The following is a 108,257-nucleotide window of genomic DNA, read 5'->3' on the forward strand; positions in this document are numbered from 1 at the left end:
GTCGGACGTGGCAGAGCGACATAAATACTGTGTAGGTGGGCGTGGTCAAGTTTACTCGTGATCAGCAGAGATGTTTTGGTTATGAGACAGGATGATGGAAGATTGGAACATAAGGTTTATCGGAAAGTCACACATACATATTTGCATAAGAACTCTATCATCCGCAACAACACACAGGTCTTGTTGAAAGAGCCAAATCGAATATACATGCTGGAACACATGGACGCTACTCTCTATGCGCCATAGGGTGATTGAGTTTCTTGTTCCGCTGAATAGGTTAGGAGTCTACTATACGCAGGAGGCGGCTCCACGGGTAGCAGGGTCTGTGTGGCGTGGACTGGGCGTTTTTTTTTTTTTTTTTTTTTTTGGTGTAGAGGGTCTCAGGAAAACGCAAGAAGGGCTTCAGTGTAAAATGGTGCAGGCTGAACGCAGGAAGATCGTAGATCCAGGAACCATCGGTATAACAGTTGTAAACTGTAGCCACTCTGTTGGAACAGTACCAGAGCTCCAAGCGCGAAAGCACTCATCCTCAAATCATTATAGGCACTGAAAGCTGGCTAAAGCCGGAGATAAATTCAGCCGAGATTTTTTGCGAAGAACCTAACGGTGTTCAAAAAGGACAGGCTAAACACAGTTGGCGGTAGCGTGCTTGTTGCTGTTAGAAGTAGCTTATTTTGTAGCAGATATGAAGTCGATAGTTCCTTTGAGCCAGTATAGGCATAGGTCACTCGTGGCAACCAAATAAAATAATAATTGCATCCTTGAACCGATCTCCCAACTCAGATGATACAATTTCTGAAAGAATCACAGAAAATTTGAGTTTAATTTCAAACACCGGACTCACACAATTATAGTTAGTTGCTGGTGACTATAATTTACCCTCAATTTGTTGGGGGAAATACATGATTAAATCCGGAGGTACGCATAAAACATCATCCGAAATAGCGCTAAACGCATTCTCTGAAAATTATTTAGAGTTGTTAGTTCATGAGCGTAAGCGAATAGTAAACGATTGTGAAAACACGCTTGACCTCTTAGCAACAAATAATACTGAGCTAATAACGAACATCAAAACGTGTACAGGGATTAGTGAACGCAGGGTTGTGGTAGCGAGACTGAATATTGTAATCCCAAAATCCTCCAAAAATAAACAAAAAATATATCTGTTCAGAAAAGCAGACAAAAATTCACTTGACGCCTTCCTGAGAGACAATCTCCATTCCTTGCAAATTAACAATGTACACGTAGACCAGACGTGGCTTGAACTCAAAGAAATAATATCGGCAGCAATTGAGAGAATTATAGCAAATAATTTAACGAACGACGGAGCTGATTCCTCTTGGTACACCCAACGGGTCAGAACACTGTTGCAGATACAACGAAAAACCATTGCAAATATAAACGAACGCAAGATTTTCTAGAATGGCGATCTATTACAGAAGCTCGAAATTTAGCGCAGACTTCAATGCGAGATACTTATAATAGATACTTACAATAGTTTCCACAACGAAACTTTGTTTCGAAACCTGACAGAAAACCCAAAGAGATTGTGGCCGTATGAAAAGTATGCCAGCGACAAGAGTCTTGCCACAAGACACAACCAGTGCCTTCTCTGTGCAATAGCAGCGTAAATACTGTCGACGACAGTGCTGCCAAAGCAGAGTTACTAAACACAGCCTTTTGAAATTTCTTTACGAAAGAAGACGAAGTAAATTTTCCAGAATTCGAATCAAGAACAGTTGCCAACATGAGTAATTTAGAAGTAGATATCCTCGGAGTAGTGAACTTAAATTACTTAATAATTCAAGTCTTCCGGTCCAGATTGTTACCAATTAAGTTCCTTTCAGAGCATGCTGATGCAATAGCTCTGTACTTAACAATCATACACAATTGCTCGCTCGATGAAAGATCCTTGCCCAAAGAGTGGAAAGTTGCACAGGCCACACCAATATCCACGAAAGGTAGTATGAGTAATCCACGAAATTACACGCCCATATCATTAACGTCGATATGCAGCAGGATTTTGGCACCTGTATCGTGTTCGAACATTATGAATTACCTCGAAGAGAGCGGTCTATTGACACACACTCGACACAGATTTAGAAAACGTCGTTCTTGTGAAACACAACTGGTTCTTTACTCAAACGAAGTGTTGAGTGTTGTTCATAAGGGATTTCAAATTGATTTAGTATTCCTGGATTACCGGATGGCTTTTGGCACTGTACCACACAAGCGGATTGTAGTGAAATTATGTGTTTATGGAATGTCGTCTCACTTATGTACTGGATTCTTGATTTTCTGTCAGAGAGATCACTGTTCGTAGTCACTGACGGAAAGTCATCGAGTAAAACAGAAGTGATTTCTGGCGCTCCCCAATGTCGTGTTATAGACCCTTTGATGTCCCTTAAGCATATAAACGACTTACGGCACAATCTGAGCAGCCGTCTTAAGTTGTTTGCAGACGATGCTGTCGTTTATCGCCTAGCAAAATCATCAGAAGATAAAGACCAATTGCAAAACGTTTTAGAAAAGATATCTGTATGGTGCGAAAACTGGCAATTGACACTAAATAATGAAAAGTGTGAAGTCATCCACATGAGTGCTAAAAGGAATCCGTTACTTAGGTTACACAATAAATCAGTCAAATCTAGTTCAACTAAATTCCTAAGAATCACAATTACGAACAACTTAAAATGGAGTGAAAACATAGAAAACGTTGTGGGGAATGCAAACCAAAGACTGCGTTTTATTGGCAGAACACTCAGAAAATGTACTAAAGAGATGAACTAAGGACACTAGGTACGAGGCGAGTGTTACTATGTTTCTCATGATCTTCCTATCCAAAATGTATGCGTGTAGATCATCAGGAAGAGGGATAATCTTAGGGTTTTTTTAGTAGACTGGTGTATAGGACACGCAAATATCCTCGTATAAAATCAAACTACGCATGGGTATGCCAGCAGTATGACTATACACATACGGAAAACTATCGAAGAAATATGAAAAATACATAAAATCGGTAGAAATTGAGAATAACTGGTTTAATTACACAAATTGATGGGAAATTCGTAAAACTGAGGCAAATACGACGAAATATGTAAAATCACGTAAAAAAACTTGCAAAATTACGTAAACTGACTGAGAATACATAAAATTAGGGAAAAATAACCATGAAATGTGGGTAAATGAGGTGAGTTCGGGGTACCCAGACACTCAAGACCGAGAAAAGCTTAAAAGTTATGCTCTGTCTGCAGTCAGTTTTAACCCTCCCCCTCCATCTGTAAACTACGTGCGTTTTCGTAATACGTACTTCAACAGAGGCGATATAAGTATTACACAGATGCACTATATTAAAGCAAGCAAAACATATGTATCCCAATCCAAAATTGTGTTCTCACACACGCAATCGGATACAGCTATTACCGAATTATAATTGGTTCTCACAAGCAGTGTTATTCCTTACGTATTAAGGAGAAGAATCAATGTCTTTCCAGAATGAGATTTTCACTCTGCAGCGGAGTGTGCGCTGATATGAAACTTCCTGGTAGATTAAAACTGTGTGCCCGACCGAGACTCGAACTCGGGACCTTTGCCTTTCGCGGGCAAGTGCTCTATCATCTGAGCTACCGAAGCACGACTCACGCCCGGTCCTCACAGCTTTACTTCTGCCAGTATCCCGTCTCCTACCTTCCAAACTTTACAGAAGCTCTCCTGCGAACCTTGCAGAACTAGCACTCCTGAAAGAAAGGATACTGCGGAGACATGGCTTAGCCACAGCCTGGGGGATGTTTCCAGAATGAGATTTTCACTCTGCAGCGGAGTGTGCGCTGATATGAAACTTCCTGGCAGATCAAAACTGTGTGCCCGACCGAGACTCGAACTCGGGACCTTTGCTTCAGTAGCTCAGATGGTAGAGCACTTGCCCGCGAAAGGCAAAGGTCCCGAGTTCGAGTCTCGGTCGGACACACAGTTTTAATCTGCCAGGAAGTTTCAATCAATGTCTTTATCAAGCCATTCTGTAGGAGAGTGAACTGATTCCACATATATACTTCAGAGATGTGGTGTTGGGATGAAATTGTTTATTACCCTGCTCATGAGCAGAACTACCTAACATCAGACCAGGACTTCTGTTTGCTAGAGGAATGTTACCAGAGCTGTGGTTATGCTACTGTAAACAGCAATAAGACTGGTAAATCTCCTTTGGCTACTAATTGTGTTGCTTACTCCCTCGTAAGAAGTTGCTGCTTTTCGTGTGCGTTTTCGAGTAGCACGGCGTGGGTGGTACCTCAATGTATCAGCTATCGAAAATATTCACGTCGTGTTTTCCTCGCCCTGTTTCCTAGTGAGACATAGCCGCATCTGTCAAAACCGTTACTACTGCTAATAATAAACACGACTGACGCGTGAAGTATGATGAGCGTACGTACTTCCCAACTCAAAAAGACCCATAAAATCCATTAATTTTCTAAGAGACAGAACATCAGTCTCCTGACTTCATTCTAATTGATTTATAAGCAGCTCTAGTGGTGGATATAAACTGAAGATGCCTTAGTAGGACACCAGAATAGTGTATCACTGTAATGATTGGGATAGGAAACTTGCAGAGTGGTTGTATGTCTGGTGTTGTATAAATATATCCTGTATTAGCGTATTAAGAGCGTCGCATTCCACATGACTAATGCTGAAGAAACCATGTAACTTTAATGATACAACATTTTTAAGTGCAGAACCATGTAGCAATAGGAATGTGTGTTTATTGTCTACAATCATTTCTCTCGTGCTGGTGCCTTCTTGGTACTGACTCCAGACACTTGAATAATAATTCAGAAATGATAGCACAGACGACTTACGTGAAATGTTCAGACTACATCTACATCTACATCTACATCCATACTCCGCAAGCCACCTGACGGTGTGTGGCGGAGGGTACCCTGAGTACCTCTATCGGTTCTCCCTTCTATTCCAGTCTCGTATTGTTCGTGGAAAGAAGGATTGTCTGTATGCTTCTGTGCGGGCTCTAATCTCTCTGATAGCAATATACTGCTTGACTCTTCGGTGAAGGTATGTTCTCGAAACTTCAACAAAAGCCAGTACCGAGCTACTGACCGTCTCTCCTGAAGAGTCTTCCACTGGAGTTTATCTATCATCTTCGTAACGCTTTCGCGATTACTAAATGATCCTGTAACGAAGCGCGCTGCTCTCCGTTGCATCTTCTCTATCTCTTCTATCAACCCTATCTGGTACGGATTCCACACCGCTGAGCAGTATTCAAGCAGTGGGCGAACAAGCGTACTGTAACCTACTTCCTTTGTTTTCGGATTGCATTTCCTTAGGATTCTTCCAATGAATCTCAGTCTGGCATCTGCTTTACCGACGATCAACTTTATATGATCATTTCACTCCTAATGCGTATTCCCAGATAATTTATGGAATTAACTGCTTCCAGTTGCTGACCTGCTATTTTGTAGCTAAATGATAAAGGATCTATCTTTCTATGTATTCGCAGCACATTACACTTGTCTACATTGAGATTCAATTGACATTCCCTGCACCATACGTCAATTCGCTGCAGATCCTCCTGCATTTCAGTACAATTTTCCACTGTTACAACCTCTCGATACACCACAGCATCATCTGCAAAAAGCCTCAGTGAACTTCCGACGTCATCCACGAGGTCATTTATGTATATTGTGAACAGCAACGGTCCCATGACACTCCCCTGTGGCACACCTGAAATCACTCTTACTTCGGAAGACTTCTCTCCATTGAGAATGACATGCTGCGTTCTGGAACTCCTCAATCCAATCACACAATTGGTCTGATAGTCCATATGCTCTTACTTTGTTCATTAAACGACTGTGGGGAACTGTATCGACCGTCTTGCGGAAGTCAAGAAACACGGCATCTACCTGTGAACCCGTGTCTATGGCCCTCTGAGTCTCGTTGACGAATAGCGCGAGCTGGGTTTCACATGACCGTCTTTTTCGAAACCCATGCTGATTCCCACAGAGTAGATTTCTAGTCTCCGGGAAAGTCATTATACTCGAACATAATACGTGTTCCAAATTTCGACAACCGATAGACGTTAGAGATATAGGTCTATAGTTCTGCACATCTGTTCGACGTCCCTTCTTGAAAACGGGGATGACCTGTGCCCTTTTCCAGTCCTTTGGAACGCTACGCTCTTCTAGAGACCTACGGTACACCGCTGCAAGAAGGGGGGCAAGTTCCTTCGCGTACTCTGTGTAAAATAGAACTGGTATCCCATCAGGTCCAGCGGCCTTTCCTCTTTTGAGAGATTTTAATTGTTTCTCTATCCCTCTGTCGTCTATTTCAATATCTACCATTTTGTCATCTGTGCGACAATCTAGAGAAGGAACTACAGTGCAGTCTTCCTCTGTGAAACAGCTTTGGAAAAAGACATTTAGTATTTTGGTCTTTAGTCTGTCATCCTCTGTTTCAGTACCATTTTGGTCCACATCCATGTGGAGCTCCATCATGTATAAATCACACATTTCCTGTTAACTATCTGTTATATCATCGCAACACTCTATGTCTACTGTACACTGATAAGGGGTCCTACCCTCATAGACATGCACGCATCGGGAGAGGTCTTGTGCACTTGGATGGTTGTCGTGGGTAAGACTGGTGCAGAACAGTCTTCGCGGAACACTAGATACAGACACAGATCGCCCTGTTCCTTCACAAGACACGGAATGTAGTGGGTGTAGGACCATCATACTCGGTATAGGACGGTGTCTGGTATACTTTGGTGTATATGACTAAATGGACGTACTGCACGGTCATCTCTCTGCATTCGCAGCCTAGTATATGGTACTTGCAAAGTAGTGGAGGGGTGATTCAGCGGTGATACAGAAACTGCAACGCATTCTGCTGTGTCATTGGCTGGTGTTGATACTACAGAACAACTGGTAAAATTGCTAAAAATTAATTGCACTGTCTTCTGCAGTGGGTATTACAGTGCATTATCCCATATTGACGCTTTCCCATCCCATCCATCCACAGGTACGCTCTTGATTACAACACAATGATTTACTTCAACACTTGCTGATGGAAAGAGCCTTGGTGGGATGCTGAATATATGCCGCTTGTCACTGTGGAGCACAGGTGTAAATGTAGAGATCATCAGCTTCAGACAGTTCTTTGGAAGTGTTCCTCATTGTTGCAAACTCGTCCTATTTCCGTATGCTGCGATGCCGTCCACATTCACTTTTTTCGCCAATAAGATAACCTCTACCACCTTATGAACAGCACCTTCCAGTTATGGTCAACACCGGGGCATAACTGTAAAATGAGGAAACAATGCTCTTTGAAACGGAACACTGATACATCTGCTACCCCGTCACTGTGGAAGATGAGATTAACTGTAGAGATCATCACTTTGGATAGCTGTTTGGGAATGCTCTACAATGCCGCAAACTCTTCCAGTTCCTGCATGTTGCGATGCTATCGACATTTTTATCATTGAGAATCATCACCTCTATGTTTTATTTCAACCGTCCTATGTGTTGTGGGAGCTGCATAGTTTACATCATGCGATGTTCAGCTTTCTGTAAGAGCCAGTGCATCGAAATGTGTGTGACACAGACCTCTAAGTCATGTTAGAAAAAGAAATTGTATGGCGTTGTATAAAGCTGTAGTCATGTACTGCTTGCATGTGTTACAGCTGAAAAACGTTGTATTAAATTCCAGAATGAGATTTTCACTCTGCAGCGGAGTCTGCACTGACATGAAACTTCCTAGCAGATTAAATTTGTGTGGCGCACCGAGGCTGGAACTCTGGACCTTTGCCTTTCACGGCAAGTGCTCTACCAATTGAGCTACCGAAGCACGACTCACGACCCGTCCTCACAGTTTCAGTTCTGCCAGTACCTATTCTCCTACATTCCAAACTTCACAGAAGCTCTTCTGCGAACCTTGCAGAACTAGCACTCCTGGAAGAAAGGATATTGCGGAGACATGGCTTAGCCACAGCCTGGAGGATGTTCCCAGAATGAGATTTTCACTCTGCAGTGGAGTGTGCGCTGATGCGAAACTTCCTGGCAGATTAAAACTGTGTGCCTCGGGAGCTTTGCCTTTCGCGGGCAAGTGCTCTACCGTCTGAGCTACCCAAGCACGACTCACGACTCGTCCTCAAAGCTTCAGTTCTGCCAGTGCCTCGTCTCCTACCTACCGGTAGAGCACTTGCCCGCGAAAGGCAAAGGTCCCGAGTTCGAGTCTTGGTCTAGCACACAGTTTTCATCTGCCAGGAAGTTGTATTAAATTGCTAATGAAAGAACAACGCAGGAACCCTCTCATGTGGTTGATAGTCTGTTGGATATGGTCTTCCACCAGTACAGGCGACAAACCTTTACACAGACCTGTGAAAGTGACTGACCACTGGCCACATGCTCCAATGAGGCGACACGTGTCTATGTAATGTACTCAATGTTAACACACAGATGGTGTTTATTTTTCATGTGTATATAGGAGGTTCATGAGCCGCGGCTTCCTGCAATGCTCTAAGCAGGATAGTTTCTCTGTCGAAGATACGCACTTTGCGGCATTCTGGTTGGCTAGCACCCTCTATTTCGGATGGCCACAGTTTGCGAGGATAGACTCGGTCAGGGCAGTGACAGAGACTCGGTTGGGGCAGTGACGGTGACTAGGTCGGGGCAGTGACGGGGACTCGGTCAGGGCAGTGACGGGGACTCGGTCAGGGCAGTGATGGAGATTCGGTTCCGGCAGTGTCAGAGACTTGGTTGGGGCAGTGACAGACTCGGTGGGGTCAGTGACGGAGACTCGGGTGGGTCAGTGACAGAGACTTGGTCAGGGCAGTGATTGATATTCGGTCATGGCAGTGACGGAGACTCGGTTGGGTCAGTGATGGAAACTCAGTTGGGTCAGTGACGGAGACTCGGTTGGGTCAGTGACGGAGACTCGGTTGGGTCAGTGACAGAGACTCGGTTGGGTCAGTGACAGAGACTCGGTTGGGTCAGTGACAGAGACTCGGTTGGGTCAGTGATGGAAACTCGGTTGGGTCAGTGATGGAGGCTCGGTTGGGTCAGTGATGGAGACTCGGTCGGGTCAGTGATGGAGACTCGGTCAGGGCAGTGACGAAGATTTGGTCGGGGCAGTGATAGAGACTTGGTTGGGGCAGTGACAGAGACTTGGTCGGGGCAGTGACAGAGACTCAGTCAGGGCAGTGACGGAGATTCGGTTGGGTCAGTGATGGAGACTCGGTTGGGTCAGTGATGGAGACTCGGTCGGGTCAGTGATGGAGACTCAGTTGGGTCAGTGACGGAGACCCGGTTGGGTCAGTGATGGAGACTCAGTTGGGTCAGTGACGGAGACTTGGTTGGGTCAGTGATGGAGACTCGGTTGGGTCAGTGACGGAGACTCGGTTGGGTCAGTGACGGATACTTGGTCAGGTCAGTGATTGAGATTCGGTCATGGCAGTGACAGAGACTCGGTTTGGTCAGTGATGGAGACTCGGTCGGGTCAGTGATGGAGACTCGGTTGGGGCAGTGACAGAGACTTGGTCGGGGCAGTGACAGAGACTCAGTCAGGGCAGTGACGGAGATTCGGTTGGGTCAGTGATGGAGACTCGGTCAGGTCAGTGATGGAGACTCGGTTGGGTCAGTGACGGAGACTCGGTTGGGTCAGTGATGGAGACTCAGTTGGGTCAGTGACAGAGACTCGGTTGGGTCAGTGACGGAGACTCGGTTGGGTCAGTGACGGAGACTCGGTCGGGTCAGTGATGGAGACTCGGTCAGGGCAGTGACGAAGATTTGGTCGGGGCAGTGATAGAGACTTGGTTGGGGCAGTGACAGAGACTTGGTCGGGGCAGTAACGGAGACTCATTTGGGGCAGTGATGAAGACTCGGTGGGGTCAGTGATGGAGACTCGGTTGGGGCAGTGATGGAGACCTAGTTGGGGCAGTGACAGAGACTCGATTGGGTCAGTGATGGAGACTTGGTTGGGTCAGTGACGGAGACTCGGTTGGGTCATGATGGAGACTCGGTTGGGTCAGTGATGGAGACTCGGTTGGGTCAGTGACGGAGACTCGGTTGGGTCAGTGATGGAGACTCGGTCGGGTCGGTGATGGAGACTCGGTCAGGGCAGTGACGAAGATTTGGTCGGGGCAGTGATAGAGACTTGGTTGGGGCAGTGACAGAGACTTGGTCGGGGCAGTAACGGAGACTCATTTGGGGCAGTGATGAAGACTCGGTGAGGTCAGTGATGGAGACTCGGTTGGGGCAGTGATGGAGACCTAGTTGGGGCAGTGACAGAGACTCGATTGGGTCAGTGATGGAGACTTGGTTGGGTCAGTGACGGGGACTCAGTTGGGTCAGTGACGGAGACTCGGTCAGGGCAGTGATGGAGACTCAGTCAGGGCAGTGACAGAGACTAGGTCGGCGGCAGTAACGGAGACTCAGTCGGAGACAGTGACGGAGAGTCAGTCGGCGGCAGTGACAGAGGGAAGACAGCGCACAGAGCATCGCGAGTTATCAGTCAGCGCTTGCTGTACTGCGAGGATGCACAGTGCTGACATTCCGGCGCCTGGATCTGACAGTGAGCGGAACTGTTAATATGTTAAGTGGTCAGTTTTATTAATCAAAGTTTATTCTCTTTATAAAACTTCAGCCGCCAATTTAAATTGGAATTGCCAACTTCCTTTTTGTTGGCAACTACAATAGCAACAATTCTGCGCCATCAAACTGTGCTTTGCTATTTAAGGTTGTGTGCGGATTGTCTGATCATTATCACCTTAAACTAGTTGTGGTCTATAAATTTATCAAGTGAAATTTCACATCATTGGAGATTGTGCAATGACCTATTGTTTTAATAGTAACTCGGTTGTCGCACTATGATGTTTAACATCTCTTCCTGCAATTGGTGCTACCCAGTGTTTGGCTGTTGGTTTTAGTGTTTTAGTGAACTGTGTATTAAACTGGGTGTGTGTGTTCTAGAAGCCGTTACTGATGTGCACAGGCCCTCCTGCCTATTGTTGTCACGTGAGCTCTAGAGCACGGAATTTCTGAAGCGTGATTGATGTGAACTCCAAACGTCGAGAATGTGTTGACTGCTGTGTAGATCCTTCAGGCTATCATAACATCATATTGCCGAATGTTTTCCATAATAGTAATTCAAGTATGTATGAGATCTTGCTATCTGTTTTTTTTTCAATCTAATAAGTTTCACAATTTGTTATTTTTCATATTCACAAGGTCTGATAATTGACTAGTGAGCTCAGAGCTGTAGTCATGTTAAGATTATATTTGTGTAAAATAATTTTTTTATTAACTTGAAGTTGGGGACATAAGGCAGTTTTCTTTAAAAAAATTTTAAATTATTATCGTTGCTTTTATACAATCGAATAATCGGCGTAGATCACCTCAATTTGCGATTACTAATTAATCAATGTGTTTTTACCAGTGCTTTGTTTTAATTAACATGTTGAAAATAAATTATTTGGGATCAGCATTCCACTCCAACAGCCCATGTGGCTTGCCTACCAATCCTGTACGTTACCAGTTTTGTTACAAGGAGTGGTATGACTGGTTAAAGTTTGGATGCAGATACTTTCTACCTACACTGGATGTTACAAAATAACGATGAACAGAGCTCTCGAACATGGCTGTATAGATGCTGATCTGTATCTGTATTCCATACATCTGAAATGAATGTAAACTTAGTGCATGACAATTTATAATTTGAACATGCGTAATGCTCTCAGACTACACCGATTTTGCTTATAAAATTATTAGAAGTCGACTGTATCTGTTCTCCTGGACTCATGGCGGTTTTTATTATTATCACTATTGCATGTGTTATTTCATAACCTACCACTTGAATTACAGCTCGTTGTGGGACCTAGAAATGATAGTGCTGTTCCCGACATGTGAGGATGTTGCATGAAACATGCTGTCCTGTTATGATCAAATTGCTTATGAAAGTAGAACACAAGATCTGCTGTTAATGCAAATGATTGTCTGCTGGATGGTAGGAACTTTTCACGTATGTCGGTAGAGGGGAGTTACAGAGCAAAAATGTCAAATGTAAACATGGATACGGTACTTGTTTTCGATTACTGGAGGGATCTTACAGGGCTCTCTACTAGGTGACATTAGGAGGTTCTGTTACAAGAGATGCTATCACGTTTTGTTTCATAAACGCCAGTGCAATGTAGGACCACACTGGCAAAACAGGACCTACCATAGTGTACAAAACAACGTCTTCTTGAATTATGGCTTGATGTTGACGAATGTAAAATGATTGTGTTTTATCCGACATGAAGGGTTATATTCTGTTTGTAATACAAACGTGCGTGTCAATTTATTTACAGACACTGATTTGAATATCAGAGAGCTCCCACGAACTGTGTCGTTTTACCATCAAACTGAAAGAAGTCACTCTGATCTCTGCAGTTTGGCCATCTGTAATTGGAAGCAGTGCTCTAGTTTTTTTCACTTCGTTTATCGTCACAAAATGACGGCGGGGGGGGGGGGGGGGGGGGTAGACATACGATATGTATAAAAACTATCGAATTTGTTCATGAAACTAAAAGAAAATGGACTGCGCCCAGATGGCATTTGTTATCGTCGTGATTGTGTGTACCTTTTTTTATGACGTGCTACAGACGCGAAATTTAACCGACAGGAAGAAGATGCTGTGATATGCAAATGATTAGCTTTTCAGAGCATTCACACAAGGTTGACGCCGGTGGCGACACCTACAACGTGCTGACATGAGGAATGTTTCTACTGTGTACAGACTAAGCGCCTGCAACTCTCGCTTCCCGCGAAGCAGACCGGTACAGCGGGCCCCGGACCGAGTAGGGGTCAGCCTGGCGGGCCGTCCCGGAAACACAGACGCTTCCCAGAGACCACCAGGAGGCGTCCACGGCGCCGCAAGAGGTCGCTACAGCCGCAGACCTCTTTCCTTCCGCTCGACACGTGACTGCAAATAGAGCCAGCCATATCCATGTGCCAAGCAGTATTTAGGCTCAGCAGATGCATCAGCTAATTGTGTCAGGGTGTGTCTCATTCAGGTGTGTCCAGTGAATGACAAACGAACAGTTTGCATGATCGTGTTCTCAAGAAGGATTCTCACACTACCTCACTTCTGAATTTGAAGCTTTAGCTGTGATATGGGCCTTAAAATGTTCCCGCTATTCCTATATGGCCACCATACAATGTGAGCACCAGGTTCTTAATTTTCCTTTAAATTGCAAATTATTGTATGCAAGACTAACAAGGTGGTTGCTAGTCTCGTGCGAATATGTCAGCATCACAGATGCCAATGGGTGAGATAACATAGCGGCAGATGCCTTGTTGAGGCTGCGTGAAGGATTAGAGAACATACCATTTCGAACGATCAGAAATGTGACATTAAAGGGTATCTAATAAAAGACGAGGCTAACCGGAAGTACTTGTCGAATCTACGCAGAAATACGGCAAGGATGCAAGATATTTATCTAACTAGCCAAAAGTCAAACATCAGTTGCAAAATAATCCACCTGACAAACTGTTGATGTTCATGTACAGATGCTTCTCTTTTGTCCAAAGACATCTTAAATTGTCACATAGGCAGTTATAGCATTGCCTCCGATAAAAAATAGGAGAAATACATTGCAAAGACTTAACTATCGAGAAGCGTTATCTGCGCTATCAAAATTACAAACGTTATTATCTGTGTTCTTTTGTAGAGGAATAATGAGTGTTTTTTGTTTCATTGTCTTATCGATTCTGCTGTTCTCGCTGACGAACGTTATTTGTTCACGGTCCTAACTGATACAATTATTTGTAGTATAAATATAATTGTGCTGAATTTATATATGAGATTAATAATTGTAATGCGTGTTTTTGTCAGTAGCGAGTACCTATCCTGTATATAATTCAGTCCGTAATAATTAAATGTTGCCGTGGCCATTTTTGTGTAGGCTCATTATTGTAGCAGCGCCAATAATGACAAAAATTATACAAGGTTCTTCTAGCAGTCATATAATACTAAAGGTATAAAAAGAATAATCTTAAAAATCTGAGAACGGCATCTTGTAATATTTTTAAATTCAGATTAGGCCAGAGGTACAGTATTTTTATTAATAACGATATCAATGAATGCTTACGCTGCCAATGCGCATAGGCAGCTATCTTGGAGCATCCAGCACCACAGAAAAAATAACTAAGCATTGTTTAAATGTACTATTGCGTAATATTAAAAAAGGATCTTTAATCATCGTGGGTAGGACGGATGTCTTCACGTTGGTGATAGCGCCCTGGGAAAAATTAGCTGTGACTTTCAACAAACATAAAAGAGAAAAGATTCATTAATTATGTTTTTCGAAACCATTTCATAGAACAAGAATAACGGCACAGTTATCGTTGAATGAAGTATTCAAGTAACAATTTAATTATTCATTACGCCATACAGTTAATCTTAGTTTCTAGACGCCCGTCTTCCCTTTCTCCTGCTTCATTCGCAGAATTTTTATACAGGGTGAAAATTAATAAAACTGACACTGCAGGCTCGGATTCCTGGCTGTAAATGAATGAAAAAAGTAAAATGAACATGTGTCTCGAAATGCATCGTTGCCACGGCAGAAGACGCTGACAAATGAAAGTTCCACTGACCACTCGCCGAGTGTTCCTTGTGTGTTGCAGGCTGTGTGATTGACACACAGCACTATAAGCAGCAGAATGGTCCTGTGTTCACGTCGGGAACAAGCCGAGATGGTTTACTGCCAAGGAGATGGGAACGGTCGAGAGGTTGTGAGGTAGTTAGTGTCTGTGAGCGTAGCTACTTGTTTTGGTATAGCCGGTAGAGAGACGGAAGCCGGTCCTCCTGATCCGGTGTACTTACAGTCCTCCGTTTCCCTGGACGTTCGTCTGTCTGAAAGGACCATTGTCACGAAAATGCAAAAAAGGGCTTGAAACGTTGTGTGATGTGGTTGGTCTCTGTGAGGGTCCTTGTTTTGCTATAACCGTGCTGCCTCTCGACCGTTTCCAACCGTCTGGCTGTACAGGTGGATACCTGACCATTCTACTGCTTACAGTACACTGTGTCAATCACACATTCTGCAACACACAAGGAACATATGGCACGTGGTCAGAGGAACTTTCATTTGTTAGCACCATCTACTGTGAGAACAAAGCACTTCTGGACACATGTTCATAGGACCTTCTTTCCTCCATTTCCAGTCAGGAATTCGTCCCTGCAGTTTGTTGGTTTAATTAATTATGTTCTCCTTTCATTAATTAAATTCAACGTCTCCTGTGACATCCAGAGATTTCTACTGGGTCTACGTGTTGCGTATGTCATGTAAATATAGAGAAAAATCTTATATAAGTACCATAAACCCCACTCCTGTTCTACTTCTAAGAAGTGGTCCACAGATTTCAGTATCCACTGTCTGTAACACTTTTGTAGCTAGAACAGAATGCAAGTCACCTATACATGGTGGTCCATTGGTCGTGACCGGGCCAAATATCGCACGAAATAAGCGTCAAACAGAAAAACTACAAAGAACGAAACTTGTCTAGCTTGAAGGGGGAAACCAGATGAAGCTATGGTTGGCCCGCTAGATGGCGCTGACATAGGTCAAACGGATATCAACAGCGTTTTTTTTTAAATAGGAACCATATTTTTTATTACATATTCGTGTAGTACGTAAAGAAATATGAATGTTTTACTTGGACCACTTTTTTCGCTTTGTGATAGATGGCACTGTAATAGTCACAAACATATGGCACACAATTTTAGACGAACAGTTGGTAACAGGTAGGTTTTTTTAAAATTAAAATACAGAACGAAGGTACGTTTGAACATTTTATTTCGGTTGTTCCTATGTGATACATGTACCTTTGTGAACTTATCATTTCAGAGAACGCATGCTGTTACAGCGTGATTACCTGTAAATACCACATTAATGCAATAAATGCTCAAAATGATGTCCGTCAACCTCAATGCATTTGGAAATACGTGTAACGACATTCCTCTCAACATCGAGTAGTTCGCCTCCGTGATGTTCGCAACTGCATTGACAATGCGCTGACGCATGTTGTCAGGCATTGTCGGTGGACCACGATAGCAAATATCCTTCAACTTTCCCCACAGAGAAAAACTGGGGGACGTCAGATCCGGTGAACGTGCGGGCCACGGTACGGTGCTTCGACGACCAATCCACCTGTCATGAAATATGCTATTCAGTACCGCTTCAACCGCACGCGAGCTATGTGCCGGACAACCACCATGTTGGAAGTACATCGTCATTCAGTCATGCAGTGAAACATCTCGTAGTAACATCGGTAGAACATTACGTTGGAAATCAGAATAGATTGCACCATTTAGATTGCCATCGATAAAATGGGGGCCAGTTATCCTTCCTCCCATAATGCCGCACCATACATTAACCCGCCAAGGTCTCTGATGTTCCACCTGTCGCAGCCATCGTGGATTTTCCGTTGCCCAACAGTGCATATTATGCCAGTTTACGTTACCGCTGTTGGTGAATCACGCTTCGTCGCTAAATAGAACGCGTACAAGAAATCTGTCATCGTCCCGTAATTTCTCTTGTGCCCATTGGCAGAACTGTACACGGCGTTCAAAGTCGTCGCCATGCAATTCCTGGTGCATAGAAATATGGTACGGGTGGGATCGATGTTGATGTAGCATTCTCAACACCGACGTTTTTGAGATTTCCGACTCTTGCGCAATTTGCCTGCTACTGATGTGCGGATTAGCCACGACAGCAGCTAAAACACCTACTTGGGCATCATCATCTGTTGCAGGTCGTGGTTGACGTTCCACATGTGGCTGAACACTTCCTGTTTCCTTAAATAACGTAACTTCCGGCGAACGGTCTGGACACTTGGATGATGTCGTCCGGGATACCGAGCAGCCCGTTGGGCATTTTGATCACAATAGCCATACATCAACACGATATCGACCTTTTCCGCAATTGGTAAACAGTCCATTTTAACACGAGTAATGTATCACGAAGCAAATACCACTTATACGTTTGTGACTATTACAGCGCCATATATCACAAAGCGAAAAAGTAGTCCAACTAAAAGATTCACATTTCTTTACGTTCTACACGAATATGTAATAAAAAATGGGGGTTCCTATTTAAAAGAACGACGTTGATATCCGTTGACCTATGGCATCGCCATAGCGGGCTAACCAAAGCGCCATCTGGTTTCCCCCTTCAAGCTAGACGAGTTTCGTTCTTTGCAGTTTTTTCGTTTGATGCTTATTTCGTGAGATATTTGGCCCGGACCCATCAATGGGCCACCCTGTATATACTTGAAAGTTTTGTCTCTTGTCAAAATAGATTTTAATAACTGCTTTATATTTTTCCTCAATTTATTGAAATAACAGTATTCACCAATCTTCCTGGCACACTTTGCTGCTCCAGGGCCATTCCTACTTCATTCCATATCAAACGAGCTCATTTCTTGGCTCAGCAGGTATACAAAACCAACAACCACCAAACTCAGATTGTGTTCTATAGAATAACTCTCGAATGTCGATTTTATAGTGAGAGAGTGAATTTTCAGGTGGATTATTTTGCAATAGCTGATTACTATTTTGATTCTGAGCTTTGTCTTTCATTAGATACTCTTCAGTGTCACATATCTGATCATTCGAAAAAGGTATGTTTTCTAACCGTTCAGGCAGCCTCAATAGTGCATCTGCCATAACATTATTTTGAACCCTGCCATCTGTGATTCTGAAACTGTGTTCTTGCAAGGCTAGCGATCATCTTGCTAATCTTGCTAGTTAGTAGAAAACTGAGGACCCGGTGCTCATAACACAGTTTTTAGTGGCGACAATATTGGTAATAGTGGACTCTTTTGAATTCCCACACTACAGCTAACGCTTCAAATCCACTGGTGGAGTAGGACCTATCGCAACTGGTGAGAATATACACTCCTGGAAATGGAAAAAAGAACACATTGACACCGGTGTGTCAGACCCACCATACTTGCTCCGGACACTGCGAGAGGGCTGTACAAGCAATGATCACACGCACGACACAGCGGGCACACCAGGAACCGCGGTGTTGGCCGTCGAATGGCGCTAGCTGCGCAGCATTTGTGCACCGCCGCCGTCAGTGTCAGCCAGTTTGCCGTGGCATACGGAGCTCCATCGCAGTCTTTAACACTGGTAGCATGTCGCGACAGCGTGGACGTGAACCGTATGTTCAGTTGACGGACTTCGAGCGAGGGCGTATAGTGGGCATGCGGGAGGCCGGGTGGACGTACCGCCGAATTGCTCAACACGTGGCGCGTGAGGTCTCCACAGTACATCGATGTTGTCGCCAGTGGTCGGCGGAAGGTGCACGTGCCCGTCGACCTGGGACCGGACCGCAGCGACGCACGGATGCACGCCAAGACCGTACGATCCTACGCAGTGCCCTAGGGGACCGCACCGCCACTTCCCAGCAAATTAGGGACACTGTTGCTCCTGGGGTATCGGCGAGGACCATTCGCAACCGTCTCCATGAAGCTGGGCTACGGTCCCGCACACCGTTAGGCCGTCTTCCGCTCACGCCCCAACATCGTGCAGCCCGCCTCCAGTGGTGTCGCGACAGGCGTGAATGGAGGGACGAATGGAGACGCATCGTCTTCAGCGATGAGAGTCGCTTCTGCCTTGGTGCCAATGATGGTCGTATGCGTGTTTGGCGCCGTGCAGGTGAGCGCCACAATCAGGACTGCATACGACCGAGGCACACAGGGCCAACACCCGGCATCATGGTGTGGGGAGCGATCTCCTACACTGGCCGTACACCACTGGTGATCGTCGAGGGGACACTGAATAGTGCACGGTACATCCAAACCGTCATCGAACCCATCGTTCTACCATTCCTAGACCGGCAAGGGAACTTGCTGTTCCAACAGGACAATGCACGTCCGCATGTATCCCGTGCCACCCAACGTGCTCTAGAAGGTGTAAGTCAACTACCCTGGCCAGCAAGATCTCCGGATCTGTCCCCCATTGAGCATGTTTGGGACTGGATGAAGTGTCGTCTCACGCGGTCTGCACGTCCAGCACGAACGCTGGTCCAACTGAGGCGCCAGGTGGAAATGGCATGGCAAGCCGTTCCACAGGACTACATCCAGCATCTCTACGATCGTCTCCATGGGAGAATAGCAGCCTGCATTGCCGCGAAAGGTGGATATACACTGTACTAGTGCCGACATTGTGCATGCTCTGTTGCCTGTGTCTATGTGCCTGTGGTTCTGTCAGTGTGATCATGTGATGTGTCTGACCCCAGGAATGTGTCAATAAAGTTTCCCCTTCCTGGGACAATGAATTCACGGTGTTCTTATTTCAATTTCCAGGAGTGTAGCTCGTGAACTCAATAACGCACATTGTTAGTTTACCATTGATTGGACACACCTGAAACAGATACACCCCAATGTCAACATCTGATACATCAGTTGAGAGGAAAAACCCTCATTCACGTCTGGATAGTACAGTAATCGCTCACTGCAAAGGGATACCATGATCTTTTCGTAAGCTTGTTGGCATTGCCTGAAACTGTACCAATGTGCATGTTTCTTAGCAGCTGTGTCAAAACTTCACTGACGACAAAATTGTAAACTGGTAGCTTGTAAAATCAAAAACGAAAGCAGTATTTTTGCGTGACTCTTTGGCAAGAGGGATCTTCCACTATATGTTTCTCATTTCAGTACATGACAGATAATTCATCACATAAGAAATTTTAAAGTTCGATGTCGTGCAGTTTGCATTTGTTCTACGTCTACATCTACGTGATTCCTCTGCTATTCACAATTAAGTACCTGGCAGAGGATTCAATGAACCACCTCAGTGAAATCAGCCTACTTTAGATGTCGCAAGTTTAATTATTTTGGTCATCAAGGTAATGTGCACACAGAGTTATTTATTCAGGAATTTATGTGTTTTTATCACAATAGGAAGAAATTTCTTTTGCAGTGGGAAATGTCGCACTACATGAGGGGCTGCAGCTCGCTAGATGAATGAAATTTCAAATGGTTATGAAAATTTGAAAGAGGTTCATCATAAAACCCTGTAGGAGTATTAGTTTAGAAATTCAGAGGGGTTGTTGATTAATTTCTGGAGTGGAAATAGATGCCCGCCAGACCACGGAGTAATGAAAGACTTTTGCGGGTGCTGGTGGCAGCGCTTTAAGTACGAGGTGTATTTTTTAAGTAAGTACCGTTTTGACATTAAAAAGAGACGTGCTAAGATATCTCAATAATTTTATTTTTATATGAAAGCCTGTACGTTAATCTACTTTTCTACATAATTTCCGTCAATATTGAGACACTTGTCATAACGTTGTACCAGTTTTTGAATACCCTCCTCATAGAAGTCTGTCGCCTGACTTGTTAACCATTGCATCACCACTGTTTTGAATTCGTCATCGTCTTGAAGACACTTACCACCAAGGCGTTTCTTCAAGTGCAGGAATAGATTATACTCACTGGTCGCAAGATCGGGGCTGTACGGAGGATGATCTAGAGTTTCCCAACGACAAGATGTGATGAGATCTTTGGTCTGATTCGCCACATGTGGACGGGCATTGTCTTGCAGCAAAACGATTCCCTTGCTCAACTTCCATGGACTGTTGCTTTGATTCTGGTGTGACGTAGGCAACCAATGTTTCATCGCCCGTAACAATTTGGCTTAAGAAATCATCACCGTAGTTGTCGTACCGCTCAAGGAAAGTCAATGCACTGTCTAAACGTTTGGTTTTGTACACATCCGTCAACATTTTCGGTACCCAACTAGCGCACAATTTTCGGTAACGCAAGTGCTCGGTCACAATGCCATACAAAACACTACGAGAAACAATTAGGAAAGTCATCCCGCAAGGAGGAAATCGTAAAGCGTCTGTTTTCTCTCACTTTATTGTCCACTTCCTGCACCAAACTTTCATAAACGACCGAAGGACGTTCACCCCGCTGTTCATCATGGACGTTTGTGAGGCCATCTGTAAATGCTTTCTTACCATTACATCACTCATAATGTTTTCTCCGTAAACTGCACAGATCTCACGATGAATATCGATCGCTTTTAGGCCTTCAGCACTAGGAAATCTTATAACAGCCCGTACTTCACAGTCGGCGGGACTCACAACTATCGGAGGCATCTGAAACACTCGATACACAACGTAAACAACGAAGAATCAGACTGTAATGGCGTCAGTGCGTAGATTAAGGTACAAGCTTTCATGAAAAAAAATATTAAGATATCTTAGCACGTCTTTATTAAATTTCAAAACGGTACTTAACTTAAAACACACGCCTCGTATACTGACGCGTGCGTGGCTATACAATTGTTTGCCACAGGTACTGAGTGCATGTGGCTGTTCTACCTTCGTAGGTAATTGATTGCCACGCTGAGAGACAAGCACGCAATTTACATCATATTCCTGGAAAGTCTGGTATGGTTACAAGACCGACATGGCGCAAACAAGAGCTCACAACCTTGGCAAGACGATGTGTTATGCTGTGTCACGGTTGCAGGCAAAATTCACTGAGCAACACAATGGAAACAACTGTTAAAAGATAGGATACAGCAAACAAGAGTATTCCACATGACCCATTAAACTAGAGCGTCTCGTTGTAGGATCGAGCATAGACAAGAAGGATACCGACTTGGAAACTACCGGTCTGTGAAGAAACAAAGTGCAGAATAGCGTCGCCATCGATTGATTGTCTCCCATCTGTCTCGTTTTCACTTGATTGCCGCCTGTGAAATAGATGAACAGAGCTTATGCCGCGTCGTTTCGTAAAGTCTCGCCTTGCTGATGCTCGCCGAATGGTACTTACTATATGGTTGAACAGTTGCTCATAGCTCTTAAGGTAGGCATTCTAGAGTACGTGTTTACTGGAAATTTTTTTCTTGTGTTAGTGCATACCACCTCTTTCCAAAATACGGAAAGCAAAGAGCTTGTAGTAGAGGAGATGTGTTTCATACTATCGAACATGAACAATTCCTCATAGCTCTTAAGATATGTATGTTAGAGCCTACATTTACTACGCATTTTTTCTTGTGCCATTGTAAGGAACCAGCCCCAAAGTTTGTAAAAATGTTTTTGAAACACCCTGTTCAGAGAGGAGCTTTAAGCTCTTTTTATTCTGTCGCAGGGTTCCACTGCTATTTGTCTCCTGCTTGTATTTATCGTATATTATCTGGTTTTCCTCTTTTGCTACAAGGGATATGTATAACAGTTACTCATGCAGGAACGCATTTCTCGGGACGACATTATGGCATGAAACTTCCTCCAGTTTCTTCCGCCACTAGATGTTAGTACAGACTCAAACTTTAGGCTACTTTCTCCTTTGGCAAGCATACAAAAGACCATCACAGTGCCAGTTCTGACTGTCACCTCTTGACGATCAAGAAGGTGGAACTCATCGAAATCTCCAATTCTCAGTCATATCTGAAACATGTGGCAATGTATGTGCATGATTAATATTGGTAAACATGTTATTCAGATAGTTAAAGGAGACGAAAACTTCATTATGACTTGGGACTGTAACTCGATAGTAAGAAAATGAAGAGAAGGAAAATGATTAGGAGAACATGGACTAGGGCAAAGGAATGGATGGGAAATCTACCTCAAAGAATTTTGCACAGACTGTACTTTAATTATTACTAACATTTGCTTGAAGAATCATAAAAGAACGGTGTATACATGGAGGAGAAATGGAGGCACCATGATGAGTATAGCATGGAGAGAGAGATTTCGAAACCAGATTTTAAAGTGCAAAACTTTTCCACGTGTAGGTGTGCACTTGGTCATAATTTATTGATAAGAATGACAGACTAAAACTCAAAAAAATTCAGAAACTTGCCAAAGCGAGTATCAGGCAATGACTGACTGTAATGTAACAGAGAATGGTAATACAATAGAACTTGAATGGCTAATTTTTTAACGCTAAATAGTGAAAGCAGCAGAGAACCAAAGAGCCAAAACGATAAGAGGCAGTAGATATGGTGGGATAAAACACGAGATACTGGGTTTAATTGACGAATGGATAAAGTACAGTACAAAACTGCATAAAATGAAGCCGACCAAACGAAATACAGGCGTCTGAAAAATGAACTTAACAGAAAGTGCAGAATGTCTAATGGGTAGAGGAAAAATGCAAGGCTGTACAAGCATGCATGAAGAGGGGACCGATAGATGTCGCCGATAGGATAATTAATGACACTTTCAGATAAAAGAGATGGAGCTCTATGAATATCAAGAGCGCAGATTGCAAGCCAACACTGAGCGAAGAACGGATGTATAGTAGGTGCAAGGAATATATTGAACTGCTGTACAAGGAAAAGCAACTAAAAGGGAATATTACAGAAAAATACGGGAAGAGTTGAAGATGGGAGATATGACATTGTGAGAAGAGTTTGACAGAGCACTGGAAGGCTCTGGGATAGAGGACATTCCCTCAGGATTATTCAGTTGCCTATGAAAGCCAGCCTCAATTGAAGTGTTCCACCTGGCATGCAAAATATATGAGCCAAGCGAAATACGCTCAAACTTCAGGAAGAATGTAATAATTCCTATTCCAAAGACGTCAGGTGCTGACAGGTGTGGATGCTACCGACTTCTCAGTTTAACAACACATCGTTGCAAAATACTGGCTCGAATTGTCTATAGGAGTAGGGAAAAACAGTAAAAGTGGGCGTCATCGTAGATCAGTTTGGGTTCCGGAGAAATGTAGGAACAGGGGAGGTAGTACTGGCCTTACGACATATCTTTGGAGATAGGTTAGTTTATTTAACGGTTTCGAGGAAGCTTTCGATAATGTTGAGTGAAAAATACCTTTTGAATTTTTTAGTGTAGCAAGGATACAATACAGGGAGGGATAGGCTATCTACAAGTTGTACAGAAATCAGAGCCCAGTTGTAAGTGTCGAAATACGTGAAAGAGAGATAGTAGCTGAGGAACGGGTGAAACAGCGATGTAGACCATCCGTTGTTCAGTATGTGTATTGAACAAGCAGTCAGGGAAACCAAGAAGCAATTTCGAAAGAGCATAAATATTCAGAGACAATAAATGAGCACCTTGAGATGAACTGACAACCTAAATCTGCTACTGAGCTGAACGCCACATCACTTACGAGAAATTGAAAACAATACTATGTGTGTGAAAACCGATCTTATTCATAAGCAAGTAAATAAGCAAGACAATAATTTCACGTTCGGTATGCTTGGCCAGTGCGAACTGCTTGAGAAAAACGTAACTGCATAAAAAAAACTGTAATGTCGACCTGTATTAACCTTAAACACACGAAAATTTCTGCAGTGATATATGACCTTGCTAAAATTAAGCAACTGACAGAACCTACATTGCGCAAAGAAAACGAAACAATCACGTATTACAAATCTCACCAGTAAAATGAAGTAGTGGTAGAAACTGCAACACTGCAAGACTCCGCAACAGCTAAAAAAATACTCCTAGAGACTAACTACAGTTGGTCCAGGCAACAGCTAAAAAAATACTGCTAGAAACTAACTACAGTTGGTCCAGGCAACAGCTAAAAAAATACTCCTAGAAACTAACTACAGTTGGTCCAGGCAACAGCTAAAAAAATACTGCTAGAAACTAACTACAGTTGGTCCAGGCAACAGCTAAAAAAATACTGCTAGAAACTAACTACAGTTTGTCCAGGGAACAGCTAAAAATATACTGCTAAAAACTAACTACAGTTGGTCCAGGGAACAGCTAAAAAAATACTGCTAAAAACTAACTACAGTTGGTCCAGGGAACAGCTAAAAATATACTGCTAAAAACTAACTACAGTTGGTCCAGGGAACAGCTAAAAAAATACTGCTGAAAACTAACTACAGTTGGTCCAAGGAACAGCTAAAAAAATACTGCTAAAAACTAACTACAGTTGGTCCAGGGAACAGCTAAAAAAATACTCCTAGAAACTAACTACAGTTGGTCCAGGCAACAGCTAAAAAAATACTCCTAGAAACTAACTACAGTTGGTCCAGGCAACAGCTAAAAAAATACTGCTAGAAACTAACTACAGTTTGTCCAGGGAACAGCTAAAAATATACTGCTAAAAACTAACTACAGTTGGTCCAGGGAACAGCTAAAAAAATACTGCTGAAAACTAACTACAGTTGGTCCAGGGAACAGCTAAGAAAATACTGCTAAAAACTAACTACAGTTGGTCCAGGGAACAGCTAAAAAAATACTGCTAAAAACTAACTACAGTTGGTCCACGGAAATTGGGTTCATAATCTTGACACAGAATGCCAATGAAACGCATGACTCAACCTGAATTTCCGTTAGGAAGGAACATATATATAAAAAAAACGACTTTGATATGAAAATTCGTTATTCTAATAACTTCCATGGTACAGTAAAGTAACTCAGAAGATCAATCATTAGAATAATTATCAGAAACTACTCGACTGTGACGAGGGTGAAGTGGACCAACAATACAAGTCTACAAAAATAAAAATAAAATTTTTACCCCGTCAGATAATACCGTGTTCTTCATTTCAAAACCTTTTTTGTGTCCGTATGCTATCCAGCCATTGTTCTGAGTCATCATGCCTCCTCATAATAAATCTTCAACGCACATTGTTCCAAAAGTGAGTCCATGCATTACACTGTACACCCAACGAATCCCTCCTGTTGCACACCACAGATTTCCACTACTGGCTGTCAAAGATATTACGATTCCAAAGTACTCCAATCGCAGACACAGATACCGTTACCTAACAACTGTCTCTCTGACCACAATTCATCAAATATATCATTTTGCTTTACGAATATTAACACATTCAATAACATAAAAAATAGCCATCTTACAGACATAAGATCAAATAAGCCAGAAGGGATAGATAACATTCCACTAGAATTTTTAAAATCATTGGGGGAGGTGGCAACAAAACGAGTATTCACGTTGGTGTGTAGAATGTATGAGTCTGGCAACATACCACCTAAGTTTCGAAAATATATCATCCATGCAATACTAAAAGCTGCAAGAACTGACAAGTGCGGGAATTATCGCACAATCAGCTTACCAGCTCATGCATCGAAGTTGCTGACAAGAATAACATACAGAGGAATGGAAAAGTAAATTGAGGATGTGTTAGATGGCGATCAGTTTGGCTTTAGGAAAGGTAAAGGCACTAGAGAGAGAATTCTGACGTTGCGGTTGATTTTGGAAGCTAGACTAAGCTCGGATTAAAAAAGGTGTAAGACAAGAATATGGACTTTCGACCCTACTTTTCAATCTGTACACCGAAGAAGCAATGATGGAAATAAAAGAAAGGTTTAGGAGTAGAATTAAAATTCAAGGTGAAAGGTTATCAATGATACTATTCGCTGGAGTATAGAATATGGTTTGAGAGTAACTCGAAGAAAGACCAAAGTAATTAGAAGTAGCAGAAATCAGAACAGTGAGAAACTTAACATCAGAATTGATGGTCACGACGTAGATGAAGTTAATGAATTCTGCTGCCTAGACAGCAAAATAACCAATTACAGAGAAAGCAAGGAGGACATCAAAAGCGGACTAGCAATAGCATAAAGGGCATTCCTGGCCAAGAGTCTACTGGTATCAGACATAGGCTTTAATCTGAGGAAGAAATTTCTGAGAATGTACGTCTGGAGTACAGCATTGTATGGTAGTGAAACATGGGCTGTGGGAAAACCGGAACAGAAGAGAATCGAAGCATTTGAGATGTGGTGCTACAGACGATTGTTGAAAATTATGTGCACTGATAAGTGATAAGGTAAGGAATGAAGACGTTTTGCGCAGAATCGGAGAGGAAAGGAATATGTGGAAAACACTGACCAGGGGAAGGGACAGAATGATATGACGTCTGTTAAGACATCAGGTAAGGACTTCCACAGTACTACAGGGAGGTGTAGAGGGTAAAAATTGTAGAGGAAGACAGAGATTGGAATACATCCAGCAAATAATTGAGGACGTAGGTTCGAAGTGCTACTCTGAGATGAAGAGGTCGGCACAGGAGAGTAACTGACGGCGGGCTGCATCAAACCAGTCAGAAGATTGACGACTCTAAAGAAATTGTACGTTAAGCCGTGGACTCATGGGATTAATTCGTTGAAACTACTCCCACAAAACATGTTGTGTCACTGTGACGAAGAGGTGCTTCTGACTTCCACTAAATGTTAGTAATACTGAGGAAGATTTCTAAACGGGAAACCGTATGTGAAAACTTGAACTGCATGTAGAGAGCTGATTAAGCAAATGCGTATAGAAGGATCTGTACGGAAAGAGATGAATAACTTCACGCAACAACTAGTTGCAAATGTCTGTTACGTCATATCAGAAGTAACTTATTAAGTGCAAGTTTAGATTACGGTGAACAAATAGCGTTCCTTCTAGGGCAATCGGTTAGCTATTGATCGAAATCGATCAGTGATTTGGAATAAGAGCGGAGAATCGGACACACTTATACCACAAGTCTGAGCTGCCGGTCGTCAGCTGATGACGCGACCTTTGCTGTGCCCGTTATAAAATGCAGTTGAGTTAGGTACACGTGTCGTAGTTATCTTATCACCTCATATTACATGCCAGGCAGGTGAAAAGCGACGGCTCACACTGAATGGTGGTCTAGTCATCCAGCTGATCGCTTAACAGGTAAGCAGCGAAGTCACATTACTCATTTTGTCCTAAGCAGCTGTCTGTGTTGTGCACGGGTGCCCTGCAGTAGCCCGTGAAATTGCACGTATCGATCACAAGAAAAAATATAAGAGTAGGGAGGGAGAGGGCTAATGTTATATTTAGGCCGTATAATAATTCAAAAATGTGTACTAATACGTAAGGGGAAAACGAGGGGAAAAGTTGTTTTCAAAAATCTAAAAAAATTCTTGACTGATGTGCTTCAATAGTGTAACAAACATTAGGACGGATAAATATCGCTCACGCAAGGTATAAAAGGACGGTGCACTGGCGCAACTGAATCGTTAGGGAATTCAATATCGTAATATCCATAGTGTCATGAGTGTGCCGAGAATTCCAAATTTCAGGCCTTACCTCTCATCACGGACAACGCAATGGCCCACAGCCTTCACTCAGCTACCGAGAGCAGCGGCGTTTGTGTACAGTTGTCGGTGCTGACAGACAAGCAACACGGAAAATGCTATACATACTTTCACTAAGTAAATATTAAATGCTCTGAGTAACCGGAAGTCACCCGTTGGGATTTTTTGTGAGCTCTCAAAGGCTTTTGATTGTGTAAATCATGGAATATTCTAGATAAGCTAAAGTACTGTGGTATGAATGGGACAGCACTCAAATGGTTTAAATCATACCTGACTGGAAAGTGCAGAAAGTTGAAATAAGCAGTTCACACAATATGCAAATAACTGGTGATTTCTCAAACTGGGGAAAAATCAAGAATGGGGTGCCGCAAGGTTCGGTCTTGGGTCCTCTGCTGTTCTTAATATATATTAATGACTTGCCATTCTATATTCAAGAAGATGCAAAGCTGGTACTTTTTGCCAATGATACAAGTATAGCTATCACACCCAACAGACAAGAAATTGTAAACGATGTTTTTCAGAAAATCATTAAGTGGTTCTCTGCAAATGGGCTCTCATTAAATTTAGCCAAAACACAATACATACAGTTCCACACAGTAACTGGAATGACACCATTAATAAATATAAACATCGATCAGAAATCGGTAGCTAAGGTAGAATATTCAAAATTTCTATGTGTATGCATTGATGGGTGTTTGAACTGTAAAAAACACACTGAAGATATGCTGAAACGTTTGAGTTCAGCTACTTATGCTATTATGGTCATTGCAAATTTTAGCGATATACATCTCAGTAAATTTGCTTACCACGCCTATTTTCATTCTCTGCTTTCGTATGGCATCATATTCTGGGGTATCTCATCATTGAATAAAAGAGTGTTCATTGCCCAAAAGCGTGTAATGAGAATAATTGCTGGAGCTCATCCAAGATGATCCTGCAGACACTTATTTAAAGAGCTAAAGATCTTCACTTATGAAAATTTGTTGTTAATAATCCGAACGAATTCAAAAGTAATAGCAGTGTACATAGCTACAACACTAGGAGAAAGGATGATCTTCACTACTCAAGGTTAAATCTAACTTTGGCTCAGAAGGATGTAAATTATGCTGCCACAAAAGTCTTTGGTCACTTACCTAATAGCATCAAAAGTCTGACAGATATCCATATAGCATTTAAAAGGAAATTAAAAGAATTTCTTAATGGCAACTCGTTCTACTCATTAGATGAATTTTTGGATATAGTAAGTGGGTAATTTCCCCACCCCCTACCCAAAAAATGAAAAATATTAAGTGTCATGTAATGTTTTGTGTAATGTAATATCTTGTATACTTTCTCTTGAGCGGTGAATATTTTTTTGTCTAAATGCTGAGTTACCCCAAAATATTATTCCGTAGGACATCAGAGAGTGAAAATATGCAAAGTATGTTAGCTGATTGCAAAAGTTGCTGAACATAGTCGCTTTAGAAGATCAAAAATATCAGTTTTCCAACTGAGATTCTCACCCATATGTACACCCAAAAACTTAGTATGCTCTACCCTGTCTACTGACTTCTGATGATGTGTTATATTTATTGAAGGATCTGTACATTTTGCAGCAGAAAACTGGATGTACTGTGTTTTTTTCAAAATTTAGAGCAAGCCCAGTTGCAGAAAACCAGTTAATGACATTTCCAAAAACCTTATTTTTATCATTTTCAATTAGTTTCTTTTTCTAGATTAATAATGATGCTCGTATCATCAGCTAACAGTGTCAGTACAGCTTCCTGTTTCAGATAGGAAGGGAGGTTTTTGACATGTATCAAGAACAGAAGGGGACCTATGTTCAACCCTGTGGAACACCTAATGGGCCGGCCAGAGTGGCCGAGCGGTTCTGGGCGCTACAGTCTGGAACCGCGCGACCGCTACGGTCGCAGGTTCGAATCGTACCTCGGGCATGGATGTGTGTGATGTCCTTAGGTTAGTTAGGTTTAAGTAGTTCTAAGTTCTAGGGGACTGATGACCATAGTAGTTAAGTCCCATAGTGCTCAGAGCCAACACCTAATGTAATTGCACCCCAGTTAGATGAAGTGGCCAACTTATTTAAATCACTTGACCCATATAAGGAAACTTTTTTCTTCCTATTCTATAGGTATGACTTACAGCACTCATCTGATATTCCATTTATACCATAGAATTGTAATTTCTGTAACACAATGTCATGGTTCACACAATCAAATGCTTTGGAAAAGTCACAGAAAATTCGTATTGGAGACATTTTACTATTTAAAGACTATTATGTGGACAGTGAAATTGTATATTGCTATCTCAGTGGAACAGCATTTTTGAAATCCGAACTGTGATTTACTAAGTATCCCATTACCGTTGAGATGGCTAACCACTCTTGAGTACATTACTTTCTCGAAGATTTTTGAAAATTCTGTAAGCAAGGATACTGGCCGATAATTATTGACATCTTTGTACAGTGTACTGTGAATGCTGCAGTGGAATTTTCTTCAGAACTTCAGTTTTCAGTTTTCATATGACACCGTCAGAGCGCAGTGTGCGTGATTCAGAGGTTTCATACTCTGCAAAGAGTCATTTTCGTCCGATACTGCTTTCGTCAACACTTGGAGTGCAGCTGTTGCCATCAGATCGCCGCCTTCTTCACTTATTCTTTTATTGTTTTTTAACTTTTCTTCAGAGTTTTCTCTTCAACAACGTCATTGCATGTTGTCACATCCTCAGTAGTCTCTACCGAAGCGTCTGTACTTTCGACTTCCAGTAATATTCCATGTAGTAAACTTGTCTCCGACTGAAATTGATCATCAGTACTATGGATGAACAAGACGCATTAAACAGTGGTCAAAATAAATGTTGCATATTGCTTCATTCTCAATACTGGACACAGCAGAAAACAAAACTGAGATTTCTCAATCAGGAACAGTCATAAGAAAACAAAGATAAGGAAGATAAAGACATTTTTACTTGATAGATACCAAAAAAGCTTACAAAAGATTCCACGCCAAACACTAAAGTTTTTTCTCACTGTCATCTTGCATAACACGTTGTTTATCAACCATTTGGCCCTCTTGATAATTGGAGATACTTTTGAATGCGGCTAGGTATACTGCTTATCACACTGCTTAGACAAGCCTGTAGTATATTGTCCCATTCCTCCACAGCGGCGTCTAAGATGCGCTACAAGGCCTCTTATGAGACAGGACGACTGCAAACCGCTCCTTTTTTGTATGGTCCACTCATTCTCAATACAACTGAGATCTGGAGAATGTAGAGGCATTCCATATGACCGATTCTATCTTCTACTAGGAGGATGTTTACAAGATTGAGGCGATGGAGGCGTGCATTGTCATTTTTGTCATCCACCAGAGTGAATTCCACCCGAATGTGTTCACCAAATGAAGTCACAATGCGGGCAAGAACGCGTCCCGGTATTTCTTGTATTGACACAAGGGATGTACTGCGACGATACATGTTTCTACCCAAAAACATGACTGAACCGCCTTGATAAGGATAGGGGACTACTATACAGTTAGGGTGCAAACATTACTCTCCTTACCTCCACACACGAATATCAGAATTGTCGTTTAGGGGATGAGCCTTGAGAAGTATTCTAGCACGTAATGCCTGCTCACGGAGCCTATTTCTTGTCAGTTGTGTTCACATCTGCACTCCTGTAGCTGTCTGGAACTGCCGCTGTAGACGTGTAGCATTGTGCTGAGGGTTTGTGATTGCTGTTGTACGCATAAATCGGCCCTGCGTACCTGTCCTTTTCGTTCCGCAGCCACTTCTGTGACGATCTTCAGATGATCCTGTCGCCCGGTTCTAGAGACATCACTTTGAGTCACAGCGACATTCGTTGCGGCGTCCTCTGCGCAATACCTATTTATTTTTTCTCTCATTATGAATGTTTTCTTTTCGTCATTAGTAATAAGAAAATGGCACATCACCGCAGAAGACGCCAAATATAGACTTTTAAAATTATCTTTGTAACAAAAGAACAATGTCCGGAGAATATTCAATTTTTTTGACAACTTTTGTTTCAATCTCGCTTGAGAGTACTTATCTTTTGGACCTCACACAAGGACATGTAATTTTACTGGTGCGTCAACAATATGTGTAGTACATGATATATGTAATAACATATGCATATATATATATATATATATATATATATATATATATATATATATATATATATATATGAAGAGTTATCATAGACGCAAGAATATTAGAATATTTTTTATGCAAAAGCATGACTTCCACCTGCAATAATAGGTACAGGCAGTAATTTCTTCCATCCTGCAAGACATCTTAATATATATATATATATGTGCTAATGATCAAGATTTAATGTATGGACTGTATGATCGGCAAACACAGAAAATTTAGAGGTAAAACAATATCAATGTAATTTAATAGTGACTTCTACTAAAAAATATATACAGGGTGATTCACGAAGATATGCAAATATTTTAATATGTTATTCCACAAGTTAAACTAAATAAAAATGTTCACATCAACATAGGTCTGCAAATGTTCAGTTACGGAGTTACGGCTAATAAAAGATATTGCCAGAAATTTAGCAACTTAGCTAATATGAACCCATCGCAAAACTATGCAAAGTAAAGCACGATTTCCATTTATTTTGTTGTTATTGGTCTGGTGAATCTAATAAAACATGTCCCAGACGTGTATCTGTAGTAGTTTACCACAATATCCAGAGAAGCAAAGATTATTACACAAGTAAACTTGTTTACTTTCCGTTCAGAATGTAGAAACGATTATGTCATTGTTGGCAACCGTTAGTGAGTTGTTTCAGGCGATTCCTAACCTTGAAACGAATTAGTTTTCTGTATTGTTCAGTGAAAAAACATAACAACAACACTGTATTTAAGTGAAACCACATAGTAACTGTTCTAGTTTGTAGATTATTTATGAAATAGGGATGCCTTTCAAATTTACGACAGAAGCTATACGCCGATATGGTGTTTATTTATGGCAAATACGATGGTAATGCTACGGCTGCAGTTAACGAATATCATATACGATATCCAACTCGGAGGATTCCGAATGCACGAACCATTAGTGGAGTATTTCGAATGTTACGGGAGACAGATTATCTACGTAGCGTTTATAATCAGTACGAGCGTTCGATATGTGAAGACGATGATGAGGATATTATGGATGCTGTTCAACGTAGCGCGGCTACCAGTACACGACGTATCTCTCAACGATTAGGCATTTCACAACCTAAGGTGTGGCATACGCTGAAGTACAATAACCTGTATCCTTACCATAAACAAAAGTGCATGGAGTTGTGCAACTGGTTAAATACTAATCGTCAGCTACACAAATACATTTTGTTTACTGATGAGGCACAGTTTACTGGAGATGGTATAAACAATTTACATAACGGGCGTGTATGGCCTGAAGTAAACCCACATGCTCACAGTGCGACGCAATTACCAGCAGCAATTTAGCATAAATGTGTGGTATGGTATAATCAACACACACTTTATTGGATCATTCATTTTCCCAGGACGTATAACTGGAGAGACTTACTTACAATTCTTTCAAGAAGATATGCCGCGCTTGCTCGAAGATGTTCCACTTGCTACGCGATTGCAAATGTATTTTCAACATGACGGTACGCCTCCACATTTCACCAACGCCGTTCGTACACATTTAAATTAACATTTTCCCCTGAAATGGATTGCTTGTGGTGCTACAAGTCTGTGGCCACCCAGATCGTCCAATTTCACACCAATGGATTTTTGTGTATGGGGATGAATGAAAGACGAAGTTTATGAGGACAAAGTCATTACACGTGAAGCATTAATTGCTCGCATCATGAATGCAATAGACGAAATTAAGAACAACCTTGTGAAACTGAAACGAGCAACAAAATCTGTTCATACATATGCAGCTAAATGCATTGAACTCGGTGGAGACATTTTTGAACATTTATTGTGAATGTTTTGTGAAACTGTATGTACACTGTACAAATTCCTTAACACTGAGCTTTGTTTTTTTTCGATTTAACATGAATTCACGTCTGCAATGGTATTAATAAAAGCAGATTATCTAACACTTTCATACAGTTTCAGTTCATGTTACTACCATCATTTTTCCAAAGTTAAATTCTCTACAACTTCTGTTGAAAACTTTACGCAGTTGTCTGGAATTAAAAAAAAAAAAAAAAAAAAAAAAAAAAAAAAAAAAAAAAAAAAAAAAAAGAATTGGGCCAAGTAATTCATAAATTAAAAATTTTACGAAATTACGTCTTTGCTTCTGTGGATGTTGTGGAAAACTACTGCAGATACACGTCTGGCATATGTTTTAGTAGATTCACCAGATCAATAACAACAAAATAAATGGAAATGTGCTTTACTTTGCATAGTTTTGCGATGGGTTCATATTAGCTAAGTTGCTATATTTCTGGCAATATCTTTTATTAGCCGTAACTCTATAACTAACACTTGCGGACCTACGTTTATATGGACTTTTTTCTTTAGTTTTACTTGTAGAATAACATATTAGAATATTTGCATATCTTCGTGAATCATTCCGTATATGTGTAATAGTCGGAGAACTGTATAGGTGCCGGCCAATGTGGCCGAGCGGTTCTAGGCGCTTCAGTCTGGAAGCGCGCGACTGCTACAGTCGCAGGTTCGAATCCTGCCTCGGGCATGGATGTGTGTGGTGTCCTTAGGTTAGTTATGTTTAAGTAGTTCTAAGTTCTAGGGGACTGATGACCTCAGATGTTGAGTCCAATAGTGCTCGGAGACATTTGAACCAACTGTATAGGTTGACTCTTCCACAGAAGATTACATCAACCAGCCACTTTTTACAATGCTATTTATTTAAACAGAGCTGCTACCGGCTTCTATGCAACAGGTTCATCTACAGACGGCTAGTTCGCGTTCTACTAATGTAAACTACTGAAGATGAACCTGTCGATTTGAAACCGGTAACGGCGCCGTTTAAATAAGTAAATAGCACTGTAAAAAGGATTTTATTCCATCTCTTGATCTGAACAGTATTAAAATGATGACGAGCGTTACCTTCAGGCAGAATGATAGGCAGATGCCAGATGCTGGTTACTCACCAAAGGCTTGCCAAAATAACAACGTGCGATTCAAATGGCTCAAATGTCTTCAAGCATTATGGGACTTAACATCCGTGGTCATCAGTCCCCTAGAACTTAGAACTACTTAAACCTAACTAACCTAAGAACATCACACACATCCATGCCCGAGGCAGGATCCGAACCTGCGACTGTAGCAGCAGCGCACTTCCAGACTGAATCGCCCAGAACCGCTCTGCCACAGCCGCCGGCTGATGTGTGATTCGCAAATAAAATAGTTTTTATTGGGAAAAATTAACAATAGATCTGTTGCACAACACAACAGGAATGCGGAAGCTAGCCATGAGTGCCTTGTGAATGGGAGTTCACGTCGTTCAGAAAACATTGTCATAAAAGTAGATCGGCCTTTGTCAGTAATACATTTCAACAAATTAAATATATGTAATTATCATACTCTTTCAGAATACTCATACTTTCGTAGTAATACCGACCATTTTTTTTCCATTTATGTAGCCTGTTGTATAATTAGTTTATTGAAGCTGATAATGTGTATGCGACCACTGAAATGCTATTTTTCATCGCGGCGAGCCAATTAAAACATTTTTATTTGTGAGGGCTTTTCGACTGTTTCTAGCTTGCAGTGGAAATTTGATGTCCACATGTACATAGTATGATGTCTCTTATTACATCCATATCCAAGAAACAATAGTGAAACTTGTAATGGTGCTTGAATTACGTAACCATTACGGCACCTCACCTCAACCTCTCGATACCAGCAATATTCTACTGTGTTTCTGTAAAATAGTTAACAAATTTCTGTGACAACATTCGGGCGGATTTGATTTCATTAATGTAGAGGTACTTCGATACATCGATATGTATATACTGCAATGATATTGTTCTTATGTGTATTCTTTCTTTTGTCATTATGATAATTGATGTACTTGTAACTCTGATTTTTGGGCACGTAAGTGGTTATTAGAGAGTCAAGCTTTGGTCGTCATGTTAAAAAGACGCAAATTGTAGTCAGTTTATGAAATGTGAACTTTGACAGTGAGGAAGATATTTTCAAGTATGTTTAATATTGTGAGGTGATGTTTTGGAACGAGTTACGTGATATTGCAACAAAAGTAATGAAAAGGAAGTGTAACTTAAATTCGGAGCCTGATTATTTTTTTACATCTCCATTGTCCTAACTTGTAAAAGTTTAGTCTTCAAATGGTTCAAATGGCTCTGAGCACTATGGGACTTAACTGCTGAGGTCATCAGTCGTTTAATCTTCAAGAATGGTTTATGAAACACATCTATAAAATTTTTGAATATCGCAGAATAACACCTAGGCCTCTTTGCATCCGAGCTTGGAATCATCACTACCTAGATTTTCTACAAATGAGCTATGAGTTCACAAAGAGACCAGCGTGGGAAACACGAAAAGATGAGTGCCTAGTTTATCCATTATTTCAAGAAATGACTTTATTAACTGTGCTCTAATGACACCTGCCACACAATATAACTTTGTTGTTGCCCGAAAATGCAATATTTAGCAGCGTGAGCAACACTACAATCATAATTGATTTTTGACCCTTGTTGTGGTAGGGTTGTTAGAAACTTATGCACTTCATATGTTGGACGCTTTTTATGAGAAGCACAAAGGGATCATATATCATATCTCTGGAAATTACGCCTTTTCGACTTTTTGCAAAAGATCGTAGAGATACGTCAGCATACAAGGCAGCAAGGAGATAACCTTGTTTTACTTTCATGCATTGCTTATAGGTGGCGTGATTTTATAATATTCCTTACTTCCTTATTCACGACCCTCACGAGGAATTGTCTCTCTCTTCTTACGATCTGAAAACATTGTGGAAGCAGAAGATATACAGGGTGTTACAAAAAGGTAGGGCCAAACTTTCAGGAAACATTCCTCACACAAAGAAAGAAACTAGGTTATGTGGACATGTGTCCGAAAACGCTTACTTTCCATGTTAGGGCTCATTTTGTTACTTCTCTTCAAATCACATTAATCATGGAATGGAAAAACAGCAACAGAACGTACCAGCGTGAGTTCAAACACTTTGTTACAGGAAATGTTCAAAATGTCCTCCGTTAGCGTGGATACATGCATCCATCCTCCGTCGCATGGAATCCCTGATGCGCTGATGCAGCCCTGGAGAATGGAGTATTGTATCACAGCCGTCCACAATACGAGCACGAAGAGTCTCTACATTTGGTACCGGGGTTGCGCAGACAAGAGCTTTCAAATGCCCCTATAAATGAAAGTCAAGAGGATTGAGGTCAGGAGAGCGTGGAGGCCATTGAATTGGTCCGCCTCTACCAATCCATCGGTCACCGAATCTGTTGCTGAGAAGCGTACGAACACTTCGACTGAAATGTGCAGGAGCTCAATCGTGCACCAACCACATGTTGTGTCATACTTGTAAAGGCACATGTTCTAGCAGCACAGGTAGAGTGTACCGTATGAAATCATGATAACGTGCTCCATTGAGCGTAGGTGGAAGAATATGGGACCCAATCAAGACATCACCAACAGTGCTTGCCCAAACGTTCACAGAAAATCTGTGTTGATAACGTGATTGCACAATTGCGTGCGGATTCTCGTCAGCCCACACATGTTGATTGTGAAAATTTACAGTTTGATCACGTTGGAACGAAGCCTCATCCGTAAAGAGAACATTTGCACTGAAATGAGGATTGCCACATTGTTGCACGAACCATTCGCAGAAGTGTACCCGTAGAGGCCAATCAGCTGCTGATAGTGCCTGCACACGCTGTACATGGTACGGAAACAACTGGTTCTCCCATAGCACTCTCCATACAGTGACGTGGTCAACGTTACCTCGTACAGCAGCAACTTGTCTGACGCTGACATTAGGGTTATCGTCAACTGCACGAAGAATTGCCTCGTCCATTGCAGGTGTCCTCGTCGTTCTAGGTCTTCCCCAGTCGCGAGTCATAGGCTGGAATGTTGCGTGCTCCCTAAGACACCGATCAATTGCTTCGAACGTCTTCCTGTCGGGACACCTTCCTTCTGGAAATCTGTCTCGATACAAACGTACCGCGCCACAACTATTGCCCCGTGCTAATCCATACATCAAATGGGCATCTGCCAATTCCGCATTTGTAAACATTGCACTGACTGCAAAACCACGTTCGTGATGAACACTAACCTGTTGATGCTACGTACTGATGTGCTTGATGCTAGTACTGTAGAGCAATGAGTCGCATGTCAACACAAGCACCGAAGTCAACATTACCTTCCTTCAATTGGGCCAACTGGCAGTGAATCGAGGGGGTACAGTACATACTGACGAAACTCAAATGAGCTCTAACATGGAAATTAAGCGTTTCCGGACACATGTCCAAATAACATCTTTTCTTTATTTGTGTGTGAGGAATGTTTCCTGAAAGTTTGACCGTACCTTTTTGTAACACCGTTTATAATGGCTCACCAGTTATTGAACTGTACATTGTTCTTGACAAAAGAATAAACAAACAAAAGAACTGTACAGATGTATGTAACTGGAAACTATTATGTACTAACGAAAGAGATGGATCGCTTAAATGGCGAAAATCGAAACACTATTCAGTGATAATAAAATTCAACATAAAGTAAGGCCGTATTTTTCGGATGGGCAATAGTTTCACTGACGACATGCGCCAAGGCGAAGTGGGCATCGGCAGTACTGCCTTCCCGCTCGCCGCCTCACTCTACCAGCAGAACTCGCCCGACGCGAGAAACTGTGCCACAACCACAACGCCGCGCGACCTGGCGTAAGAGCAGGTGTCGTGTCCCCCGAAGCGCCGCGTCCCACTTTGCGAGGTCCCATTTGAACCTGTGAAGCTACAAAACTGCGTCCTGCGCTATGCCCCGCCACACGTGCTGTACACGTCTCAAGTTGCGCTTAGCGTCAGCCCCCTGTCACTTGCGAGTTTTTCCCGAGAAGCCCTCTCGAGAGCAAGTCGCCAAGCTTCACTCTCAACTGAACACGAAATCTACTCCAGTAGTCAACGCACGGTTTGCTGCTCGCCGTTGGGGGATTTGTATTGTATATCTTATTCCATCTGTAGGTGGTGTGCGAGGAACAAAGACTTGAGGTTCGTCGCAATATCAATACGAATTTCCCTATACTTAAAGCCCTAAGCTATTACACGAGAGACATCTATATCTACATCTACATTTATACTCCGCAAGCCACCCAACGGTGTGTGGCGGAGGGCACTTTACGTGCCACTGTCATTACCTCCCTTTCCTGTTCCAGTCGCGTATAGTTCGCGGGAAGAACGACTGTCTGAAAGCCTCTGTGCGCGCTCTAATCTCTCTAATTTTACATTCGTGATCTCCTCGGGAGCTATAAGTAGGGGGAAGCAATATATTCGATACCTCATCCAGAAACGCACCCTCTCGAAACCTGGACAGCAAGCTACACCGCGATGCAGAGCGCCTCTCTTGCAGAGTCTGCCACTTGAGTTTGCTAAACATCTCCGTACCGCTATCACGCTTACCGAATAACCCTGTGACGAAACGAGCCGCTCTTCTTTGGATCTTCTCTATCTCCTCCGTCAACCCGACCTGGTACGGATCCCACACCGATGAGCAATACTCAAGTATAGGTCGAACGAGTGTTTTGTAAGCCACCTCCTTTGTTGATGGACTACATTTTCTAAGGACTCTCTCAATGAATCTCAACCTGACACCTGCCTTATCAACAATACATTTTATATGATCATTCCACTTCAAATCGTTCCGCACGCATTCTCCCTGATATTTTACAGAAGTAACTGCTACCAGTGTTTGTTCCGCTATCATATAATCGTACTATAAAGGATCCTTCTTTGTGTGTATTCGCAATACATTATATTTGTCTATGTTGAGGGTCAGCTGCCACTCCCTGCACCAAGCGCCTATCCACTGCAGATCTTCCTGCATTTCACTGCAGTTTTCTAATGCTGCAGCTTCTCTGTGTAGTACAGCATCATCCGCAAAAGCCGCATGGAACTTCCGACACTATCTACTAGGTAATTTATATATATTGTGAAAAGCAATGGCCCCATAACACTCCCTTATGGCACGCCAGAGGTTACTTTAACGTCTGTAGACGTCTCTCCATTGAGAACAACATGCTGTGTTCTGTTTGCCAAACCTCTTCAATCCAGCCACACAGCTGGTCTGATATTCCGTAGGCTCTTACTTTGTTTATCAGGCGACAGTGCGGAACTGTATCGAACGCCTTCCAGAAGTCAAGGAAAATGGCATCTACCAGGCCGCCTGTATCTAATATTTTCTGGGTGACAGTGATATATTTCTTGATTCGTTTTATAAAGGCAGACATGGGGAATTTTGAAACTTCCTGTTAGATTAAAACTGCGTGCCGGACCGAGACTCGAAATCGGGACCTTTGCCTTTCACGGGCAAGCGCTCTACCAACTGAGCTACCCAAGCATGACTCACGTCCCGTCCTCACAGCTTTAATTCCGCCAGTACCTCGTCTCCTACCTTCCAAACTTCACAGAAGCTCTCCTGCGAACTTTGCAGAACTAGCACTCCTGGAAGAAAGGATGTTGTGGAGTCACGGCTTAGCCACAGCCTGGGGGATGTTTCTAGAATGAATGGGGAATTTTGTGTCGAAGGCTCACGTGAAGCATAACGTCCCTCTGTTGTTGTTCCTGCCTTTGTAGTTTGTTTTACATTTCTAACAAGGTCTCACTCTGACGAAGAGTGTAACAATTTTCTTATCACCTCTATCTGTTATGCAAATAGACTGAGCGAGTTAGCGCAGTGGTTAGACACTGGACTCGCATTCGGGAGGACGACGGTTCAATCCCGCGTCTGGCCATCCTGGTTTAGGTTTTCCGTGATTTCCCTAAATCGCTCCAGGCAAATGCCGGGATGGTTCCTTTGAAAGGGCACGGCCGACTTCCGTCCCCGTCCCTCCCTCATCCGATGAGACCGATGACCTCGCTGTCTGGTCTCCTTCCCCAAACAACCCAATATGTGTCACACACTGTTGAGCAACGGAACTAGTAAAAATGAGGCTTTTTGCGGTGTGTCAGTAGTAGAGGTGGCTAACAAAGACGGCCACACATCTACAAAAAGAAGAAAAATTAGTAACTTTATTTACTGTATGCATACTTCATAACTGAGATATGCATAACTCTTTATAGCTGTAGATTCGTGATGGTCAGTAATACACAATGACAGTAATGTTCTTGATAGGAGCAAATAGTCTTGTATGGTGATACACTTACAAGGAACCCCTTGAGTTCGAGGTCGCAAAAGGTCAATGATGTTTACGGCATTCGATGACCGACATATTGTCTACCATGCAGCCGCAATATTGGCTATTAATGGTAACAGGAGCATAACTGGAGGTATCCAATAGTGAGCACTGCATGAGGCTACGAAGCGTAGTTGAGCTGCTTACTCGACGAGTAACACACAACAGGGCTACAGTACTAGTGGTGTTGATACAAAGCAGAGCAATGGCGATGATAAACAAAGCAAATATTGCATTATATACACAACAAAAGTTGCAGAAGTTGACATTTCGTCCGAAAGCAATCCAAGGAATTTCGCAGCGTCAGAAAGAGGTGGCAGACGAAATACAGGGCTATTACAAATGATTGAAGCGATTTCATAAATTCATTGTAGCTCCATTCATTGACATATGGTCACGACACACTACAGATACGTAGAAAAACTCATAAAGTTTTGTCCGGCTGAAGCCGCACTTCAGGTTTCTGCCGCCAGAGCGCTCGAGAGCGCAGTGAGACAAAATGGCGACAGGAGCCGAGAAAGCGTATGTCGTGCTTGAAATGCACTCACATCAGTCAGTCATAACAGTGCAACGACACTACAGGACGAAGTTCAACGAAGATCCACCAACTGCTAACTCCATTCGACGATGGTATGCGCAGTTTAAAGCTTCTGGATGCCTCTGTAAGGGGAAATCAACGGGTCGGCCTGCAGTGAGCGAAGAAACGGTTGAACGCGTGCGGGCAAGTTTCACGCGTAGCCCGCGGAAGTCGACGAATAAAGCAAGCAGGGAGCTAAACGTACCACAGCCGACGGTTTGGAAAATCTTACGGAAAAGGCTAAAGCAGAAGCCTTACCGTTTACAATTGCTACAAGCCCTGACACCCGATGACAAAGTCAAGCGCTTTGAATTTTCGGCGCGGTTGCAACAGCTCATGGAAGAGGATGCATTCAATGCGAAACTTGTTTTCAGTGATAAAGCAACATTTTTTCTTAATGGTGAAGTGAACAGACACAATGTGCGAATCTGGGCGGTAGAGAATCCTCACGCATTCGTGCAGCAAATTCGCAATTCACCAAAAGTTAATGTGTTTTGTGCAATCTCACGGTTTAAAGTTTACGGCCCCTTTTTCTTCTGCGAAAAAAACGTTACAGGACACGTGTATCTGGACATGCTGGAAAATTGGCTCATGCCACAACTGGAGACCGACAGCGCCGACTTCATCTTTCAACAGGATGGTGCTCCACCGCACTTCCATCATGATGTTCGGCATTTCTTAAACAGGAGATTGGAAAACCGATGGATCGGTCGTGGTGGAGATCATGATTAGCAATTCGTGTCATGGCCTCCACGCTCTCCTGACTTAACCCCATGCGATTTCTTTCTGTGGGGTTATGTGAAAGATTCAGTGTTTAAACCTCCTCTACCAAGAAACGTGCCAGAACTGCGAGCTCGCATCAACGATGCTTTCGAACTCATTGATGGGGACATGCTGCGCAGAGTGTGAGAGGATCTTGATTATCGGCTTGATATCTGCCGAATCACTAAAGGGGCACATATCGAACATTTGTGAATGCCTAAAAAACTTTTTGAGTTTTTGTATGTGTGTGCAAAGCATTGTGAAAATATCTCAAATAATAAAGTTATTGTAGAGCTGTGAAATCGCTTCAATTCTTTGTAATAACCCTGTATTAGCGTTTCTGCAAGATGAGTCAGTGGAATGTGTGGCGACGTATACGCTCGACTGTGTGGACAATGTACATGAAGAGTACAATGATGACGATACGTGCTTAACGAGTGAAAGAGATACTGAAACAGGGGTCGAGCTGTGTAGTTCATCATCCTTGTCGGACAGGGAGCCATAAATCACGTCTCCAGTGAAATGTAGTAAAGGACAACAACTGAACATAATTATGTACATGGAAGAGCAACCGTAACATAGTAAAAAAAAGAAAGAATTATGAACAGATTTCGAATAAGTCCGCAGCAATACGATCGTGTACTGCATCAGAAAAACTGTAGTTTTTAAGGGAGAAGCAGGCACACTTATTACATAAAGTAGTTTTGCGCGTTTCAAGAAGGTTCGGTACAACTTACAGGATGTGCATGATAGTGGATGGATGGATGGATGGATATGGTGTTATGGGCGCTCAACAGTGTAGTCTTTAGCCCCCGTGCATGATAGTGACCTACTATGTGACGCTCTTGAAATTGCGCGCTACATAGATTACAGTGATTTCAAGGGATGCAGTGGATAGTTACGCAGCTTCAAACAGTGATACATAAAGACGTAAGATAACGAAATTGCAAACAAAGCGTCAACTTGACGATGCATAGCAAACTGCGAAAATCAGCCCTTAAATTTGTAAATGGTATAAACAACTCCAAGCATTCGGAGTTTGAAGAGGAAACGCATATGAAAGATACCATGGAAATTAAAAGTGCCAAGAGAGTTGTAGTGAAATCAGCTAACATCAATACCTTAACGCATTCGTATGCAATTACGCGGACTGTTAATCTGTTGCCGGCCGAAGTGGCCGTGCGGTTAAAGGCACTGCAGTCTGGAACCGCAAGACCGCTACGGTCGCAGGTTCGAATCCTGCCTCGGGCATGGATGTTTGTGATGTCCTTAGGTTAGTTTGGTTTAACTAGTTCTAAGTTCTAGGGGACTAATGACCTCAGCAGTTGAGTCCCATAGTGCTCAGAGCCATTTTTTTTTTTTTTTTTTTTTTTTTGTTAATCTGGATCGTAGATTGGCTGGAAAGTTATTTATTGTGCTGCGAGAAGTTGGAGTTGTTGTATCCCCTACGATTCTTTCTCGTGTGCGTGATATTTAAAGGGCAGTAGGGAATAATTACGTGACAGAAACCAAGAGCGGGAAAATGGGCGTAAGGGACAGCAACATGATTCTATATGCCTTCTGTAAGAGTGGATGCCTAGCTGAACATCCTGTCTGAAACGCCTGGCTTAGCAGGCCAGAGCGGATTAGGTTGTGGAAAGGGGCCAAAAAATGGTTACTGTCAGTTGCACTCAACATAAAAACTTTATTCACCAACACACAGTATTACAACAAGGATGCAAAACGCTCAAAACGTTAATCCACCTTCTTTGGTTAGCTTTAGATCGGCTGAAGGCCACACTCAAAATCCAAGACGCAAGGCCTAAGTAAGAATGACATTCTTCTGGAGGTGTCACCCAAAATATTTTCTAAATCTTCAATCTAAACAGGCTGAAGGCCTTAGCACTTTAATTTTAGTGGGACTCGGCTGGAGGTCGCATATTAAGCAATAAGAAGTGTTTCAATCCGACGGTAGAAGGCGTAGTCTTAAAACAATTGGAACAAATTCGGCTGAAGGCCTGATACCAAAACATCACAACCGTATGCCTTAAGGGCAAGACAAGAACATCAATTTAAGAGATATTATAACTCGGCTGAAGGCCACACATCAACACAATAATTTAACGGCTTAAGGCCTTAAAAGATTTGATGTAAAACGACCACAAGGTTTCAATACAACGACACACAGAAGCAAACGAAGACATGTAAACAGTTGAGGCTCGATAGTAGGTTAAGCTAAGACTCAACTTTCATGTCCAAGATCGGTGGGCAACGAACTTCGATGCACTCACAAGCGGCACCTCACATTCCAACCGCGCGTGCACGCCGCCAGCTGCTCCAACCCAACTCCACGCCAACCGACCCACTCAACTGCTGGTCCGTCCACGACTGGTTCTCCATCGCGACTGCATTGCTGGTGCGTGTCCTACTCACTGACTTCCTTCGAACCGACGGCGTCCGAGAGACACTGGCTCGGACCCAACCATGCAGAGGGAACACAACCGACATATCTGCACAGGAAGAAACAGACCCTAATACACGTCGTCGATGAGTCGACCAACCGAACGACCAACCAACGGTCGTTCCCGCTGGTACTGGCTGTGTGGACCTCGCTGGGGCTCCATCCCCGACTGCATTGCTGGTGCGTCCCAACTACACTGCTGGCACCACTCAAACTGAACTGCCAAACACACAACGACCCAGAAATACTATTGTTCGCTCCAGAGATGGTACGACAGTGCACTTATCGATACGCGCTGCTGCTGCCACTCACAGGCAAGTAAGGCAGGAAGTTAGTGACGTCAGTAAATGGAATAAGAAGACGAGGCGACAGTACAGTAACAGAAGATGACAAACAATAAATGACATGAACACGAGCCGTGCACGGCTCACTGTGCTTTTTGTAAATCCCAATTCTGTAACGCACCATTTTTCATTCGATGTTCACTTTGCAAGTTAATGGTTCGTTCTGGGCACTTCTTGAATGTCGACGATGCCCATTTTGTGGAGTGTAATACTGTAAGTAGGCTGTTTAGGTTTTTATGTTGGTAACGCCACGTAGCGCTCTATATGAAAATCACTGACTGTGCTGTGTGCAGTCTGTGGCTGGTTTGCATTGTTGGAATTTGCTATTGTAGTGTTTGGCAGCTGGCTGTTAACAGTGCGTAGCGTTGCGCAGTTGGAGGTGAGGCGCCAGCAGTGGTGGATGTGGGGAGAGAAATGGCGGAGTTTTGAGAGGGGGTGATCTGGACGTGTGTCCATCAGAGACAGTAAATTTGTAAGACTGGATGGCCATGAACTGCTATATATATTGCGACTTTTGAACACTATTAAGGTAAATACATTGTTTTTTCTCTATCAAACTCTTTCATTTGCTAACTATGCCTATCAGTAGTTAGTGCCTTCAGTAGTTTGAATCTTTTATTTAGCTGGCAGTTGTGGCGCTCGCTGTATTGCAGCAGTTCGAGTAACGAAGATTTTTGTGAGATAAGTGATTTGTGAAAGGTATAGGTTAATATTAGTCAGGGCCATTCTTTTGTAGGGATTGTTGCAAGTCAGACTGCGTTGCGCTAAAGATATTGTGTGCCAGTTTAGTGTTGATCAGAATAAGTAAAGAGAGAAATGTCTGAGTACGTTCAGTTCTGCTCAGTTGTTTGAAAATCAAATAATGTAAGAAGTTTATCAGCACAGTAATTCATTAATTTTTCTAAGGGGACGTTTCAATACATACATTTGACAGAAAATTGATCTCTGGATTTCCCAAACACTCGTTTCCTGACGCCCTCCTGATGCAGATGGTGAGTCATTAACAGCTAATATTTTTCCGTCATAAGTTGATGGTGTCCCACTGTTTCAGGATGTGGAAGACCACAGTCTGGGCATCAGCCATACTGGCGCTGTGGCTGGTGGGCCTCTGTGAGTCGGCCAAGATCCTCTGTCTGATGACCAGCGTCACTCGCAGCCACCACATCTTCAACCGTCGCTTCACCCTCGAGCTCGCCAAACGCGGTCACCAGGTGACTGTGTTCGCTCCAGACCAGGAGAAGAAACCGTCTCCTAACCATCGGGAAATCCTGATAGAAGGAGCCTACGAGGCCATACAAGAAGCGTTCGACTACGAGAGCTTCGCAGAAATGGATAAGATGACCATGGTTGCGGAAGTTTTCAACTGGGGACTAGTCACATGCCGTCACACGTTGAACTCGGAAGGTGCTCGACAGCTGCTAGAATTGGCGAAAAACGAGACGTTCGATCTGATCATCACGGAATTCGTCGTGCAGGAATGCGTGCTGGGTTTCGTCAGCAAATTCGGCAACCCTCCAGTAATCGGTATCACAGGCTACCCAGGTCCTCCGTGGGCATACGACCTGATGGGAAACTTCCAGAACCCGTCCTATGTGAACACTTACATTCTACCTCTGACCGATCACATGACATTCACGCAGAGGATGCAAAACTTTCTGCTCGACACGTACGTGTGGCTCTATCGAAGGTTTTTGTACATGCCGCAGCAGGATGAGCTCAGCAGGAAGTTCTTCGGCGACTCTACGCCGCTGCCCAGCGAGGTCGAGAAGAACGTCAGCTTCGTGATGGTCAACACCCACTTCAGCACGGACTACCCCAAGCCGCTGGTGCCGGCCATCATTGAGATCGGGGGGCTGCAAGCGAAACCTCCACAGCCGCTACCCAAGGTGAGTTGAACCTAGTCACATTTTACTCTTCCAAGTTCAGATTTTAAAATTTGTTGTACATCGTGAAAAGAGTGTACTGCAGAGTAACGCAACATGCCATGATGTGTGGACTCTAGACAAATAGAAACGACCCTGAACTCTTATGTGCGTTAACGATTGCTACTTCTTAATTGACCATGTCAGTGTCTCAAACGCTCAGTTTGATGTTTGTTCAAAAATGTTCAAATGTGTGTGAAATGTTATGGGACTTTTCTGCTAAGGTCATCAGTCCCTAAGCTTACATACTATTTAACCTAAATTATCCTATGGACAACACACACACCCATGCCCGAGGGAGGACTCGAACCTCCGGCCGGGATCAGCCGCGCAGTCTATGACTGCAGTGTCTTAGATTGATTTTTGTGCTCAGACAAATTACATGACTAACGTGCGTTGTTATCTACTTCATTGACTCCAAAGTAGACCTGGTACCTCACACATCGCACCAGAAATTAAATACCTGTCATCTCAACATAAACACAACAAACGTTAGGAATAGAAGAATTCCATGGAGCACGGCCATATAACCCGGAAGAATTATCAACAACAGTACCATCCGGTTGTGAAAGCCTTCATTGTATGATTACAAAAATCCTCCTCTTCCTTCTGCAATAAGCTACCCGCACACGATGCAATACCCTGTTGCACATCAGAAGATGCTGAAGCAGTCCACATTGTCAAATACTGTCAACTTCAAAACTTTTCCCTAAAAAATCAACATATATGGCCAGTTCTCTCTGAGACACAGTAAAGCAAATGCTCGCATCTTCTCCCGTTTTCACTTCTTATCGTGTCATATCTCACTCATTTACCATACTTTCTTTCCCCTCTCTCTTCATCATGTTCCTTTCCACACGTCCATTGCTGCCCAATCCCTCCATTGCTGAACTGCCTGCGAGCAATTTGTCTTTCTTATTCTACTTTTCGTAGATTAAAACAATTTGGTGTTTTTGTCCTGTTGTTGCTGCTCTTTGCTCTACTAATGCTACAGTTATTCTTAACCTTTTCCCGCTCACATTTTTCGTTGCATTAGAAAAAAATTAAAACATTATTTGTGACTTGCAAATTCTTATACCAACATATTAACGTGATTTCAGTTTTTTCAATTACATCCAGTTTTTTTTTTCTAATGGCCCTGTATGCCCATAATTCTGTTGGCGTTGCCATCTAGTGATGTAATGTAGTTTACAACAAGAACTCAATGGTGCCATGTGGAACCAGTGTCCTTTCGTGGATATTTTGCTGAACTATCTAAAAAATGTAATGGATCCTAAGGGACGCATTCGGTTCGAAAGAGTTAAGTGTTGTACCCAGCATTAAATTTAAAACTTTTTAAATGTTCGTCACAGGTGACATAATCTAAAATGTTTAAAACGCCTACTTCATTGTAAGAGAAGAAACTGACTCTGACCTTCGTAAGATAAATGAATATATAAAATTATTTGTTGTTCGTTGGTGTTCTCTTCAGCCTAAAGACTGGTTTGATGCAGCTCTCCATGCTACCCCATCCCACGCAAGCCTCTTCATCTTCAAATAACTACTGTATCGTCCATCCCTCTGAATCTACTTAGGTACTGTATTCGCCTCTTGGCCTCCGCCTACATTTTAACACCCCCAAACGTCCGTCCCATACTAAAATTTGGTAATCCCTTGATGTCTCAGAATGTGTCTTATCAACGGATCCCTTATTTTAGTCGTGTCTCAAATTTCTTTTCTCTTCAAAACCATTCACTACCTCCTCATTACTCATCGCGATCTACCCATCTAATCGTTAGCACTCTTCTGTAGCACCACATTTCGACAGCTTCTATTCTCTTCTTGTCTAAACCGTTTATCGTCCATGTTTCACTTCCATACATGGGTCCACTTCACACAAATACTTTCAGAAAAGCCTTCTTGACACTTAAATCTTTATTCGATGTTCACAAACTTCTCTTCTTCAAAAATGCTTTTTCTGCCATTGCCAGTCTACAGTTTGTATCCTCTCTGCTTCGACCGTCATCAGTTATTTTGCTGCCCAAATAACAAACGTTGTCTCGTTTCCTAATCTTATTCCCTCTGCATCACCGGGTTCAAGTCGACTATATTCCATTATCCTTGTTTTGCCACTGTCCATGTTCATGTTTTACCCCCTCCATTCTATTCAGTTGCTCTTCCAAGTCCTTTGCTGTCTCTGCAAGAATTAGAAAGTCATAGGCAGACCTCCAAGTTTTTATATCTTCTCGCTGAAATTATTTGTGACGAGGGAAAGGTAAAATTTAAATAACCGATTTATTTATTATAGAGGCTCGCAAATATGATCCGATAAGCATCGTCAAAACCATACATATTTATTATTACTGAGGTACTGCTGCTTCAGTATTTGTGCAATGCTAATCACGCATCTTGTTGGCCCCTTTGAGACCGACAAACTCAGTAGGCAAACGACCACCTACTCCCACTGCCAGGAAATTTCAGACAGTTCATTGTTGTCTATTGTTTCAGGACGTCGAAGACTGCAATTCGAACCTCGGCCGAGCAAGTTTTATGTTTTACGACAAAATCATATTCACGTTCCGAGAAAGCTACACTTTTTTTTTGGCCATCAGTCTACTGAGTGGTTTGATGCGGCCCGCCACGATTTCCTTTCCTGTGCTAACCTCTTCATCTCAGAGTAGCACTTGCAACCTACGTCCTCAATTATTTGCTTGACGTATTCCAATCTCGGTCTTCCTCTACAGTTTTTGCCTTCTACAGCTCCCTCTAGTACCATGGAAGTCATTCCCCCATGTCTTAGCAGATGTCCTATCATCCTGTCCCTTTTCCTTATCAGTGTTTTCCATATATTCTTTTCCTCTCCGTTTCTGCGTAGAAGCTCCTCATTCCTTACCTTATCAGTCCACCTAATTTTCAACATTCGTCTATAGCACCACGTCTCAAATGCTTCGATTCTCTCCTGTTCCGGTTTTCCCACAGTCCATGTTTCACTACCATACAATGCTGTACTCCAGACGTACATCCTCAAAAATTTCTTCCTCAAATTAAGGCCGGTATTTGATATTAGTAGACTTCTCTTGGCCAGAAATACCTTTTTTGCCATAGCGAGTCTACTTTTGATGTCCTCCTTGCTCCGTCCGTCATTGGTTATTTTACTGCCTAGGTAGCAGAATTCCTTAACTTCATTGACTTCGTGACCATCAATCCTGATGTTAAGTTTCTCGCTGTTCTTATTTCTACAACTTCTCATTACCTTCGTCTTTCTCCGATTTACTCTCAAACCATACTGTGTACTCATTAGACTGTCCATTCCGTTCACCAGATCATTTAATTCTTCTTCACTTTCACTCAGGATAGCAATGTCATCAGCGAATCGTACCATTGCTATCCTTTCACCTTGTATTTTAATTCCACTCCTGAACCTTTCTTTTATTTCCATCATTGCTTCCTCGATGTACAGATTGAAGAGTAGGGGCGAAAGGCTACAACCTTGTCTTACACCCTTCTTAATACGAGCACTTCGTTCTTGATCGTCCGCTCTTATTATTCCCTCTTGGTTGTTGTACATATTGTATATGACCCGTCTCTCCCTATAGCTTACCCAAACTTTTTTAAGAATCTCGAACAGCTTGTACCATTTTATATTGTCGAACGCTATTTCCAGGTCGACAAATCCTATGAAAGTGTCTTGATTTTTCTTTAGTCTTGCTTCCATTATTAGCCGTAACGTCAGCATTGCCTCTCTCGTCCCTTTACTTTTCCTAAAGCCAAACTGATCGTCACCTAGCGCATTCTCAATTTTCTTTTCCATTCTTCTGTATATTATTCTTGTAAGCAGCTTCGATGCATGAGCTGTTAAGCTGATTGTGCGATAATTCTCGCACTTGTCAGCTCTTGCCGTCTTCGGAATTGTGTGGATGATGCTTTTCCGAAAGTCAGATGGTATATCGCCAGACTCATATATTCTACACACCAACGTGAATAGTCGTTTTGTTGCCACTTCCCCCAATGATTTTAGAAATTCTGATGGAATGTTATCTATCCCTTCTGCCTTATTTGACCGTAAGTCAAATCTTCTAGATCGACTCTTGTTTCTTCTTCTATCACATCAGACAAATCTTCACCCTCATAGAGCCTTTCAATGTACTCTTTCCACCTATCTGCTCTGTCCTCTGCATTTAACAGTGGAATTCCCGTTGCACTCTTAATGTTACCACCGTTGCTTTTAATGTCACCAAAGGTTGTGTTGACTTTCCTGTATGCTGAGTCTGTCCGTCCGACAATCATATCTTTTTCGATGTCTTCACATTTTTCCTGCAGCCATTTCGTCTTAGCTTCCCTGCACTTCCTATTTATTTCATTCCTCAGCGACTTGTATTTCTGTATTCCTGATTTTCCCGGAACATGTTTGTACTTCCTCCTTTCATCAATCAATTGAAGTATTTCTTCTGTTACCCATGGTTTCTTCGCAGCTACCTTCTTTGTACCTATGTTTTCCTTCCCAACTTCTGTGATGGCCCTTTTTAGAGATGTCCATTCCTCTTCAATTGTACTGCCTACTGCGCTACTCCTTATTGATGTATCTATAGCGTTAGAGAACTTCAAACGTATCTCGTCATTCCTTAGTACTTCCGTATCCCACTTCTTTGCGTATTGATTCTTCCTGACTAATGTCTTGAACTTCAGCCTACTCTTCATCACTACTATATTGTGATCTGAGTCTATATCTGCTCTTGGGTACGCCTTACAATCCAGTATCTGATTTCGGAATCTCTGTCTGACCATGATGTAATCTAATTGAAATCTTCCCGTATCTCCCGGCCTTTTCCAAGTATACCTCCTCCTATTGTGATTCTTGAACAGGGTATTCGCTATTACTAGCTGAAACTTGTTACAGAACTCAATTAGTCTTTCTCCTCTTTCATTCCTTGTCCCAAGCCCATATTCTCCTGTAACCTTTTCTTCTACTCCTTCCCCTACAACTGCATTCCAGTCGCCCATGACTATTAGATTTTCGTCCCCCTGTACATACTGCATTACCCTTTCAACATCCTCATACAAATGGCTCTGAGCACTGTAGACTTAACATCTGTGGTCATCAGTCCCCTAGAACTTAGAACTACTTAAACCTAACTAACCTAAGGACGTCACACATATCCATGCCCGAGGCAGGATTCGAACCTGCGACCGTAGCAGTCGCGCGGTTCCGGACTGCGCGCCTAGAACCGCTAGACCACCGCGGCCGGCTATCCTCATACACATTCTCTATCTGTTCATCTTCAGATTGCAACGTCGGCATGTATACCTGATCTATCGTTGTCGGCGTTGGTCTGCTGTCGATTCTGATTAGAACAACCAGGTCACTGAACTGTTCACAGTAACACACCATCTGCCCTACCTTCCTATTTATAACGAATCCTACACCTGTTATACCATTTTATGCTGCTGTTGATATTACCCGGTAATCAACTGACCAGAAATCCTTGTCTTCCTTCCACTTCACTTCACTGACCCCTACTGTATCTAGATTGAGCCTTTGCATTTCCCTTTTCAGATTTTCTAGTTTCCCTACCACGTTCAAGCTTCTGACATTCCACGCCCCGACTCGCAGAACGTTATCCTTTCGTTGATTATTCAATCTTTTTCTCATGGTAACCTCCCCCTTGGCAGCCCCCTCCCGGAGATCCGAATGGGGGACCATTCCGGAATCTTTTGCCAATGGAGAGATCATCATGACACTTCTTCAAATACAGGCCACATGTCCTGTGGATACACGTTACGTGTCTTTAATGCAGTGGTTTCCATTGCCTTCTGCATCCTCATGTCGTTGATCATTGCTGATTCTTCCGCCTTTAGGGGCAATTTCCCACCCCTGGGACAAGAGAGTGCCCTGAACCTCTATCCGCTCCTCCGCCCTCTTTGACAAGGCCGTTGGCAGAATGAGGCTGACTTCTTATGCCGGAAGTCTTCGGCCGCCAATGCTGATTATTTATCAAAATTTAGGCAGTGGCGGGAATCGAACCCTGGACCGAAGACGTTTTGATTATGAATGAAAGACGCTACCCCTCGACCACGGGTACTTCACTAAGCTACATTACTGGCCATTAAAATTGCTCTGTTGTACGAAGCTCATGTTTGCCACTTTCAATGCGTATGCCAAACGCCATAAGTTATATACTACAAACAGTCCAGAATTATTATATTGCTCCTTTTTTGCCATGCTGTATGCAATTTCCGCCTCATTTCGATATGCTGTCATTACGTAGTCTGGAAAAAAATTCTCTATTATTGCTGACACTCGCCCTTTGTTTGACCAAGAGCGTATTTCGTGTCAGCTTTCGCTATTTTCTTTCATCCACTATTTGCGTTAGTAATTTTGTTTTATATTTTTTTTAACGTAATAGAATATCCTGCTTGTTGTATCCATTTTCTGCTCCTTCATGCTTAATAACCCCTAGTTTCTTCCAAATTTCCTACTCTGCGTGGATGTCTGAGGAGCTGCGTGGCTGAATCTCTCCTCCAGTATAGTGTGGGAGTGTGTTTATTTCTGAAAACGCCTATGGTGAGCTTTCCTGCCTCCCTTTTGACGGCCAAATCTAAAAAGTTAAAGGCCCCACTCTTTTCCAGCTATAACTTGGATCGCATTTTCAGGTGCTGCTAGGTTAACATTTTTCCTTCCATAAGTACCTCAGATCACTTCCATCTAACAAGAGTGACCAGTTATGATCACATTGTGTACGTTTGTTTCATTGTCCTCGGCGACCGGTGACAGAATTTCAAATAAAAACTGGTTCTAAGTGATACACCCGCTAAACCCGCTGAGCAGAACAGGTAATTAGGATTGTGGAAAGGGCCAAATAGGTTGGGGTCAGTTTCATCTTCTAATTGTAATTTACTGTAATTTAATAACACTTTTACAGCCAAAGCGGCACATAGCCGGACCATTACTGAAGGCAATTCTTTCACGGCTGAAGACCTCCAAACAAGAATCTTAACAAATCAATAAGACAAAAATCCAATTAAGATTAAGATAGCAATAAAACAATTTAAAAAAATCACCGCAAAGTAGATAGAACAAACATATGCAAGGTGCAACACAAATGGATGAGGGCCACAATTAAGTTTCAAAATTTTAAAATATATTACCATAATCTATAAAGGCAGAAGACCCCAATGTTTAAGCTTGAAAGATAAATTTAAGAATTAATTTGCAAAATTTTTAAGAAAAAAAGGAAAAAAACTACAAGCCTTGAATTTTAAGCAGCTGAAAACAGATAATTAAACACCGGTGGCATTCAGAAGCCTCCAGGGAGGTCGGTCTGCCCTCGTTTACTTAGGCGAGACAGGTGGTGAGCCCAGCTACACTTGATCGGTTGGAACCCAACCACGGGACAGTCGAGGACCGACCGGCACAACGACTTGCTTCCCATCAGTCAGTACATGAGAACTCAAACAGTAAGGGTTACAAACGTGGTAATCCACAATGGAGTATGTACTAGCTGTCAAAATAACACACACCATGTTGAACAGCGAAAACAGGTGAGGAAAGGACACTGCCTGAACTTACGTCAGTACCCAGGGCAGGTAACCAGAACACTAACGGTCACAAAGCAGAAAATTCCACTGGTGCACTCGAATAGTAGTCAACCAAAATAGTTAATTGCACCACATGGCGGCTAAATTTCAGCCGTACAAACACTCGGTGTTGCTCACATGAAAACCTCCCAACAGCGAACTACCGAACTGAACCACCACAACATGAATGGACGTGGCCTGGGTAGTTGAAACCACTACTCAACTTTGACGTCCTGGGTCGATGAACCACGAAGCTCGTAGCGATCGGACAGCTCCACACACGCTCCGACATTGTGCAGGGGCTGCCAGCGGACCCAGCCGACTGCACCGCGCAGAGACATCTTCCCTCGTTCGCAAGAACCGACCGACCGACTACCAGTACGCCAACAACATTTAAAACAAGTTGTAAGTGAAAATGACACCAACTACACACACATTTTTACAAACACCTGGACGAAGACTTAAACAACACTCAGCAGTAACTAAACACGCACGAAGACAAATCGGGAGTCGATGCACAGAAACACACTGACTCATGAACGATTGGAGAGCCAAAACGCGTCGTCCGGTAGGACGACCGACCGACGATCCACCAAGGCCGTGGCCCGGCTCAAGTGATGCGTGGCGGCAATGGTCGGGCGAGCCATGTCGACGCAGACCTCACTGCTGCTCCAACCCGACTGCAGCAGTGGCCCACTGCAACTCCCCGACTGGCAGGTCCGGACTGCGCTCCAGACGCGTTCCAACTGACCGGCAGACCCTGACTCGCGGCGGGAACTCCCTATCCGAACTCGCTTACGACAGACAACCACCGGGAAGTAATAGCAGTCAAGCAAAGATACTACGAGAGGGCATATATCGATAAGCGCTGCTAACGCCGTTCACGGCCAGGCAAAGCAGCAACTCAGTGACAGTAGTAACTTAAATCAACGTAGTGAGGTGCAAGTACGTTAAAAACAGGGTGTAAAATACACTCCTGGAAATGGAAAAAAGAACACATTGACACCGGTGCGTCAGACCCACCATACTTGCTCCGGACACTGCGAGAGGGCTGTACAAGCAATGATCACACGCACGGCACAGCGGACACACCAGGAACCGCGGTGTTGGCCGTCGAATGGCGCTAGCTGCGCAGCATTTGTGCACCGCCGCCGTCAGTGTCAGCCAGTTTGCCGTGGCATACGGAGCTCCATCGCAGTCTTTAACACTGGTAGCATGCCGCGACAGCGTGGACGTGAACCGTATGTGCAGTTGATGGACTTTGAGCGAGGGCGTATAATGGGCATGCGGGAGGCCGGGTGGACGTACCGCCGAATTGCTCAACACGCGAGGCGTGAGGTCTCCACAGTACATCGATGTTGTCGCCAGTGGTCGGCGGAAGGTGCACGTGCCCGTCGACCTGGGACCGGACCGCAGCGACGCACGTATGCACGCCAAGACCGTAGGATCCTACGCAGTGCCGTAGGGGACCGCACCGCCACTTCCCAGCAAATTAGGGACATTGTTGCTCCTGGGGTATCGGCGAGGACCATTCGCAACCGTCTCCATGAAGCTGGCCTACGGTCCCGCACACCGTTAGGCCGTCTTCCGCTCACGCCCCAACATCGTGCAGCCCGCCTCCAGTGGTGTCGCGACAGGCGTGAATGGAGGGACGAATGGAGACGTGTCGTCTTCAGCGATGTGAGTCGCTTCTGCCTTGGTGCCAATGATGGTCGTATGCGTGTTTGGCGCCGTCCAGGTGAGCGCCACAATCAGGACTGCATACGACCGAGGCACACAGGGCCAACACCCGGCATCATGGTGTGGGGAGCGATCTCCTACACTGGCCGTACACCACTGGTGATCGTCGAGGGGACACTGAATAGTGCACGGTACATCCAAACCGTCATCGAACCCATCGTTCTACCATTCCTAGACCGGCAAGGGAACTTGCTGTTCCAACAGGACAATGCACGTCCGCATGTATCCGTGCCACCCAACGTGCTCTAGAAGGTGTAAGTCAACTACCCTGGCCAGCAAGATCTCCGGATCTGTCCCCCATTGAGCATGTTTGGGACTGGATGAAGCGTCGTCTCACGCGGTCTGCACGTCCAGCACGAACGCTGGTCCAACTGAGGCGCCAGGTGGAAATGGCATGGCAAGCCGTTCCACAGGACTACATCCAGCATCTCTACGATCGTCTCCATGGGAGAATAGCAGCCTGCATTGCTGCGAAAGGTGGATATACACTGTACTAGTGCCGACATTGTGCATGCTCTGTTGCCTGTGTCTATGTGCCTGTGGTTCTGTCAGTGTGATCATGTGATGTATCTGACCCCAGGAATGTGTCAATAAAGTTTCCCCTTACTGGGACAATGAATTCACGGTGTTCTTATTTCAATTTCCAGGAGTGTACATGATGGCGGGAGCACGAGCCACGCACGGTTCACTAAGGACAATACTGTCTAGCTCCAAACATGTAGAACCATCATCATCGAATGATTGTCTCTTTTTATTGTAGGACCTGAAGGAGTTCCTGGACTCGGCAAAAGACGGGGCCATCTTCATGAGCCTGGGCACCAACATCCGGAGCGACAAGCTGGACGAAACCAGCAGGCGCGCCTTCCTGGAGGCCTTTGCCACGCTGCCCCACAAGGTGCTCTGGAAGTGGGAGTCCGACTCCCTGCCTGGTCAGCCGCCCAACGTCAAGATCATCAAGTGGGCTCCCCAGAACGATATCTTGGGCAAGTGCACTTAACACTCCACTTTCTATAGTTTTGTCATTTTATCAGGGCAAGTCATTTACCTTGGGTGCCCAAAAGTCATAGGACGGCGACTTTCAAAATTGCAGCGCGTCAGCAGTCGTTGGTTAATATATTAAAAAAACTAGAAACCCGCCTCGACTGCGAAAAAAGCACCTAGTGTTTACCTAGGTTTCGGCGTAGATAACTACACCTTCTTCAGAACAATAAAACCCACAAGTGCCTAAGAAGACCTTTGTCAATGATTAAAAGAACACCATGGCATTTATAAACGAAAAAAGGGAAACACAAACAGTACATATGTACAAAGTCTAAACCGTTGCTTAACTTAATGGTGTAACCTCCACCTCACACCGGCTTATGTTCGATGGGCCACGACCCGCCATACACTGCGGCTACAAATGGTCGCTCACTTACACGCTCGACCCGCTACCTGTGCACATGCGCAAGACAGGGGCAGTTACTTGAATGCGCATGCGCATACTAATACGTGAAAGTTTATACATGGGTCGTGGCTAAATAGCCCTTATATTCCCAACTATGGATCAACGTATTTCAAAAATAGAATGGATAGAATGAGTGATGAGCTACATAGGAGATGAAGCTTAAAAATAACCGCACACGGTTGCTTATGTTAGGAAAGAAACATATATGAAGCTATCTATGACAGCAGATAAAGATATAGGCATAAAACGTGACGTGTTCAACGGGCTAAAATCACCTTCATCGTAAAAGAAATGACGAAAAAAGAAAATATGAACAGCTTCACCAACCGCGCTCGCCAATCAGCGCACGCATGTGAAAATCCCCAGATCATCAGATTTCTTCATACTTTTTCGTCATTTCTTTTACGCCGAAACCTAGGTAAACACTAGCTGCTTTTTTCGCAGTCGAGGTGAGTTTCTAGTTTTTTAATATCATAGGACAGCATTTCATGTGGTGTCGGTTGCCGGCCGCTGAAGCATATGAGGTCCACTGTCTCGTACAGTCTTGGAGAAAATGGGTTCCTGAGCCTCCAGGTTCATAACGTTGCCTTGACAAACTGCCTATTGGCTTCTGTCTCGGGTTCTTCGGTCGACGTTCATCTAATGATTTTACTGACGTTTCGCAAGCACGAGTGAGACCGACCAAGTAATAAAATTCGCCGACACGGAAGTTCTGGTTGTAGAGAAGCACTATCACACCCGCTTGTTCAGAGAAGCTGTAGAAATACAAAAACACGGGAACAGCTTCAACAAGAAAGAGGAAATGACCGCACCGGAAATGACCGCGGAGAAGCCCTCGGACGTTGGCGCGCCAGGTACATATAGTCAGCGGCCACGAGTTCGGCTCCAATTCACCACCGGCAGTGGAGGGTGAAGCTTTGACAATGCCAGTCACTCGTGCTGGCGAAACGTCAGTAACATCGTTAGATGAACGTCAGCCTAAGAACCCGAGACAGAAGCCAATAGGCAGTTTGTTACAGGAGACCGTCGATAGCTGCCTACAAATCATCAGCGGTTACGCAATGTCTATTCGTCAAACGCTTGTGATCGTCCTGTATGGTGATTTAGGTATGTATCTCTGCGATGGTGAATATCAGCCCTAGACAATGCTGACTTCATAAATTCGACTACTTGTGTAATCTACAGGAGGTGAGTACATGGGTACGATGTAGGCATTTGGTACCAGCAGTGCCAGAAGATGGTAAGTAAGCTCACGGTGCAGATACCAAGCTAAGTGGCTAATGTCATAGGTGTTGTCCTGTTTGGGTGTTGTGTGATGTCCTTAGGTTAGTTAGGTTTAAGTAGGTCTAAGTTCTAGAGGACTGATGACCATAGATGTTAAGTCCCATAGTGCTCAGAGCCATTTGAACCATTTTGTTGTCCTGTTTCAAAATGTGTCGAGTGTGATGCTCTAATCTAGCTGCTATACGTGGAATACGAAAACTGTTATACGTACAGACCGTGTAGTGGACATGACAGCATACCACGAGTTAACCGACTTCAAACTTTGGGCAATGATCGGTGCAAGACGCTTGGTTCGCAGCATGTTAATTAGACAAGAAGAAGAATTTTAGCACTGTTTCCAGTGCCGGGGTCAGGTCGCAGTCTGGAATTGGAGCCATAACATATTTGTGATCCATAGGGTGTCCAGGAGAAATGATCAATATTCAGAAATACGATCGGAACGATCATTCGAAGCAAAAATCCTAGTGAACATCGGATCGAAAATTCATACCTTAAGAGTTATGAACACTTCTTCATCTTCGATACTGTGAAACAAATTTTTTCCACTGCAAGTTCTTTGAGGAACATTTTGAGAGGCGCTAATAAGGACGAAAACAGAAAGCTGTCCAGTATACATGGGATCTATAGGGCATACCTTAACCCTAGCAATACCAAGACGTTTACCATAATGTGCGCATTACCAAGGATGGGCGAGGGGAGTAAGAAAAAGCAGTACTTTACCCCCACCCCCCAAAAAATTGGAGAACAGAATTAATTGTTGTTGAATTATATTAACAACATGCTTTTTAAAGAGGTACTGATGTGTAAGCAGGATCCACAAACTGAAAATAGCTTTCAACACACTCTTAGCAATATCAGTCCACGTTCAGTAATGCGTGTTACCTACTTTATGACCACCAAAAAGAATTAATAACGCAAATTTCGTTCGTTGTTGGTAACTTTTACTCTCAACACACTTTTTAAAGAAATATTTATGCGTAAGTAAGGCCCTGAACCTCGAAATATTGAATACGGCGTTCACTGGGGAAAGTAATACATGCTGCAGACTTAAATTTTTGGGTTAAGTTTAAAAGAAAAATTTTAAATATTTATAGAATCTACTAAAATAACTATATTAGTTGAAAGTGAATAATGATTTAAAGATATATTAGGTGAAATGGAGAAAGTTGTGAGAAAATATTGTTGTCTTCGGTCCAAAGAGAGGTACGCTACTGCTCCCCACAATAGCTCACCCTGGGCAAACTTCTTCATCTCTGTATGGCTACTGCGACTTACACCCATTTGAAACCGCCTACTCTAGTCAGGCTTGTCAACCCTCTACAGTATCAACACCCACGTTTCCTGATTTCGTAATTCTTTGATGTCTCAGGCATGTTCTACCAATCAGTACCTTCACTTACTCAATTTGTGCGATAGATTTCATTTCTCTCCTATTTGATTCAGTACCTCCATTTAAATTATTCGATCTACCCATCCAATCTTCAGCATTCCTTCGTACCATTACATATAACAAAACTCCCATTTTTTTCTTGTCTGAACTGTTTATTCTCCACGTTGCACTTGAGTACAATGCTATCATGCAAATACGTTCAGAAAACTTCCTAACATTTAAATTTACGTTAAATATTAAGAAATGCTTTTCTTGCTATTGCCAGTCTGCATTTTATATCCTCTACACTTCGGTCACTATCAGTTATTTTGCTGACAAAACAGAATTTCTTTTTTTTAGTTTCTCATTTATTAATCTAAATTCCCTCAACATCGCCTGAGTTAATTCGATTACGTTCTATTGGTCTTGTTTTACTTTTGTTGAAATATATCTTATAACCACTTTTTAAGACTCTAACCATTCCTTTAAACCGCTCTTGCAAGTCCTTCGCTAGTCAGACTTACAATGTCGTCGGCAAACGGTGAAGTTTTTATTTCTTCTCGCTGAACATTAGCGCCCTTCCCAAATTTCTCCATGGTTTCCTTCACAAATTGCTCAATGTACAAATTTGACAATATTGGGGATAGCCTACAACCTTGTCTCATTCACTTCTCAACAAAACAATATGACACGGATGTAAAGGAGTCTAAAACAACGGTGATGGTTTGTGCCAGAGGAGGATAAGCCAAGTCCAGAGTGCATGGCTGGCAACTGCAAGCTGACTCACACACTTTCTTCGGGAGCGACATCGCACAAGATGAAAGAGGTAAACAAGAAGGAAACAGCAGCACTGCGCACACAAAAAGTGCCTTCTATAAACAAAAGGAGATGATAACCTAAAAAAGTAACAGTCTACATCTCGAGAAAGCAGCTGCTGGATTGCGGCATCGTGTATGGTTGTCAGTCTTGGGCTCTGGATCGCAGGCAAGGAAAGCTGGAATTCTTTTGAGATTTGCTTGTACGGGCGCGTACTGAAACTTAAACGGACTGATGTGATCATGAATGTTCAAGTCCTTAAAAGAGTGGAACAGAGAAGGAGTTTATGGAACACTATCGTTCACTTGTTGAGACATAAGGGTCCACTAAAGCCAAGAACTTAATTCTATTTTAATGCAGAAGGAAACGGAATGAGACTGCAATTGAAGTAGTAATTGACGGAAAGTCATCAAGTAAAACATAAGTGATTTCTGGCGTTCCCCAAGGTAGTTTTATAGGCCCTTTGCTGTTCCTTAACTATATAAACGATTTGGGAGACAATCTGAGCAGCCGTCTTCGGTTGTTTGCAAATGACGCTGTCGTCATCAGAAGACCAAAAGAAATTGCAAACCGATTTAGAAAAGATGTCTGTACGGTGCGAAAATTGGCATTGTGAGGTCATCCACATGGGTGCTAAAAGGAATCCGTTGAACTTCGGTTACACGATAAATCAGTCAAACCTAAAGGCCGTAAATTCAACTAAATACCCACGAATTACAATTACCAACAACTTAAACTGGAATTCAAAAAAAATGGTTCAAATGGCTCTGAGCACTATGGGACTTAACATCTATGGTCATCGGTCCCCTAGAACTTAGAACTACTTAAACCTAACTAACCGAAGGACAGCACACAACACCCAGCCATCACGAGGCAGAGAAAATCCCTGACCCCGCCGGGAATCGAACCCGGGAACCCGGGCGTGGGAAGCGAGAACGCTACCGCACGACCACGAGATGCGGGCTTAAACTGGAATTAACACGTAGAAAATGTTGTGGGGAAGGCTAACCGAAGACTGCGTTTTGTTGGCAGGACACTTAGAAAATGCAACAGACCTACTAAGGAGACTGCCTACACTACACTTGTCCGTCCTCTTTTAGAATACTGCTGCACGGTGTGGGATCCTTACCAGGTAGGGTTAACGGAGTACATCGAAGAAGTTCAAAGAAGGGCAGCATGATTTGCAGTATCGCGAAATAGGGGAAAGAGTGTCACTGAAATGATACACGATTTGGGATGGACGTCATTAAAACAAAGGAGTTTTTCGTTGCAGAGGAATCTTCTAACGAAATTTCAATCACGAACTTTCTTTTCCGAATGCGAAAATATTTTGTTGACACCGACCTACATAAGGAGGAACGATCACCAAGATAAAATAAGGGAAATCAGATCTCGTACGGTAAGATGTAGGTGTTAGTTCTTTCTGCGCTGTATACTAGATTCGAATAATAAGAGAATTGTGAAGGTGGTTCGATGAACCCTCTGCCTAGCACTTAAATGTGATTTCAGAGTATCCATGTAGATGTAAATGTAGAAGTACATACAAAAAATCCATGTCAATACTGTATGTGCGAAAGTAGCCCTTTACGTCACGCTTTCACGACTAAACCATTGAACCGATTTTGATGAAATTTGGTATTCAGATAGCTTGAACGGAATGGATGGTGTCTTGAAGGGAGGATATAAGATGAACATCAACAAAAGCAAAACGAGGATAATGGAATGTAGTCGAATTAAGTCGGGTGAAATTGAGGGTATTAGATTAGGAAATGAGATACTTAAAGTAGTAAAGGAGTTTTGCTATTTGGGGAGAAAAATAACTGATGATGGTCGAAGTAGAGAGGATATAAAATGTAGGCTGGCAATGGCAAGGAAATCGTTTCTGAAGAAGAGAAATTTGTTAACATCGAGTATAGATTTAAGTGTCAGGAAGTCATTTCTGAAAGTATTTGTATGGAGTGTAGCCATGTATGGAAGTGAAACATGGACGATAAATAGTTTGGACAAGAAGAGAATAGAAGCTTTCAAAATGTGGCGCTACAGAAGAATGCTGAAGATTAGATGGGTAGATCACATAACTAATGAGGAAGTATTGAATAGGATTGGGGAGAAGAGACGTTTGTGGCACAATTTGACCAGAAGAAGGGATCAGTTGGTAGGACATGTTCTGAGGCATCAAGGGATCACCAATTTAGTATTGGAGGGCAGCATGGAGGGTAAAAATCGCAGGGGGAGACCAAGAGATGAATACACTAAGCAGATTCAGAAGGCTGTAGGTTGCAGTAGGTACTGGGAGATGAAGAAGCTTGCACAGGATAGAGTAGCATGGAGAGCTGCATCAAACCAGTCTCAGGACTGAAGACCACAACAACGACATAGCTTGAACGCTGAGGAAGGACACAGGCTAGTTCAGAAAGTGTGTAGTACAACATACTTATTGATGTGAAGAATATAACCCGAAATATGGAACAATAATTGCTCTTTGGAAAAGCAGTTTACTCTGTGGAGGCTTTCTAGTATGCCCAAACTATAGAATAATACGCAGCTGTTCAGAATAACTTTTATTACTTTCACACTCGAAAACACAACGTTAAACATAAACAACTCTAAGTCAGCAAAGATTATGCTCTAATACGTCAGCGATACGATCGCGCTAACCTCACGTGGCAAAGAATGTCAAAGAGTTGCCACATCAGCCCCTCCATTTTTTTTTTTTTTTTTAAACCGGGTGCTCCCGGTAAGTCAGGGAATTTACACTTCACTTGTCTACCTGCTCTTGTAACCACTGTTGGAAACCGATCCTGTTCTTCCTGTTCCTCTGTATGAGTATCTGGGTTATCGTCCATGTTCTCTGGCACCATCACGATGGGTTACTCGCTGGGTGAACTTGACACCATGGGTTGAGTGCTGGGAGTGACCGCGTCGATGTACACGGGTTTGAGGCGCTCAATGGACACTGTTTCTCGATTGCCGTTCTTCTCGATTTTGAACCAGTGTTCACCTCTCTCTATTATTCGGTAGGGACCACAGTATGGAGAAACGAGTGGTGGGCGCATTGCATCGTCTCTGAGCCACACTTGAGACGCTTGCGTCAAGTCTTTATGCACGAACACCTTTCGTTCCCCACGCCTGATAGGGTTGGTAGGCTCCAGTTTTCGCATTCTGCTGCTAAGTTGTTGTACAAACTGCGTGTAAAGCTCTGAAGTGGCCAATCGAGAGGATTGTGGCGCGAATAATTCCCCTGGAACTCTCAACTCTTCGCCATAAACTGCACTACTGGCCATTAAAATTGCTACACCACGAAGATGACGTGCTACAGACGCGAAATTTAACCGACAGGAAGAAGATGCCATGATATGCAATTGATTACCTTTTCAGAGCATTCACACAAGGTTGGCGCCTGTGGCGACACCTACAACGTACTGACATGACGAAAGTTTCCAACCGATTTCTCATACACAAACAGCAGTTGACCGCCGTTGCCTGTTCTCATACACAAACAGCAGTTGACCGCCGTTGCCTGGTGAAACGTTGTTGTGATGCATCGTGTAAGGAGGAGAAATGCGTACCATCTCGTTTCCGACTTTGATAAAGGTCGGATTGTAGCCTATCGCGATTGCGGTTTATTGTATCGCCACATTTCTGCTGGCGTTGGTCGAGATCCAATGACTGTTAGCAGAATATGGAATCTGCGGTGGGTTCAGGAAGGTAATACAGAACGCCGTGCTGGATCGCAACGGTCTCGTATCACTAGCAGTCGAGATGACAGGCATCTTATCCACATGGCTGTAACGGATCGTGCAGCCACGTCTCTATACCAGAGTCAACAGATGGGGACGTTTGCTGGACAACAACCATCTGCACGAACAGTTCAACGACATTTGCAGCAGTATGCAGCTCGGAGACCATGGCTGCGGTTACCCTTGACGCTGCATCACAGACAGGAGTGCTTGCGATGGTGTACTCAACGACGAACCTCGGTGCAGGAATGGCAAAACGTCATTTTTTCGGATGAATCCAGGTCCTGTTTGCAGCACCATGATGGTCACATCCGTGTTTGGCGACATCGCGGTGAACGCACATTGGAAGCGTGTATTCGTCATCGCCATACTGGCGTACCAACCGGCGTGATGGTATGGGGTTTCCTGTAGTATTTTTTCCTATGAGTAGAGCCATGAGTGGTTCTTGGGCTGTCGTTAGGTGTGAGGTAAATGGCGGCGGTAGCAGTTGAGCATGCCGAGGAATCGGTGAAGTCCTTTGTATGTTATTGGGAGGGGCATCACGTCGGGGTCACCATTGTGGAGACTTTCTAGTATGCCCGATCTATAGAATGATACGCAGTTGTTCAGAATAATTTTTATTACTTTCACACTCGAAAACACAACGTTAAACATAAACAACTGTAATCCACTATGCCAACAGCGGCAAAGATTACGCTCTAATACGTCAGCGATATGATCGCGCTAAACTCAAGTGGCAAAGAATGTTAAAGTGTTGCCACAACTCTTTGACTTTAGAACTTTATCAAAAATGGCTCTGGGCACTATGGGACTTAAAATCTGTGGTCATCAGTCCCCTAGAACTTAGAACTACTTAAACCTAACTAACCTAGGGACAGCACACAACACCCAGTCACCACGAGGCAGAGAAAATCCCTGACCCCGCCGGGAATCGAACCCGGGAACCCGGGCGTGGGAAGCGAGAACGCTACCGCACGACCACGAGCTGCGGACAAAGTGGTCCAGATTGCTGTACACACCGATACCTCTAATACCCAGTAGCACGTCCTGTTACATTGATGCATACCTGTATTCCTTGTGGCATACTAACCACAAGTTCATCAAGGCACTAATCATACAGTGAAGGCTTTCACGACCGGATGGTACTGTTGTTGATAATTCTTCCGGGTTATATGGCCGTGGTCCATGCAATTCTTCTATTCCTAACGTTTCGTCCAATACTACGTTGGACATCTTCAGAGGTATGGCTGGTCCTGCTGAGTCCTGCTGACTGACGAGTTGGGCGTCGGAGAGCGGCCTAAATACTGAGGAAAGTGGGCGTGGTCTAGCTTGCACATAGTATCAGAGAGAAAACTAGTTAAGGATAAAATGTAACTATCGATAATAGTCCGTCATAGATAAAAATCACTTATCGATTCTGTAACGCCGCTGTCCATATCTCGCTTAATTTCAAGGCCTCTTCTTTTTTATTAAAATTATCTTGATGTTTATAAATTTAAATAGCCTCCCTATACAGTCGTGGATAATAGCTCGTGGTAGCACTTAAAACTGTAGTTTCAGAAAACTTAACTACATGGTCACGTGACTGAAGTGCATGTTCCGCAACGGCCGATTTATCTATTTTACCCAGTCGGCAAGGACTTTTCGCTCCTTTACCTTCGTATTCACACTTCTTTTCGTAGTACCAATATAGACCTTGCCAAAACTACACGGAATTTTATACACACCGCTAGATGATAATGGTGGCCTTCTATCTTTAACATAACGAAGTACTTGTCCTATTTTTCTGGTAGGTTTGAATACCGTTTTCACTTAATGTTTCAGCAAAATTTTGCCCTTTCGATCTGTAACCTTACTAATGAAAGGTAAAGACACCGTGTTCTTCCATTGCTGTGTACCATCCTTGTCCTTTGGCCTGCTGTAATTAGGTCTTAAAACTCTATTAATTTACAGTTGGTTCAAATGTCTCCGAGCACTATGGGACTCAACATCTGAGGTCATCAGTCCCCTAGAACTTAGAACTAATTTAACATAACTAACCTAAGGACATCACACACACCCATGCCCGAGGCAGAATTCGAACCTGCGACCGTAGCGGTCACGCTGTTCCAGACTGTAGCGCCTAGAACCGCATGGCCACACCGACCGGCCAGAACTTTATCGTATTTGTCAAAAAGCATTTATTGTTTGATAAGTTCCGCAAAATATGATTCAGCATAGTGAATAAAATGCTTATAGAATACTCTCCGCATTTAATCCATACTTCCATACTCATATCAGTGACGAGTCCGTCGCATTTTAGCCTCTCAGCCTCTCGCTCCTGTTATAGCCTCCCTCCAACCTACACACATAAACAGGCCGTTAATCTTTGGTTTGCAAAGATAATAGCACTGTTTTCCGAGCTCTCTAGAAGATATTGACAAATATAGATTATTTATTAACAGTTCGGCTCTAAATTCTCTTCTCTGACGTGAAACACGTCTCGGCAAGGCAGCTGACGACAGATAAGTTCCGCGTGGTTGCAACAGCCTTGCTGAGCGGCCGTTTGTACAGAGAACGGCGGCTGCCTTTGCTCTCCACCCGAGGCTTCGTGGTGGCACCTTGTACACCTGTCACCGAGCGTTCTTAGTGGCTCTGGTGTAAATCTTCCAAGCTTGATAATATTGAAACTTGCTAACCGAGCTTCCTTTGTGTTCGTCGAAGAAGCGGGTTTTCCGCTTCCCACACGTTCACCATGTCTTCTGAATCTCCCAGGAAAAATAGATGCAGGCGCCCCGGTGGTCCCGGTCGCCTATGGTGGACTGGATGGCCGAGCGGTGACCTCTCCAGTTGTCAGGATGCAAGGAAATGGCTGTAGAAGCGTCAGAAACGCCATGAAACATTATTAATTCATAACAACTTTATTCCTGCCGAGTACAATGTGGCTTGGTGATATCAACGACCTTCCCCGAGTCCTCGCTGACTCGTAGCGATGACACCGGATCCGGGCCGCGCAGTCTTGCTAGCGCAGCGCCGCGTGCTGTGACGTAGCAGAGGAATGCCCTTACTTCAGCCGCGCGTCGCTGGCGGCGCCCGGCTGGGCGGCGGCTCGGCTGCGGACAGCAGGCCGCTGCGCGTAGGAGGCTCCGGGTTGGAGTCCCGGCGCTGTCGGCACGAGAGGCGTTCTCGTAGTGCGGAGCGTACTCTATCCCACCCCGTCTTCTTCCCTGCTCCTCCTGGTGGCTCATCCGTGGTGGACAGGCAGAACGGGCTGCAGTCCCCCAGTGTCGTCGGCTCACCGGGTTGTGATGGTGGGTGCACAGGGCGTAGGCCCCGCACGATCTCGACGACGGCTCACTGATGTGGTCAGCATTGGCGGCGAGAGAGTCTGCCGGGATGTCTGCTAATCCAGGGTTGATGATTGACAGCGGCAGCAGAGAGGACCAGAGCTGGTACTGTTTCCTCACATCTGCTGCTGGATGGGCCGCCCTTACTGCAACATCTCCTTAATAAAGATTAACATGTCGATCACCGATCTGAGCGCTACGCAGCGACCCAGTACACATCTAACTGCAAGTCTAACTGCGAGTACCATGTTGCTATCAAAGCTGGCGTATTTAAAGGAAGCACGAGCGACGTCCTGACGTCATGCTCGTTTGTAATGACCGCATTCGTTCCACTTATACTGCTGATTTATCTGTCGTACTCGCCCCTTAGGTGTTCTTGCAACAGAGTTACGTGTTGTTGCGGCAGACTTGTGAAATGCAGTACAGCTGACGCCATACCTCTGTCTTGCAATCTACGAAAGTCTCCATCTAACACAAACCCCCGTGCTAAGCAATTCTCTCTCGCCTGTTGTGCGTAACCAGGCCATTGCCCCTGCATGACGACACATTCCGATACATGTGCAAACCTCTTACATCTCGGCTAACCTCCTGCCTCTGGCTCTCGGCATAGACAACGAAACTTTGTCAATTTCCACGTTTCCAACTCTTTACTATTCCAGGACACTACATAGATAAAGGTTCTCACTTGCAAGAATGCTATTCATCTTCAGCGTCCTTCCTTGGAATCCATGATCGGTTATGTGATAACTTTGGTATTTCAGGAGATCACGCAGAATTCACGCAGATTGATAGCGAAGGGCAGTGTGTGTTTGTAAAATTGTATAATGCTGTTTTGCTAGAAAAAAGATTTTAATGAAAACTGAGGGACAGTTTTAATTTCGCCATTGTCATCATTCTATTAGCATGGTTGACATATGTAATGCAAACAGTGAACTGAAAACAGTTAGACTTTTAAATCTCCCACCAGAATTGGGAGCCGGCCGCTGTGGCCGAGCGGTTCTAGGCGCTTCAGTCCGGAATCACGCGGCTGCTGCGGTCGCAGGTTCGAATCCTGCCTCGGGCATGGATGTGTGTGATGTCCTTAGGTTAGTTAGGTTTATGTAGCTCCAAGTCTAGGGGACTGATGACCACAGATGTTAAGTCCCATAGTGCTTAGAGCCATTTGAACCATTTTGAACCAGTACTAGGAAACAATGATTTAGTGCAGGTTCTTTCAAAATACGGCCAGATTAAAAAATGAATTAGCAAGATGGTCCAGCAGGCACACGATTCAGTGTTATAATGGCATAAGATAAGTGCAGATGTTTCTAAAACTTAACGTTCCCTCCCGTAGTACTGTATCTGAATCTAACGCCAATCTTGTCTTCTCAGGACAGAACTCTACATCTCACTTGCATAATGAAGCAGGGGACCTTCGCGAATTTGTCCACGGCAGGTATTTTTTTTTTTTTGTGGAATAATCTTCAACAGCGTGCCACACATTAATTACACACATCAAAAAAGTTTTGGATCACCCGCATTCCCAGAACTTCTGAAGATGGACGTTGACTGTGGATGTTATATCACAGACACAGTCCCTTTGACTGTTCAGATATATAAACAACCATGCATGAGCAGCGCCTATTAGACGGAGGGGTTCGACAGTCTATCAGTTCCAATCATTCCACCAGGGAGGAGGTACACGGCTCGTGTTGTCTGTAGTTCAACCACGCCTAGACGGTCAATACCACGGTTCAATTGCGTCTGCATTGTTACTTTGCGCCAGGAAGGGCTCTTAAGAAGGGAAGTGTCATGGTGTCTCGGAGTGAACCAAAGCGATGTTGTTTGGAAATGGTGGAGATACAGAGAGACAGGAACTATCGATGATATGCCTCGCTCAGGCCGCCCAATGGCTACTACAGCAATTGATGACTGCTACCTACGGATTATGGCTTGGAGGAACTGTGATAGCAGCGCCACCATGTTCAATAATGGTTTTCGTGCAGCCACAGGACGTCGTGTTACGGCTCAAACTGTGCATGATGCGCAACTTCACTCCCAACGTCCATGGCGAGGTCCATCTTTGCAACCACGACACCATGCAGTGCGGTACAGAGGGACCCAACAACATGCCAAATTGACCGCTCAGGATTGGCATCATGTTCTCTTCACCGATGACTGTCGCATATGCCTTCAACCAGACAATCGTACGAGACGTGTTTGAAGACAACCCTGTCAGGTTGAACGCCTTAGACACAGTGTCCAGCGAGTGCAGCAAGGTGGAGGTTTCCAGCTGTTTTGGGGTCGCATTATGCGGGGCCGACGTACGCCGCTGGTGGTCTAGGAAGGCGCCAGAATGGCTGTACAATACGTGAATGCCATCCTCCGACCGATAGTTCAACCATATCGGCAGCAAATTGGCGAAGTATTTGTTGACGACAATTCGCGCCCCCATCGTGCACATCTTGTGAATGACTTCCTTCAGGATAACGACATCGCTCGACTAGAGTGGCCAGCATATTCTCCAGACATGAACCTCATCGAACATGCCTGGGACAGATTGTTTCCGGTGACCAGGCAATTTCGTTTCTCGATGTGTTCGTCATGAGACAGACCGATGGCAGTCTAAAACATAAAGTGTTTCGGAAGAGCACACATACTGATAGAAACTTACATAAGAACTCCAATCATCACCCACAACAAAAAAGAGGTGTAATCAAAAGATTAGTGGTCAGGGAAAAACGGATTAGTGGGCCGGAACATCTAGATACGGAACTGAATCATCTGAAACAGGCCTTCGAAAAGAATGGATACTCAAACAAAGAAATTAATAGAGTTTTAAGACCTAATTACAGCAGGCCAAAGGACAAGGATGGTACACAGCAATGGAAGAACACGGTGTCTTTACCTTCCATTGGTAAGGTTACAGATCGAATGGGCAAAATTTTGCTGAAACATAAAGTGAAACCGGTATTCAAACCTACCAGAAAAATAGGACAAGTACTTCGTTCTGTTAAAGATAGAAGGCCACCATTATCATCTAGCGGTGTGTATAAAATTCCGTGTAGTTGTGGCAAGGTCTATATTGATACTACGAAAAGAAGTGTGAATACGAAGGTAAAGGAGCGAAAAGTCTTTGCCGACTGGGTAAAATAGATAAATCGGCCGTTGCGGAACATGCACTTCAGTCCGGTGACCATGTAGTTAAGTTTTGTGAAACTACAGTTTTAAGTGCTACCACGAGCTATTATCCACGACTGTATAGGGAGGCTATTTAAATTTATAAACATCAAGATAATTTTAATAAAAAAGAAGAGGCCTTGAAATTAAGCGAGATATGGACAGTGGCGTTACAGAATTGATAAGTGATTTTTATCTATGACGGACTATTATCGATAGTTACATTTTATCCTTAACTAGTTTTCTCTCTGCTACTATGTGCAAGCTAGACCACGCCCACTTTCCTCAGTATTTAGGCCGCTCTCCGACGCCCGACTGGTCAGTCGGCAGGACTCAGCAGGACCAGCCATACCTCTGAAGATGTCCAACGTAGTATTGGACGAAACGTTAGGAATAGAAGAATTCCATGGACCACGGCCATATAACCCGGAAGAATTATCAACAACAGTACCATCCGGTCGTGAAAGCCTTCATTGTATGATTAGTGCCTTGATGAACTTGTGGTTAGTATGCCACAACGAATACAGGCATGCATCAATGTAAGAGGACGTGCTACTGGGTATTAGAGGTATCGGTGTGTACAGCAATATCGACCTCCACCTCTGAAGGTCTCGCCGTATGGTGGTACAACATGCGATGTGTGTTTTCTATGAGCAATAAAAAGGGTGGAAATGATGTCTATGTTGATCTCTATTCCAATTTTCGGTACAGGTTCCGTTACTCTCGCAAACGAGGTCACGCAAAACATTTTTGGATGTGTGTATAAGATGTGAGACCTGCTGTTAATGTACAGGATAATGGTGAAGCCACCCAAATGGAATGTACAGAACAACAGCTGATCTAATTTGAGGACTACCTTCCTTTAATTAAAGAAACAAGAAAAGCATCATTAGATGAACAGAAAGATAGCGATGTAGGCGGGAGGAGTACTAAATTTAAAGGTGCAACTACTGCGCAAAGGTACAGAACAGAAGTTGTTGACCTGGAGATTTATCGAAAAGGTAGTACGCCCGAAACGATAGTGGAGAATCATTTCATTCCAAACGAACCTCAGAAGAACAAAAAGCGGCCACACGAAAAGGAAAGTTCGAAGTCAGAACAAGACGGTGGGAAACCATTACAAACACCAAGAAAGCAAAATTCCGGCAAAGCAATGAACCTATTGACCGAATTCGATACGGAACAGAAAATAAAGTGGAAGCTGCGGGGCATCAGACACATCACCCATATATAACAGAACGCCTGAGCCTAGCCCCACAAGGAAGTAAACAATATTTGATAGACGAACGAACACAACAGAGTACAGTGCGCCAACGGTTGACTGAGACTTCGACAGTTGTAAATGAAAATGAAAACATCAAGCAAGGAAGCAAAACGAAACACTCTTTGAAATATACTGTCACTGTCACTGACCAACTAGCTGAGCGCACTGCTAACGACAAAGAGAAAATCACGGGGGATCATAAGTCGCTCAAACACAAAAGTGGAGCAAAACAGTCAAAGACTGAGGTCAAACCAAATTTAACAGTGGCACGCCATAAAATGAAGAATGAGGAAGAGGAGCAGGAAGAACAACACAAAAACACAGGAAATATTGATTGCGAACAAACAGAACAAAGTAATAACACATATGAAGAGGTTAGAAAATATTAACTATTAGCTGCGTGGAAAGTGGAAGGGTGTTTACGTTTGTAACGTGAAATATTTGCGGGATTAGAAACGAAAAAATATGACCATTTTGGGGAAATTTCTTTGAACAAATGAACTTGATATTGCCTTCTTGCAAGAAGTCGTCTGCACAGAGGCAGATTTCTTTCAGACATATACAATGATTAGCCAGAACATTATGACCACCGCCAGACCATCGGTACAAATCCGTTCACGCGATAGCAGTGCCCCGTGGCGAGGAATGACTGCTAGTCACACACATGCACGGTGCATGTACACTACTGGCCATTAAAATTGCTACACCACGAAGATGACGTGCTACAGACGCGAAATTTAACCGACAGGTAGAAGATGCTGTGATATGCAAATGATTAGCTTTTCAGAGCATTCACACAAGGTTGGCACCGGTGGTGACACCTACAACGTGCTGACATGAGCAAAGTTTCCAACCGATTTCTCATACACAAACAGCAGTTGACCGGCGTTGCCTGGTGAAACGTTGTTGTGATGCCTCGTATAAGGAGGAGAAATGCGTACCATCACGTTTCCGACTTTGATAAAGGTCGGATTGTAGACTATCACGATTGCGGTTTATCGTATCGCGACATTGCTGCTCGCGTTGGTCGAGATCAAATGATTGTTAGCAGAATATGGAATCGGTGGGTTCAGGAGGGTAATATGGAACGCCATGCTGGATCCCAACGGCCTCGTATCGCTAGCAGTCGAGATGACAGGCATCTTATCCGCACAAGTCTGTAACGGATCGTGCAGCCACGTCTCGATCCCTGAGTCAACAGATGGGGACGTTTGCAAGACAACAACCATCTGCACGAGCAGTTCGAAGACGTTTGCAGCAGTACGTACTATCAGCTCGGAGACCATGGCTGCGGTTACCCTTGACGCTGCGTCAGAGACAGGAGCGCCTGCGATGGTGTACTCAACGACGAACCTGGGTGCACGAATGGCTAAACGTCATTTTTTCGAATGAATCAAGGTTCTGTTTACATCATCATGATGGTCGCATCCGTGTTTGGCGACATCGCGGTGAACGCACATTGCAAGCGTGTATTCGTCATAGCCATACTGGCGTATCACCCGGCGTGATGGTGTGGGGTCACATTGGTTACACGTCTCGGTCACCTCTTGTTCTCATTGACGGCACTTTGAATAGTGGACGTTACATTTCAGATGTGTTACGACCCGTGGCTCTACCCTTCATTCGATCCCTGCGAAACCCTACATTTCAGCAGGATAATGCACGACCGCATGTTGCAGGTCCTGTACGGGCCTTTGTGGATACAGAAAATGTTCGACTGCTGCCCTGGCCACTACATCATCCAGATCTCTCACCAATTGAAAAGGTCTGGTCAATGGTGGCCGAACAACTGGCTCGTTACAATATGCCAGTCACTACTCTTGGTGAACTGTGGGATCATGTTGAAATTGCAAGGGCAGCTGTACCTGTACACGTCATCCAAGCTCTGTTTGACTCAATGCCCAAGCGTATCAAGGCCGTTATTACGGCCAGAGGTGGTTGGTCTGGATACTGATTTCTCAGGATCTATGCACTCAAATTGCGTGAAAATGTAGTCACATGTCAGTTCTAATATAATATATTTGTCCAATCAATACCCGTTTATCATCTGCCTTTCTTCTTGGTGTAGCAATTTTAATGGCCAGTAGTTTATTAGTGACCATAATGTCGTTGTGGCTTCTATGTCAGTGGAAGTTGCAACAGAAAACCATGAAACAGCGTAGGGTTGTCTTGTTGGGAAAGCAAATAAAAGTGTCATTAATGAATATCTTCACAGTCAGCTCCAAGCATTCACCGCGGGACACAAAGTTATTGAGAATCTTTGAAAGCAATATTTTATCTGCAGATTCTAAAAATAACCCCAAAAAATTTCGGTCGTACGTAAAATAATTCAATACCTTCTCTTGCTGACAGTACGGGTAATGAAACTGATGATGATAAACAGAAGGCCGAAATTCTAAACCTAGCTTTCAAAAACTCGTTTACGATAAAGGACTGCAGCACCGTTCCTCCTTTCAATTATGGAACAAACGCAAGGATGGCTGACATAGTGTTTAGTGTATCTGGGATTGTAAAACAGTTAAGATCCATAGACGCAAGGAGGGCATCTGGCCCAGAGGGTATCCCCGTAAGATTTTAAGTTGACTATGCTACAAATATAGCACCATTCCTATCCATCATCTATCGGACATCATTGGAACAGCGGAAAGTTCCACGGGACTGGAAGAAGGCCCAGGTCATAGCAAGGGTAGAAAATCGGATGCACATAATCACCGGCCAATTTCACTGACATCAATTTGTTGCAGAATTATGGAACATATTTTCTGTTCATACATAATGACCTTTCTAGACTCTGAGAAGCTCATCTGTAGAAACCAGCACGGTTTTAAGAAACAGCGGTGATGCGAGACACAGCTGGCCCTCTTTGTGCATGATATACAACATGCTCTAGATACCGGCTCCCAGTTCGATGCCATATTTCTCGACTTTCGAAAGGCGTTCGACTCAGTTCCGCACTTTCGCTTGCTACAAAAAGTGCGCGCTTGCGATCTATCTGATGACATATGCGGTTGGATTAGAAAGTTTTCTAACAGACAGGGATCAGTACGTCGTCATGAACTGAGTAACTTCAACAGAAACAAGCGTAACTTCATGTGTGCCCCAGGGCAGCGTAATAGGTCGGCTGCTTTTTACGATCTACATGACCGATCTGGTTTATGGGATTGGTAGCGGCATTAGACTGTTTGCCGATGATGCTGTAGTCTACAGGAAAGTAGTATCACACGAAAGTTGTGAACAAATCAGTGAGGATTAGCAGAAAATATAATGCGTGGTATAGTGACTGGCAGTTATTTCTCAGTATTAGTGAGTGTAGCCTACTGCGTATAACAAGGAGAAAATCCCATTAATGTACGAGTACAAAATAAATGCCCAGTCTTTGGAAGCGGTAACATCCGTCAAGTATCTGGGTGTGACTGTTCGAAATGATCTCAAATGGAATGATCAGATTACACAAGTAACGGGAAAGGCGAACTCTAGATTGCGGTTTATTGCTAGAATCCTGAAGCGATGCAGTCCTTCAACAAAGGAAACAGCTTACAGTACGTTAGTTCGTCCAGTCTTAGAATATTGTTCGTTTGTATGGGACCCTTACCAGTTGGGTCTGACTCAAGAGATTGAGAAGGTCCTAAGAAGATCGGCAAGATTCGTAACTGGTACATTTAGCCATCGCGAGACCGTTACAAATCTCATGGAAAGTTTGAAGTGGGACACATTTTCAGATAGATGCGCGCTAATTGGAAATGGCTGCTCACTAAATTCCGAAATCCGATCATCGCCGAGGATATAGAGCATGTATTATTACACCAACTTTCAAATCGCGCAATAATCACCATTCAAGGATAAGGGAAATTGGAGCTCGTACTGAGGTGTTCAGACAGCCGTTTTTCGCTCACGCGATCCGCGAGTGGAACAGACAGGGGGAAATATGACTTTAGCGCGAATTATGCCCTCCGCCAGACACCACTTATTGGCTAGCGGAGCATATATGTAGATGTAGGTTCAAAAACAGCGTTTTGTAGCTAAAAGAGTTGGGAATAACATGGTGTATTGTAATCCTAAATGAAACCAACTTGCTTTCAGAAAAAGTCTTGCATTACTAACCATATACAGGGTGGCGCACGAAATGTGTTACCATTTTGTTTTTGAATGTAAACATTATTGTCAATAGAATCTGAAAGGAACGTATACTACAATGAAGAGCCGTCCATGGAGATTTGTTCTAACTCAGCACATGCTCAATATGTCCACCATTTCGTTTCCTAACTTCCTTCGAAGGAACACTGAAGTTAGTGATTAACCTACGGCACATGTATTCCTTAATTTCACTGCAAGCTTGAAGAATAAGTCTTCTGAGCGCCATTAAATTTTTTCCCTTAGGTAACCCCAAAGAAAAAAGTCACATGGATTGACGTCTGGACTATTGGGGGGCCAATTTTGTCCGTCATTGAAGCGACTTGGAAACCTGAGTGAAATGATTCGCATGTCGAAATGCTCGTGTAAAAACTCCAACACAGTGTCTGCAGTATGTGGCCTTGCTCCATCTTGCATGAACCACTGCGTGTTGAAGGGCAATGCAGTAGCAAGAAGCTGTGGAATGAAGCTATTGCGTAGCATACTCAAATAACGCTCGCTGTTCACAGTTCCTTCAAAGAAAAAGGGTCCAATAAGTCCGTGACTGGAAACTGGTGCCCACGCTGTAATCCTCGGAGCATAATGTTGTCGTTCATGAAGCACTTGTGGGTTTTCAGTGGCCCAAAAGTGTACATTTTGTTTGTTAACCACACCGTCTAAATGAAAATGCGCCTTGTCTGAAAACCAAACGTTGTTGAGAGTTTCTTCCCTATCCTCCGCCCACTGAGCAAACGGTAGTCTCTGCTGCTTGTGTTCTTCAGTGAGCTTCTGTGCACAGGTCATCTTGTATGGGTACATATGGAGGTCACTTTTAAGAATGCGTTGAACGGAGCGTCTGGATATTCCTAGTTTCACTGCTGCCTTTCTACACGATTTCCCGGGACAGCAACTCGTACCGCTTCAATAGTCTCCGGCGAACAAACAGGCTTAGGCCGAGGTCGCTTCGCTTCCTATATTGTTGCTTCCTGTACAAATTTATCGTACAATCTGTGGATGGTCTTCTTGCAAGGGACCCATCGTGTGTTAAAATGTTGTCGAAAACGCCTCTGAGTCACAACAAGGCTTTTCGTTTCATGAAAAAGTAACACAACTGCCGATCGTTGCTGTGTCGTCAGTCTTCCATTGTCAGTCATTGGTGCTTACTAGTCTCCTAGCGGCAGTATCGTGAATTACACGTCACTTCGTAACTCATTTGTTTTTCCGAGCTCTGCTGGTACTGCTGTAGAGATCCCAGCGGGAGATCTAATGTGCGTCGTAAGTTGTGAAAGAAACAATTAGTAACACATTTCGTGCTCCACCCTGTAATATTGAGGAACTCAATTCTTTCGCAATCCGGACCATTTCTTAGGTATTTTTTCGTCCTCTAAATCCATATAAGTTACTATTGCGCATTCTCGCTGTGACCGTCACTCAGGCCGCTCGGTATGCTGGTCTGCCCTGCGCTAGCTTCTCCTCGCTGTGTTAACACCGTACCCTGCACTTTGAACCTACTTACAGCACTGAAATCCTTGCGCCCGTCAATAAGTTTAAGCCTCCACGCTTCTGCCTATTCCCAGATTAACCATTCCTAGACGCCTCAGGACGCACATCCTTTCTTTTCTGCAAATTATTTGTGCCTTAAAGCCTTTTCCTCCCGTTTAAATTCAGTATCTCTTCATTCATTGCGTGCTCTGCCTATCTAATTGCCAATACTCTTCTGCTTCACCAGAATTCCATGGCTCCCAGTCTCGTCCTTAACAAAAGATTTCCTAACACTTAAATTTATTTTCGATGTTAAAATACACTCTAAGACAAAAAAGAAAGAAAGAAAGAAAGAAAGACACACCACGAAAGAATTACGCAAACTGGTCACAAACTGATGTTCATAGGGATGTCGAAATCAAATTATAAACGTTGGCTGGCTGTGGATGAATTGTGGCTTTGCAGCGCAGTTTCAGCGCTTACTTACAAGGGAACCTCCCCATCGCACCACCCTCAGATTTAGTTGTAAGATGGCGCAGTGGATAGGCCTTGAAAAACTGAACACAGATCAATAGAGAAAACAAGAAGAAGTTGTGTGGAACTACGAAAAAAATAAGGAAAATATACAAACTGAGTAGTCCATGAGTAAGATAGGCAATATCAAGGACAATGCGAGCTGATGAGCGTCGTGGTCCCATGGTTAGAGTGAGCAGCTGCGGAATGAGAGGTCCTTGGTTCAAGTCTTCCCTCGTGTGAAAAGTTTGATTTTTTTATTTTCGCCAAGTTATGATCTGTCCGTTCGTTCATTGACGTCTCTGTTCACTGTAATAAGTTTAGTGTCTCTGTTTTGCGACCGCACCGCAAAACCGCGCGATTAGTAGACCAAAGGACGTGCCTTTCCAATGGGAACCGAAAACATTTGATCGCAAGGTCATAGGTCAACCGATTCCTTCACAGGAAAACACGTCTGATATATTCTATACGACACTGGTGACGGCATGTGCGTCACATGACAGGAATATGTTGTCGACCCACCTAACTTGTACACTTGGCGAATGGGTAAAAAGATTCTTCTACCTTGCCCGATTTAGGTTTTCTTGTGGATGTGATAATCACTCCCAAAAAAGCGATGAAAACATAAGAGTTTGTCAGATAATAATCGTCTGAAAAAAAAAATTAAAATTTTCACACGAGAGAAGACTTGAACCAAGGACCTCTAGTTTCACAGTTTCTCACGCAAACCACGAGACCACGGCGCTCCTGAACTCACATTATCATTGATGTTGCCTATCTTACGCATGGACTACTCAGTTTGTATATTTTCTTATTTTTTTCATAGTTCCACACAACTTGTTCCAGTTTCCTCGATTGATCTGTGTTCAGCTTTTCAAGGCGTATCCACTGTGCCAACTTATAACTAAATCTGAGGGGGGTGCGATGGGGAGATTCCCTTGTTAGCAAGGATAGAAACGGGATAAGTCGATATCTTGATAAAAGGGCATAAAGTCATTGCGAATTTCATTCCGTCTGAGTCAATAAGACAGTAACTATGTCTCACACACAGGGGGGTGAACACTATATGCAGAAGAAACTTCCTGGCAGATTAAAACTGTATGGCGGACCGAGACTCGAAATCGTGACCTTTGCCTTTCGCGGGCAAGTGCTCTACCAACTGAGCTACCCAAGCACAACTCAAGCTCCGTCCTCGCAGCTTTACTTCTGCCAGTACCTCGTCTCCTACCTTCCAAACTTAACAGAAGCCCTCCTGCGAACCTTGCAGAACTAGCACTCCTGGAAGAAAAGATATTGCGGAGAATTGGCTTAGCCACAGCTTGGGGGATGTTTCCAACTGTGAGGATGGGGCGTGAGTTGTGCTTGGGTAGCTCAGTTGGCCCTCTGTCAAGGTGATTTCATGCGAGCATCAACTCAAAAGAAGTCAGCTGCTGGAAATACATGCATTATTATGTGAAATTAAATCATTAAAGGCATAGGCCTGTAACAAGACAGTAAATCCAAGAAAAGGTACTAAAGTCACACGATAGAATAAAAACATTTCTTATTGGGTCATATTGACCTCAACATTACATTCGTAACAATTACAAAATTATTTAAACAACAGATACTTCATATGGTCATAAGAGGCTGCGGTGATTGTAGACGAACTCAGTGAGTTTCAAAAAAACATATTCCATTTTGTAAACAAATAATAAAAAAACAGTACTGCTTTCGGGCTATAGACTGAAGCGCCAAAGAAACTGGTATGGGCATGCGTATTCAAATGCAGAGACATGTAAACAGGCAGAATACGGCGCTATGGTCGGTAACGCCTGTATAAGACAACAAGTGTCTGGCACACTTGTCATATCGGTTACTGCTGCTACAATGGCAGGTTATCAACATTCAAGTGAGTTTGAACGTGGTGTTATAGTCGGCACACGAGCGATGTGACACGGAATCTTCGAGGTAGTGATGAAATGAGGATTTTCCCCTACGACCATTTCACGAGTGTACCGTGAACGTCAGGAATCTGGTAAAACATCAGATCACCGACATCGATGCGGCCAGAAAAAGATCCTGCAAAACGGGACCAGAGACAATTGAAGAGAATCTTTCAGCATGACAGAAGTGCAACCCTTCTGAATATTGCTGCAGATTTCAATGGTGGGCCATCGACAAGTGCCAGCGTGCCTACCATTCAACGAAACATCATCGATGTGGCCTTTCGGAGCCGAATGTCCACTCGTGTACCCTTGATGACTGTACGAAACAAGCTTTACGCCTCGTCTGGGCATGTTAACATCCACATTGGACTGTTGATGACTGGAAGCATGTTACCTGGTCGGACGAGTCTCGTTTCAAATTGTATCGAGTGTCTGGATGTGTACGGGTATGGAGACAACCTCATGAATCCGTGTACCCTCCATGTCAGCAGGGGACTGTCCAAGCTGGTGGAGACTCCGTAATGGTGTGGAGAGGTGGAGTAACATGGGACCCCTGATATGTCTAGGTACGACTCTGACAGGTGACACGTACATACGCATCCTGCATCCATTCATGTTCATTGTGCATTCCGACGGACTTGGGAATTTCCAGCAGGACAGTGCGACACCGCAGACGTCCAGAATTGCTACAGAGCGGCTCCAGGAACACTCTTCTGAGTTTAAACGCTTCCACTGGCTACCAAACTCCCCAGACATGAACGTTATGGAGCATATCTGGGATGCCTTGCAACGTGCTGTTCCGAAGAGATCTCCACCATCTCGTACTCTTACCGGTTTATGGACAGCCCTGCAGGATTCATGGTCACAATTCCTCCAGCATTACTTCAGATATTAGTCGAGTCCATGCCACGTCGTATTACGGCACTTCTGAGTGCTCGACGGGGCTCTACACGATATTAAGCTGGTGTACCAGTTTCTTTGGCTTTTCAGTGTATAATACAGAACAGAAAAACGGGATGAAACCGACTCTGGTGTTGAGTCGCACTAATAAGTTGAGAAGTCTCTATGGCCTATTATGTGGAAATGAATGAAGAAGCTTTCGTTTTGGAAATGCAGCCTTATCTTCGACGTCAGATAGAGAATTTCGCACGACCAGTCCATGGTATTATGGGAGTAATAGATTGGATATCATTACATTGGCGGTCAGTCTGCGATGGTGCTTCTTTCCAGCTATTCTTTTCATGGGTTATATGACTTCTCTTTAAGAACAGTCGTGTGACAGGATGCCTTGAAATTGGGGATAAGAAAGTGCCGGTTTCGCATTGACTCCATTGAGAGGAGATATACCTAAACGTTTTGTTGAAGATATTAGTGTTATGAAATAGGGAAAACTTGCCTTCTAAACCACTGAAGTTCAACCGCAGTTTGCATTGTGTGAGTAACGAGAAGGTAGTGTTGGGGAGAAGATAGCCTATAGTACACTTCACAATGCAGGGATGATCAAGTCAAAGTGACTTGACAAAATGGCTACTTCCCTTTCGATAAACTTCAACATCTTCTGGAGGAGGGATTAAAATATTTCTGTTTCGAGCTCGGAATAAATTAACGAGGCATTAACACAGGACCTGCCATCTCTCTCATATTTCAATCGTATCTGGAAACTACCGTCCCACTGCTGTTCTAAATGTGTCACTAACGTTTGACTATCACTTGTGGGAGAAGAAGGATATTGTGCAAACCCAAATCTACTGCTGAGTCTCTAGTTCCTATTGGTTATCTAAATAAGCATTACTCCTTGCCGCCGTCTTTACCTGACCAAAGCACAAAGGCACTAACTATCGATTCCCAGACAGATTTAACGATTGGTTCCAAAGGAAACAATTTTTCCTTTAGCCTGTAACCTATAATACTGTCAGAGAATCAGTTGTACGAATTGGTTACGTAGCATCAGTAGAGTGCAGATTATGAAGTTGTTTACCCACCACTGCCCAAAACTTGTACAGAAACCAGACAACAGATATAACAGTCTAAAGTAGAAACCAGACAACAGATATAAGAGTCTAAAGTCATTAAAGGAAATCTGTAGTCGAGAAGGCAGTGATACAGGATTGCAGCATATCCCCCATATTATTCAGTTTCTACATTGAGCAAGCAAAAGAAAATGGAGGAGAAATTGGGAAAGGAAATTAAAGTACAGGGAGAAAAAGTAAAAAACATACAGTATGGTGATGACACTGTAAATCTCTCTGGCGCCGAAGGGTATCGATCAGTTGAACGGAACGGATAGGATCTTGAAAACATGCTATAAGATAAGCTTTGACAAAGTTAAAACAAGAGTAATGGTTTGTAGTGCTACTACATAATTACGTAATGAGTGAACTGGATCATACGTGGTAGATGGGTTTTGCTATTTCACCTGCAATACAATGATGATGGCCAAAGCAGCGAGAATCGTAATGCAGGCTAACAACAGTAAAGAAGAATCTGAAAAATAGAAATTTGTTAAATCAAATATAAATTTAACTTCTAGGAAACGTTTCATGAGGTTATTTGTCTAGAGTGAATCATTGTACAGAACGGAAACATGTATGATAAACAATTCAGACGAAAATAGTACTTAAGGCTGGTGTTACAGAAGATTGCAGAAGATTAGATTGGTAGATCGAATACATGATGAGGGATACTGAGCCGAATTGGGAGAAAAATAAATTGATGGCACAACTTGACTAAGAGTGGAGATCGGTTGATTGAACATACGCTGTGACGTCATGAAATCCGTCACCTCAGAATCAGAGGGAGAGTGGTGGGGCGGGGAGGGGTGGAGAAGGGGAGGCCGAAAGAAATTGTAGAGAAAGGCCTTGGCTTCAATAAGGTGAGCAGGTTGAAGTGGATGTAGATTGCATAAATTAAGCAGTGATGGAGAGGCTTGCATAGGGTAGACAAGCCGCATCAAATCTGTCTTCATACAGAATACAACAGCTACAGTGATTATTATCCTGTAACTAATATCTCAGAAGTATATAACTGAAATGCGAGTCCTCGTAAATGTTGAAAATGTGTTGTACACTACTGACCATTAAAATTGCTACACCAAGCAGAAATGCAGATGATAAACGGGTATTCATTGGACAAATATATTATACTAGAACTGACATGTGATTACATTGACACGCAATTTGGGTGCATAGATCCTGAGAAATCGGTACCCGGAATAACCACCTCTGGCCGTAATAACGGCCATGACACTCCTGGGCATTGAGTCAAACAGAGCTTGGATGGCGTGTACAGGTACAGCTGCCCATGCAGCTTCAACACGATACCACAGTTCATCAAGAGTAATGACTGGTGTATTGTGACGAGCCAGCTGCTCGGCCACCATTGACCAGACGTTTTCAATTGGTGAAACATCTAGAGAATGAGCTGGCCAGGGCCGCAGTCGAACATTTTCTGTATCCAGAAAGGCCCGTACAGGACCTACAACATGCAGTCGTGCATTATACTGCTGAAATGTAGGGTTTCGCAAGGATCAGATGAAGGATAGAGCCACGGGTCGTAACACATCTGAAATGTAACGTCTACTATTCAAAGTGCCGTCAGTGCGAACAAGAGATGACCGAGACGTGTAACCAATGGCACCCCATACCATCACGCCGGGTAATACGCCAGTATGGCGATGACGAATACACGCTTCCAATGCACGTTCACCGCAATGTAGCCAAACACAGATACGACCATCATGATGCTGTAAACAAAACCTGGATTCATCCGAAAAAATGACATTTTGCCATTCGTGCACCCAGGTTCGTCGTTGAGTACACCATCACAGGTGCTCCTGTCTGTGATGCAGCGTCAAGGGTAACCGCAGCCATGCTCTCCGAACTGATAGTCCATGCTGCTGCAAACGTCTTCGAACTCCTCGTGCAGATGGTTGTTGACTTGCAAACGTCCCCGTCTGATGACTCAGGGATCGAGACGTGGCTGCACGATCCATTACAGCCATGCGGATAAGATGCCTGTCATCTCGACTGCTAGTGATACGAGGCCGTTGGGATCCAGCACGGCGTTCCGTATTCCATATTCTGCTAACAGTCATTGGATCTCGACCAACGCGAGCAGCAATGTCGCGATACGATAAACCGCAATCGCGATAGGCTACAATCCGACCTTTATCAAAGTCGGAAACGTGATGGTACGCATTTCTTCTTCTTACACGAGGCATCACAACGTTTCACCAGGCAACGCCGGACAACTGCTGTTTGTGTATGAGAAATCGGACGGAACTTTCTTCATGTGAGCACGTTGTGGGTGTCGCCACCGGCGCCAACCTTGTGTGAACGGTCTGAAAAGCTAATCATTTGCATATCACATCATCTTCTTCCTGTCCGTTAAATTTCGCGTTCTTAGCACGTCATCTTCGTGGTGTAACAATTATAATGGCCAGTAGTGTAATATTTTTCGGTATTTTTTGTTCCTGGTCCAATGTAAAAGAGTGACTGAAGGCCTTAATAGTCAGGGGAGATAAAACTACAAACAAAAACAAATTAATATTTAAATTACTTGTTCATCTTCTGGGAATTTGTCTTGCTCTATGTCGAACGGTTCCTCGTTTCCAGCGCACCCGAACGTGAAGGTGTTCATCAGCCACGGGGGGATGCTTAGCACCACAGAGGCGGTGTACCACGGCGTCCCCGTGGTGGGGGTGCCCTTCCTACTGGACCAGTACGCCAACCTGCGCAAGAACGTGGCGAAGGGCACCGCAGTCGAGCTGGACACGCTCAGACTCACCAAGGAGTCGGTCCTGGAAGCGCTCCACAAGGTACTGGAGGACCCCAGGTAAGGGTTTGAAAATTTACTACAACATGTTCAGAGCCTACGCTTCTGTCATTTTTCCTTGCAATTGCTTTAGACTGTAATGATATTATTGGATCGGAGGAATATGTGCCTGTCCCTGGTACATTCAACAGCCACGGAGGTAATGACCCCGGCACAGTGGGATGGCTTGAGAAACAATCGGAGTTGCTGTGGTCAGGCGCTAGCACTTACAGCAGCGGTAGAACATGTGTTACAGACGGTCACAAACCGTCTGCATCTTTTGCAGTTCCGCTGGAAGCTTACATACAGCACGGAGAGAAGGCCTGAAAAAATGGTTCAAATGGCTCTGAGCACTATGAGACTTAACATCTGAGGCCATCAGTCCCCTAGAACTTAGAACTACTGAAACCTACCTAACCTAAGGACATCCCCACACCCATGCCCGAGGCAGGATTCGAACCTGCGACCGTAGCGGTAGCGCAGTTCCAGACTGAAGCACCCAGAACTGCTCGGCCTCATTGGTCGGCAGAAGCCATGATGTTGACATTTGTAGATTGGATTGCTTGCCAGAAGTTAGCAAATTTACTCAACACCATCTTCTTGTATTCATGGTTTTCTGTTTTTCCCTTAATAGAAAAGCTAACAGACAGCAAGCCCTGCCTCAAGGATTAGTACTTGCTCCTATTCTAATTAATTTGTATGTGACATATCAGATTCAAGTTTAAAAAAACGGGTATGCAGATGATACGACGGCTGTCAGACCTAAAAGATCAAGCTTACGACAGCACACTCTCTACATGTTACGCAATGCTGCAGTTTCTCTTGTGTGCTCAGCTGCTGAGTATTGCATCCCTGTACGAGCAGAGAGTGCACACACAACTAAGACAGACGTACAACTGAGTGAGGTCACGAAGACCATTACTGTCGCTGTCAGAACAGCTCCTATTTCAGTGGTTGACTGTTCTGTCCAATACCGATTCTCCAGAACTCAGAAACGAAGCTCTCAGTAAGAAAGTTGTAAATAACGCTTTCCTCGATCCACCAGCTATACTCTTGTAGATCCGCTGGCCTCCATGGTTCGACCTTTAGGCGTTTCCAATGATACCAAAAATTTCAAAAAACATCGGAAGGAAAATAGACTCCAGACAACCCACATAATTCAAAACTTGATGACGAAGGCCCTATCGCAAATCGTCGTCACTCAATTGCTTCTGCACGAGACAATGACAACATGGCCACATCTTGCAGGAGTGGAGTAACTGCAGCATAATTGCGTGTGATTGTGGTGCGAAGTGGCTGACAATAAAATATACTGTGGGCAGCTGCCCACACTAAGCATTTCAAAAAGATCTGTAAGACTTCCATAAGTGGCAGTGAGTACTGCAATCTGTTCGTCAGATTTGATTACTAACCTAGAAATTTATTGTGTATGTATATGTCCTGCAGTGTCATACGATAGTAATATCTGGTATTATTCTAATCTCTTCTCACATGAACGGTCAGGGTGGTTCAGAAGCCGACTTGTTGATTTATTACCGGTAGGTGCGAACAACACTACTGAGAATATTAAGAGAACCAGCATTTGACGTTGGCTGTAGATAGTATATTTATTGTAAGGACCACGAAGGTAAGATAGGAGAAATTAGGGCTTGTACGGAAACATACACACACAGTCGCTTTTCCCTCGTTCTGTTTTCGAGTGGGACAGAAAAGGAAGCGACTAGCGGTGGCACAGGCTACCCCCCATCATGCGCTGTACGGTGGTTCGCGGAGTATGTTTGCAGAGGTATAGGTAGGTTGTGTGTGTAAATACGTAATCACTGTGTAAAGTAGTTGGACACTAGGAGAGGCATGTTAAGTGATGGAAGGTTATCACCTAACCGTCTAGAAACATATTCCTTGTCTGAAAGTTAACACTAGAATACACTTGGCCGCAACACATATAAAAAAGGAGTGACTAAAACATGCAAGCTTCACATATCGAACATCTGCAGTGGAGTATTAATGAGGCAACGAGAATTTTAATTTAAAAAAATAGATATACGTTGTCTAAACTCAGCAAAACTCTAGAGCAACGTCATGTGTTCCTTGATCCCAAAGAATAAGTGGCAACAAACAACAATATAAAACATGCTGGTGTAGCACCTATATTGCTTTGACATGATCATGCCATTTGAATTAAAGGGGCCTTATACCTAACTTTGGATCATTATGACCCCGGAAAGGAATTTGTTTTTGCATGAATTTTTTATACTTGTATTTAAATGCTAGCGCTCGAAATCTGATGACGTTGCATTTCTATATGTCGTGCATAGCTCATGCCGCAAAAGAAAAAAATAGTTCTCTCTCTCCTGTTATAGTTTAAATTGTTACACTTGTGTCCCTTGGATCTATATGTTTAGAAATTTACAACATGCACAAACATTGGTAGCAAATGACAACTTAGCAACTATAAGAGTTCTATGACAACAGTGGCTGCAAATAATTTCAAAAATGTATAGCTGTGAAACAAATGTAACAAAATATGAGCATCTGGTTGCTTTCCACAGATGTTGTCTATTGAAACAATACATACAGAGAAAACTCTCAAATTACGGGATGAAAATAGGAATATTCTGCGGTAGTGCTACTTCTCATGTTTTGAAAATACGAATGTATGCAGGAAAGTTACCTGCCTAAAACAATCTCGAAAAATCAGGGCATCCAATTTGTCATGGATATGGCACATGAGCCAAAAAGACGAAATTCCACATCCTATGCATAGGATCAAGGACTTCTTAATGAAATGCGAATACCCCTGGTTACTCTTTGTATTGAAGCCAGGGAAATGGTGCCACGAAGTGAATAATCGGCAGCCATTGTTAGAAGAATACAAACTAGAAATTCTTCAACACCAAGCACGTGGTAGAAACTAAAATCTCAAGCAAGCTGTATTCAAATTCTGGTCAACTTGTGACAGCAAACCCCTATGAAAAGCTCAAATTATAATATTCAACTCTGTGAAGCTCACGTTACTTACCACTGTCTATATTGTGGAATGTAATAAGTTGTCTTCACTGGTTTGTAGCTGAAGCCGCTAAGCATATAGAAAGTATAGCAACTGCAATTTTCCCTGTCATCTGCAATTTCAAATAAGTGCACAAAAATTAATTTTTACATCACTGATATGGTTATTAGCTTTCAATACTACGATTTTATTTTATGACACATAATGTCATAAGAACCAGAAGTTGAAAATTTACGATTTAATGTTATTGTAATTTTTAATGCAAATTAGTTGACATTTTCTATCTTATTCATTTTGGACTAACAAGGGAACCTTCACTGGTGTAAATAAACGATCTTAATGAAATTTGGCCGGCCTCTGTGGCCGAGCGGTTCTAGACGCTTCAGTCCGGAATCACGCGGCTGCTACGGTCGCAGGTTCGAATCTTGCCTCGGGCATGGATGTGTGTGATGTCCTTAGGTTAGTTAGGTTTAGGTAGTTCTAAGTCAAAGGCACTGATGACCTCTGATGTTAAGTCCCATAGTGCTTAGAGACATCTGAACCATTTTTGATGAAATTTAGCAGGAATGCAGAGGGGTTAAAATTATGCAATACGTATATTTTCGTATTCAGCCAGTTTTAGGTGGTAAAACAAATTACAAAATGATTTGGCATATTAACTTTAAAGGGAATATCTTCGAAACCATGATATACAAAAAATGTTTTCTGTAAAAGTTTAAATGTAACGAACGGTTTTGAAAACTGTACAATCAACTTTTGTAATACTATGAAATTTTGCGAAATACTCCGTGACCATTAATTAATGTTGAAGAAGGAAAACATTTGTTACAACTTAAATTAAAGAAGCTTTCACGCCACATCCAACCATGTGTAAGAAATCTGGTTTCTAAAGCACGGTTTTTGAAAAGTGCTGTTGGAGTATTACAACGTACCTAATTACAATATCTAAACGTTCATTATTATTCCACTTATTTTTATTTTATGCTTTGAATTTTTATTTTATCTGTTACATCCATGTTTTCTTGTTTTTTTAGCTCACCCTCTCACATATGTTTATTTTGTTAATTTAAAATAATAAGTGACCCCTTATTACGACACAAATTCATTACAACAACGATAATATGTAAAGAAATGATAAAACATAAAATTTTTCATACAATGTGCACAAAACGAACAAATTTTTTTTCATATAAAGCACACGATGACCAAGACAATATCAAAATTTAGCAGGATTTCAATGAGTGGTGGGTGATCCACTACATATTTTGATTTGTACCACGCATATTTCAGTACACTGGAAAAGTTGGCGAAAGGAATTTTTTATTTACTACCTTAGTAACAACAGCTTGATTATACTATTTCTCAAGTGGAGATTGACATCATACTCTTTCAGCAGAACTAGGTCTGAGATATCTTCTCAAAAACGTCTCCCAACATCAATCGCTCTGGGATAGTCGGATCAAAAAATTCCTTGTCCTCAGACACGGCGCTCAAAACGGCTTTTCTACAATGACAATTCCCCTTTCATAGTTTTAAAGAAACTAACAGAGAGATTGGATCAAAAACTCCAGAATCTGTTTTGAAGTCTCAAATGTTCTTGTAGTGGCACCGAAATCTATTAAACTAACGTCGCACCATGTTAAAAGATATTTAACAGAAGCTGACTCTCCCAGTGTGGAACAAAACTCCGTATTTTTGTTAATTCTTGGGGATACTCAATGAGAAAGAACCGTTTTGAGCATCATATCTGACGACAGTGAATTTGTTCTTCTAGTGATCCCAAAGGGATTGATGATGGAAGATATTTGTGAGAAGATTTCTCAGACCTAGTTCTGCTGAAAGATTATGATGTTAGTCTCCGTTTGAGAATGAATATAATCAAGCTGCAGTCACTAGTACATAACCAACTGTCTTTACCAACGTTTAACAATGTACTGAAATATGGCTGGTACAAATCAGTAAATTTAGAGGATCAATTCGAAAACCGCTTATTTTTGTTTTATATTGTGTTGTCCGGCGTGTGTATTAAGTGTAGAAATTTCGATCATTTAATGTGTACGGTGTAAAAATGAGTTTTGTTTTAAGCATTTCTTTACAGGTTATTATTATTTTAATGAGATTGTATGTGATACGATACCATGGATTAGAAACACCAAACAAGACCTCCAGATGCTACATAACAAACCCGAAGATGTTTTGGCAGAGTTCTTTTCCAAAGGAAGATAGTGACAAACGGAATAACCCGAGACGAAAACCGAAAAGAAGACACGGTGTCCTCTGGTCAGAAGAGCGCAAGCAGCACCACTCCCAACGAAAGAGCGAAATTTGGCATCAGAAAAAAGCCAGGCTCAGTCCTACATGGCCCCAAGGAATAAATAAATAAATATTGAGTTATTTATTATTGTCAATTAACAAAGTGCTCATATGTGATATGGTAAATTTAAAAAACCATATGTAAAACATAAAACTACAATTTAAACCATAAAACAGAAATAAGTAATATAAATTAGTTGAACAGTAATGAACGTTTATATATTATAATTCAGTATGTTGAAAATACTCCAACGGCACATTGTACAGTTATTCTCCAAAACTGGTATTTCGGAAAGCAGCTTTATTACACATTTTTGGATATGTCATGAAAGCTTCTTTAATTTACGTTGTAACAAAAAAGTTTTCATTTTTCCAAAACAATTAATGTTGGTGGGACATTTTGCAATATTTCATATTATTACAAAAGCTAATTATCTACATCTACATGATAACTCTGCAATTCACAACTAAGCGCCTGCCACAGGGTTTATCGAAGCGCCTGTAGGCTACTTCCCTACCGTTCCACTCTCGAACAGCGTGCAGGAAAAACGAACAATTAAATCTTTCCGTGCAGGCTCTGATTTCTCGTATCCTTTTACGATGATAATATCTGCCAATGTAGGTGGGATCCCAGAAAATATTTTCATACTCTGAGGACAAAGTTGGTGACTGAAATTTCACGAGAAGGTCCGCCGTCAGAGAAAAACGCCTTTGTTCGTCTTCATTTGATTTGATCTGACCTGCCCAGGGAGACAAAGTGGTGTTAGCCTACTGCCTGCACCAAAACTGGGTTTACTCTGCCGCTTCTGAAATTGTAGTAAATCCAGCCAGTACCTTCAAACAGTAGCAAGAGGCCTTTTACTTGTTCATTATTAGATATCATTTCTTTGGGAATTGAGGAACCTAATACTCTGCGTCTTTTGGCCTATAACGCTTCTCATTGGAAGATTAAATGTGGTGCAGTCTCAACCAGCTCACCATATAGTCTACATTTAAGGGCATCTTTCTCTACACCTATCGTGTATAGGTACTTCATTAAGTTCCCATGGGCAGTCATTAGACCTACCATGAGTTTAATCTGTGTCCTGTTCAAGTCCAGGATTACAGAACTTGTCTGGAAACATGGCTTTGGCATCAATAGCTTGTTGTTTTTGAACCATAGTCCAATATTCTACGTCCTACATATTGATCCCACTGTGCAGTTTTGATTTTATCATCGCCTTGGTGATCGTCAGGACAGGTTCCGCTCCAATAAAGAGTCGTCGCACCTAACCTGGCCAGCTTATCAGCTTGTTCATTGCCATTAATTCCTGGGTGACCAAGGACCCAAGGAGGTTTACCCTGTTGCATTTCCCTAGCCTCACAAGGGCATCATGACATTTTGCTACGATCTTTGATCTCATTGCAGGGGCTAGTTTTGTCTTCCATCAGTCTGTCTTCTATGATAAACTGTAGGGTCAATATTGCTTCGCATATTCCTTCCCAAATGTCGGCTTCTACCACTTTTTGCATTCTCTTGTAAATAATGTAAGGTGGCGTGGTCTCCCAACCTTCATTTCTTACATATTCCGACCTCACCATCGTATTCTGCCTATCAAGACCTTTCATTCGAGCCCATACTCGATAGGGTAGAGTCAATTTTACATATGTCCATTTAATCGATATTCAAATCTAATAAATAAATCTCAAGTGCGCACCGAGATTAAAAAGTTGAGGCTGGCGTACACAAACATTCAAGACACGATGGCCACAGGAGTTTTTGTTTGGCGGAGGCAACCAGCCCACTGGAAAGTCTGTAGGAGGGTGGGTTAGCATGCAGCTGCGCCGGCCAGCTGACTGCCCACGGACCAAAACAATTTTTGCGAGAGAAAACGGATAATGGCCTGCGTGTTCACCTTAAAAGCAAAACCCACTGTATTGCTTGGGAGAGCCCCAGCATACGCAGTTTTTTGACGGACCTAGTGTGCAGTTTCAGAGTTCTCACAAGTGGACAGTAAAAGTCTAACACAGATGCTATATATTTCTGGATTGGTCGGCTTAGCCATTCTCCCATTTGTAAGAGTAACGCTGATTCGTGGACTATTTCTGACGCAATGAGCTGGAGGAGCGAGGGAAAGACAGCAGATGATATACCCTTTCACTTTTTGTGTGGACGGAAGCCGTTACGGAGACGCTCTTGTAGTGGGAACACGTAGCAGGAGCGAGTGTGCTCGTGCGTGTAAGCAGAGAGCGAGGAACAAAGTCCCTACTCAGTACTGCACTGAGAGCATCTCTGTCACTAGTGAATCGGAGTGATACTCTACATTGAGTCGCTCGTGATTTAAGAGTTTGTTCACTGTGTTGGCCACGACATATAATGTGCGGTGTGAACACAGACAGAGTATTAGTTAACGCTTGCGAGCGAACATTGAATGGCATCACGGTTATCTGACCAGTGTACCTCACCAATAGTTAGACAAGGGGCAGATAGGAGTCCTTGACTTCATCAAGGGATAGTGAGAGTTCGATTGGTGAAGGTCAATCCAGTTAGAAAGAGATAGTTTTGTTATTTTTCAGTGGCGAACGGCACAGGCAGCAGTCGTCGCAGCTCACTGTATTGTGCGCTGCAGCATAGGCGAGCCCCATCTTTCCTCCATTAGAAATAAGATACTTCATTCACATCACCCCATTACATTTCTCACGCGTCAGCCTCGACTGTACTTAGAAAAATTCAATCGGATAATTATTCAAGTTGAGTAGGCACGGCTCTCAGCCATTTTGCCGAGTAAATAACATTCTTAAAGAAAAGAGATAAAAGACCTTCCCCACACTTTGTATATAAATGTCATTAACAGGATTCCTATCCATAAGAGGTAATCTCCTATTCCGAAAAGAACCCGGAAATTTGTGTATCAGTTTCATTTGATTATTCTTAAATTTTGCAATAAATAATATTTTCCGTTCGTTTAATGTTTTTCTTACACTAACTAGCAATACTCCAATACCCAAGTATCCCACTAGTTACGTAAGAAAACAGAATATTTTTGTGTCTTTTCCTTACAGCAGATGACTCCAGAAGATATTCATTGCTGAAAGCTTTTCCGGCATTTCTTTTTGGTATGTTAGGAGCGTCTGTCTGTCTTCTGCAGTAGTGAGGGGTGGAAAGTGCTTCTTGCAGGAGCCAAAGGGTACGTGTCAGATTAGTCCGTTGTGCAACTCGTCAACATAACACCCGCACACTGACAATAATCCATGTCGGTATTTTTTAATCATGAATGTCAAACTGACAGTTTGAGTAATATTTAAACCATAAAAGTAGAAGGAATTGCAGAAGGTTTCCAAAACAAAGGCAGAAGGAGCGTACATGGGAAGTAGTCTTAAGTAAGAAAACAGACGAAAATGGATTGGAAGGCAGAACGTAGAATATTAGATTAAGATCCAAAAACAGAGAATGATAAACTAATGTTACCGAAGCCAAGTTTCGAGAGAAGGTCTGTAATCCTGGGCTTGGAAAGGAGACAGATTAAATTAATGATAGGACTGATTACTGGCCACGACAATCTTAAGAACCACCTACACACGCTGGATATAAAGGAAGAAGCCTCTAAATGTAGACTATGTGGCGAGGTGGATGAAACCACACCACATTTCATCTTCCAATGCGAAGCCTTTTGGCCAAAACACACAGAATATTCGAGTCATCAGTTTCTTGAAGAAACTAATGTAATAGTGAACTAGTAAAGGGTCTCCTACTACTCTATAAAGGTACCAGCTGGCTTTACTTGAACTACATGGAGACAAACTGCATAACGAATTCAGTTTCGGTGCAGGTAACAGTAAATTAAGACCACTGTTGTTTTGTCTACCGTTATTTCATCCCCCTCACCTTATACGGGTGGCGGAGTAGGGTGCTGTCAATTGCCGCTCTTCAGCCTCATGAGAGTAAAAATTTTAAAAACATAGTACAAAAACTGAACTGACAAAAATGGCAGATCGTCAGTTGCGTAAGTTGAGATATAAAAGGCCGATTTGTTTATTAATTAAAGCATAGACACAGATGAAGCGAAAATGAATGTTGCATACAAATGTATAAAAATAGGTAGTTCCATAAGGTAAAACGTAAAAGACCGATGTGCTGTTTGATTAAAATAGATAGACGGTTGAAATACATCCATACTCCGCAAGCCACCTGACGGTGTGTGGCGGAGGGTACCTTGAGTACCTCTATCGGTTCTCCCTTCTATTCCAGTCTCGTGTTGTTCGTGGAAAGAAAGATTGTCGGTGTGCCTCTGTGTGGGCTCTAATCTCTCTGATTTTATCCTCATGGTCTCTTCGCGAGAGATACGTAGGGGGGAGCAATATACTGCTGACTCCTCGGTGAAGTTATGTTCTCGAAACTTCAAAAAATGCCCCTACCGAGCTACTCTTGCAGAGTCTTCCACTGGAGTTTATCTATCATCTCCGTAACGCTTTCGCGATTACTAAATGATCCTGTAATGAAGTGCGCTGCTCTCCGTTGGATCTTTTCTATCTCTTCTATCAACCCTATCTGGTACGGATCCCACACTGGTGAGCAGTATTCAAGCAGTGGGCGAACAAGTGTACTGTAACCTACTTCCTTTGTTTTCGGACTGCATTTCCTTAGGATTCTTCCAACGAATCTCAGTCTGGCATCTGCTTTACCCACGATTAATTTTATATGGTCATTCCATTTTAAATCACTCCTAATGCGTACTCCCAGATAATTTATGGAATTAACTGCTTTCAGTTGCTGACCTGCTATATTGTAGCTAAATGATAAAGTATCTTTCTTTCTATGTATTCGCAGCACATTACACTTGTCTACACTGAGATTCAATTGCCATTCCCTGCACCATGCGTCAATACGTTGCAGATCCTCCTGCAGTTCAGTATATGTTTCCATTGTTACAACCTCTCGATATGCTTCAGCATCATCCGCAAAAAGCCTCAGTGAACTTCCGATGCTATCCACAAGGTCATTTATATATATTGTGAATTAGCAACGGTCCTACGACACTCCCCTGCGGCACACCTGAAATCACTCTTACTTCAGAAGACTTCTCTCCATTGAGAATGACATGCTGCGTTATATAGGAAGTCTTGAATCCAATCACACAATTGGTCTGATAGTCCATATGCTCTTACTTTGTTCGTTAAACGACTGTGCGGAACTGTATGAAACGCCTTGCGGAAGTCAAGAAACACGGCATCTACCTGGGAACCCGTGTCTATGGCCCTCTGAGTCTCGTGGACGAATAGCGCGAGCTGGGTTTCACACGATCGTCTTTTTCGAAACCCATACTGATTCCTACAGAGTAGATTTCTAGTCCTGAAAAGTCATTATCCTCCTGAGGCCCACCGTGCAGTATACTTGACTACGCACAAAAGCAATCCTTGAGACCCGAAGTTCAGTATACTGTACAGCCATTCTGAAAAAAGTAAAATAGCAAAAAAAAGTCCTGTTTTAATGTGTATTATTAGGCATACCTGGCCCCAAAAAGAGTATATTCTAAATGAAATTAAAGAAAAACCTTTTTGGGCCTCAGAAGGTTATACTCGAACAAAAATTCTACAACTGATCGACATTAAGATATAGATCTATAGTCCTGCACATCTGTTCGACGTCCCTTCTTGAAAACGTGCCAATCTTTTGGAACGCTACGCTCTTCTAGAGACCTACGGTGCACCGCTGCAAGAAGGGGGGCATGTTCCTTCGCGTACTCTGTGTAAAATCGAACTGGTATCCCATCAGGTCCTGCGGCCTTTCCTTTTTTGAGCGATTTTAACTGTTAAGGTAGTGCGTAGGAGGGTGTTTGTGTGGGCGGATGTTTGGAGGAGGGATTGGAGAAGAATGAAAAAGGATACGGTTCCGAACCACGACTTAGGAAGTGGATGGAGAGGAGTGGAGTGGAGGGAAGCTTTGAGAAGGGGAGGGTGGTAGACATCTTCTTGATCTGATGGGACGTGTATATATCACGGCGGATTTCATTATCGGGTAAGGGAAGGCAATTAGTTTCGTTGTGAGAGGACGTGGAGGTATGGAGCTGAAGCGTTTGGGAAATGTGGTGGTTGAGGCACGGCAGAGTAACAAGATCAGTGAGCAGGAGAAAAATCAGGGGTGTGAAGTGTCGAGTTTACAGGTGCTCAACAGGGAAGAACGGGAGGGGGGAGGGGAGCGAGGGAATTTTATAAGTTAGTAGAGGATACCGGTGGGGAAAGATAAATGGATCCGAAAGGCTGGAGGTGGTGCGTGGCATCCTGGATTTTTAGGGAGTGATGAAACGAGGGAGGAGCGGAAGTCCATCCCATATTTCCATACCAGAGCATGGTGACAGTCGACAAACTGATCAGATAAGATTTGAAAAATATGTAAAAATCTGCCAACCGGTTGGATAGGTTTTCTATATACTTTGACCGGGTTTCGTCACCTCTAAGGGTGACTTCATCAGAAGGTAAGGTAATTACATGAAGAACATATCGTCAAAGATGTACAGTGATTGAGCAACTCTGCTCTTAATTCAATGTACATCTTTGACGATATGTTCTTCATGTAATTACCTTACCTTCTGATGAAGTCACCCTTGTTGTTGTTGTTGTGGTCTTCAGTCCTGAGACTGGTTTGATGCAGCTCTCCATGCTACTCACTCCTTTCCCAACCACTGCTTCCCTTTCATGCCCCTCGACGCTTATAACTGCCATCTGGTTTCTGTACAAATTGTAAATAGCCTTTCGCTCCCTGTATTTTACCCCTGCCACCTTCAGAATTTGAAAGAGAGTATTCCAGTTAACGTTGTCAAAAGCTTTCTCTAAGACTACAAATGCTAGAAACGTAGGTTTGCCTTTTCTTAGTCTTTCTTCTAAGATAATTCGTAAGGTCAGTATTGCCTCACGTGTTCCAACATTTCTACGGAATCCAAACTGATCTTCCCCGAGGTCCGCTTCTACCAGTTTTTCCATTCGTCTGTAAAGAATTCGCGTTAGCACTTTGCAGCTGTGACTTATTAAACTGATAGTTCGGTAATTTTCACATCTGTCAACCCCTGCTTTCTTTGGGATTGGAATTATTATATTCTTCTTGAAGTCTGTGGGTATTTCGCCTGTCTCATACATCTTGCTCACCAGATGGTAGAGTTTTGTCATGACTGGCTCTCCCAAGGCCATCAGTAGTTCTAATGGAATGTTGTCTACTCCCGGGGCCTTGTTTCGACTCAGGTCTTTCAGTGCTCTGTCAAACTCTTCACGCAGTATCTTATCTCCCATTTCATCTTCATCTACATCCTCTTCCATTTCCATAATATTGTCCTTAAGTACATCGCCCTTGTATAAACCCTCTATATACTCCTTCCACCTTTCTGCCTTCCCTTCTTTGCTTAGAACTGGGTTGCCGTCTGAGCTCTTGATATTCTTCTCTCTTCTCTCCAAAGGTCTCTTTAATTTTCCTGTAGGCAGTATCTATCTTACCCCTAGTGAGACAAGCCTCTACATCCTTACATTTGTCCTCTAGCCATCCCTGCTTAGCCATTTTGCACTTCCTGTCGATCTCATTTTTGAGACGTTTGTATTCCTTTTTGCACCCTTAGAGGTGACGAAACCTGGTCAAGTTACATAGAAAACCTATGCAACCGGTTGGCAGATTTTTACATACTTTTTCAAATTTGTGTATACGGTTGCTGCAAACGTCAGCCATGTTCAAAGTTGTACGATCCGATAAGAGTTCAGTTTTCCTCGACTGTGGTACGAACCCTAAAAAGGAAGCAAAATAACATTTCAATACCAGCAAGTGAGCTGTAACGTGACAGCCTGAGTCTGCAGCCTAGTCTCATTCTATGTTTTTTAACCACTACTGCCAAAAATTCGCTTGTTAATCAAAACCTGTTTGTGTTTGCAGCTACGAGCAGCGCATGAAGCGGCTGTCGGCCATCTACCGGGACCGGCCGCAGACAGCCCTGGAGACGGCCGTGTGGTGGACGGAGTACGCCCTGAGGCACCAGGGGGCGCCACACCTGCGCTGCGCCTCGCTGGACCTCCACTGGTTCCAGCGCTGGCTGCTCGACGTCGTCGCACTCGTCCTGCTGGCCGCCGCTGCCGCGTCCTCAGCTGTGTACCTCCTCACCAGGAAGGTCCTCTCGGCGCTGTTCCAGGAGGGCGGCAAGCTCAAGAGGTCGTGACGCAGCAGTCCAGCTCTGGCGGCTGGCGACCCTGACAGTACAAACAAAGCCTCCCAGTGTTCCATAGTCTACACTCTGATTCCACTCTTGTGAAAATCTTCGTTGTTTTCTACGCTGTTATCACCAGTGAGTTGCAAGACCAAATCACTCTTTATTTGTTGCTGTTGTGCAAATAAAAGTCGATACTATTCGTAACACTTCAGTGGAGTTTGTTATTAATTTCTTCGCTTCAAGTTCAAAATGGCTCTAAGCACTACGGGAATTAACATCTAAGGTCATCAGTCCCCTAGAACTTAGAACTACTTAAATCTAAGTAACCTAAGGACACCACACACACCCATGTCCGAGGCGGGATTCGAACCTGCGACCGTCGCAGCAGCGCGGTTTTGGACTGAAGTGCCTAGAACCGCTCGGCTCTAGTGGCCGGCTCACTTCAAGTGATGAGTCTTGGGACATACCACAACCCCCTATGTTTCGCTCTTGTATGTATCTTGAAGATCGGATTAGACTAACTACAGCGTGCGCACAGGCGTTTAAGCAATTAGCCTCCTGCGTTCCATTCGCGAATCGAAGGGGAAGATGTCCTAATAATTCAAGTAATTTACGACTACATAGGTGAAACTGTCTACATGTGTGGTGGTTGTCCATGTGAATAAATTATACACCGTAATTTGCACTCATGGCAACGGTCTTGCCGCAGTTCCCATGAGATCACCGAAGTTAAGCGCTGTAGGGCGTTCTCGGCGCTTGGATGGGTGACCATCTAGGCCGCCATGCGCTGTTGCCATTTTTCGGGGTTCACTCAGCCTCGTGTTGCCAATTGAGGAGCTACTCGACCGAATAGTAGCGGCTTCGGTCAAGAATACCATCATCACGACTGGGAGAGTGGTGTGCGTGACCCCACTCCCCTCCTACCCGCATCCACCTCCGGCGATGACACGGCGGTCGGATGGTCCCGGTAGGCCACTCGTGGTCTGAAGACGGAGTGCTCTTTTTTTAATTTACACTCATACTTATGGCTACTTTGATTTGATGTCCGTATTGCATTTATAGTAGACTACCACTGTCTATTTCATAGTCATTACATGACATACAGCAATTATAAATGTATGAAATGTATTTCGACAAGTATTTGACGCCGGCCGGTTTGGCCGAGCGGTTCTAGGCGCTTCAGTCTGGAACGACGCGACCGCTACGGCCGCAGGTTCGAATCCTGCCTTGGGCATGGATGCGTGTGGTGTCCTTAGGTTAGTTAGGTTTAAGTAGTTCTAAGTTCTAGGGGGCTGATAACCTCAGATGTTAAGTCCCATAGTACTAAGACCCATTTTTTAAGTATTTCACAGTTCATTGACTATAAAGTACGATTTGACATTTATTTGACAGTTCCTTTACTAAGATGCCAACGGCCTTGCCGCAGTGGTAACACCGGTTCCCGTCAGATTACCGAAGTTAAGCGCTGTCGAGCTGGGCTAGCACGTGGATGAGTGACCATCCGGTCTACCGAGCGCTGTCGACAAGCGGGGTGCACTCAGCCCTTGTGAGGTAAACTGGGGAGCTGCTTGATTGTGAAGTAGTGGCTCCGGTCTCGGAAACTGACATACGGCCGGGAGAGCGGTGTGCTGAGCACATGCCCCTCCATATGCGCATCCAGTGACGCCTATGGGCTGAGGATGACACGGCGGCCGGTCGGTACCCTTGGGCCTTCATGGCCTGTTCGGGAGGAGTTTAGTTTAGTTTTACTAAGGTGCTCTAATATCATGAAGTACAACTCGTTAAACAAGAATAAAGTTATATTTAACTAACTGGATTCTGGTATGAATTATATCTTTGGTCTGAGTAAGTGTTGTTTGCAGCGATCTCTATACTATCTGTATATCAAACTGCAGCTGTCTGAGCGTGCCGGCCAAAGATGATGGTATTTCGTTTCTTGCCTAATTAGAACATGGTTACTACGAAATTTCACGACAACTCAAAATGAACATCCTTTTCGATTCTGCTTCACCGTCAGTCGATTACATCACGTATTGGTATAAAATTCAAAACCAGAAACGAGTAACGTATTCTTTACTTCGAACAGACCCGTGGAAATCTTTTTGCCTAAATACGACTTGGCGGCCTATGCAGATGACAAGAACCTGCTGTCACGCCGAAATTCCATTCTGTGGAATCAGAAATCCACAGCGAGGTAGTAGAAAGACGACTGCTTGTTTATAGGTAACACCAACTCAGACCAAAGAAATAATGTTTGCAAACAACACGTAACTCAGATCAGAGATACAATTCACAGTAAAATTCAGTCAATGGACTATAACAATACTCTTGCTTAACCATTTGTCCTTCGTAAACACAGAGCATCTTAGTAAACTAACTGTCAAGTAAATTTCAAACCTTTCTTCATAGTAAACGAACTGTCAAGTCTCGAAACGTATTCCATACGTTTATAATTACTATATGTCACGTAATCACTACGAATTACACAGTGGCAATTTAGTATAGATGCAATATGGGCGTCAAATCAAACTAGAGGCAATTACAATGTATAATTATTCGCATGGACAACCACCACATATGTAGATAGCCTCACCTGTGTTGTAATCGAATGTTACTTGGGAACAGCGACAAAGCCGAAGCAGCTGTAATCAATAATAGTAACTTAATGCAGCTACGAACTTTCAGGCCGGCCGGTGTGGCCGTGCGGTTAAAGGCTCTTCAGTCTGGAACCGCGTGACCGCTGCGGTCGCAGGTTCGAATCCTGCCTTGGGCATGGATGTGTGTGATGTCCTTAGGTTAGTTAGGTTTAATTAGTTCTAAGTTCTAGGCGACTGATGACCTTAGAAGTTAAGTCGCATAGTGCTCAGAGCCATTTGAACGAACTTTCAGCATGCTGGAATAATTACAGATCAGCAACTTCTATTAATCAGTACAACGAAAAACGAGCCAAAGTTGTAAATTTCACTTTCTTTGTTTACTCAATGGCTAGTTTCGGGCGGGGACCCGTTTTCAAATCATCGTTACAGACATTTTGACGATCTGTTACGAGGATTTTAAAATAGGTCTCGGCCCGAAACTAGTCGTCTAGTAAACAAAGAAAGTGAAATTTACAAGTTTGGCTCGTTTTTTGTTGTACTTATTGTAGTTAGTCTGTATCTAGCATATTCAAAATGCCCTAACGACTGTTACACTGGGAAGTACCCTCTTCCACGCTCTTCACAGTGATCTGCAGAGTGTGAAAGTAGATGTAGAAGACGCGGTAATAAGGTTCATGGGAGGTGAAAGCCGAATTTGCGCTGATGTGTGATTCTGTGGCGCGATGGAGAAGAGTTGCCAATGATTTTTCTCTGAAGAGTAAGTTGCTCAAATTTTTTACCACAGAGGTTTACATTAAGTAAATTAGTTTTCGAAGATGAAATTTGTTTGTTTTTCTTTCCACGAAAAACTTTTTTTTCTTACATGAAAAAGTTATTTGTTTTTCATCGAGAAGAACCTCGTCTCATACCATGATGAGATTTTGGTTTTTGGAAGAGTTACGTAAGCACTCAAGCAGTCTGGTAGACGCTGCAGGATAAGTTCCGGCAGTAAAATATCATCACAAGCAAGAAGATTGAGCTTATTGAAGCTTTTTTTTTGTGGGAAGTCTAATGCGGAGCTATAGGGATGGAAGGGAACTCTTCAAAGCCTTTTTTCAAGACTATTATTTCGAAAGTCTTGGGTAAGATACTCTGTCGTCCAGGGATTTTAATACTCGCTTTTCAAGTCTTTCACCTTTCATAAAATTTGTTACTGTGCGAAGTGGTGAACTGCACAGTGGTTTTGCTTCGAAATTAAACCGCTGATGAACATGATAGATACAACACTCTACATAAGCAACACTACAAGCTGACACAGAAATATCGATACAGATACAAAAATAGGCGAAAATAGATTGTTTTATTTAACTACTTTATGTGTATCGTTTATTGATAATAGATACATCAAATATAGCTGATATGAAAGTAAACTGTATACAAAATTAGTATAAATCCTGCCATGTGTAATTTACGAGGTTATTTGTGGGCTGAAAATGAAATCCATGTTCAGTGCCAAAAATGAAAAAGCTCAGTTTAATGTCAAAATGCGGTCTATGTGCCTAACACTACTCTGTTGAAACCTGGCATGTTTAGTGCCAAAAATGTAAAAGCTCAGTTTGATACGTTTGAAAATTGCATTATTTATTTTCAGTTTACATAATATATCTCCGTTGCGTTCGCAAGGGCTGGGTCGTTGGCTGCGGGTATAGCTGGCCACGCGGAACAGAAATGGATCTTTTGTGACTGCCAAGCGTCGTGCTGTCTTCAATCGCTGGGCTTCACCGTCGCGTTAGAGTTGGTGGACTCCAGGGGCGTTGACTGCTAGAGTGTATTTGTTATGAAGCTACCTGGACCGCGTTCACTGCTCGCCCTAGGTTGGTGGGTCACGTCGCCCATAAACAGCCCTTTTCAGTCTATCCCAGGCATGTGCGATAGGGTTCATGTCTGGACAACATGCTGGCCACTTTAGTAGCGCGATCTCGTTATCTTGGAGGAAGTTATTCACAAGATGTGCACGATGGGGCGCGAAACATTGACCATAAAGATAAATGCCTCGTCAATATGCTGCCTATATGGTTGCATTATCGACCGGAGAATGGTATTCACATATCGTACAGCCGTTACGGCGCCTTCCATGACCACCAGCGGCGTACGTCGACCGCACATAATGCCACCCCAAAACATCAGGTAACCTCCATCTTGCTGCAGTCGCTGGACAGTGTGTCTAAGGCCTGACCGGGTTGCCTCCAAACACGTATCCGATGATTGGTTGAAAGCATATGCGAAACTCATCGGTGAAGAGAACGCGATGCCAATCCTGAGCGGCCCATTCAGCATGTTGTTGGCCCCATCTGTACCGCGCTGCATAGTGTCGTGGTTGCAAAATGGACCTCGCCATGGGCATCAGGAGCGAAGTTGCGCGTCATGCATCCTATTGAGCACAGTTTGGGTCGTCACACGACGTCCTGTGGCTGCGCGAAAAGCATTACTCAACACGTTGGCGTTGCTGTCAGGATTCCTCCGACCCAAAATCCGTAGGCAGCTGTCATCCACTGCAGTAGTAGCCCTTGGGCGGCCTGAGCGAGACATGTCATCGACAGTTCCTATCTCTCTGTATCTCCTCCATGTCCAAACAACATCGCTTTGATTCACTCCGAGACGCCTGGCCACTTTCCTTGTTGAGAGCCCTTCCTGGCGCAACAAACAATGCGGTCGCTAGCCGTTTACCTACATCCTGGTGGAATGACTGGAGCTGATCGGCTGTCGGACCCCCTCCGTCTAATAGGCGCTGCACATGCATACCTGTTTACATCTTTAGGGACATCCCTGAACAATGGCTCTGAGCACTATGCGACTTAACTTCTGAGATCATCAGTCGCCTAGAACTTAGAACTAATTAAACCTAACTAACCTAAGGACATCACACACATCCATGCCCGAGGCAGGATTCAAACCTACGACCGTAGCGGTCACGCGGTTCCAGACTGAAGCGCCTTTAACCGCACAGCCACACCGGCCGGCCCATCCCTGAACAGCCAAAGGGACTGTGTTGGGTTGGGTTGTTTGGGGAAGGAGACCAGACAGCGAGGTCATCGGTCTCATCGGATTAGGGAAGGCTGGGGAAGGAAGTCGGCCGTGCCCTTACAAAGGAACCCTTCCGGCATTTGCCTGGAGCTATTTAGGGAAATCACGGAAAACCTAAATCAGGATGGCCGGACGCGGGATTGAACCGTCGTCCTCCCAAAACGACTGTGTCTGTGATACAATATCCACAGTCAATGTGTCTATCTTCAGGAGCTCTGGGGACCGGAATGATGCAAAACTTTTCTTGATGTGTGTATTTATTTACGTTTATTTAGGATGTACATGTAGATTAGGCACACATACATACACGATTACTGATGTTCGTACAGATTGTGCACATATACAGACATATTCATACAAAATTAATGTTTCAGTTACATTTCTCCACAGTATACACCCACTGACAGAAAACTAACTATACTTCAATTTTTTTTTAAATCAAGATCGTTGCAATAAAGAAAATGTTACTCCTCCGTCAATTTTAAACATTTTTGGCTCAGACTTTTTTTGGAATACAACGAACAACTCCACGTAAGGATTTGAAAAAAAAATATTATTTTTTTCAAAACTCAAAAATAAAAAAGTACGAAAAAAATTTATTTAGCAAATAGGACTTACCCACTGAATTCAGCATGCTAGGATATGTTATGAAACAATTGTTCAGCCTGCTGCAATTTTTTTGGGACCGCATCGAAATTTCGTCGGTATCTACCTTCAAACGAGGGCAAATGGCCGCCTTGTCTGCCACAACGACGTGAAGTCTGGCTTTAAATACACCTGTTACATTTCGTCCTCAGGGTCTAATCATTCCATCTCCAGCAAATGGTTCAAATGGCTCTGAGCACTATGGGACTTAACTTCTGAGGTCATCAGTCCCCTAGAACTTAGAACTACTTGAACCTAACTAACCTAAGAACATCACACACATCCATGCCAAAGGCAGGATTCGAACCTGCGACCGAAGCGGTCGCGCGGTTCCAGACTGTAGTGCCTAGAACCGCTCAGCCACACCGGCCGGCCATCTGGAGCACTTATCCCGACAGAATGACAGTTTCTCTAGTTACAGGTTAACTCTGGTGTCAAACCGTGATGTGCTGCCTGCTGCCTCTTTTAAGACTTCAACTACGAGACTGCAGCCTGTCGGCTGTGGCTGCATTTCACAGCTCCACGATGTCGCTGCCGACTGGCCATAGCCGTGGCCGACAGAAGATGGGACCTATTGGGCCATCCCCTGGTGAAGCGTCCAGCCGATTAGCTGCAAGCTGCCACCTTCTGCTTGCCGGGTGGACACCTGAGTGCCTCCTCCCAGGCTGGGCTTGTAACTGGGGCTGCCGATAAATTACACATAACCTGTTATACCTATATTTCTCCAAAAAATATCGGTATACAGGGTGGAGAAAAATCTTAACCCTGGATAGCTGATGCCAGTAAGGACCAAAATTACTAACGTTGTGTAGGTCGACAATGCACAATTTTTAAACTTCGGAAACTTGGCGCCACGAGATCCGATTGCTGCGGGATTTCCCTGTTGCCGGATGCCCTGGACAACGCATGACCGCGAATTTTTTGCCTGCCGGAGATCGCGATGTATCCAGTGACAGCGCTCCAGCATTCCACTCTGGGGGCCTGGGGGCGAATCCGCTGGGGTCCCGACACATCACATTGTAGTTCCATCATAAGACGTACCGGGATCAAACCCGTCAACAGCCGGCCGCGGTGGTCTCGCAGTTAAGGCGCTCAGTCCGGAACCGCGCGACTGCTACGGTCGCAGGTTCGAATCCTGCCTCGGGCATGGATGTGTGTGATGTCCTTAGGTTAGTTAGGTTTAAGTAGTTCTAAGTTCTAGGGGACTGATGACCACAGCAGTTAAGTCCCATAGTGCTCAGAGCCATTTGAACCATTTTAAAAGGGCCTTTTTTGTAGCTTGGACATTGTTTACTTAAAGCAGGTGCTCGAACCTAGCGACCCTCTGACGCGACACAAGCTCGGTAATGTCGAACAGTGTTCTGCAGAACTCTTTCAAAAATTCCCGGCATTGCCCTGCTGTGATTGGCGGCATGTTGAATGCGATCCGTTAATCCCTCTTTGTTTCAAGGTGGTTCGCACCCGGGTAGTGCACGAGAATCTTGAAGAATCCCCAAAGGAAAAAGGTCCAGTAAGGTTTGGTGATCCTGGGGGCCACGTCCTACGAGCACCTCTACCAATTACCCGGCCGTAGAGGGTTCATTTAAATATACAGCTGTTATGTGCGGGTATCCCATCATGCTGCAACCACATGCGTAGCCATACGTCCAGCGGAAAATCTTCCAGCAGGTGCGGTAGAGTTTCTTGAAACTGATAAGTCGAGGAGAAAGATGGACCGCCCAATCAGATGGTCACCCACAATGCCTGCCCAAATGTTGATTGAACACCGTTCCTGGTGTCCGTGGACGTACATGACGTCAGGATTTCCCCTTGCCCAGTAATGAACTTTTCGAGTGTTGTAAAGACCATCCCGATGGAATGCGCACTAGTCGGTAAACAATACAATGGCGGGGAAGTCGGGATCTCGTGCAACACTTCGCAGAAACCACTGGCAAAACCCTAGCCTGTGTTCATAGTCCGCCACAGGATTTATGTCAGGATGGAAACTAAATGGATGCTGGCCGTCATCCCTCAAAACCTTCCATACTAACTGATGAGAAACCCCCACGTCGTGTCCAACCGCTCGAGTAATTGCCTTAGGGGCTTCCTCGAAGCGCTCCAGAACAGTCTCTTCAACTGCAGCATCCTGTCGTGTTCGAGGTCTTCCAGCATCACCATAATGTCTCGCTAACGAGTCTGTTTCGCCAAGTCGCCGGTGAACTACTGTAAAAGTTTGCGGGTGTGGGTGGCCTCTTGCTGGGTACCGTTCCCCATACAACCGTCGAGCTCCACGCGCATTACCGTCTGCTAGTCCGTAATCAAAAGCCATATCTCGTTCTTCTTCAAAAGAATACTGTGCCGCCATGTTTACTCCATGACTAAATCGCAGGTGACGTGTGCGTGCTCCGAAGCGAAGCTTACGCGTGAATGCCTCTGACGTCAGGTGGAGACAAACAGCAAGACCTATTCGTTGGGGC

The 108,257-nt window shown here is 43.5% G+C and overlaps 1 protein-coding gene across 1 annotated transcript; it reads left to right on the plus strand.

The window, feature by feature from the left end:
* The first annotated feature begins 46,603 nt into the window (after positions 1 to 46,603).
* LOC124550631 (UDP-glucosyltransferase 2-like) lies at positions 46,604 to 99,559 on the plus strand. Its single transcript, XM_047125354.1, has 4 exons — positions 46,604 to 47,437; positions 57,528 to 57,750; positions 85,819 to 86,038; positions 99,226 to 99,559. Exons 1-4 carry the CDS (start codon positions 46,604 to 46,606, stop codon positions 99,503 to 99,505), a joined length of 1,557 nt encoding a protein of 518 aa, XP_046981310.1. The 3' UTR covers positions 99,506 to 99,559.
* Positions 99,560 to 108,257: the final 8,698 nt, after the last annotated feature.

This window comes from Schistocerca americana, chromosome 9, assembly GCF_021461395.2.
Source record: "Schistocerca americana isolate TAMUIC-IGC-003095 chromosome 9, iqSchAmer2.1, whole genome shotgun sequence".
Lineage (NCBI taxonomy): Eukaryota > Metazoa > Arthropoda > Insecta > Orthoptera > Acrididae > Schistocerca > Schistocerca americana.

Coding starts and splice junctions, on each gene's coding strand:
- LOC124550631 (XM_047125354.1), top strand. CDS start 46,604: ATGTGGAAGACCACAGTCTGGGCATCAGCCATACTGGCGCTGTGGCTG. Junction 47,438..57,527: donor CTCCACAGCCGCTACCCAAG/GTGAGTTGAACC, acceptor TTTTTATTGTAG/GACCTGAAGGAGTTCCTGGA. Junction 86,039..99,225: donor AAGGTACTGGAGGACCCCAG/GTAAGGGTTTGA, acceptor TTGTGTTTGCAG/CTACGAGCAGCGCATGAAGC.